Source organism: Canis lupus, chromosome 35 (genome assembly GCF_011100685.1).
Source record: "Canis lupus familiaris isolate Mischka breed German Shepherd chromosome 35, alternate assembly UU_Cfam_GSD_1.0, whole genome shotgun sequence".
Taxonomy (NCBI): domain Eukaryota; kingdom Metazoa; phylum Chordata; class Mammalia; order Carnivora; family Canidae; genus Canis; species Canis lupus.
Window position 1 is genome coordinate 12,579,503 of NC_049256.1, and position 144,179 is coordinate 12,723,681.

General features: G+C 41.9%; 1 protein-coding gene, 2 long non-coding RNA genes and 1 other non-coding gene across 4 annotated transcripts; 3 read left to right on the forward strand and 1 right to left on the reverse strand.

Moving 5' to 3' along the window:
* Window positions 1-29,129: 29,129 nt before the first annotated feature.
* ADTRP (androgen dependent TFPI regulating protein) lies at window positions 29,130-91,758 on the reverse strand. The gene is made up of 7 exons (XM_038584178.1): window positions 91,602-91,758; window positions 90,652-90,906; window positions 80,838-80,972; window positions 79,153-79,254; window positions 50,043-50,158; window positions 37,710-37,861; window positions 29,130-29,963 (listed from the first exon to the last, which is right to left on the reverse strand). Exons 2-7 carry the CDS (start codon window positions 90,895-90,897, stop codon window positions 29,929-29,931), a joined length of 786 nt encoding a protein of 261 aa, XP_038440106.1. The 5' UTR covers window positions 90,898-90,906; window positions 91,602-91,758; the 3' UTR covers window positions 29,130-29,928.
* A 31-nt stretch (window positions 91,759-91,789) lies between these two features.
* Window positions 91,790-105,684, forward strand: LOC111094014. Its single transcript, XR_005384332.1, has 5 exons — window positions 91,790-91,837; window positions 96,334-96,394; window positions 97,905-97,979; window positions 104,871-104,974; window positions 105,095-105,684. It is a non-coding gene; the product is annotated as an uncharacterized LOC111094014 (long non-coding RNA).
* On the forward strand, window positions 103,900-104,008 carry LOC119867757. The gene has a single exon (XR_005384467.1). It is a non-coding gene; the product is annotated as a U6 spliceosomal RNA (small nuclear RNA).
* A 34,742-nt stretch (window positions 105,685-140,426) lies between the features above and the next one.
* LOC111093992 lies at window positions 140,427-142,773 on the forward strand. Its single transcript, XR_005384147.1, has 3 exons — window positions 140,427-140,542; window positions 141,814-141,991; window positions 142,559-142,773. It is a non-coding gene; the product is annotated as an uncharacterized LOC111093992 (long non-coding RNA).
* Window positions 142,774-144,179: the final 1,406 nt, after the last annotated feature.

Genomic DNA, 144,179 nt, shown 5'->3' on the forward strand with positions numbered 1-144,179 from the left:
GAATTTTGGAGGTTTTTATATATTCTACATGCTAATCCTTTGTCTGGTTTAGTGTTGAAAATGTGGTCTCTCAATCCGTCCCTGTATCATGACTTTAATTACAGAGTCATTGTCTTCATCGTTATCATTGTCATTTTAATACCACGACTACCACTAATATAATCAAAATACACGGATTGCTTACCTTGTGCCAAGCCTGCTTAAATACTCCATGTGTATTATCTCATTTAATTCTCACAGTAGGCTTATGAAGTAGGGCTTATTATATACCCATTTTATAGATAGAGTAACCGAGGTATACCAAGGCCTAAGGAAACCAATCAAGGTTGTTCGGTCAGGGGCAGAGTCATCCTTAATCACTACACTATCTCATATAACTACATCTTAATATGATAAATACAAAGAGTATTGCAGTGTTCAAGACTTAACTTTGGTATGGCATAAATGGTTTTGAGTTTTATAGTCAAAAGCTATAATCTGCTTCATTTTGATTGACAGTAAGTTCCCACAATGGGTTACACATTACATGAGACCTGTGGATTACAAAAAGGAAAAAGAAAAAGGCATAATCCTTGCCCTCAGAGTGCTGACAATGCAGGAAGAAACACAGACAATTGGAATACTGCGTGATGAGCACTGTAATAGGATACAGCAAAGGTTGCTGATAGAGTACAGAGGAGGGGGTTCTAACATGCAATCATGTGTGGTTCTATAAATAATCATATGAATGACTTATATTGAATGTTCAGTCAATAAAATGACCTCGTCTCTATCACATGGACTAATCTTCCTTTATCTTATCCATTCATTTAGACATAAATGTCCTAATTAATACGGTGATCTGCTTGTTGAGATCTTTGGGACTCTGATTTGCCCATGGAAAGTTTAGGCTAGCGTTTCTACCAACATGCCATTTACAGTTTGCTGAGAATGTTGTTGATGTCCTGCAAGCCATTTACCCCCAAGGAATTGGTTAAGTGACGTAGGACAGATTTTGGAGACAAGTCCGGGGCAGCAAGCGAGTCACTGATCAGCACTCTGAAGTTGTTTGTCCAGTTTCCTCTTTATGTTCAGAAGACAGAAGGGTAGTGTGGGCGAGGGGAGCACAGAGCAAGGTGGTGATAAGCAGCTATGGCCACGGAGGTGGGGAGGACTGCAGTGGCTGTCCTGGTGCTTATCGTTTGCCTTTTTCTTCCCTCTTCTCCCCACCCCAACGCTCCATCGAAAGCTGCATAATCTCCTCAAGAAATTAGTGAAGCTTTAAGTTTTCATTTGAGCTGAAAAATGACAAGCTATTTCATAAAACTGCTGGCACCTCAATTTATTCCTCTTTAAAATGGGAAAAAAAGTAATGCTGGACACTAAATGAAACATTTTAATTCCTTAGTGCATTTTGGAGGGAAGAAAGATTAAGAAATGCAGGAGATTACTTTTGCTCGTAAACATTTGTGGTGCAGAAGGGAAAAAGCGCATCCAGCGGTAAAGACATTTGTGACCTCATTCGGGAGCAAATGTTGTTTGATCTGGATTTTTCCTATTATGTCATTCCAGATTGGTTATTTTTAAGCACATCAGCACAAATATTTATTTCTTGGCTGCTAGTTTTTGGTCTCACCTCAGTTGCTATTTTAGCAATTGTCCTATAAAGGGCTAGCTTTGTGATCTCACAGGGTGCTGTGAAAAAGAGAGGCAAGAGTGAGGAGGCTGGCATGATGGCAAGATGAGGAGGGCGGAGGGTCTGCTACCAGGGTTGTTAGCAAGCGCAGGTGAGCGGGGAAAGCAAGCAGAAGCAAAGCCCATGACACTGCTACTGCAGGGGGCTGTGTTGTTTGCCATCTATGGGAGAAGTGTGAGGTTTCTTAAAATGATGAAGGAGTGAGGCTGAGTGGTGTTGGCAACAGTAGCAAACAACCAAGAAGGAGCAAGTAACCTTCTTCCCTGGTCATTCCCTGTTGGAAGAGGCAAAGGTGAGGGGGAACTGGCAAAACAGAAACTGGGGTTTGCAAAGCCAATGCCAGAATCACAAAGCTTTCACAAATCACCAATCATTCAAGCATGCGTTGGAAGCTGAGAGAGAAAATCTTAATAGCCGGCTCCCTAATGAAGTCCACTAGGATGGAGCCATAGCGGCCCTATCATTTAGTATACTCAGAAGGCACGGTCAGAGTCAGGACAGTAATTAAGGAAGTAGGAGAAGACATATACTTTCCTCAGGAAAGAGAATATTATTAGTTTCCCTATGAAAATGTTGATTTAAAAAAAAAATACCTCTGTGGGGTGACTCATGCATACTATTGAACATTAATTATCAGCGCATGCAATTATTTAACACGTGTCAGGATGTACCTTCTAGGTTTATGGTGTTTGCAGCCTAGGGATTCTGTCGGTGGAAAACAGGGCTCATTTAAAGCTAAGTTTTCCACTGTGGCCCAGCGAATCTGTCTAACACTGGCCAGGTCCCTACGCAATTATCTTTTACCATGGCCCATTCTTTATCATCAGGAGGGCCGCATTAGAGAGAGAGAGAGAAAAAGAGAGAAAATTAAAAATATTTTAAAATATAAACACCACATCATCACTGCTACTTAATCCATTTTTGCAATCTCTCAAGAAATTTGGGAGAGGAAGGAAGTTGGAGTCTCTGTCTTTAGGCACTGATTATATAAGGTGAGATTAATTTTCCCATATGTGCATGAAATCCAACTCACGGCTCTGCAGGCATACTTCTGCTTCACGTAAGTCTATTTGCATCTAGCTAAGCACCTAGAGTAGGGTGTTGCTTAGAATAGAAAAAAAAAAAAAAAAGAAATGGGAAGGTAAGAAGAGAGGTAAAAAAAGAGTGAAGGGTGAAGGGAGACATAGAGGATGATTTAATTCTAGGTTCATCCTTCAGAATGGGTCAAACCTATTTGGGTCTATTCAAAGTCATTCATTCTATCATGTACTGTTTATTGTCATTACATGCCAAGTGTTGCAGGATAGAGCCCGTAGACAACAGGCAGAGAAAGACGAATAAAACATGACACCTACCCTCAAGAAGCTTTCTGTCCCTTGGAGGAGCTGCCTGAGTGAAATAAGTCACAGTGTGATGACGTAAGAACTCTAATGAGATGTACTCAGGGTATGAGAGAAGAGACGAATGGCATCAAAGTCACACTGGAGGCCCGGAAAGCTTCCTAGAGGAGATAGTACTTTTAGTTGGTTGAAAATAAAGGAGATAAGATTTGAGGAAGTGGGATCAATATCTTTTAAGGCACAGGGACAGGAAATAGGTCAGTGCAACCGGAGCATGGGATGAGAGATGGAACGAGAGATAGGAGGAGGTGGGGCTGTCAAAAACTGAAAGATATGGAATTTTCCCCCTACTTACAGCCTAACAAGTTGGCACTGTGGCAGATGACACAAGACTCCTGGGTCAGAGACAATGTACTTTATTATTAATGGTATAGCAAGAACATGAGCTTCAGCATATTTGCACTGATTTCCTTTTTTTCCCAAATCTTGCATAAGTGATGTGATAGATCCAAGTGGATGCTATACATCCCTTGAGTTTACTTTGCAGCTGAGGAACACAGATCCAAGGGGACAGCCCTTTCAAACAAGTAGCCACCTATCAAGTCCCCCACTCCAAGGGAGCAAGCGAGAAGCAGTGACCATGCTGCACTGGATCTCCTTGGGTCCCTATGTGACTGGTTGCAGGTACATCTCAGTGTCAGGAGATGGGTAAGTCTTGCAGTCTGGCCCACTTGGCAAGAGTGTGCAGAGACACTTAGCACCCATCATTGACTGCCTCTCCCAATGGGGGCTGGAGAGCTAAGCAGGGGCCATCCCATGAGGGTGTTTTCAATGATGCTGAGGAATTTGAACTTTGCCTGAAGGGATGTTGAGCCGTGGAAGACTTGACTAGAGAAATGTGACGACGATAGTTACACTTGGAAAAGATTACTCTTGTAGCTATGCCTGGAGAGGATTGGACAGCTAGCTGAGACAAGGAAGAAAAGCTAGTTAGGAGGCAGTTCCAGGATTCTATGTGTGAAGTGAAATACCCAAAGTCAAGGTAGTACAGGTAGGGGTGGGGAAAAGTGACAAGTCCAAGGATATTATGTAAGGTAGGATCTGAAACATTTCTGTGGGGTTAGTTTAAAAAAAAAAAAAAAAAAGGAAAATGTGAAGAATTTATTTATTTATTTATTTGTTTATTTATTTATTTATTTATTTGAGAGATACAGAGACCAAGAAAAATCATGAGTGGGGGGGGGCAGAGGGGGTGGGAGAGACAATCTCAGGCAGACCACCCAGGGGCTCAGTCTCAATCTCATCATGCTGAGATCATGACCTGAGCCAACATCAAGAGTCAGATGCCTAGATGACTGAGCCACCCAGGTGCTCCCAACACTTGACAAAAAAGAAAATTAAAAAAAAAAAATCTAACAGGCAATATTACTGATAACTTATTTTGTGTTCTGCATTTCATTAGCATTTTGCATATGGTAGCTCATTTGATCTCATTCTCTGTGAAGTAAATACTATTAATATTGTTATTTTACAGATAAGAAAACAAAATACCTAGAAGGTGACCACTCTTAGGTGACCGCTCTTAGGCAGCTGGACAGGTGGTGCTGTTCTCCACTGAGATGAGGCACAGCAAAGGTGGGGCAGGTCTAGCAGGGAAGACAAGCCATTTGGTTTTGGCCCATATTATGAACTAAATGGTTGTGATCCCCCCCCCCATAAATTCATACATTGGAGTGTTAATCTGCAAAGTGATGATATCAATTAATTAATTTGTTTATTATTTTTTAAAATTTTTATTTATGTATTTGAGAGAGAGAGTGCACGTGTGAGTGGGGGAGGGGCAGAGGGAGAGAATCTTCGAGCAGACACCCCACTGAGCATGGAGCCTGATACAGGGCTCGATCTCAGGATCCATGAGATCATGACCTGAGCCTAAACTAAGAGTCAGACAGACACTTAACTGACTGAGCCACCCAGGAGCCCCGATGATATCTAGAGATGTGATCCTCGGGAAGGTGGCTAGGGTTTGATGGGGTAGTGAGCACGACACCCTCATGATGAGGTCAGTGCTCCTCAAAAAAGAGGAAGACCAAGAATTCTCTCTCTGTCCATGAGCATGCCCTGAATAAAGGCCCCATGTGAGCACACAGTAAGAAGTTGCCATCTGCCAGCAAGGAGGAAGGGCTTCACTAGGAACTAAATTGTCTAGCCCTTTGATCCTGGACTTCCTAGCCTCTAGAACCGTGAGAAATAATTTCTATGTTGTTTAAGCCACTTTTTACATGGTGTTTTGTTATGGCAGCCCAAGCACACCAAGACAACACAGTTGAATGCATGATATCTGGGAAACATCTGAATGGTGATTCTTAGTAGATATTTGAACACATAAATCTGGACTCCAGAAGGGAGGTCTTTGCTGGGGAAATAGATTTAGAAGTAGTCATTGAGTGGGTGGTAAGTGAAACCATGAATTTGGATGAAGTCATCTGGAAAAGTGGGAAAAATAAGAGGAGCAAAGGGTTATAGGATGAAGCTGAGACAAAGAAACTGAAGGCATCCCATGCAAAACTGCTTTTTTTTTTTCTCCTTTCCCTGCTTTTATTCTTGCTATGACCTACACCTCCGCCTCGCACAGGCCTTATAGAACAGGTAGTGTGGGCAGCCCAGGGGGTTCAGCAGTTTAGTGCCGCCTTCAGCCCAGGGTGTGATCCTGGAGTCCCGGGATCAAGTACCACATCAGGCTCCCTGCATGGAGCCTGCTTCTCTCTCTGCCTGTGTCTCTGCCTCTCTCTCTCTCTCTCTCTGTCTCTCATGAATAAATAAATAAAATCTTAAAAAAAAAAAAAGAACAGGTAATGTATGCCCTCCTTATAAAGGTCAAGGAGTTACTGATTTGTTTAGAGTCTTCCAGCACAGTAGAGAATATCTAAGGAGTAGGGTTGTCGTAAACATTTTCTAAGACCACTGGAGATATCATGTGTTAAGTGAGGAAGTTACCTCCATGAAACTTTACAGGAAGTTCAATCTGTGTCGAGTTGGATGGATATGTGAAGCAGAAATGGCAAAAAAAAAAAAAGTGGAAAAAAATGGGGGAAAAAAAGTTTTTTTCTTTTCCTAAAAATTATGTGGCTCTATATTTCCCTGGAAGAGAATACTGTGGACTTTTAAGATGATCACAGCAAGAATATGCATTCCTCTTGCATAGATTGGAAAAATAAAGTGGGCACATATCCCAGATATTCTAGTTGTGTTTTCAACAGGGCTGGGATTCTTTTTATTTTTTTTTTCATATTTTTATTTGTTTATTCATGAGAGACACACAGAGAGGCAGAGATATAGGCAGAGGGAGAAGCAGGCTCCCTGTGGGGAGCCTGATGTGAGACTTGATCCTAAGACCTTGAGATCATGATCTGAGCCAGAGGCAGATTCTTAACCATTGATCCACCCAGGCACCCGCTGGGCCTGATCTAGCATCCCTGGGCCTTGCTCTCCTGAAAAAAAAAAAAATTGGAAGTGAGGGGTTAAGAGAACAGAACTAGCTATCTTTTTGGTCATGCTAAATGTACTATTGTTTTTTTTTAAAGCCTTAGGACTTTGTAAGATAGTAGGAAGCAGGAACAGACCAAAGAGACCAGGCGTGAAGATCCCTCTTATCTTTCACTGCAGTTAATTAACCAGCTCAGGGAAAAGATAAAGGAGAAAGAAATGCTTAAAAAATAAATAAGTAACACATGGGCATAGGGTCAAGCAGAGTACTTGTTATAGAAGGAGGTGATTATTATAATTAATGGTGATACATATGGATAATGTCAATTTGTGAAAGCCGCGGTGGTCTCATATTTCTTCTATTCTTCTCTCTTCCTCCTCTGGCCGCCTTAACAGGCCTCTGCTAACTCAGCTACTCTTCCCGTTAACCTGGTGACCCTGCTGCTATCTTTGTATTTCTGGGGTGTGTGTGTGTCTGTGTGTGTGCGCGCGCACACACACAAACACACAGATGCATGATTTTAAATAGCTAGATATAAAGCTATGGCGAGAAGTTCTATAGACGACAAAAATCCCAAAATAACCAAAAGGGTTGGATAATGTTCTTAGTTGAATGTAATCCAAAATGCAATCAAGTTCATGGTCTCTTGTGATTAATAGAGATAGCCCTCTCATCTAAGATGAAAGAGGAGGATGCTCTTCCCTTAATATTGACTATTGCGCATTATCTAGCCTAAGGAAGGATTATTAAATTTTAAAGTTGGAAGGGTTTTTTGGAAATCAAATTGTTTAACTTTTTATCTCTATAGATGAGAAGGTTGAGGCTTAGAGAGGCTAAATTATATCTCCAAGGTCATACAGCTGGATGGTGGCTGGGCCAGGATCTGCACAAAGGATTTCCAGGAACTTTACTGTTCCTCATTTCCTGTGGCATACGTGTGAATTTCAGAAGAGGTTGAAGACATTATTATGTGTTCAGACATATTTGAATGTATTTTAAAGACTCTGCTCTCACTACTATACACTCTTTTTCATGCACAGACATGGGTTCAAAGACTTATTTAGCTTTTACTTGGATATTCTTGGACAACAAAATTTTGTTATTTGTAGACTATGTATCACTGAGAACCTTACCCCTTTTATCTTTCTATATCCTAACTTTAAAAAACTTTTTAGGGAGGGGTGCCTGGTGGGCTCAGTCAGAAGAGCATGTTACTGACTCTTGATCTCAGGATCTTGAGTTGGGGCCCCACATTGGGTTTAGAGATGACTTAAATTAAATTTAAATTAAAAAAAAAACTTTTTGGGGGACATCTTCAGGATGATGATGAAGGAAATAATATGGTTAGTTTGATATAAACTCGAGTTCCCGTTGATAACCATGTCGAAGGAAAGATTCCTTGGGAGACAGTGATCTCTGAGCTGTGAAGTGAGAAGAGGAAGAAGCAAAGACTGTGGGGTCTCGGTGGCAATGTCTCTAGATCCTGCTTCATTTTTCTGGAGACCTTTGGTACCTCGCATATTCACCTTTGAAACTTGTTATTAATTCCTTCTTTTAAATATAGCTTTCATGTCCCAGATGCATGTCACTCTCTCTGACATCAAACAGACAGCTCATGTTCTTTGCTGGCATTGTTTCCTACAGCTCAAGAAGGGCCTCCCGTAGCAGGCCATGGGCTCATTAGTCATAATTTCTCACCTTCACTCTTCCTTTCTTCTTTCCATCAGAACCTATAGCACCAAGCATCAAATAATTTATTTTCATGAATGTTTATATTTGATACTATTTATTTCCATTTACGTTCGGAAAGAACACAGCAGAAAGTTCTGACGTCAACCATTTCTTAACACTGTGGCTAGAACCAAATCACTCCAGCTTCTCAGAATTTTTTTTCCTCTCTAAAGCTGGAAAATTTTTACCTGATCTGCTGCTCCGATGAGATAAAGTGAGATAAGCAGAATTCAAAGATGGGCCTTAAGATTCCCACCTACTGGTTTATATTATATACCCTGTGTAATCTTCACTCCTTCCGTGTGGGCAAGACCTGTGACTATAATAGGATTTTGCTGCTATGAGCCAATTACAAATCAGTTGACTAGGAGTTAATCAAAAGGGTGGGCATGGCTTAATCAGGTGAGCCTTCAAGAGAAGAACTAGAGTTTTCCTACAGGGAGAGGATAAAACCAGAAAGATACTCTTACTAGCTCTGAAGAAGTCAACAGTCGTGCCATGAGCTATCCATGGAGGTGTGGGCCTGTGGACATGGCAAGGATTTGAATGTGGCTCCAGGGAGCTGACAAAGGTCCCAGCTGGCAGCTACCAACAACATAGGGGCTTCAGACCTATGGCTACAAATAAAAAAATTCTGCTGTCATCTAAGGGAGCTTAAAAACAAATTCTTTTCCAGGCGAGCCTCCTAATGGGAATGCAGCCCAGTCAACACCTTGAATACAGCCTGGTGAGGCCATGACCAGAAATCCCAGCTAGAGGCTATACTGGAATTGTCACTCACAGAAGCTGTGAGATAATAAATTAGTGTCATTTTAAAGCTAGTCATTATTATGCAGCAATAGAAACTAATACAGCTAATCAGTACTGAACACCAAGGGCTGAAGAGTGAGGGGAATGAAGACTCTTTCTTCTCTCCCACCGCCCCCTGCTGCCCCAACAGCAAGGGCACAGGTGTGGTCAATCAGGTGTGCCCGCCTGGAACTTTGAATCTGGAGAGAGGGACACAGCCTCAGACACTACTAGAGGTCAACCCCTGAGGCCAGTGGCAGTGGTAGCAGAGCCTAGCACAGCTTCTAGACGAGGTGTGACCATGGTATCACTGGTTGTGCCACCTGGAAAACCAGGTCCCTTTCTTTCCTGACTGTTCTCCATGTTTTGAGGCTCATGTAAATTCTGTGAACTGTACCCTGTCCTTCTGATGCGTTCATTTCTGCTGCAACCATCCAGAAATAGCTTCTGTTATTTGCCACCAAGAACCCGGATTATTATAGATCATATATGTAAAAATACCTTGTAAACTATGACAAATACCATAAATGTAATCTATTATTTGAACTGTGTCTCTGCCTTCACTTTTTTTCAGGCTCATACATATGACCTATGTCTTCTCTGAGCTGCTGTAATTTTTGGTGTCATTCTTCTGCATGTTGATATTCCAATAAATAAGTGTGCCTTCATTCTAATAAATAAATGGAGTAATTTATATGTAAGTCTTTGTGAAAAGGAATGGACTTTACAAAAAAACCGAGGCAGAACATTTAGGCACTCAGACAGGGACCATTTCCTGGGAGCTTGAGCAGCTTGTTTAGGTTTAAAGGACTTGCTTCCAGTTGAACTTGAAGGTCAAGTTCTGCATCTGCTACTGTGGGGGTCTCCAGGGAAGATGTTTCCTTGACCATTCCTCAGAATGGGCTGGAATCTCAGAAACATATATTCCAATTGGTTCACATTTGCATCTAGGGTTTACATCCTCATGTGTAATGGACTAGAAATTTGTGCCTTTTTAGACTCCCTGCATTCTTGCCACTGACAGATTGGGAAATCAAGGAAACGAGAAGCATTATTTTTGAAAAGAAATGATAAGAAAGCATAGTTAAAAAAAAAAAACACACACACACAAAAACCAAACACACAGGGGTGCCTGAGTGGCTCAGTTGATTCAGCGTCCAACTCTTGATTTAGGTTCAGGTCATGATCTCAGGGTCATTAGATTGAACCCCACATGGGGCTCCATGCTCAGTGTGGACTCTGCTTGATATGCTCTCTCCCTGTCTTCCTGTACCTCTCTCTCTCTTTCATTCTTTCTCTCTCAAACAAATAAATCTTAAACACACACACACACACACACACACACACACACAAACACAAAACCACTGCATCCATCAGAGTTGTCTCAGGGGCCTCTGGGTGTGGCTGGGGAAAGGGGTGGGATTAAGTGACCCACCATATTCAGTCTCACACTATGTTCTTGGATGAAATGTTGGGGTTTGAGGCTATAACAAGTTTGGGAGCAGCTGATCATGAGTCTATGTGTTTTGACTAGCTAATCCCAGGGCCCTTCAATCAATTTATATATGGCCAGCGGGGCTCTGGGGACCCTTTGCCAGAAAGGCCTCTGCGTTTTAAAGAAAAAGACTACTACAACCATGACCTCCTCCACTTACCATATTTGCATCTAGTCTCCAGCAAAGGGAAATAAAGTTATTTCCTGTGATTCCTGGTAAGAGACCTCTGGTGAAGTGGAAGTCCTATTTGGGGCTAGAAGCAATCAGGGAGTGAGTGTTGTCTGCAGAGCACAGAGTAGGTGGAGGGAGAAGAGGAGTTGGGTGTGGTGCTGTGATGATTGGCTTCCCAGTATGCCGACCTGAGGACTTCATTTAAGTTCCTAAATAGAGAAAAAGCTGTCAACATGACCTCAATAGAGAAAGGTATAAAAGTATATCAATTTAGCAACCTTGGGTAGCAGTTTATCTGTAACACTTGGAACAGAAATGGGGAGTGTGCCAGAAAGTCAGTGGCCAAGTGACAGGGGGAGGGGCAGAGCGCATGGGTGTAGAAGCAGCTGCTGCAGGAGGAGCTGAGCGAGGATGGGAAGCAGGCCCAAGCACCTCATTGGCTTCAGGCCAGATGGGCTGGGAGCAATGTAAGGGCCTGACTCTGGGCAGGGTCGCATCTGTCCTGACAGATCCTGTTAACCTGAGGTTCTTCACATTGACTAGGCATTGATGGTCCATCCATCAGCGTAGGAGAAGGCAGGGCATAGTCAAGGGACTTGGCAGCGTTTGAGGGCCATGGCATCTATGTGGTCACTTTGTTTGACAGGCACAGGCTTGGCTGAGAATAGGGTTGTGTGCCAGTTGCTGTAGTAGAACCAACCTGGCCACCAACCCCTTATGTTGCTGGGAGGTCAGAAGGACTGTGAACATGGCCTGCGATTTAGTCAGGCCTTGTAACTTGGAAATTCCCTATGAAAATGATGCTTTCCCTGAGGATAGTATAATTTCAGTGTTTCAAGGCTCCAATGATAACTAAAAAGAGCTAAACAAAGTTTAAATTATATTTCCTGGTTTCTATTTCTATAAAAATGAATAGAGTTGTAAGTGAGGGACTTTACGTTTAGAAAAATTGATCACCTTTTACTTTGTTCATATTACCAAAAAGTCAGAGCTATAGCTTTTAAACTAAAAACTTGAAAGCCTCCACGAGAGAACAAAGCATGTGGTATTTGAAAATACTTGGACAAGTTGCTGGAACCTGATGTGATTGGCACCAGATACTTTTCTATCGGACATTCTGATTAGTGGCTCTGGGCAAACCTTTGTTATGGCTGAGAAAGGGAAGATTCTGATTAAGAGCCCACCAATCTACCAGGAGTGACCAGCTGGCCAGGAATTTAAAGAACCAAGGTGTGAACAAGCCAAGGGTGATACAATATACATCATGTCTTTGAATTGCCACAACCTGATGGTAGGTATTAGTATCCCCTTTTTACAAGTTAACCGTCACATACCTGAGTTAGTAGGTGATCAAACAATGATGATTATGATGATGATGATGATGACAATGAGGATGAGAGTCTACCTATCATGCTTTTCTGTTTATGGAATATATTATCATTAAATAAATGATCATATTTGATCCTCATAGTACATAGATGATGCAAATTTTGTTATGATCATTTTTATTTCTGGTATAAGAAAACTTGGACTGAAACTGCTTTTTTCTAAATAAGCATTGACAGTAATATTTATTAAAATAACAAATCAAAATCCCTCCTTCATATACATGACTGGTCTACTGATTTCTGGCTGGGTGACATTAAGCAAACTCCCAAACTTCTCTAAACCTTGGTTCCTGGCACTGACTTTCCAGAGTACAAGAAATGAATGTGATTATCCTTGTAAATTGGTTTTTGCATTGTTAGGGCTCAATAAATATTAACTACTTAAAATTATCATTAGAGAAAGTTATCATTAGAGATTCCAAAGTCCTTGGGCCTTTTTCATGGGATTTATTTTCCAAAATTGTCACAAAGGTGGTCACGTCCTTGAAATGTACCATGGCATAATCAAGATAAGCTGGATTGAAGACAAATTGTCTGCTTATACATTTTGTGTTTTTTTATATTTCTCCTCAATATATTTACTCAAGAAATACATAGTTAATGCCTCCTGTATACCTTTCATTGTGCAAGGTATCAGAGATAAGCCAATGAACCGAACCTGGTCCTGCTTTCAAGAGCTTATAGTCCAATGGCAGGCACTTTTATGAATAATCCCAGTACCATGGGGTGAGAGCATTTTGATTCAGCAATTCCACTTTTAAGTATTTCCCTAGGAGAAAAAAGAAAATGGCTCAATATGTATCCACAAAAGTACTTGTATAGGACTGTTCATAGCAACTTTATTTATAATGACTCAAACTATAATTGACCCAGATGTCTAACAGTAGGAAAATGAGAAACCAGATTGAGTTATATCCATACACACTCAAAAGCAACAAAAAAGATGAAATCTGGATGCAAAGACATGGAAGTCTTGAGAACATCATGTCTGTGCTGAGGGTAAGAAGCCAGACACAAAAGAGTGCATTCTATATAATTTATATGAAATCCCGTATAGATAACACTAACCTATGGTGAAAGGAATCAGAAAACTGGTTGTCCAGAGTTGGAGGTAGAACAGGTATTGACTGAGATGAAGGAGCTTTCTGGAGTTATGAAAATGTTTTCTATCTTGATGAATGGAGGTGTGGAATATGATATACAGGTAGATGCATTTGTCAGAACTCATCAAACTGGATGTGGAAGATGTGTGCATTTTACTGTATATACCTTCCAGCTTAATACAAAAAATTCCTAAGACCTTTATGTTTTTACACTATTATAAATGGTACTTTTAAAAATCTTATTTTCTGGGATCCCTGGGTGGCGCAGCGGTTTAGCGCCTGCCTTTGGCCCAGGGCACGACCCTGGAGACCCGGGATCGAATCCTACGCCGGGCTCCTGGTGCATGGAGCCTGCTTCTCCCTCTGCCTATGTCTCTGCCTCTCTCTCTCTCTCTCTGTGTGTGACTATCATAAATAAATTTAATAAACTTTAAAAAAAAAAAAGAAAAAATCTTATTTTCTGGGCACCTGGGTGGCTCAGTGGTTGAGCATTTGCCTTCAGCTCAGGGCATGATCCCGGATCTTAGAATAGAGTCCTGCATCGGGCTCACCACGGGGAGCCTGCTCCTCCCTCTGCCTATGTCTCTGCCCCTCTCTGTGTGTGTCTCTCATGAATAAATAAATAACATCTTTTAAAAAATATTATTTTCCAAATATTTACTACTAACATATAGCAAGACAATTGCTTTTTGTATATTGGCTTTGTATTGCCTAGCATTGATAGATTCACTCATTCATGCTGGTGATTGGTATTTTATGTAATTTTCTCTGGGCCTTGCACATGGTAAACCTCCTTCAACCTTCCATTTCTCTTAACTACCCACTTATGTTTCCCATTTGTGTCTACAGTAGGAATAATTTCTTTTGATCTGTCTTTTTGTTCTCTGTCGCTTTGTTGATTCTGCTCTCAAACTCATCCATTGAGCTTTTAATTTGCATTTTTGTGTTTTTCATTTCTAGATGTTCCATTTGGTTATTTTTCAAATCTGTTAGGTCACTCTTTCCCTCCCAAGTTCCTGTTTACTGTGGATATTTTTAATTCTCATTTCTTTAAACATAGCTATTTTATAATTTGCCTCTTGATATTTCAAGAACCTGAAGTCTTTCAGGATCTACTTAGATAGTGGGGTGTTTTTCTTCAGCTGTTTTTTTTTTTTTTCCTGCTGTTTATAACTTCTTTTCTTGTGGCTTAGTTACACCATGACTTTGTACTGCTCACTATCTATGAGACATGATTTTTTTGTGTTTACCATGGCTTGGGTGAAAGAACTCTTCTTCAGTTTTGCATTTGCTTCTGCCAGACATTTGTGCCCAAATGTCTACCTCTCTGTAACCAATTCAAATTAAGTCATGGCTTAAAGTTTTCTGAATCACCCTGGGTTTTTAAGTTAGGTTATAATTTTGCAGGGGGCTGGTGTCTACTAATCAGAGACAGATTATGTGTATGTGTGTGTGAGCGTGTGTTTACCCCTCTCCTTTGCTCTATTCAAAATTAAGATACTTCTATCTTGGGAAGTTTTTTGAGGGGAGAGGAACAAGTAGTTATCTTCAGCCTGAGGGGTTCTTCTTTTGGGATTCTGGGTTAATACAAAAGAGGTATCTAATATTAGCTTTTTGACCCAGTAGACATTAAGATTTGACTTCTGTCCTTCTTACTCCGGAAGGTATTCAAAAATAGTTACATATGTCCCCAGCATATGTCTTCAGGACAAAAGGATTTTTTTCTTTTCTTGCCTTTTTAGGTTCTTGGAGTCTCTTAGGCCTTGGCATGATAATTTCTTATTATCTTATTTCTTTGATGTTTTTAAAGAGATTAGAAAAATATTTTTCCATTATTTTTAGTTGATTTTAGCAGGAAGTTTGGTTTAAATGGCCCGACCCTTTATTGTTAGAAATGGAGGAAAATGAAATTTGAAATATGGTTTAGTAGGCTCTTTTTCATAATTTCTAGGTATTAAAAATCATCCTCTAAATTGGTAAGTTTCACTATGTAAAAATTTAAAATTCTGCATGGCAAGAAATAAAGAACATAAAAAAGAAAGACATCATCAGGAAGAAGAAAAATAGACATTCAACGAATAGGGAGAAGTATTTGTGACTTATAGTCTTAATATATGTAGAGCTCTATATTTATGATTGATTGATGAATAACAAATTACCACCAAGTTTACCAACTTAGAACAACAACATTCCTTACCTCTCAATTTCTGAGTTTTTCAGAATATGGGAACAGCTTAGTTGGGTGGTGTGGCTCAGAGTCCATCATAAGATTACAATCAAGGCTGCAGTCAGTTAGGGCTATGGTCTCATCTGAAGGCTCAGCGAGGTCTGGAGGGTCTCCTTCAAAGGTCGTTCATGTGATTTTTGGCAGGAAATCTCAGTTCCTCACTGGCCACTTGCTGAAGGCACCAGTTTCTCACCACATGGACTTCTCCATCAGCAGCTGGCTGACTTTGCAGCTGGTTTTGCCCCAGAATAAGTGACTCAAGAGAGGGAGTCACCAAGAGAAGCCAAATGTATTTTACAAGCGAATTTGAAAATGACATACCATCATTTCTGCCAAATACCACTGGTCAGTGAGACCAACCTGGTACAGTGTAGGAGATGGCTATGAATGAAGGTGGATACCAAGAGGTGAAGGTCATCCAGGGTGTCTTGGAGGCTATCCGCTACAAAATCTTAGAGTTCAATAAAAAAAAAAAAACAAAAAAACACATAGAGATATAAACAAAAATATAAAAGTCTGTGCATATAAAATACATATAGATAATACCTATTAAGAAACATCTGAAATGTAAAAAGGTTTTCAGTCTCATTCAAAATAAGAATAATGCCAATTAAAACTATATCAAGATGCCATGTCTACCCATAAGATTGCATAACCCACTGTAGTGTTGAAGATTTAGGGAAATAGGCTCTCATATTTTGTCAGCAAAGGTAGACACTGGTGAAATCTCTATGAAGAGTAATTTGGCAATAACTATCAAGAGTAGAAATACACATTTCCCTCGATCTGACAATTCGACTTCTAGGAACTTATCCCAAGTATATTCAGGCAATGTGTAAAATGATGCCTGTATGAGATCTTTATTGCAGCATTGACTTATAATAGTAAAAGATTGGAAACCATCTGAATTTCCATCTGAAGGGAACTGATTACATAAATTATGGTAATATACATATAATGGAATTCTACGCATTTCTTAAAAAGGAAGGAGGTAGGCCTCTACACTGACTTAGAATTTTCTCCATCATATACTGAAAGATATGAAAGTAAGGTGCAGAACAGCGTGTTGTCACTTGTGAAAAAAACATATATGTATGTGCTTGCACATGAAGACAATATCTCTGGGAGCATATGCAAGAAATTGGAATTATAGTTGCTTATGTAGAGGGAAACTGGGTGGCCAGGGAATAAGAGCATGAGAGAGATTTACTTCCTACGTGTTCATTATCGTACATTTTGAATTTTACAGTGTGTGCACTGACCACTCAAAATAACTTTTTATTTTTTTAAAAATTTTAAAAAGATTTTATTTATTTATTCATGAGAGACACAGAAAGAGCTGAGAGAGAGAGAGAGAGAGAGAGAGAGAAGCAGGCTCCATGTAGGGAGCCCAATGTGGGACTCGATCCTGGGACTCCAGGATCACTCCCTGGGCTGAAGGCAGGTGCTAAACTGCTGAGTCACCCAGGGATAAAATAACTTTTTAAAAGCATATTGTATCAACTGAAATGATGGTGCCTTAAAATAAGCTAGTGTCAATAGAAACAAAAGAGGGTATTGGTAGGACAAGGTGGATAACTGCATTGATGAGCGAGAGAAGGAAGAGTTAAGAATAGTGCTCAGATTCCTGGTACAGGCACCCGACTGGATAAGAGAGACAGAGCCTAAGAGCGTATCTCTTAGAAGAAATTTCTGTAGTTGATAAAATTATCAAGTTTTATTAAGAAAAAAAACCCACGTTTTTTAAAATTCAAGGCTCTTCTTTTCTTTACTGTACCATGAGCTTCTTGCAATTAGAGATTATACTTTAAATGTCCCTGTATCTCTTACAGTACCTGCTATATATAGTGTTTAGCTTGTTATAGATACCCAGTAGATATTTGTTAGATAAATGTCTGCAAATGAAATTTGTAAAAACATGTTTCATCTTTTCAGAAGGTAGATTAAATAATTGCCCAGATATGTGCAGAGTGTGAGCATCAGAGAGATTGCAAATAGAATACTTTGCCCTCTCTTTACCCGAGGGTGAAGGGGCGCAGGTGCAGAAAAGATTAAGTTCATGCAGCAAGTTGCTAATTGGATCAAGGCATAGAACTTTCAAAACGCAAGATAATTTGTTTTAGTATCTCTAAAAAGGGGGAAGAGCCAGTTTAGCCACCAGAGGGCTCTCATCATTCCATTTAATTGTAGGCCTAGAATTATTCATGAGCTAAAGACAAATGCAGTTGAAGACCAGCAGAGAATAGATATCCTCCCCCACTCCATTAAATTTATACTACCATTGTAAGGACATCCTGCCAAGTCATCTTATTACAAGATGAGGGAATTGAAAGTCAGCAAATGTGCTTTAAAGACTGCATTTCCAAATGTCAAGGATGGCATCCTTGTCTTGTGTTAATTGAAAACTGAATTTATCTCTAGTACCCTGTAACACGAGGACTGCTTGGAAGGTTTTCCCATATGTTGGATGGTAAGAAGGAGGAAGTTGTAAAAGGGCTGCGTCTTGAATGTAAACCTATCTAAAGCAGTGATGTTTGTTGAAATTTTAGTGGTGCTTTATGAAGACTTAGAGGGTTCTAAAAACTAGAGTTACTAGAGTCTATGCATTTATGATTTTTCATTACTTTTCCCATTTTTATTCTGCTGGGTCATATGTAATGGTTTCTTATTTACACTTGAAGTCAGAGAATTATTGAGACCTTCTTGTTGATTTTGTGAAGTCATTCAGACAATACGTTAGTGTCCCTCTCATTAAAATCTTCTGACCCTGGGTGCCCTCATTGGCTGCTTTGTCCTCTGTGACTTAACACTGAATCTGCCAGGATCACACATGATAACCTATAAATATCCTTCATTGGGTTAATAGAGCCTTTGAGTTAAGGGAGCAGAGAAGGACATGGATGGTTATTGATTTCCAGACACTGGGCTGTATTCTCAGTCCATTACGACATTCCATCCATACATTACAGTGACTCTAACACAAGGTACATATTGTACCCTCAATTTATAGATAAGGAAGCCTTGCTCTGAAGGCGGAATGAGTCACCCAGAATGGTAAATGCTGTGGAAATGGACTAACTGAATTTTGCCTGCCTATAGAGTTCATGCTCTTTCTAACGTTGAACTCAGGCTTTGGGCCTTTCTTTATCTCTGGCTACCACCCTCTCTTCAAGCCATTCAGGGATCCTTTGTGGGGCTTTAGGGCATTCTATAGCTCTCACAGTGTCTACTGGAAGTATGATTTAATAGTAGTTACAGCAATAGTGTAAGGTCCCTCCCCAGGGTCCCTCCAACTGAAGGGCACTGTCCATCAACCATAGAGGACACAGGAGACAGTGATGAGACACCTGCAGGTCTTTTGCAATAACTGCCATGGTTTGGCCATGGCTGCTTTTCCCATTGCAGCTACTAATGGCCTCTGAACCTGGGACTGCCTACCAGTAAACACAGGTGGGGTTAATGGGGCACCAGATCAGTACTTGTGCTCCTTCCTGTGAACTTGACGTAATCGACCACATGCATTGAGCTTGTGTAATAATGAGCCTCACTCCCAGGAGGAAGGCATAGTGGCTCATGGTTAAGAGGACCAATGCTTGTGGATTTGCTCTGACTCCTTCACGCCTTCTCACTCAATTCACTGGAAAGCAATGTTATATGAACATGATGGTAGTATGAAGTCAGTAGTAAGATCTGTAACCATAGAGGACAGTGGCCTTTAGCACCTCAGTCAGGAAGTCACACCTAAGACCATGGCCTTGTGAGAATCATTAGCACAAAATGATCGTGAATACATGCCAGACACAAATCTGCACAGGGAGTCCAGCTCCAGCCCCATCTCAGGCAGAGCTCTATGAAACCCCAAGTCCCTTCAGAGTCATGTGTGGAACAGTCTTGCAAAATAATTTTCAAAGCAACACTCCAACACTAGGGTTTTTTTTCTGAAATCTGTTCCACTGAACGGGCTCATCTGAGGGAGGACAGACTTTGTTTCCTTGATTGGATGATGTGGGATTTCGGGAGATTCTTGAATGGAGGGAAGAGAGGGAGTTTGGCAAATGGAAGCTGAGGGCTTATTATAGGCCTGTGAGTCACAGGGACTACAGGCAAATGATTTAGAAAGTGGGGGTAGGCGTGAGGCAGGGCTGGAAGGCAGACCCAGAGAAAGGAAGCCAGGCCAGGGAAGAGGAAAGGTAAAGCACATTAGTCAGGGTTCTCCAGAGAAAGAGAACCAAGAGGCTGTGTCTGTGTGCATATTTGTGTACATATACACACCTATATATGTATACCCGGGGGGATTTTTAAGTAATGCGCTCATGCTATCATGGAAGCTTGCATGTCCAAAGTCTGCAGGGTGGGCCAGCAGGCTGGAGACCCAGGGGAAAGGTCATGCTCTAGCACTAGTCCAAAGCCTGACCTTTGGCAGGATTCCCACAGGAGCCTCCACCAAGTCCTAGCAGCTTGGGCTCTTTTATTGTCATGGAAATGCATTAAAGGGCAGCCTGGGTGCCTCCATAGTTGAGCACCGCCTTCAGCCCAGGGCGTGATCCTGGAGACCCAGGATCAAGTCCTGCATCTGGTTCCCTGCATGGAGGCTGCTTCTCCCTCTGCCTGTGTCTCTGCTTCTCTCTCTCTCTTGTTCTGTCTCTCTCATGAATAAATAAAATTAAAAAAAAAAAAAAGAAGGAAATGCATTGAAGTCTGAAGTAAATGTGAGAAGGCCCAACCACAGAGCTCTGCAGAGGCCTCTGAACCATTCCCAGAGCCTGGCCCCACACCCTGCCTCAATGTTACATCCAAAGGGACCAGACAGTCAGTTATGCTATCAGATTTGCTAAGCACTAGGATGGGTGGACTCAGAAGGCAGCTTGGAAAGAAGGGTCTTCCAAATGATGGTCAAAATAACCTGAAACTTATTATATTCTTTTTTTTTTTTTAAGATTTTATTTATTTATTCATGAGAGACACACTCAGAGAGCAGAGACATAGGAGAGGGAGAAGCAGGCTCCATGCAGGGAGCCCGATGTGGGACTCGATCCCAGGACTCCAGGGCCACACTCTGGGCTGAAGGCAGGTGCTAAACCGCTGAGCCACCCAGGCATCCTTGAAACTTACTATATTCAGTCAGACTTCAGTTGTTCCCATGTACAAGGAAAATTCAAGAATTCCCATACATCAGTGTTTCCAACTTTGGCTGTGCCCTGGAATGACCTCAAGGTGCTTTTAAACCTCCCAATGCCTAAACTATAGCCTAGATGGATTCAGAATCTCTGGAAGAGGGATCTGGGCTTTTTGTAGCTCCTCAGGGCTCCAAATAAGCAGGTAAGGCTGAAGAGCTCTGCTAGACCCTTCCAGTAGTTCTTCATATTTCCTTCCTTCACCTCACGCCTTGACATTCTGCTTAATGTCCACTTAACCTATTTTGGGGGCCATTCAAGCTACTAGGCATGGGGAAGAGGGTTTTCTTGGGACCTGAGCCCTTTCCATACTGCCTCAGAAGGTCAGAATGAAAATGTTTAGCATTTTGACTTTGAGGAGACAGAAAGAAGGATTGACCTTCTAGACATCATGAGGGAACAGAAGCAGGATTTGGTGAGATCACATGGCATAGAAGAAAGGGGGCAAGCATCGGAGCCAACTAGACTTGGCTTAGGCTTCATCATTCTTGGATAATTCTTCCTTGGAAACCCCATCAGCCTCACTGAGCCTTAGTTTCTTTATCCTTCACATTAAGATAATAATGTCTACCTTGTGGGACTGTGAGGAGGACTAGAGATAAGGAACAGCAAATGGCCATGTGTAGTAGGTGGTATAATCACCAGTGGTATAACTTATTGGTGATTGCTTAAATTAAGACAAGCAAGTAGGAAGAATTAAAAGCTGGAGTTTGATATCCAATGACCCCTGACCCCCAACCCCCTCATTTGTACAATAGGGATAATGTTCTGGGTTGAATAGCCTCCCCTTAATATCTATGTCTGTCTGGAACCTCAGAATGTGACCTTGTTTAGAAATAGCATCTTTGCAGATGTGATTAGTTAATTGATCATCTTCAAAATAAGTTAAGTGAGAAGTGATCATCTCCCCTAGTCTCATAAATCAAAAACAAAGGAGAACAAAGAGACCACAGAAGCCGTGGAAACAGATGGGCTTGTGGCCCTGAGTTCCTGAGTTCCTAGGCCCTGACTTCCTGAGGCCCTGAGTTCCTAGGAGAGGGAGCTGGTTTCCTGGCCAACAAAGTATACTAGGAACAAACCTTCCTTCTTAAATCCCCCAACTGAAGAGCCTGATCTTCACTAGAAAGGCATTCCTTCACCCGATTCTACCATTGGTGGGGACAGAGCCTAGCATCAACATAGTGCAGGTGGATTTAACTATGGGGTCTCATATCTTTCTCCCCTATACACTACCCCTGCAGCCAAGGAAGGTACACTAAGACATGGGGGACAATTCTGTGGTGGGATGGTTTGAACGAAATCATTCTGTACTCGGGGGAGCCCTAAAAGCAATGACTGATGTCCTTAAAAGGGAAATAAGAGGCGGATTTGGACAGATTTCAGATTCCAACTATGATAAGAGACACAGAGACACAGAGAGTAGAATGTCATATGAAGATGGAGGCAGAGATTAGAGCGCTGCAGCCACACACCAAGGATTATCAGGGGCCATCAGAAGGAAGGCTTCTTCTCTAGCCTTCTGAGGGAGACTGGTGTTACTGACACCTTGATTTCAGACTGTTACCTCCAGAACTATAAGAGGATAAACGCTTGTTTTTAAGCCACCTACTTTGTGGTTCTTTGTTGCGCTAGCCCTGGAAACTGGGAAGCAAATACAGATAATAATAGCTCTACCACTTATAGACTACTGCAACTATAAACAAATTTATATTGTAAATATATTTAAATTTAGTGATGGTAAAGGTAAAGTTTAGGCTAAATGTTAACTGGGATTATCCAGATGCTGGATAAACAGTCTGGCCTGATGTCAACTATCTCTTGGAAGGTCTTTTTCAAGAATGACCATATGAGAGATGAAGTACAGTGACAAATGTTAACTGGAGAAGGGGGCAAGGCGAGAGGCAATAAGGCAATAAGTCAAATGCAAGGGCTTCGGACCCTGGGCATGTCCACCCACCAACAGGGAACAAGGGCTGGCTGCCCTTTGATTGCAGACACACAATCACAACCCTTTGTAACACATACAGAGCACATTCACTCACTAACAGCTTAGAGTCTTACAGGTTCTCATCCTCAGAGACCCTGCATCACTATCCCAGAGTCGTGCTTTCAATCTCTTTCCAAATATGCAACCACAGGACCAAGATTTATGTACATGTGGCATTTTCATTAAACCCCTTAGAATGCACAGGAATCTCCCTTTATGGTTGTTAATGCAGTCAAGGAAGTAATCCCTGTTTTAAGTAATCCCAGAGTCTAGTATGAGTCCCAGGTGGGCCCCTGAGAGTTCATCTGTGAGTTAGAAGGACTTTTGGCAGCAGGTCTTTTCTTTCCCATGATGTGAATTTACCCGGAAACCTCCATTGCTGAGTAGGGAGACCGTGATTGAATTGGCTGCAGACCTATCTCTTGGCATCTTCCTCTTGGCTTGGTGATATGGAAGGGCACCAGAAGGTTGAAATGGCCACACACATCTAGTAGAGGAAAATACAGGCAGTACCAAAGCAATCTAATTTATAATAAAAAGAATTTTACTTAATCACATGACTTCACAAATTGGCAAATTTGAGATAACGCATGTATTTAAAATGACAATGTGAGTGGACTTTAGAATGTACTTAGTAAAATTTTCCAATGGAATAAAACACAACGTCTTAGATTGAGAGTTTTCAGAATCGCACACCGGATTCCTGCCAAGGTAAAAGTCATACAGTATTTGTTTTCTTAACTCAACTTCATCTAACTTCATAATTTGAATCTTAATAAAATTAAGTGTTGAGTGAAAACAAATCCCTACAGTGTCACCAAATGTATCAGCTCAGGCCAGACTTAAGCCTTCAGCGGAAGGTTTTGTAAGCTCTTGTAGTGGAAATGTTTTTTCTCTTCTTCCTGTCTGCATCTCAGAGGGGCTGAGTCTAGCAGAGCAGCTGCTAACACAGTGAGCAGGAGAAGCAAGGCTTGCTTCTACATTCCCACAGATGCTGCAGGAGGAAAGGCTGTAAGCTCCTAGTGCCAATCCGAAGGATCCAAGTGGTGACCACCATGGTCTCTGTCCTCAGGCCACGCATGCATGTGGCCCAGACCATGCACATAGCAGGCACTTGCTCAATGAATGAATGAATGAATGAATCCTACAGTATGATGGAGTGCCGTGTTGTTCAGCTTATAGGTTGTAACCTATTGTTGGATTTAGAAATCAATGTAATTGTCAAAATATATTTCAAGTAATAGAATAGAAAATAATTAGAAAATAGTGGTCTATCACACATTAAAAGTGTGTGTGTGTGTGTGCTTGTGTTTCTACGGAGTCATGATGTAAAACATATTTCCACGGTATCAGGAAAACCTTTGGTGGAGTGGAAACTACTGGGGCATGTGTGTTGGATAGATCTAGGTTTAAATTCCCATGTCACCAGGAGACACTGAACATGTTACCTAAATCTGAGTGTTGAATATGCATTTAAAGCCTGTTGTATATCACGCACTGTGTTCTGTGTAGGGGATGCAGTGGTGAATAAGGCATGCTGCTAGCCCTCAAAGCAGCTCAGTGTACCTTTAGTAAGTGTCCATTTTCCCTCAACATTTCAGGAGGTCTGGGACTGGTTGAGAAGATGTGTGGGTAAGAAGGAATCTCGGGGGGGGACACTTGGGTGGCTCAGTCAGTTGAGTGTCTGCCTTCTGTCATGATCTTAGGGTCCTGAGATTGAGCCCCAAGTTGGGATTGAGCCCCAGGTTGGGTTCCCTGCTCAGCTCAGTGGGAATTCTGCTTCTCCCCTCCCTCATCCAGTTCCCCTTGCTTGTGCGCTCTCTCTCTCTCTTTCTCTCTGTCAAGTAAATAAATGAAATCTTAAAAAACAAAGGAGGAATCTTGGGGAAGCTCAATCTAGCTGAAGCTCTTCAAGAGCCAATGGAAACCATTTTTTTCCTTTGCCCTGCCTCCTCTCTTTTTAAGAATGGTGGCAATCCAACACTAACTTTTCTCCCCAGCTCTAGAGCAAATTGAAATTCCTGTAGTGCCAGCCAGACAATCAAGACTGGAAACTTCGAGAGTGGCATGTCACAGCTGTGCCTCCTCTTTCCACTACTCCAAAGGCATGCAGAATTTTGTTGACCCACTAGTGGCCAAGATCACTCTCTAGCTCTCTTTGGGGATACCCTGACCATATGCCCTCAGAGTGGGATGGAGAGCCAGGACACTCTCTTGGCAGCCCACAGAATAAAACATTGTGAATCAAGCAAGGTTTGTCCTTGGAGTCTGCAGCTGACCCTTTCTGAACCTATTTATTTTCTTCCAATATTCTGTTTCATTCTGCTATGCATACCTTTCCCCATATTCACACTTTTTCGAGTCATCAAATATCCTTCACCGATCATTGAATATGCATGAGTGTATGTCAACAGGTCACCTCTTTCATTTGTGTAGGAAATGTGTCTCTCCATGTCCAGTGGAATGCTTTATCCATGGGGAGGGATTTTTTTTGTACATTAGTAAGATATTTGGAGTGACAGTAAGAGCAGAGACCCTTTCCATGGTCCCAAAGAGTCATGCCATGGAGTAACTGAAGAAGTCTCAGTTAAGATGAAGTAAGAGTCAGACTAGACCAAGTCTTAATGATAAGAGCTATTATCTATAAGAAAGGGCCCACCAGGCACCTAAAATAAATTCTGATGTAAACAGGATTTGTCTTCTGTGCTCCTCCTGCACCCACTTCTAAGGATCAATCTCCCTGATTTGGATTAGTACACTGCAGGCACTCTTTGGGGCAATCAGGGCTATCCAGTTGTCCAATCTGGAGCTCCCCCTGCATGCAGTCTTTATTCTCTAGGCCATTCCTCATCGGTTTTTCCTCTTTATCAAAATTTGTACTATGTTCCATTCTGTCAATGTGCTTTCTACTACTAGGTCCCATCAAAGTATAACCTGATCACCACTGTTAATAGGATTCTGGGATTTAACAGGGAGAAAGTGTCTTCAGAGAAATGGTAGCTCTCATGTTGACACGCTCAGCTTCCGGGAGAGGGGGAAAGATCATTGGTGATGAAGCCTATAGAATTAAGAAGCTGTAAGTAACCCTTGAGTCAATTCTCTGTACATATTTCCAGTACTCTCTCATGGTGCAGAGCTTGGCCTTGTTGGGGATACAGACAACTCAACATGGCCCCTGGTCTCAATGAGCTTGCAGCCAAGCAGGGTGGGATGGAGAATCTTAGATGCCACAACCACTTTAAATAATCTTATTTACTCATGGTAGGTATTAGCATGGGACTTTAAAAAACCAAGCCTCAGAAAAGGAAACTCTTTTCCCCCTGGTTTCTATATGCATAGTGAGGGGTGGAGGCGGGATTTGAATTCAAATCTCCTGTGGCTTTGAAGCCCATGTTCTTTCCAGCATCTCAACTGCTATGGGAATAGAAGCCAAGAGGCTGGATAAAGGAGAGAGATGCAAGGCTGGGTGGCACAGGCATGGCCCACTCTGGGGTGTAGAGAAGGGATTGAGCCTTGTACCTTGGAGAGCTAGAGGGAGCTTTCCGGAGACTGGGAAGTAGCACCCAGTAAAGTCTGAAGCCACAAATAACTTGTTTTTATGACAGCATCTAGACAAAGAAAGGTCTATCCAGGACGGGACACCAGTTTAAGGAAAGGCTTGGAAATAGGAATCAAATCATGCTGGAGGCCAAAACAGTGGGTCCTTGATTAAGGGGATGAAAATTATTCTCTGGGGCCCCCTGCTTTTTTACCTCATCTCATTCAAGCCGAGGGAGGGTGAGCCAGTGCAGGAGAGGGTTTCCCTAGTCTAAGGGACAGGAGCTCTGCAAACCTGCCCTTGCCCACAGCCAGTATCTGGAACCACTGCCTCGGAGAATGATGATCAGGGTCCCCCAAGGTGAGGGGCTTTTTCTCAGAAGTCCCTGATGACATAGGCTGCAACCTTCCTGGGAGGAAGGGTGAGGGAGCCAGGTGCTTCTCCCTTCCCTTTTTGGAATCCAAGCTAGTTTCAATTTACATAACACAGCTTAATCCACAGAAACAGGAGCCAGGAGGCAGGTTCTTTCTCTCTCTCTCTCTTTTTTTTTCTCTGCTTTGAGACACGGAAACCTTTATTTTCTCCCTACACCACAAACCGGTGCTGTTAAATAATATTGGATAATTGTACCTGTCGTACTTCCCATATTGTGCTGAGGAAAAATAATTGCTGGTTTTCTGCTTTGCAGTTTAGCTGTGACTTCGTCATTTGACTCGGAGCATGTCATTTTCTCCCATTTTAGACTGTGTACAGTCAAACTGTGTGAAAGGACCCGCGGATAGCAGCCCTGCGTGTGTGAGTGGGCGCGGGCCTCATTCAGCAATGATTTCTAATTTATACAGCATTGAAAATCCACAGCTATAAATAAACAGTTCTGACTGGCTTTGCTGCCTACTCAAATGCTCTATTAAAAAAAAAAAAAGAAAAGAAAGAAAGAAAGAAAAGAAAAGAAAAAGAGCCACCAACTGCATGAGAAAGGAAAACAATGTCTGGGTATGGATTCTGGTTTCTGACACTTGGGTCTGGGAGGGAGAGGCCCAGACTTGGGAGGGGTTCAGGGTCCAGCCAGGCGGCCTTCTGGGAAGCCCGGCCTCCCCACTCCTCTCTCAGCCCCCCCCCCCCCACTCCCCACATGCAGGCGCCACGTGTTTGGGGATTACAGTATATGAAACTAACTTCCTGTTATGACAAGTGTTGCAAGCGAGTAGGTGCAGAGGAGCTGAAAATACTTTGAGAAATGTATGACCCATTTGAGGAGAGGACGGGGCTAATGGGCTGTTGAGGCAGACAGGATAAGTCTTCACCCCAAATTGAAAATTGGGGTCGCATGTGAGATAGCAACTCTAGAACATATGGCCCAGTCCACGAGGCACTGGAGCTGCTCTTCTCTCGGCCTATGTGGATGAGAGTTTCCACCACACTGGGGTCCCTTGACCACCGCCTTTTATCTAGCCTTGAGATGTACACGTGTCTTTACTTTTTAAAAAACTTTCAGATGACCAATTACTGCTCTGCTCTGTAATCAGGAGATAGGAAGATGGGCTCAGGAATCGATTATGCATGTGACCTTGGACCAGTCATTTCCCCTTCTCTGAAGCCAGTGACATGCTAGAGCCAGCTCCTGTGGTCCTTGCAAGGACCAAGTGGTTATGCATATCTCTTCCCAGCTCTGTATTCAGTGGCCTGTTGGCATCTTGAAAAAAAAAGGTGGTGGAGTGTTCACACCACGGACTGGGCAAACACTAAATCAGGGCCTCACAATTTTCTCTCTTTCTGAGGGATTGGTTATTTTAGACATTTACCAGCACACCAGTATCAGAAACTCAATTGCCTCATTTGGGAAATGAGGACATGATACATTTTCTACTTATGAGATTCTCGTGAGGATAGAGTGAGATCATGGGAGTGAGTGCAGTTTGCCAATAGCATGACCCTACACAAGTATTATTGCTGACTATCTCCCCGTGCGATTGGTACGGCCATCTAACCATTAAGGACCTAGCCTTCTGTGGGCAGCCAATCTTACATACCTCTTAATGTTTATTTAGTGTGTTTAGTGTTTGTTGTGGATATTTTGCTGCGTCTCCTTTCTTAAGCTCCAGCCGTGCCTGGGAGCCACCTATGTGCTGGTGATTCTCAGGTATTTCTTGCAGTGGAATGGATCCTGCACGATGGTCAGTCATACAGAAATCAAGGTCTAAATTGGTTCCAGGGACCATGAAGCCACAAATAGAATTCTGAGCCCTCATCCCAGCCAAGAGCTTTCTATCACTCTGAGGAGTATGCAGCCTAGGTTATCTTTGGGGTGTGGAAATTTTGGGTGATACCCTGTGGGCCTTGCATTTGGGGAATTTCCACTGTGACAACTGCTTCTGGGCTTCTGCTGAGACCAGGTGCTTGGAGCAATCAAGCAGCAGCAGGTATAGGAAAAGAGGTGCTGTTCCTACCTAGTTCAATCTGAAAAGAGTTGCGGCTCATATTTATATATTAGTAGATATAGGGTTAGTGAGATGGTGGGTTTCTGGGTGCCTGTTCCAGGCTTCTTGGGGACTGCCTGCCCTATTGTGTCAGTCTGCCATTTTCTCTGATTTCTCAAGACTGTTCTTGGTATTTCTAAGGTTTCACAGTCTTGGAATAGATATGGCACTGTGGCTGGTCATACAGCCATCAAAGTTGAATGTGGTTCCAGGAACAGTTTTTGCCAAATTTTACCCATTTTACTAAATTCCTTCTGCATGCTGTTAGCTTGAGAAGCCTGAGTACAATTTACTTTGCTGCCTGGACCCAGTTCACATGGACCTGGTGACATACCACTAGACTCCATGTTTATCCATGACTAGACCTGTTATCATCCATGTTCTTTACAAAAATGTGCCTGTAAATAAAGACCCAGAAAAACTCACGAGGAAGATCAAAGCTGGGTTTGTGAATCTGCTTGTTAATCAGAAAGCGAACTCAGCAAAGTGCTTTGTGCCAAAGTATTTTCGGGGGTCCTCAAGGTCATGTCACTTCCCATCACTTACTCCCCAAGTAAGATGTACTTTTATGACAAATTCATCAATATTCCAATAGAAGAGATTTTGATGGTGATGTCACTAAGTCCCATATTTGGACCTGCCCTGAATCCTTGTTCACAAGAGGCACAGATTTCCCCATATTTTTTAGAACTTACTTTCTCATTGCCCCAATTACTTTGCTCTCCTATCAGGTGGACAATTTAACTTCCGTATAGCACTCATCTCCCTACATCTCTATCTAGACTAAGGAAAACAAAACAAAACATGAGCAATCCATGAAAATAACTAGTTGATAAAAATACTTGTTTTTAGGAAGGTTGGGGTCATTAAAAATTGCAGAGGATGGGAGTTAGAAGATCTGGGGGCTAAATGCTATTGTCTTGGTTCTGACATTAGCTCTTTGGCTTCATGCAGGTTACTTCTCAGCTAGGTCCTCAACACACTCTTTGGTAAGGTGAATAGTTTCAGTGATCCTAAATTATTTCCCTCTCTAAACATTCTCTAACCCCGAGTTTGTGCAAGGTTCCTTTGCCTTTGGCTGGATTTTGACCACAGAGGCCAGACGAAGCTAACAGATTCTGAGACAGCAGTTATTGTTTCTTGCATGTCCAGTAAACTTTGAAAAAACGAAGAGTCCCCAAATTAATCTACCTTCATAAACACTCTTATTACATTTAAATGTCATTCTCTGTCCTTTCTACCTTCTTTTGTTGCTCCACCACCTCCCTCAACCAGAAAAAAACAAAACCAAAACCAAAAACTCTCATGTTTTTTTCCTCCTTTGTTCTTGGAAAATGGCCTGTGATCATTTCCTCTTTTTCCTTGGCTGCATCGCGTCACCTGTATGATGAAGAGAGAGAGACATCAGACTCCAGGGTTTCTATAATGGGTAATTTTGTGCAAGCAGACATTCTCCCTGAATTGGGGCAGTAGAAAGTTGAGGACACTTAGCCCAGGGCAAGAAGATGTACTTTACAAAGTTCTGAAAACCTAGCAAGCACCTCTACAGAAAAAGCAAGAAGCAGCTCTGTTGACCCCGCTTGGTGTTTGACTCACAGCTAGTTTGTTGACTGATGGTGCCTTTGCCTTCATGGGCTTCTACAGGTCTATTGTGATTGGTGTTGCTCTTGGCCAAGTGTTTAAAAGCTGTACACTACCCATCAACAAACTCTGAGATTGTGCAAATGGAGACGAAGAGACATCAAATTAGAGAAGAAATAGAAGAGTGGATATTCACCTAATTAGGGTTCATTTTATGACCTCTCCCCAAATCAAATTATCAGCCCAAATGGAAAAGTACTGACATATTGATTAAATTTTAGTAAACTCATTAGAAGGGCTTTCTTCTACTGAAATTATAGCACTAGATTTCTAGAATGACTTCCGTTCAGCCAACAAGTTGGCACCTCTGTATTTATTGATCATAAATCTTTGCATAAACTCTGGAATTTCTAACACTTCATTAATGCATTATTCTTTCCACCTGTTGTAAATGTTTTCAATCCTACTTAGAAAAATTTTCTCAAATCAGCCTCTCCTTGCCCACTCCAGAGCCCTGTTAGTTCTGGCTTGATGCCACAGCAATCTCATGCTCCTACTTTCATGCTTCATCCTTCAAATCCTGCCCCCTCCATCAGTTATGCCTTTAAATATCTTCTACTAATTTTATTTTGCTAGAGTTTCCCTTCTCAGAGGTTGTAGTGACTGATGATTAGAAGACTCCCTCATCACACTGCTTTTCTAGGACAGCCAACTCTTAATCACACAGCCCTTGGGGCCATCCTGTATTCATGCCTATCAACATTTTTAAGGACAGTCCTCTCTCTTCTTCTTCTTTTACTCATCCATCCAGATACCCTCAGTCACTCCAGGGAAGCCTTACTAATTTATCTAGCTTTACAGGCTTCACATCATTTTCATTTATGCTCTCACTTATTTTTCATTTTTGATGTGGATTCTTTCCTCCCCTGAGAGGTCTTCTGCACTTTAGGCTCTAAGTACAAGCCCAGAACCTTCTCTTTTCTGAAGCATACACTCAATGCCTGTAATAAATCCCTTTCCTGTTAAATGACACATTAATTCCTTCATTTTAAGAGCTTGGGCAACATCAACTTCACAACTTTGTTGAGTCTTGCCATCTCTCTGAAGGCTCCTAAAAACTCTATGCTGCTTACCAACCCCCAGCCCCTCAAGTGTAACTGTAATCACAACCACGCTCCTTCAACCCCAGGTGCCAAGGACTGGAGAGTACATCTCCATTGAAGAAACACAACAGAAACTGAAGGCATAGAGAGAAAGAGCCCAGGAGTGGAAGTGGTGGCAGGAAGTTCTTTTGTGAGAGGAGAGCAGGTGGCTTCTTCCCTGAGATCAGAGTCTCCCACATCCAACACTAAGCAGCTAGACAGAGAGCACTAAAACATGTCCATGGACCCACAAATCCATTAGAGAAGGCATCATCCCAAAATGTGTCTCTGGGTGGACTTCCAACAGTCATTTCTTCTGTAGTGAGTTACATGGTGTGAACATCACAGAAATCATATTTATCTTTTTGTTTCTAGCTGGTGGGGTCCTGCATTTTCCTGGAGTTGAGCAGTCTCTGGGCTTCTCTGAGTCCTCAGAATCTATCTCTGGCCATGATTCCACAATACATGGCTCGAGATTAAGGAGCTGTGGACTTAGTAATAGGTCATATTAGCCTAAACAAAGTTCACAACATGAATTTCATATTCTAACTGGGAAATAGTGTTGTTTCTTATCCCTCTTTTCTTCATAGAAAGGCAATTTTTCTAGTGGAATGCCTCCTAGTTGGCAGTTAGGAAGCTAAGTCCATCCCCGATTCATTTTAGTCCTTTCTTTATCCTGTGTTAGATAGTACCAAGAAATAGAGATATTTTAGGCCAAACATTTAATGTTTGTCTTGTGTAAGATCCAAACGTTTTCTGCTGTCATGGCAAAAAAACCATTCTTTTAATCAACATCACTATGGATACCATATGTAATTATATTCCTTATTATTCCAATAGTCAGAAAATAGAGTAAGTAGAAACATTATACTCACAAAGATTTACACCTATGTATCTACAATCACAAAAGCTACTGCTGCTAGACTTTGAACTGAAAAATTGAAGAACATTTGCCTAGTTTCCGTGGGTTGGCTTGGAAAAGGGTGAGAAGGCAGATGGTTGGGGAGATATGAGGTGTTAGAAGAATGAGATTTGAACATGAATGAGTAAAAGTTTCAGTGCAGACATAGCAGGAAGGAGATGGAGCTGAGGTTCTGGCTGGAGAAATCCTTGTGGGAAAAAAGGCAGTGAAAGAAGGAGAAGAAATAATCCAACATGGACTCTGTTTGAGTTGAGGGAGATGAAATTAGGGCAAGAAAGGCAAAAAGGAGATATATTTCTGTTATTGACTGAATGTTGCTTCCATAGAACCATGCTTTAGAAATACACATGGAGTCATCTCCTTATAAGAATCTTTTGTTGTGAAATGATCAGGGACAACATGCAAGACAGAAAAAAATTTAAATTTCTTCATGGATAAAACCAAAGAGGTAGACTAGATGACCTCTAAGCAGCTTTCAACAATAAAAATCTCCCTTTAAAAAAGTGTGGCCTAGAGAAAATAGTATTAAAGGAAGGTTTTAATGTCATTCTGTCTAAGCCATAGACACAAAGTCACTTGGTTAGACTAGAATTTTCAGCTTATGAACTCTCCTTAGGAGGGAAAGGATTTATGGTCTCAGGCCCTGACAAAGGATAGCCTGACTCCTGGCACATGTCCCTCAGGAATGTTAGAAGAGGGGTCATGGGTCAGAGATAAGCTGATTGCCTCTCCAGCCACACATACATATAAGAGGCCATGCCATGTTGGCCTGGAGGTGCTTAGCTCCCTTATGTGCCTGATATATCTTGTGGGTGTGTTTTTCTTCCTGAGGAAGAAAGTCTTGATATTAGCATTCTTGTGCCTTATCCAGGAAGAGAAAGAAAGAAAGAAAGAAAGAAAGAAAGAAAGAAGAAAGAAGAAAGAAAAGAAAGAAGAAGAAAGAAAGAGAAGAAGAAAGAAAAAAGAAAGACAAGAAAGCACGAAAATAAGCACGAAACAAGAAAGAAATAAAAGAAAGACCTCAACACCCAAAGAAAGCCTTAGTTGGCTGCGGACAATCTGGATGCTAGGGAAGGAGGAAAGAAGGAAAGAAAGAAGAAAAATTCAGTGCTCAAGAGGCAGACAAACAAGGAAGAGTATACAGGAACCCTTTGATAGCCCTTTTTCCCCCAGTCGGGATAGAAAGACTGTATCTGGGGCATCCCTAGGTGCTCAGACATGGTGTGCCAAGCTTACAATGATCTGCCAGAGACTGCTTCCCCTTGCCCGATTCTACTATTGTTTGAAATCTATGTTCCATCTAACTCTGCCCAAAGAGTAGAAATTGAATCTTTCCTGGTGGGTATGTGGTCCCAGTAAGTGACCCTGTGCTTGTTCAGCCTCTGTCTCATGACACATAAAAGTTAGCACAGGGAAGGGAGTGAGATGGTGAAAGTCATGCATGGTGGCTCTCTGGAAACTCTTAAGAGCTTTGTGTGTCACAGCATCTTCTTGCAGACCATCTGGACCTTCCCGAGAGCCTGATAGCATTTGTCTCACTGATACATGGGGCCAGATCCATGCTTCTACGCATTCCTGAAGTATGACACCCAGTATCCGAGTTCACATTTGATTATTGACATCATCGCTTATTATTGCCTTTCTCACTCCTCTCTGACATGACACATGAGGAGGTAGAAAGTGGGTAGACATTCAGCGAGTGTGGCCATCACTGCCACAGACTAGCAGCATCAGAATCTTTGCATGTACACATTAGAAGGGTGGAATCCCACACTATACCTTAGATCTACTGAATAAGAATCTATATTTTAACAAGAGCCTCATTTTAACAAGATTTGGAAGCACATACAAGTTTGGGAAGCGCTACTCTGAGATTGTGGCTCTTGACAATAACTGCAGATTAAAATAACGGGACAGCTTTTAAAAATATCAATGCCAAGTCCCCATCTCCACATATAAGGACTGAATTGGTCTGGGATGGACATGAGAATTAGTATTTTTAAAACTCCCTCAGTGATTTTATAATGTGGAGTAAAGGTCAAGGACTACTGCTAGAGAGATCCTTACAAATTAGATGGGCCTTGACTGATATTTCTTGACCACTTGGTACTTGGATGGTAATTCCTAACCAGACCACACTGTGTCTCAGGATTTCAGAAGCAGCGATTCCAATTAATTCTAGCCTCAATTAATCTGACCTCTTAATTTTTCAATAACTGCTCCCTCTCTGTCAATTTTTACTCTGCTATGGGATTGTTGCTCTTCATCGCCTTCAGCTGGGGAAATTGGTAAGTGATGCATAAAATCGAAGGAGAGGATTAGAATACCCATATAGGAAAGTCTGACTTTTGAGGGGGAGAATGAGTGAGATTAACAGCAATGACTCCTATGTGTCAGGCCCTGTTCTAGTCACTTGACACTTCTCAAGTCATTTATGGTCCTCCAGGATGTTAGGTGGAGGGCGCTAGTATTGTCTCCATGATGCACAAGGAAAACTGGAACACTAAAGACATTTAGTGTCTTGCCCAGTGTCATCGGTCTACCAGTAGTAGGACCAAGATAGGAACCCAGGCAGTTTGGCACAGAGCTTTTCTCCCAACTACTGCCTCCTACTGGTCACCAAAGCACTCCTTAAAGTTGTGCTCTCATCCAAGGGAGCTCAGGTGTGAAAAGAGGTGACAAAGTAGGATTAGTTCTGGATTTGGACAGAGAAGGTAGCTGTTTACATCTCTCCATAGATCCAGAACAGGTTTGGAGAAGAACTCAGAGATAGAAGAACCACGTGACTGATTGTCCAAGCCTGGGCAATGCTAAACTACATGTACACTGGCATGGCAGGCATTCACTATATCCTGGCATGGGTGGTCCGCTGACTTGAGGTCATCCCATCACTGAGAAGTCGAAGTGAATTGACACAGCCTACATGGCTGGTTTGAGGCTAGCTGAGAGACATATCCTGGTTTTCTTGATTTCTATTCCAGTGTTCCTCCCCCTATTTTGCACTGCCTGTCCTAACACACATCTCTTTTTCAACCGCTCTCCAAACAATATACCATAGCGTCACCATCTATGCTCCTTAACCTCTCTGCCCGATACTTTAATCTCCAACCATTATAGTCACTCCTTGACCACTGTTTCCAGAAGCCCTGTGCACAAAGTCCCATTTAATGCTTAGAGAGGAGAACTCTTAGATACCCTCTGTCTGCATTGATTGATCCATTGGATAAGCTAATGGATACTTGAGAGTGAATGATGAATAAGACACACTCCTAACCCTTACAGAACTCAGTGTCTTGTGTAAAAACCTATGTCCATGCAGACCATAGGAGGCTTGCTGAAAGAGGTGAGTTGATATGATTAAGTGGGTGTGAGACAGGCAAAGACTGGGGGGATGTGAAAGACTGAAGCCATGGAAGACAGGGACGACATCAATGGGTAAAGAAAACAAGCTGCTGGGGCACACATTTAGAAAAAAGAAAGCAAAAGCCACAGCAGGGACTGGCTCACAGAGACCCTTGTGTGTCATTCCAAGAGTTTGGACGTTCATCTGTAAACTGGGGAAGATTTAAAGTGTTTTAAGCAGAATAAGACATGGGAAAACGTGCTCACATAGATAGCTCTGTTTAGTTTTAGATAGTTTAAAGTGTTCACTGCAACTGGAATGTTAAGTGATCGAATTTCTCTTTTAATTCTTACTAGACCTTTTATAGTTATGGTCTGTTTAGAACTTAACCCGTTTATGATCCTATTCTGATGCCATATAGGACTTTTGGCCCAATCTGTTCTTTAAGGAGTTAAAAATCTAGAGAGAGGAGAAGGACACATGGCCACCTACACGTATCTCTGCCACTCACATTAACATAAGCATTTGCATATATGACAGTCCACATGCTGATGCTAACTTATTTGCTCATTGGGACCTATTGTAGTGAAAAATTGGATGTAGTTCTTAACCAATGAAGCTTACTTAAAAGATCTTTGTGTTAAAAATAATACTAAATTTGGTTGAAAAAGTTTTTAATTCAACGGATGTCTAAAAGTCACTGTAGAGTAACAACTTAGAAATTAATCATTATTGAATTCAATACAATTGTTTTAAAAAGTTATTGTTCTGTAAGCTCTGAGTAATCACGTTTCTCTCTGCAAATTTCAAATGGATTAGTTTCTTCCTTCTTTTTTTTTTTTTTTTTAAATATAGATTCGGGGAAGGCATCAAAAATCCTTACCAAGAACTTCAAGGAGCCAAACTAGTTAGAATTAGATGTCAACACATCTAAAATGTCAACACATTTTTCCCCCCTTTGGATAATTTCCTGTGATTTGGAATCCTGATTTGGGGAGTAAATTTTAGTATTTCATTTTTTTTAAGTGTTTGCTTTCAAGGATATTGCCTTTGAGATTTCCCCAACCCGTTACATTCTCCAAGGGTAGAAAACATGTGAAAAAGCCAAATTGCATGCTTATTTCCCCAGGGTCTCATTCTCCTCTCAGAAATATGTCGTGTTTTGTTTTTTGTTTTTTGGGTTTTTTTTTTGTTTTTGCGTACATGGGCTTATGTTTTCACACCAGTTCATAGATTGGGCGGAAGATGCCACTTGTGCCATTTCTATTTTGATAGAACAGAATGGCATGTGGGCGTGTGATGTGGGGGACTGTGTGTGACTCTTGCTTCCTTATATACAAAATCAGGGTATACTTCCTGCACTTCCCTTTGGGTAGGGAAAAAAACATGATTATTTTGCAACCTGACTTTTTAATACCTACCATTTCAACAAAAGAATATTCTGGGGGTGGGGGTTGTGGGGGAAGCAAGGAAGAGAATAAAATCTTCCATTTTAAAATCAGCTGAGTTAAGAAGCAACATGATTCCAGCTACTTATAATTAGAAAGCTTAGCTTGCTGACATATTCACTTTGCCCAAGACCCTGTTTAAATGACAATTCTTATCTCAAGTATAGGATGTGAATTTATCTGGTGAATGTTTTACTATGGGCTAGAAGCAACCTAATGGGAGAAGGATAGGAGACCATCTGGGAAGGCATAGCTGAGGTTGGAAGAATGAAGCGGTTCATCTGGATCCTATCCTTCGAAAAAGGAAACTTTGACACTAGCAGCTTGTATCCCTCAGTCCCTCACTTAAGGGAAGAAGACCCTGAGTTCATTTTTTTCATGCTGGGGATGATGACACCTTGCTCTCTGGGTCCTGAGCTCTCTAAACAAGATTATTTTTAGCCTTGAAATTAAATGAGGTATTGGTTGGGGGAGGTGGGGACATAATTTGAAGGGGTCCTTTGAGAAAATTCAAACTTCCCCCAGGCCTTCACTTTGCTACTTTGGTAGGACCTGTCTGACTGAATCCTTTGGACAAAGGCATCAAGCATCACTGCCTTCTGCTTTTGGACTGGTTTCTCCTGTTTCCAGGAGGAGTGGAGAAAGTGTAAGGAAGGAATGTGTCTGTAGGTAAAAGAGAAATAAACTGACCCCATTTCCAGTGGTTGAGTTTCTCTCCAAGTAGATAGATGCCAGCACTAAAGATGTAGCTGAGAGAGAAGAAGGCTGTTAGACCCACCGGGCTGAGTTTGGCAAACACAGGATACACCCACGTACCCGTGTCAGAGTAGATCCATAGGACCCTGCAGAAAATGACAAGTCACAATAATTAGGATGACAGGGGTGGGTTGGTGGTGGAGCCATTTTATCCTCAAGATCAATGGGGTTCTGGAGCCCAAAGTAGATAAAAAGAAGCCATGGGGATCATTTGTCAACAGCTGAGGTGCTCCACAAACCTACAAAAGTGATTCTTTTCTGGATGAATAGACTTGATTCAAAGAGACCTCCTATTTCATAAGCAGGGCTTTGTGATTTTACCTAATCTATTAAAATTCAATGTTGGTAAAAGACTATGGGAGAACATCAAACAGATCATCAGCCAAAGAGAGTATGTGAGGACATGAGTTCTTCCTTGCTCTGAGAGGTATGACCTGCTGAGACATTGAACCTGCTAAGAGGGCATCATTTGCTGGCTCTTAGCCAGACAAGTGGGGTTTGCTTTTCTGTACCTAAGAGTCAGGTGCAGCTTTTAATTAGCCCTCTGAGTCTGTGGGGTAGGAGAGACAGAGATGGAGCATTATTGCTCCATTACAATATGCTTTTTAGAGGTAGGAGGGGTTTGGCTGTTAGCCCTGATTTCAGTTCATGAATAGAGCTGTGGATAGAGTGTTCAGGAGGAAAGGATGGATTTACAGGAGGCTCAGATCCTGCTCATGTGAGGATAGAATAGAAGTCAGTTCTGGAAGCCAAGAGAAGGAAAAGAAATGCTAGGAGAGGAGCCACGATGTCTAAGCAGAGCCTGCAAATGCAGTATGCTGGAAACCAACCGCACTGGAAGATGCCAAAATCTGAAATAACTTTTAAAATTAAATATGGGGAAGATGATATATCAACTACAGTTTAAAATTGGTTAAGAGGACAGAATCTGGAAGCAGCCTTCTATGATCCAAATCCTAGTTCTACCACCTATTAGCTGTCTTACCTTCAGCAATTTATTCAGCCCCTCTGTCCCTTATCATCATATGAAAAGTGGGGGTGCAAACAGCATACATATTATAAAGCTGTCATCAGGATTAAGGGAGTTGTTAACACATGTAAAATGCCTGGTCCACTGTGCCTGGTCCATTGTGATCATTTAATAAGAGTTCTAAAGCTTCTCTCTTCTTAGGCACGGCACAGGGGGCTCCTAGCAACCTTCCGTTGAAGCTCCCTACCTCTTATAACAATTAAGATATGCCAGGTCATACTTCAGAAACAACATTCAAATTTGGATACCTCTGGTTATCAAAAGAGTTCAGACAGAAGAATAAAATTCTGAGCTTAATTAAACTTTCAGAAACCCAAGTGTACTCTTGGTTGTTTTAAATACTTCAGATTTGTCAAATGCTTGTGGAAGAGACAAGGACTAATATGAAGCTCAGGACTAGGGTGAGGTAAGGGGGGCACCTATGGTATGAAATTTAAGTGGCCATCTCTGTACATCAGAAAGCACAATCAATCAGTTGCAAAGGAAACCTATGGAATGGGAAAAAATGTTTTTAGTCATATGCCTGATAGAGGATTAATATCCATAATATACAAAGAACATCCCCAACTCAACAACAGCAATAAAAAACTAAACAACCCAATTAAAAATGGGCAAAATATTTAATAGACCTATTTCCAAAGAAGATATATACTAATGGCTAACATGTGAAGATACACAACATCACTAACCATTAGGCAAATGCAAATCAAAACTATGAGAGATAGGGCAGCCCAGGTGGCTCAGCAGTTTAATGTCGCCTTCAGCCCAGGGTGTGATCCTGGAGACCCGGGATCGAGTCCCATGTCAGGCTCCCTGCATGGAGCCTGCTTCTTCCTCTGCCTATGTCTCTGCCTCTCTCTCTCTGTGTCTCTCATGAATATATAAATTAAAAAAAGAACTATGAGAGATAACTTCAAACCCATTAGGATGGCTACTATCTAGAAAATATTATGTGTTGGAGAGGTTGTGGGGGAATTGGAACCCTTATGCACTGTTGGTAGGTATGTAAAACAGCTTAACTGCTATAGAAAAGTGTGACAGTTACTCAAAAAAAATAATTTTTTAGTTTAATTCACAGAATGACCATATTATCTAGTAATTCTACTTCCCTATATATATATTCTCAAAAGAATTGAAAGCAAGAACTCTAAGAGAGTGTTGATAGGTGCATTATTCTCTATAGCTAATACATGGAAGCACCCAAGTGGCCATCTAAGGATGAACAGGAACATAAAATGTGGAATAGATATGCAATGGAATACTATTAAACTTTAAAAAAGAAGGAAATTCTGACCCACACCACAACATGAATGAACCTTGAGGATATTCTTTTAAATGAAATTAGCCCGTCACAAAAGAACAAATACTGTGTGATTCCACCCATCTGAAGTACCTAGAGTCACCAAATTCAGAGACAGAAAGTAGCATGGTGGCTGCCAGGGCTTATGGGAAGGAGGGAATGGGGATTTACTATTTAGTGCGTACAGATATTTGGGGCACCTGGGTGGCTCAGTCAGTAAAGCATCTGCCTCTTGATTTCGGCTCCGGTCATGATCTCAGAGTCGTGAGATCCAGCCGTGCATTGGGCTCCATGCTAGGTGTGGAGTCTGCTTGAGATTCTTACTCTCTCTCTCTCTCTTCCTCTGTTCGTCCCCCCACCACACTCTAAATAAATAAATAAATAAATAAATAAATAAATAAATAAATAAATAAATAACTTTAAACAGACTTTGCCTCACCTCGTTCATTTTCCACTGTGCTTATCTATGGTGATATCTTCCTTCTTGGAGCAGACCCTCTATCTAAATTCTTTCGGGCAGTTGGGGGAAGGTCAAAGTTTTTTCCTGAGCCTTCTGTTCCTTAAAAATAATCAGCCTAAAATAGATCTCATGCCAAAGAAACACATTTTGGGTGGGAATTTTCCTGCCCCACATTATCATTACTAAACCAACATTGGGATCCTGTGACGCGTGCATCACATGGGCATGTACGTGAGAAGGGTATCCACAGCACTTCTTTCCTGTATGGCTGCTTCTCATGACAAGCCCGGAAAGGTATACGGGACAGAAAGTAAATCCCCAGGGAGCTGGGGCGAGGAATTTGGGGTCAACAAGGAGACCTGAATGCACTCCAAACAGATTGTTTTAATTAGTTCACTTTGTTGACTTTGTATACTAGAAATTAGGGCTTCCTGGTTTCCATGCACATTTATATAAGATAGTCTGCAAATAAGGACATTCCCCTAGAGGCCTGGAAAGTTTCTCTTTATTTACTTCATTTTTGTTTCTTTCAGCATAAGGTTCCGCAAAGGAAAGTTCCTGAGGTAAGTTAACGAAGTCTGTAGCTTCACAGAGAAAGTGCAAAGAAAGTTATAGGTGTGTTAACTGTCAGCGGAAAAGTAATGAAAACACAAATATGCTATCAGGCAAGAGTGCAATTGTTTCGTGCAGGGCAGTCAGTGAGAGGCCTGGGTGAGGAGATGCTTATACTCAGGTGGGATCACTTCTTTATGGCTTGCTGAAATTTATGTTGAGAGGAGGAGGGCAGAGGGAGAGAGAAGGAGGAGGAGGAGGGAAAGGAGTGAAGGAGGAAGGTAGGAAAGAAGGAAGGAAGGAAGGAAGGAAGGAAGGAAGGAAGGAAGGGAAGATGGAGGCCAAAATGGAATTTGTCACTGTCTTCTTAGTCAATATCAGCTCTTCCCAGCCCCATGTCAGATCCCATGAAACCACATCTAAATGTCCACTGTACTCCATTCCAGGCCCCTTCATCTGGAAGAGTTTCTATAATTGTCTACTTGCTGGGCTTTCTTGCACCCTTCAATCCACTTTCCATACCACAGGCTGCCAGTACTCCAGTAATCTTTCCCAAAGAGAAATCTGCTCATGGCACTCCTCTGCCTCCAGGGAATCTGCACCAACCCCCTTAGGAGAATACCCAAACTCCTTTACCCAGCCTACCTGGTCTTCCCTGCCCACCTGTCAGTCTTCAGGTCTACAGCCTATCCATACTGGATCCTTTTCTGTTTCTTAAACGAACCAAGCTCTGCAGCTCTGGGTCTTCACTCATGTTGTTGTCTCTGCTTGGAACACCTCTGACCTTTTCACTCCCTGAGACACGCTTCTCCTTGCTCTGTGCCTAGCTGAACCTTACTTACAATTCAAGTCTCAACTTAAAAGTCCATTTCTCTAGAAAAGAATTCCCAAAGATCCTGTAACACTCACTCGGTTAGGTTCTTGTGCCACTTACTTCCTTTACCATGAACTTTCCTTTGTTGCTTATTTGACTGTCTTCCTCAGTAGCCTGGAATGGGGCAGGGATCATATCTATTATGCACATCTGTTTCCCAAGTGCTGGGAAGATGGCAAGTTCTTTAGGTATTTTTTCTTTTTTTTTTTTTAAAGATTTTATTTATTTATTTATTCATGAGAGACACACAGAGAAAGGCAGAGACACAGGCAGAGGGAGGAGAAGCAGGCTCCTTGCAGAGAGCCCGATGTGGGACTCGATCCCGGGACCTGGGGATCACGCCCTGAGCCAAAGGTGGATGCTCAGCCACTGAGTCACCCAGGCGTCCCAATTTCTTTAGATCTTTAAATGAATGGCTCTTTGTGGCGGTTCTACTAGCACCCATAGTTCCCTTTAGCTGCAGTTCCCTGTGGCTGCTGCAGAAAGCTCTCAGTTGCCTGATCCACCAAGAACACTGCAGCCTCTGAAACTCAGATGGATCCATGATCTTCCAAATTCTAGTTAATCTATTGCTCACTTCATTATTACTTTGAAGAGACCAATACTTCTTTTCCTCAGTTCTGAGAGCAATATTATGTGTCCTAGAGCCATCTGCCATGTGAATCTGTGTGAGTTAGGCTGGGCAGGTATAGACTGGCAGCTAGAAATTAATCTTTTATAATTTTCTCATCGTAAATCTTGCAGCATCCAGCGGTAATCATAAAATCCATATTTTCTTGTCTCATCAGTACAATAGCAGTGGAAGTCTATGGGTTAGGGACGAGTCGATAACGAGGGGTTTTATGGGCTTTCTGCATGTAATTCTTAAAGTGCTAACACTCACGCTCTCTTTCCCTTGCCCAGCAGAAAAATAGAACTAAAGGACTCTCTGGTCCCATATTTTCAGGCCGACTTCCTACAGAAGCATGTCAGATGGTCACAGTTGCATCGGAGGCCAGAAGACAGGGACAACCTGGATTCACATTTTGTCAAGAAATGCAACAAGTTAGCAGATTTTCTACAAGGAAAATGTCCCTGACAACAGCTGGGACCTGGCGATTCCTTAAGGTAGGGACGGAGGAGCCTATTGTTGCCTTTGCAAGGCACTCCCATGTCACCCCTCTGCTCACCTGCCCTCTCAGGCTTTGTACTCTTCTCTGCAAATAGCTCCCAGTCACACATGTGAGCAATGGCACATTGAAGACACCTGCCAGCCTTAAGCTACAAAAAGGACTCCTGTACCTTCTCGGTTTGCTACCATCTGATCATTCTTTGCTACCTGGCTGCTCCCCTTGCCCCCTCAGCCCCTTGGGCGAGGGCATTACCTCCTCATTCACTTTCTACCTCTCCCCCTCTCCTTGTCTCCCTGGCTCCACCCTTCTCCCCACCCTTTCTCTCTTCCCTCCTCCCCCTTCCGTCTCTTGTCTCTTCTTCCTCCCCTCTCTCTCTTCCTCTTTCCCTCCTCCTCCCTCCCCTCCCCCCTCTCCCTCTCTGTCTCTCCCAGCTTCCCCTGCCTCTATCTCTTCAGTAATCTCATCCCACCAGGAGGGTTCCCTCTCTGGATCTCCACTGTCCCACCTCTCTTGGGAGAGGGCCCGGTCTGAATGTCCAAACAGAAGTTCCTCTAGGCAAGTGGTTCCCAACCTTGGCTGAAGATTAGAATTGCCTTGGGGACCTTAAAAGGACTTTAGGACTTATCCTAAACCAATTAAACCAGAATAGGACCCAGATATGGGATTTTAAATGCAATCTTTTACTTATACCCTGAAAGTATGCTTCTGCTTCTATTAGTGCACCCACCATCTTCCCAGTCCAACAGCCAAAAATTCATAGAATTTTCCTTGATTTTTCCTTCTCCTTTGCTCATGGCATGCCAATGACTCCACAAAACCTGTTCTGTTCCCTCCACAATGTGTCTCAGGGCTGCCCTCTGTCCTGACACCCACGGTATCATTCTGTAGGTTGGTCTTGCTGCTAATTTCTCCAACAGGCATTCTGGTTGAGAGAGAGCTGAGGTTTGCTCAGGAATCATTAGGACAGCAAATGGCCATGTCCTCTCTGGCTCCCCCATTTTCACCTGCTACCTGTCTGCATCCTGGCTGGCCCTGGATTCCAAGTGCTGATAATAAGAGTGTGTGAGTGTGTGTGTGTGTGTGTGTGTGTGTGTGATCTTCACATTTATTTCACATATTAATTTACCTGGGGGTTAAGATGTACTGTGGAAAATGGGGCTGGAATTCTTTTTTTTTTTTTTTTTTTGGGGGGGCTGGAATTCTGATCTCAAGAATCAAGGTTGTGCAACTATGATGCATCCAGACAGCCCCAGACCAAGGTTGTATTTATGCCCAGGAAAAAGTAACAGGGGCTCTGGACAGGAACTCACCATAATGCACCAGTGGAAGTAGGGGCTGATCTGGGAACTCAGCTTCGTGTATCCCTCTGGCAATTTTTAATGTATCCTAGAGGTAAGATATCTATATGTATAGTACACAGGTGAGTGTGTATGTCAATGGCTGTATAAATTTAGTGGATTGCTACACCTGAGGGCCCAGGCAGCTTCGATGTCGGAGCTCACCTGAGTGAGCATAGTATAGAAGAAAGGAACGATCGCTCTTGCCTCATGGGAACTGTGCTTCAGGAGCAACTTTACAAATATCTCCCTTACTGCTGGGTTATAGCTGCATGTCTGCATGATGCTTGTCCTCGGTATGCAATACCTTACACACTAGCAGAGACACCTATGGCACCTGCAGACTTCTGGTCTACTGAGAGCAAGAGCTAGGACTGTTTCAGTGGCTGTTAGCAGTGCTCTACTGACACAGGGCATTAGCAGCCAGTAGCAGGGTGGGTCGGCAATGGGGGTGCCAAGCTGACCTGAAAGCAGAGCCTGGTGAAGGCACTGGGCACAGGAGGCTAGGTATCTAGGTCTTGTGACCTCTCGGTCTGCATAGGTGTCAACGTGGCAGGTGTGAGCACTCACATGCTTAGAGAAGAGCGCTCTTAGAAAAGAGGGTTCTGCCCACATGTAACCAGGGAAAGGGTGCTCTGAGTATCCAGACACCGGCTGACACCAGAGCTATGACATAACTGTGGACGAAGAATAGGACATGGGGATTAAACTCCTTGGTAAGAATATTCCAACTGATTTCTATTTGTGTGTTATTTTATTCTATTTTGCTTCCCACATTTTGCTGTTCTGATGCGTTTTAAACACCACTGTCAAGGCAGCCTTTTTACAGCAGAATTCTCTAGCCACCTTACTAACAGCTCCCACTTCCCCTCCATGCTGTAGAAACAAATAGTGACAACCAAACCTCACATTGTCTACACCGTGTCTAGCCTCTAGCCTGCTGTCCTGAGCCTCAGGGGGTGGGCAGTGGTAAGGCCACTTCCCCTTAGCCTCTGTCACCAGCAGGTCAGGCTCTAGGGAGGTGCCGACCATTGCTCTACCATGATCTGTGCTCTTTTGGCCGTGGGACCATGTTGTTGTTCACTTTCTCTCCCTTTTGCCCCTGCAATCCGCCAGTCCTCCAGGATCAGGATCCAACATGCACCTTTCCTGAGGCCTTCCCACACCACCCAGCCAGACATAACCGCTTCCTCCTCTGTGTTCCCGCAGTTTCTTGTATTGGCTAAATGTCATCCCTTCCCGTCTTGTGTTTTTATAGCATGTGGCTCATCCCCCCCCCCCCTTATTAAGTACAAAGCCCCCTCATAGGCAGGGGCTTGGCCTTATATAATTTGGCTTTTCCCAGCAGGACCAGCCCTGCGTTAGGGGAAATATTTGTTCCATGAAAGAGTGAATCAGAGCCAGCTGTAGGAATATTTCTGTTTTCCTGATCCTCACCATGACCTCAAAGAGAGCTAGGTGAGGTATTTAGGGGTGAGAGAGAAGGGAGCAAGGAGCAAGCTACTGCATTTATAGGTGAGTAATGCTTTCCAAAGGAAATGAAAGATTTACAGTTATTACTACTTTGCGAAGCTTTATTTTCCAACTTATGGGCCAGCCCTCCAATTTTGCAATCTGAAAAATCACAAAAATCAAGTGTCACATTAGAGGCAGTCCCCACGGTCTTGGCTATTTTTGGGTCGATGTAACGTGGTTTCGGCAGGGCAGTGCTTCTCCAGCTCAGAGTTATTGCCTTTTTCTCTGACTCATGTTTGTTTCTCACGCTCACTCTGGCCTTGGCCCATATTCTTTACCTCATTCCTGCGAGGCTGTTTCCCTATTTGACCATCCAAACTGGCATGCCTAACAGCTGGCCCATGGCCACTTCCCTAAAACATCTCCATGGATATGCATGGTTGGTGGAACTTCATTGCTGGCCATCTGTGGCTGTGAGGGCTCATGGGCCCCAGAGCCTTGCGTAAGGGTTGAGGCAGCAGGCAGCAGAGTGTGAGATCCCCCAGCCAGGAATGACGGGCAGAAGCAGGGGAGCTTCGGTGTGTAGGGCAGCACATCAATCTAGTTGCCTCCTTCTAGTAAAAATGGAGCCCAATGGGCCAAATGTTGATTTAGTGCTTCATCAATGACAAGAAAGTCCAAATCCCAAACCACTTTGGCTCCCTGCTGGGGCCCACCCAGTCACATGCCTGCTGGTGACTGGTCTCTGTCCTCTCTCTACCCTCGCTCCATTGTATCACTTTAACATCCAATCCAAGCACAGAACTGGGAACCATGACATCACAGAAGTTTGACCATAGAAATGAGGTTAAGCATTTTTGCATGCTTCTCCCTGCACCCCACCTCCACTCTACCCCCCTACCCCCACATTTCACAGATGTGTTTTGCACAAACGGGGAGCTGAACAAATACCCGGCCGTGTGGATATCATGGGAAGTGAATTGTACTCGGAGATAGGAGCCCCGAGTGTAAGTCCCGCTCTGATCTTCCCTAGCCATATGACCTTGGGTGTGTCGTTTATTCTGCTGAGGCTTTGGGCCTCCAGCGCTGGATGACCTCCAAGTCACCTCCACCACCACTCACCCTCTCTCATTCCAATTACAGATTGGCTGAGACTGTCAATTCTCCCGAGTTAGCACAAATGCCACCAATAGGCCTCCAGGTCTTGTTCTGCAATTACTGCACTTCATCCAGAGTCATCTTTCCAATCATCTTTCTTACATAAGCCACATCATTTCACTCCTCCTCCTAAAACTTTCCCACAGAGAAGCCCTCAGTTTCAAAGTCCAGACTCGCTGATGTGAATTGATGATCTGGCTTTTCCCTGTCCTCCAATTCAGCCCTCCTCTCAGCAACTCCAGCCCTATGCAGATGTTGTTCCTTCTGTCTGGTGGTCTTTTTCACATCTCTTTTGACTTATTCCTTCTCATTCTTTGGGTCTCAACTTAGACATCAATTTCCTTCAGGAGCTAGCTCCCAACATCCCTCCTGGGCACCCATAGCACCCTGCGTTTCCCCCTCCCTCTCTCGTCCCTTAGTTTGGGCACCCTCTTCTCTTCAGACAGTCCCTAGAGGCAGCGTGGTGCCTTGCACATCACTATAAACTCAGTCGCTTTGCACAGTGCCTGGAGCTGATGAATAACTGAATGGACACAGGATGCACTCATAACAGACCCCCATCTCATTACACCTCCTTTCTCCAACCCCCGTTTCCCGCATTGTCAGATCGCATGCCCAGGCACCAACAAGCTAAGCCCTCTTGATGGCTTCTTTTCATCTTTATGGCCACCATGATTTCTCCCCAAAATGCCAGTGGCTTTTGGTGGTCTTTTACCCTCTTGGTCTCTGAATATAAAAGAGCACGAGTCAGATGTGACAGATGACCAACTGCCAAATTGTTAGGCAGAAAAAGTTAACAGACCAAAAAAATGCTACTTAATGTACTAACTCCAAAAGTTACACTCAGAGAAGACCAAATCAGATGCAAGTCCACACAAAAAAACAAAAGCATGGAAATTCATATGCATACTCAGCATGACGCTACCCTGCATCTGTTCCATGCATAACAACAACAACAAGATATCTTGATGTATACACACTCTTACCCAACCCCAAGTTCCAGATATTCTATCTTTAGGGATTTATTGCTTTGGGTTAAGCCAAATATGGCAAATATATGGCATGTATCTTACCACTCTCCATTCTTACACTATTGGCAGATAATTGCCGATGGATGACAAAATTCTTTTTTGGTAGGGTCTCAGAATCCTTCTCAACACTGTGCTCCAGGCATCAACTGCCAGAAGGTTCCTAACTATCGCCTGCTCTCTAAAAGTTATCCTTTGTTACAATGCAAAGGCCCAAGACTGGAGAACAGTCTTGGGGTAGATTTACGGAGCAAGTAAGTACTTTCTTTATTCAAGAGAGGAGAAGCAAGAAAGATTTGGGCACTCGGGAAAGGAGAGGCGCAGAAGGGTGGGAGGTGCATACGTTGCAGGAGATGGAGAAAACACAAGGGAAGAGCTATCAACTGAGTTCTGGGCACAAAGCTTATAGGCTTTGAAACAGAAGATGGTGAAAGCCAATGAAACAAGCATGGCGAGAGCCCCAGTACTTTGGATTGTGTTCTGTTTCTGGCTCCCATTTCTAGCAGAGTCCTATCCTAAATTAAACTTCCCCCACATAGGGAGGGGTTGGGGGATTACCCAGATTGTCAGATGTGAACAGTTTATGTAAATCTAGACTGGAGAAGCAATATCATGATTAGCTTCCATCTGTAGGTATTATGCTTGGCATGCCCTTATCAGTAGAACAAGGGCATGGTAGTGGATGAGAAGGCGCCAGAATCGAGAGGGGGGTTTCCAATCATCAGGTGGAAGGCCACACCTTTTCCCTTGATTACAGACCACTGAGCGGCACTCTGAGTACTGGTGTCACCACGTGGCTGAATAATGAAATCTAGGCCAGCTACTTGAATTACCTCTCATGCCTCTGACTAGGCTGTTCTGCAAGCCCCCAGGCAATTGCCCAGATGCCCTATAGGAGCTCTTGTGCCAAATGTTGATGCAAATGAGCCCATAACAATACAAGCAGACAGGATGGGCCAGACCTAGCCTGATCAACCTGACAAATGCTTTTTTAGATGGAATATATTTGGGTGCTTCAGATTATTCATCCACCCCAACATTTTACTTTTTTTCTTTTTTAATTTTTTTCCCATTTTATTTTTTAAAACTTCAAATTCAAATAATTAACATATAATTATTATTAATTTCAGAGGTAGAGGTCAGTGATTTAGCAGTCTTATAGAATACCCGTGCTCATTACCCAAGCTCATGTGCCTACCTCAATGTCCATCACCCATCCTCCCCACTCCCCTCCAGCAACTCTCAGTTCGTTTCCTTTGATTAAGAGTCTCTTATGAGTGGTCTCCCTCTCTGATTTCATCTTGTTTTATTTTTCCCTCCCTTCCCCTATGATCCTCTGTTTTGTTTCTTAAATTCCACATCTTCATGAGATCATATGATAATTGTCTTTCTGATTGACATATTTTGTTTAGCATAATACCCTCTAAATCCAACCACATCATTGCAAATGGCAAGATTTCATTCTTTTTGATGGCTGTATGTGTAAATACACATACATATACATATACCTATATATGTGTGTGTGTGTGTGTATATATATATATATATCACAACTTTATTCATCTATTGATGGACATCTGGGCTCTTTCCATAGTTTGGGTCTTGTGGATATTGCTGCTATAAACATCCAAACATTTTAATTGCAAATGAAACCAATGATCAGTATTCTCTTGGGGAAAGTAATAAGCATAGCTTTGCAATGACGACTTCTTCATGAAGGGGAGAGAGGAACGCATGACTTCTTGCCTGAGCATGGACGCCTGTGTACTCTAGTGCATGTGATATTTCCATGAGCATCAACATCAAACAATAAGAATCTTTCCTACCTAAAAATTTAGTAATGGTTAAATCTCTGCTAAAGCAAGATAAAGGCATTCCTATAAGACAGTATGCTTCTTCAGGGGCATCCCTCATAGTCCTGAAGGAAGAGCCTGGGTAGATTATCTGTCTGCAATTCTTACCTGGTGATGTACATAATGCTGGCGCCAGCCAACACAGTGAGGCCTTTCTTCTTCCGGGGATAGCAATGTGGCCTGAGCATGACCTCCACCAGTGAGAAGGGCAATATGGATGTGTGCTGGAGGAGAGAAAATGATAAATGATAAATCATAATGTTAGGCTGCCCCAGCTGCCTATGTCCCTAATTTTCTCTTTCCTCTCTAATCTACTTTCTTATGCAGCTACCAGATGAAACTTCCCTTAACTTAGCTTAGACTATGCTCCCTAGATGTCCAAGGGCCTACAGTGGCTCCCTATTGCCTACTGTGTTGGCCCAAACTCCTTTGTCTGGCCACCAAGGCCCTTTGCAATGGGCTACCCCTCACCATTCCCCACGCCCTCTGCTCTCCTCTTCCAACACACATGCATGCACACTTATACACCCACACGTACACACTTACACACACTCATCCACTAGAACTAGGCTGTTTCCTTCATTCTCCTTTGTACTCAGCATACTTGTTCCCACTCTCACACTTTTGTTCATGCCCAACGCTCTTTGTGGAATGTCTTCCCTCCCTGTATTCTAATCATTCGCGTTCTTCACAGCCAACCCAATCTTCCACAATGCTGTCCCTGCATTTTCCTCGTGCTAATTTCTCTTACTCAGTACGACTGCATTTCTATCCTCTGCCATGTAGTCTAGCACTTATGATGTGTATTCGTAAGATCTGGGGGTGGGGTGAGCAGGGAACACTGCTGACTGGGAACATCTAATAGTGTTGGGATTTTATATTTTTTATGCTTATAGCTACCATTCCTCTTTCATCCCAGTCCCTAATTTCCTCTGCTCTTGGCAGCCTCTTGCATCTTTAGCCTCCACCTGTGAACTCCATCCAGTTTCCATTTCTGAGCCCCAAGGCAGCCATGTCAGCACCTCAGTTACAATAGTCGCTGGGAGTTCAGAATGTTCCAGAGCCCATGACACTGTGCTCCCATGCCCGGCTATGTTGCTGGGGCCCTGGGTGCTGGCTCTGGGTGGCCTCTGCTGTCAGTCCTATTCGCATTGTGCTCAGAGGCATCCCCAGGAGACCATAGCTTCTTCTTACTCTACCTAAACTAGCTAGGGTGAAGTCAGGAGATCAAGACCCTTAGAGAAATGTGACAAGTTTTTATGAGACAGGGGTGTAATGAGAAGGAACAAATTTTAATAATAGGATTCTGCTGGGCAGAGAAGGCCTCCTGGGGCCCCAACAAGGCTGCAGGTGGGTGGCACAAAGCAATTGCCCTTGTTACAGGTCCCAGGTACCCACATTTTAGTAGCAAAGCTTAGTGAACAGCATTAAAGACAAACCATAGTTTTCACAGACTTTTCCAAGATTGGTCCTGAACATACCGACAGGATGCATGTACAAGTGGCAAGGTGTGTAGGCCAACGGTTACACCCTGTACCTTTCTTTGGTCTGAAATTAGGCTACAGTTTCTGTGGCTCTCCCACTAATAAAGGAGCATAGTGCTTAAGGGCACACACTTTCAAATCTGACCTTGTACTAGTTACTGAATCTGTTTGAACTTCAGCTTCCTCCATTATAAAATGGAGAATCGTCCTCACGTCATGGAGAGTAGGGCCTCGAGGGTTGAGATTAGAATATGTAAAGGGCTTAGTCCTTGACCTCTGAGAACTTCCAGTGAGCATTAGCCATGATTGTCACCATTATCACTGATTGTCCTCCTTCATCTCCTTGGTGGCCCAGTGTAGATAGATAGAGTGGGGTGAAGCGAAGTCCTAGGATGTCCATAGCACCACCAGGGGCTAGGACGCAGGAAGGCAGGTAGCTGGAGCACGGTAGCAGAGCCGTCCCTGTGGCCACCCTGTAGCTCCCTCCCCAGCCCACAGCTGCCCCTTCAGAGGCCTGGCCACACGCTGCAGCTGACATCAATGCGCTCTTCATCCAGAGGCCACTTCAGGTGGTGAGAGGTGGGGCTGTTTGGCCAGCACAGCCAGCTGCCTCTTTGCCTGCCTTCATTCTGACGCTACCAGGAAGATCCCACTTCTGTTAGGAAGCATTAACAGTCCCATTACACTGGCCATTGATCTAACAGATTTTATTAACCTTGCCCATTGTCAGCAGCTTCAGATCTCTACATTAATGATCATTGGGAAGAGAGTTCCTGTGGAATAATGTAGGGTGTTCACATTAGGAGCAAATGAGTTCATAGTGATTAATGCTTTTACAACAAATAACTCAGGAATGCATGACTGGTCACCTCTTCTAGAAGCCTGCCCTTTACAAGTGACATTCAATTGGATTTCCAAACGACTTCTCCCTGATGGCTTCTGGGAAGTTTACTTCAGTGATGTCATTAGTGACGGGCCATATACCGTGGCTTAGTACTAGCTAAAAGGTCTTCAAAAGAACAGCATTTTTTTCATCCGGGCTGGGGGTAGGAGGAAGACCACAGTCTGAGAGCTTTCTAAACACTGGGCTAGCGTGATGAGCCAAGCGTGACAAAATGAACCTCCTGGTATTTCAAATGTACTGGTATTTTACCTCATGTTCATATCAACTGTATAACCTTTGTCAGGCAGCACATATTAAAAAAAAAAAAGGAAGAAAAAGATCAGTAAGAGAAATATCAAATATGCTTTCTGCTTCCAAAAAATCTAATAATTAGGCTGGGATTGACACAAATTAGAATGCTGCCAAAAATTACTGAAAACAGTGACTCATTCTGTATTTCAATTAACAGTTTCTCAGTTTCCCTTATAAACAGTGAAGCTGACAAAAATTAATTATCTCAGAGGGGGTAAAATATTTCCTTCCAGAGTAAACAAAACATCATGGGCTGAAACAATAGTATGTGTGAACGGAAACGATGGAATCAAATTATCTTCCCTTGTCAATTAGCCATCATTTTGGTAGAAATTTCTTTAAGTGTCTCATTCCAGATGCATTGGTTAAAAGGACAGGGTTGCTCTTTTCCCATCCTTTTCTACTAAATTATGCTTCTTCCTCCTGTCCTTGGTATAAATGCCTACTTCCCATCTGGATATCTTGGAGATGGAACTCTAAGTATGAAGTAGTGATTTAAATATTAGTATAGTAATGTGCTTTAGATCCCCTGGATGTAAAGTAGCCTTGTGCATAAGTACTGGAAGTTACCAGCCCGCAGAGCATTCCTACAAGGTTACATGAGTCACAACGTGAAACATAATAAGTGCTTATTTTTACTCACCTCATGCCTGTAGGTACGTAGCTGTTATAAACAGCTTCCCTGGTTGGAGGCTAAATGTATCACGGGATGCATTTGCCTGACTCTTGTGAAAGAGACCAGCCTTAATCCCTGAGATAACCCGTGGAGCCAACAGTTTTCCATCACCGTCAGGCAGGCTCCCCAGACTAAATCCGTAAGCCAGGATGGTCACACTCTTATCTCTAAGATCCCCGGAGGGACCAAGAGCATTTAATTTTCTCCAGTGAATGAAATTCAGGGAGGCTCCATATTTTAAAAATCAGATAATCACATTTAAAAATATGATCTCTGCCTCTTTCCTTGATTTCATTTCCTTGTCAGACTACCCCTTGTGTTGATTTGAGAAGACCAAGATAAAAAAGCCAGCTTCGACCTCCTCGGACTGGTCAAGGACTTTCTCCTTCAGATGCTGTTTCTCAAAATGAGCTTAGCATAATAATCACCCACTTTGTGTTCGTCTCTAACTTTGTCTCCACCTCTCTGTTCAGGCCATGCTTACACCTGAGAATCAGTTCCTTACATTGACGCTTTCCAAACTGAGGTCCTTTTCCCCAAGTCTCTAAGACAATGTCTTTGGTTTGTTTGTGGGGCTAATGGATAGATATTGCAAAATAAAGTTTTATTACACCAGCAAGATCTCATTTCTGGGGACTTTAAGGGTATTTTTTACTTAATATACCTGGAATATAATCCTTTTTATGTATTAAAAAATGAAAGCCTTTACAAAATCTCTTCAGGGGCAAACACAAGGCCAAAACATCAATTAAAACTTAAATGTAAATACAACAGACATGAAAAAGGAGGCAAAACAATCCTTAATAGAATGCTCTTATACTCAGGCTTGTCATTACACTGCTGGATCATGTTCCATAAGCTCGAAAACCACATGTGGTAAAAACACACAGTAATAATTGTTTTGTAAATCCCAAGTTTTGTAAATCCCAATAAGACCATCTCTGATTTTGATAACTACCATTCCTTTGCCAGCTAAAAACTTGTATCTCATTCCTCACCACTGTAGTTTCTGCCTCTAAAACTGACAGATTGGGACAATAGTGAAGGTCTTCCTGGGAATATTTTGTGTCCAAAAGCAGAGAAAATCTGTATTCTCTATGACCCCTCTGTTGCTACAGTTATAATTTTGCTTTAAGCCCATTTGATACATGGAAATCCAGAAATGTAGACATAGGCTATATTTTTTATATGCCTGGGGACCACTCTTTTCTTTTCTATAAATTTTTCCACCTACACTACCTGCAGGAGTCTTTTCAGCCTCAAATACAAAGAGTATAGAAGACACTATGATTAGATTTGTAAGAATTCCCTTTCCCACTTTCTAGAAACTCAAGTGCACAGGTTAGGCACCACTATAATTAAAGAGCCAATGTTCAAATGCCTGGGGCGGGGGGTTGGGAAGATAAGCCACCCACAGAAAGAGCCACAGGCTTCCCTTTGATCTTTACAGTCTATCTAGGCAGGCTGGCACAGCCCAGCTTTGTACAAATTCAGAAAACAGAAGTTAAAAACCAATAATCTTATTTACCATAGAGGAGTAGTAGTTTGCAATTTACTCTGAAATATACCAAAAATATGGATGTTGAGTTCATGGATGGGAGGATGCACAGATTGGAGATAAAACAAATTCAGTTAACTCTGAATTGTAGGATCTAAATTGCAGATAATCCAGGTGATCACTGTAAAATTCTTTCAACTGCACTTGGTCTGAAAATTTTCATAACAAAAGGTTGGGAGAAATGTGAATAGTCTTTATAAACTGACCTGGAAAGAGAAGTAAATGCTCCACTGGGCTGAGGAAGAAGAGTAGGGTGTTACTTATGAACTGGTCTGTGAATTGAACAGGTGGTTAAATGATAACTTAGTGGATCTTTTAAAGAGCGTTTCTTTTTTTTCTTTTTGTTTTTTTTTAATTTTTTTTTAAAGAGCATTTCTAAGTGATTTCTTACTTACTACATTGTTGTGCTTTGAGTTAATATGCAGTGTGGTCAACATCTCAAAGCAGTATTCTTCTAACAGGAAGCTAGGTGGCTTTGACAGCATCCAGTCTAGTGAAGAAGTGAGTGTTCATATTTGATCCAGTTAAGGGTAAGAATCTTAGGACCCTACAATCCAGGAATATATTTGCCTTTTTCTGTCTTCCTCTCTCTCCATACCTCTCCAAAGCACCCAAATCCCTTCCTCTTGTTTAATTCTCTCTGGCCATAATAATACCCTAAACACCTGCTGTAATCAATGCCTCATTCCTTCATGTCTTATATCCAAACTTGATTCACTTTTCCCTTCCAATTCTTCCCATAGCTGCCCAGCTTTTGATCTCCCCTGGCATTACCTCCCTAGCTTTCTCCTACGTTGGTACATACTCAACACTACAATTAAAACCTTCCCAAAACAAGTGTATGATGCTACTCTTGTTCAAGGATCTTCTGTGGCTACCTGTTGCCTCGGTCCACTGTCTACACTCCTTCCCTAATCTCATCTCTCCTTCTGATTTTCCACTGTGTCTTAACAGGCTCCCCCTCTTTTGACTCAAATCAGTCTCCTCCTTATCCTGGTCTTTCATTCTGTCCCCTTCGCTAGAATTCCTTCTGTTTTCCACTTACTGAGCTCTTTAATTCTTCTCTCCCAACCAGCCCTGCACACCTTTGAGATGCCTCACAACCAAAAAGTACACATTAACGTGAGAAAATGTAAAAGAAAGTCAAGGACCCATAAAAAACAATGAAATGCAAATAAGTCAACCAGAGGGCTGCTGTTATTGAGATTCAAACTTGCAATAGGTTTCCGGACAGCCAAAGTAACAAGAATGATGGAATAAACACAATCCCTTTTTTTTGTTTGTTTGTCTGTGTTTCGGGGAAATCAAGTTTTTCCACTAGTATTTTCCACTGGTAGGTGGTGGCCCCAAAACAACAGTTCAGAGATCTAGGTTCCATAAACTGATAAAAATCTGAAGGCAAAATAATAAAATGCAATCTCTAGAAGGAAATCCTTCCAGCACGGAGATAATTGTATAATTATGTAGGCTTCTGATGATCAGAATAGTAGATGGACTCCAGAAATACCATTTCCCCCCTGTTGGGTTTTTTTGTTTGTTTTCTTTCCCATTATGAGTCAGACAACAGCCAGTATTTTATTCTCGGTTTAGAGCCTGGAGTGGAGGTATTATACCCTGTTGGTGACACAGAGATCTAAATGCTTGGAGGAATTCAGACAGTTGGGCAGCCCCTCCCTGCAAATAAGAAGCTTCACCAAGGAAACCATGCTGTCTCTGGGAAGGGAGTGCCCAGCCCTTCCTGCAACCTCTGGGGCCCCGTCACATCCATACCACACTGACGTCACATCCTGCCTTTGCATGAGATGCTCACGCTCCTGACCTTCCCACAGCTCTTTGGGGCTGCACTTGATGTTTCAGTGCTTAGTTATGTTCAGTTTTACTTTTTATGTTGCCAATTTAATTTTTATGTGGTCACCTTTTTCTCCTTGTCTCATCAGATTATAAACTCTTTGAGGGTAAAGCTCTCATCTATTTTTTCAGAACTCCTCCTCTGCTTGATAAATGCTTTTGGACAGATTTTCTGTATTTGAGCTTATGTATTACACAGTAGAGTTAAGTCCTTAATGCAGCCCACAGAGCCCCTGATGATGTGGTCACCTTGCCCATCTTATTTCTTTTTTTTTTAATTTTTTTTTTATTTAAAAAAAGAGAGAGAGAGAGAGAGGCAGAGACACAGGCAGAGGGAGAAGCAGGCTCCATGCACCGGGAGCCTGATGTGGGATTCGATCCCGGGTCTCCAGGATCGCGCCCTGGGCCAAAGGCAGGCGCCAAACCGCTGCGCCACCCAGGGATCCCGCCCATCTTATTTCTATGCCCTGCTGCTCCTACCTACAGCCTTTACCCCATCTTCACCCCCTAATTACTCCTCCTCCACCCACGGTTCCCTCCCTCATCACTGATACATCACACACTTGTCCCTCCCCTTCATCAGCCTCCTCCAACTTCACACCTTACAGGGCTCAGCGTAGATATCCTTACCTCCAGGAACCATTTGCAGCCATCCTGAAACCTCAGGATGATGCCCTTCCCTGGCACAGCTGAACCTCTCCTTGCACATCTGCATCACAGCATCACATGCTTGCATTCACCAGATACTGACTGAACAGGATAGAACCAACTGGAGGCTTAGAGCTATCCACATTTCATCTCCAGTTGCCCAACACAGCACTCGACCTACTCTTCTCACTTACTATTTCTGGCCTCAGTGAACAAGTCAGTGAAACAATGGAGTCGGGCAGCAGAGGAAGAGGCAGTCTACCATCTAGCCTTAGAAGACAGTCTGGCATTCTGGAAGAAGCCAGTGGCTGAAGGTTGCATTCAACTGACCCTGTCAACCATGTACCATGCTGAGTCTGTGGTCGCAGGACCACATCAATCCCTCTTTAGGCTGATCACCTTTATCCTTTGCCCTGGCTATCAAGAGCCCCCCAAATGCTGAAAGTGGATGCTGTGGGTCACAGGGAAACCTGTGAGGAAATGTGGCTCTGGGAAACAAGCTCAGGCTGTCAACTGCAGACTCAATGAAGGGGAGTCACCACCAGCCAGGTGCCAGCAGCCCTGCAGGAAGTCAGAACATAGGGAATCAGCAGAGGCTTTTCTTTGTTCATCTTGGGATCTGCTGGCCATGGCCCTCCATTTGGAGATCAGGCCAGGTGGAAATCCCCCAGGTTCTGTTCAGACCTTCTTTGTATCTCCTCCTCTGTATCAGTGTGTAATCCGCCCTTCCTCCCTGCTTCTGTGGCTGGCTCCAGATAGCACACATGGAGACTTGTTTTTAAGACATAGACAGATGGGCAGCTCTCTAGAAAGCTGCTCCAAGTTGGAGGAAGGAGACTGTTCTTTTCAAGAAAGAGAAAGTTTCAGAAGCATGAGAATCTGCTCTTGCTTTAAGAGCCTCGGTGTCTCAGGGCACCATCGCTTCCCCTCAGATATCATATCATGATGGCAATAAAGGATGCAATGTGTAGGCAGCTGGTTTCCCTGGGAGATAACAGTGATTCAGGAAAGCACCCTGTGAGCACAAACTCCAGGGCAAAGTTCCAAACTCCCCACATGACTGATCCCATGATGGACGAGTTTCCACAATTTCTCCTTCCTGCATCTGGCTCTCCCTTGCTGACCTATCAGGGTATTCCTAAAGGGACTTGCCAGATGTTCTGCAAGAGTGGCAGTTGCTCGCTGGTGACTTTCCCAAACACAAGTAGTTGGTTGGTTTATTGGATCTATAGGTGGACAAGGATGGACACATGAGCTCACTGCAACGGGGATCTTACCCTCAGAGGAGGAGGCAGTTGGAAATGGGGCATGGGGGTAGAAGAAAGGGGAGAGGCTTGCTTGGGAAATGCCCTCATTCAATATCCATCAAATAGCCCATGAGAAGCAGTGATGTTTCTGCAATCCAGGCAGTTGGAAAGTAGAAGAAGTATATTGAATTCAAAGAAATATTAATGAATTTCAACATATATTTAGTATAACCCTGCAGTGTCACACTGGGGCTGGGTGAGGTCTAAAGAACAATATCGTGGAGACTCTCTTGGAAGTGTTGAACAAAATGAGGTGCACTAGTGGAGCCCCCAGAGTTTATAGTGGAAGTCTTTGTTCCCTCTCTCTTTTGGGAGGCTCACTGGGTATAAATCTTTCTGACCTAGAAGACTACAAGGTTTCTCTTCAGCATCTCTTACGGCATCCCAAACTGTCTTATCTCACCATGTGTCCCTCTTTCTGTTTTCTTGCAGACAAAAATTCCTTTTAATCCCCTTTTATTAGAAACAGATCATTGCAAAGCATAGACTAATTTTTCAATGACATTTTTTTTCTTGCTGAGAATTTTTTTTAAAAAAGCAAAACAAACAAAACCAAGGATTATCAAACCGAAGATGTCCAACAGAATGGTTGATATGAGTTTCGTACTCAGAAGAGAAATCTAACTGGAGACAGAGATTTGGGAGCCATTAGAGTATAGCTACAACTTTTCTGAGTGGCAGGAGATAAGATAATCCAAAAAGAGTAGGAGAAAAATAACAAATCCAGGAATAAACACTATTAAATAACAGTAGTTAAGCCAGAGTTTCTCAATGGTTTCACGAGTGCAAGAATAGATAATTTTTCTTTGTAGAGGGCTGCCTGTGCATTGAAGGTGGTTAGCAACTTCTACTAAGCTGCTACTCCTTGGCTTCTGCTCCCTTGATGCCAGGAGCACCCACCCACATCCTTTGTGACAATCAAAACCGTCCTGGGTATTGCCAAGTAACCCCTGGTGAGCAAAATCAATTCCAGTTAAGAATGCCTGATTTAAGTAATTAGCAAAGGAAGAGTATCTTGCAGAGAAAGTTGACAAGGAGCAGTTAGAAAGTCTGGATGGAGGTGGGGACGCCTGGGTGGCTCAGTTGGTTAAGCCTCTCCTTTCAGCTCAGATCCTGATCCCAGGATCCTGGGATGGAGCCCCATGTCAGGCTCCCTGCTTAGTGGGGAACTTGCTTCTCCCTCTCCCTCTGCCCCCACTTGTGCTTGCTCTCTCTCCGTAGTGCGCTCTCTCAAATAAACAAAGTCTGGGAAAGAAAAGAAACTCTGGAAGTAAGGTAAAGAAGGAAAGGGAATTTTTTGATAAGTATGGTCGAATGTGTCAAGTGTTGAGAAGGCATGAGCCCCATCCACCCAGTACCTTTCCTTTACTAAAAGATATGCACCCTGGTTTCAGAGACCAGAGGCTGCAATAAGGATCCAGGAGCTTATTTCTTGTGTTCCCAAATTGCTTTTTCTTCCTTGCAGGTTGACCCCCATGTTTGGTTCTTTGTACTTTTGGGTTTTAGCCTTTTATTCATGGTAATCTTGGACTTGGACCTTAGAGCCCCTGCGCACTGGGGAAGAGTTGGCATGGAGTCATCTCCACGGCTGCCCCTGCCCTCTGTCCCATAAACCCCAAGGGTGGGTGGAAATTAGAACAACTTTCTAAATGCAAAATTTGGGAACCTACATGCAGGACAACTTGATGGTAGTATGCTTGCTCAGAGCCCCCTACACCCCTGGGAACACAAGCCTGTGGCACTGAGGCAATCTCCCCATTGCCAAGAAACTTGCTTCACTTCCTTATCGCGGTTTTCTTAGGAAAAACAAAACAAAATTTCTCAAAAGGTCACAAAATTCCTTCTTACCACTGGATAGTAAAATGTGGCTTTTATGGGTTCCTAGATGTGTTTTGAGAGCTGCCCAAAATACACAAGCTTTTATTCCTAACTAGTTCATACTAAGAGAACTCTCTGGAATAACCCTCTGAAATAATCCTGCACTTTTTGGTTTCCCAACTCAGACCAAAAAAACAAAAACAAAAACAAAACAAAACAAAACAATAAAAACCCACAAAGGTTTTTTTATTTTGTTTAGCCTTTAAATCTGAGTTTTCACTGGTAAAATCTGTTCCTATTAAGGGAAGTGAAATACTAAACTCTCCCGCTGCCTTTATGAGGCTTTTTTTATTTTTTTAAATTCTGTCTTCAACATAAAAAGACTCTTGATTACTATTGAGATGTTCAAATGTTAGGTTCCATGGCAGCCACCAAAGAACTTGTTCTATTTCTATTGAGGTTCTACATTTGTGGGTTCACTTTTCACATATGTATACTAATGTACCCCATTACTAGCCTCTCTGCTTGTCAGCAGAAACCAGTGGTTGGATCTCTTATCAAACAAGCAAGCCCGGCAATAAGAGGGTGGGGAATTGACCTCTCCCACATTTTCACAGAATAGAAAGAGGCTGTTTTCAATGGATTTTCTTTGTTTTTTCTTCAACCACCTTTCCTTCATCTAGTTACTTCCAATATTGTCATGTCTTCATTCCTCTTAGTTTCAGCCTCTGCCAATCTCCTTCCTTGATTCAATGGCTTTTTTGCACGCCCTTTGGCTACATGAATACTCAGTTATCTACCATCTGACAATGGTGTTAACAGAGGAAAAGTATAAGCCTGAAAACGTTGCTGCTAGAGAACAGCCACCTTCAAACCATAGTCCCGATTAGGGAAAAAAGCAAAACAAAACAAAACAACCCAGTATCTTTCCTTTACTAAAAGATATGCAATTACCATGATTCTGTGCATCTCTTTGAACATAAGTCAGTCAGTAGTATATCGGGGCTCAAATAGAACCACCAAACACACATGGATATTTCAAGGCATCAGTAACCCCTCTAGAATTTTTCTCACTCATAGTTTTCTGAACAAAAGAACACCTCACAGTTTCAGAGCATTTAGTGCCAGCCACAGACTCTAAAGGCAGGTCTCCTAAAGTCTTCCTTTCTGCATCAGCACACCCCACTCCGCCCCTGAGGAGGGAACTCTGGGACCAGTCAAGGGCACAGAGAAGCTACCAGAGTAAGAAGTGAAGAGTTCATTCATTCTTCCATGCAATAGTCTTTATTAAGGGCCTCCCTCATGCTAGGTGCAGTGAGAGGTGCTAGAATTAAGTGGTAAACAGGGGCACCTGGGAGGCTCTGTTGGTTAAGCATCTGACTCTTGATTTTAGCTCTGGTCATGATCTCAGGGTTGTGAGATTGAGCTCCATGTTGGGCTCCACACTGGGCATGGAGATGCTTAAGATCCCTCTCCCTCTGCCTCTTCCCCCAAAAAGGTAAAGGCATGTGATCCCTGACCTTGTAGATCTTATAGTCTAGTCAGCAGGATTTTCTTTCTTTCTTTTTTTTTTTTTTTAAGAATTTTCTATAAACAAGTAAAAACCACATAGATTCCAATCATGATATATGTTATGAAGGAAACAAACAGCAATCTGCAGCTGAAGGAAAGGGAGGGGGGCATACTTTAAGTAGGGTAGACAGGGAAGGCCTTCCTGAAGAGGTCATTTTTAAGCTGGGACCTAAATGATAAGAGTGAGCTGTGAAAGAGCAGAAGAACATTTCTAGTAAAGAGGACAGAGCATGTGCAAAGGTCCTAGTATAGGAAAGAGCTCCACAAGGGTTACAGGCTCAGAGCAGAGGCCAGTTCATTACACATGATAGGTCGCAGGAAGAGATTTGAGGATCATTCTAAGTGGAACAGAAAATCAGTGACGAGTATTAGAAGGGAACAATCAGTTTCCATCTATTTTGCTGTTATATATAGAAGGTGGAGAATGGAAGCAGGAAGACCAGTTTGGAGGCAGTGAGTGCTTTAGATGAGAAGAGAATAGGGACACCAAGGTGTTGGCAGTGGAGCTAGAAAGTGAACGGATTTGCTAAATATTTTGGAGGCAGAATGGGCACAATTAGCTAATGGATTGGATATGAGGATGGTGGGATGGAAGGAGGTGGCAGGGTCAATTGCTCGTTTGTCTTGAGCAATTGGGAGGATGGTGGCTCCATTTTCTGAGAGAGAGGAGCCCAGACCAGATTCGGCAGTGAGTATAACATGTTCACTTCTCAGGACACGTTGACCCAGACGTGTCTGTGACACGCCTATGGATACGTCTGTAACAGCTGTGTAAGGCAGGCCATCAGAGATGCAAGTCAGGAACTCAAAGGAGGGCTGGGCTAGACACTGGGCACATGGGTGGAGATGGATGTTTTCCTAGGGAAAGAGTACTGGCAGGAGGATGGCCCAGGGCCCGCCTGGAAGAACACGATCATGTACAGGGCAGGTAGAGGTCACAGCAGAGAGCTAGTTCATGTCGTATCAACCAAGCCAAAAAAGCTGAGTTTCAAGGAGGGAGAAGTCCACTGTGCCAAACACCTGCTGAGAAGTGAGTAAGTTGGGGCAAAAGCAAGAGCCCTGGGTTTGACAACACGGAGATAGTTGGTGACCAGAAGAAGAGAAATGAGCAGAATAAGCATAGATGATGCTTGTTATGGGTCTGGGGCAATGCTCTTGGGCTCTGCTCCATTCAGAGAGGCTTACCTGCTTCTCTTTCATGTGGCTTGTTTGCCTAGAAGAAACTCCTAATTAGCCAACCCCACCATCACCCCCACAATCCTGGTTAAATATCAGGGCAGGGCTCAGTAAAGTGAAACCATAGCTTGAGGTTTGTCTTTGTTTCGGGTGGTAGGGAGAAGGGATGCTCCTTCCTTTCATCCTCTCATAGAGTGGTTGTTCTGAAAGACCGGAAGCCAGAGTATAGGTCTCAGGAAAGTGGCCAAGCAGCAGGCTGCCATCCTACCTCCGCAAAGGACAAGATGCACCACTCTGATTTACAAGAATCGAAGGGATTAGGAAATTGGCGGGAGGGGAAGAAGCAGCACGTAGGTTGGCAAAGTCTTCAGATGGGGGCATTCACAGCTAACGGAGGCTCAGAGGAAAGCTGGGGCTTTGGGTTTTGGTTAAATCGCTCAGTAGGACATATCCCAGTTTGCAAACGGGACTTGCATTTCACCCCTCCCCTGGTGAAGTGGTCTGGATTCTTCTGTAGGTCTTTGTGGAACTCCATTGATGTTAATGGGAAGGTAAATCGAGCAATCCTGAGAATGTAAAAACCTAGCCCTGAGCATGACTTATACAAAAACTAAACAGCGTGCACCAGAATATAAAGAAACACACATTTGTGCTTCATTGTCACACTGCTCAGCATAGAAGGCAGACAATTTGGTCACCTCGAGGGATCACTTTATGATCAAGAGCCTTTCCTTAATTGACAGGAATGTCTAAGGGCCTCTCCTCCAGGGACACCTGCCTGGATTAGAAAGGAGAATCCTCCACCAACCTCATCTATAATCGCAATTTAGTATTATTAAAGAGCAGCCTGTGGAATAAGCCCTAAGGCTCTGGGCCCCGATGAAGGCATGAACAAACTGGAGCTGAATCCTTCATTCTCTCTCTTTGCTTATGCCCAGTCATTTCAAAGGAATATTTTATTCCCCTCAAATGCATCCTGACCTTCCCGTGTTGCCTCCCCATTCCCCACATCTGACTACAGGATTAACTGGAATAATTCAATTAGGGGTTAGTTGCATCATGTAGAGATTTGGGCCTTCAAGAGCAGTAGAAATGCTTTCAGGGAGGGGGAGGCGGCGGGGTGGGGGTCACTTAATCGTGCACAAAGTCCTGTCCACCATATAACGCGCCATCCCACGAGGAGTCCTGTGCTCACGCATTTCTCTATGCTTCGGAAGAGCACCTGACCATGGATTCAAATTCTCATCAGTGTAGTTTTTTTTTTTTTCTCCTCTTCACAGCTTTTCTTCTTCTACTGATGCAGAAGCCATGCACTCCATTTCCATGTGGCTATTTTAGACATTATAACGTGCTCATTTAATTTGGTAGCATATAATAGAAGTCATTATCTCTAGTCCTTCCCCTCTCCGCAATCCAAGCCTTCATTCCAACGTCCTTCTCCCAATTTACATTCTATTTTCATCTAGCATTTTAACTCATTCTTTTTTTAAATCACCAGAAGTCGAACAAATTGCTTGCCGTTTGCTTTGGGTATCTCCGACCTCCCTTCTGAGATCATTTTCCTTCTTCCTGAAGCATACCCTTGCGCCTTTCCCATTCCTGAGGGTCTGTGGGTGATAAAATTTGTTTCCCTGTGTCTGAAAATGTCTTTGCCTTCTCTCTGTTCCAGAAGATACTTTCAGGGAGTAAATAGGCTGGCAGGTTTTTTCTTCAAGGCTTGAAGCTGTTACTTCACCGTCTCCCACCTTCTTTGTTGCTAATGAGAAATCAGCTATCGGTGGTCTAACAGTGGTTGCTATTTGGGAAATCCATCTTGTTAATCTGGCTGCTTCTAGCATCTTCTTCATGTGTAAGGTGTCTTCAGTGTCACACAAGGGGCTAGATATCTGCCTTTTGTCCTGTGTGGCAATTTTTGGTACTTCTCGCCTCTAAGGGTTAATTTTTCAAAAATTCTAGGAAATGATCAGTGACTCTGTCTTCAAATACGGCCCCTACCTCCCTCTTTTTGTTAGCTCTTCTTTTGTCTTATTTTAGCTTTGGGGACTTCCCATTACTTTCTTGTCAGTGAATCAGACATTTAAAAATCTTTAAAAAAAATATTTTATTCAACATTTTAGGTGTTTTGTAGTGTTTGTTTTGGGCTACCGTTTCATTCTACGGCCAGAAACAAAAGGCACTCAAGACTTGGTTTCCTTTGGATGGATAACTTTCTCATGTAAAGGGTGTGAGCATGATTTGGAAGGAAGTGGGAATCATATGATCGTGTATTAGCCAGGATCCCGGCAGGAGCACAGAAGCCCATTGAGGGATTCCCAAGAGGAAGGTCTTAGAGGCATAGGCAATTGTTGGAAAGGGTGGATCAGTAAAGAGTCAGAGAAACTTTGCTAGAAAGGGTGATTTAAGGGAACTGGCTAAGAGGCTGTGGCAATTCTCCTAAGTCTCTGGAAGCTGCCACCATTGGTTCCAGCTGCTGATAGTACAAAGTTTGTGATTCCTAGGTGCTCGTCCAGCAGCTATAGCTAACCTTGTGTCTATTTTCCCACCCAGCCGTTTTCAACTGCCACTAGAGAATAATGGTTTGTTCTCTTGCACAACTCATGAGAGTGCCCCTCATTGGCTGACTCTCACCTGGAACCATGCTGAGAAAGGGATTCTAGGAGCTGTGTGTGTGGTTCTGGGCTTATCCCTTGCTATGCAGAGGAGGATAGGAAAGGAGTAATGGTGATTCCAAGTGGACAACTATTTGGCATGGGTCCTTATGTATCACTGAAAGCTTCACATTGCACATACATTACTTTCTTTGTTCCTAATAGAGTCACCGAGAAGAATAGGAAACACCTTTTTTTTTTTTAAGGAGTATCAGAGAAAGGGATGAGACAGAGCTAGAGTAGACCATAGAACCGTCTTTTAAAAGTAGATTTATTTATTTATTTGAGAGAAAGCAAGAGAGAGGACACAAGAGCATAGGAGGGAGAGGGAGAGTCTCAAGTAGACTCCGCACTGTGTGCAGAGCTGGATGTGGAGCTTTAGTTCATAACTCTGAGATCATGACCTGAGCCAAAATCAAAATTCAGGAGCTCAACAGACCTAGGCACCCACTAAACACACCTATTTTAAGGAACCCAATACCCAGAGAGGTTTATTGACTTTCCCAGAATCACACAATAAGACAATGGCAGAAACGGGGCCAAAATTTTTCTAGTACTTAAAGGTAATTCTTTTCACAAAATCAAAAATTAACTTGTAGGAAACATCTGAGATCAATCATTTTTGCAACTTAGACACAGAGCAAAGATATTTTGCTTCCATTCACCCTAAACTGACCTTTGAGGATCAATCCAGCACCCTTTTTTCCTAATACTTTATCCCTTACAACTTTTCAGCAAAAAAAGCAACTTAACAGATGTGAAGATAGCAAATGCTTCCCCAGATGATCCATTTCCCAATGACCTGAACTTGAAGATGTCTCAGATTATCTGCGTCATGCTCTAAAAGTCACCATCTCAAAAAACAAAAAAACAAAAAAACGAAAAACAAAACAACAACAACAAAAAACCAACCCACAAACATTAAGTCCCATTCTCCCTGGATGTGCAACTCATATCCCAGTTGTCAAATATCATTTGACAAATGTTTCTTAAGCACCTTTTGTGTCAGGCTTACAATTTCTGTGATCATCATGATATTTTAATGCTACTAACTCTGACATTATTAGGTTAGCAAAGTATTTTAAAATATGTCAGTAAAACTATGCATATTAATTAAAATGTTCCCACATATAAGCTTTATACTAACCTCCCTGGGCTGATGGTAGACAAAAGACTTTTATTAAATACTATTTGATAGGTTAAGTATTTTAGTATCTCTGCCAATCATTGCTATAAATGCACATTGAATAAAAATGAATAAAAGAATATTTATGAATGAAATGGGTGAAAAGGGGAACTATATCACTATATAATTGTCTATTAGTCATATGTCCTAAGACAATAGCAAAAAAACAGCATTTTCAAGCAATGGCCACGCCCTCTTGCCACTTATCTAACATCAGGTTTTCATCCTGTTTTTAAACATTCATAATTAGACAGCTGATTCTTTGAGTGGAGAGATAGGGTGCAGGCCAACATGCCTATAGATTTTTATGTTAATGGAGTGTTTTTAATGGCGTCCATGGTATTTTCAGTTGTTTCCTCTATTCAAAGACTGTGAATATATTCACAACTGGAAAGGAAGGTCCAAATGTGCAAAAATCCACAAATGAGAGAAGTCACTGTCTCTCTCTAATTATGCAAAAAATAGGGTGTCCTTAGGGTACACAAACTCTTAGACAATTGACAAAAAAGATATACTTTAACGATGGGAATATGTGAAAAAATGGCACCGAAGCATGAATGAAAAGCTTTCAGAAGTCTAAGTTGTTCCCACATTTTGGTAACTCTAGCTCCTCACACATGTGTGTGTCTTACAGACTCACAGGGCCCAATCCACCTGCCCAGCCCTCACTCCCGGATTTAATTAAGGTAGTCTTACGTGGGCAGAAATCAGTGGAATAAGAAGCTTGCTGTGTTTTCTAATATTCTCCATTATAAGTGAGAAAGGCATTCATGATCAGTAAGAAAAACAATCTGATTAAAAGGAAAGTATATTCAACTAATCATAGAGCAGACCCTACAAACCATATCTGGTCCACAAATATATTGCCTGTCTTAGCAGAGTCCTAAAAACTGTGAGCCTGTACTTTTAAATATGGAGATATCATTTTTTTTAAAAGGATTTCCAACTTGGGTTTGTTTGTTTTTGTTTCGTGAGGTTTTTTTTTGGTTTTTGTTTTTGTTTTTAGTGACAGCTACCCCTTTAGACCATATAAGACTACTCCCTACATTTCCACAGCACTGAGAGGATTTTCTCCTTTCTCACTGTCCTTGTGCTTAAGAACTGCTCTGTTTTCAAAGATGAGAAAATTAAAGTGAAATCTAGCGAAGCCCAGAATCTCTGCGAGGTCTCTTCTGACCACCTGCTTCCCTCAGTTCCCTTACCCGCCCAGCCCCTTCAGACATTCACATTTGTCACCTTGGATTGGGACTTAAGTTGCCCAACAGCAGTGTACCATGAAGGGTCAGATCTAGAAAACCAACAGTAAGAGCAGAGTATTCATGCAATGGTGAACTGAGCCTCACATTGGCATCAGTGCTAACCAATCTGTTTCTGCAGGCCTGGAATCATGTCTCTTATCTGCATCTTGGTTTTTATTTAGAAAGAAGCTACAACAATAACAAAAATGACCAAAAGCAATTTTTAAAGATTCTGTCCCTCAAGAATGTCTTATTTTTAATTCTGATGTGCTCACAGAAGAAGGGTCCATGAAGATAAGCAATGGCTCATATTGTAGGACCAGAGACTTTTTGGGGACCTGGGAAAGTCTCCCAGTGTGAGGATCAGTATTGGGATGCCACTGTGTAGGGAAATTGTGTAATAAATGATCCATGTGGCACATCTGGTGATTTTAAACTTTCCTGGTCAGGACTGAAAATGTAACCCCCAAGGTTGTTGGATGGTGGACTCTAAGACTGCTGCATGTGCGTGCATGTGCCCAATTACAGATAGACCAGCCATTGGAATTTAGAAGGGCCACTGTTGGGTGCTAAGCAGAATACAGAAAGCCCCACAGGCACAGAAAAGGGCAAGAAAGCCCATATTTGCTAAATTCTTAACCATGTGTTAAGGGCACATGACCCATATCACAACTACACCAGGTTGTCTCCCTAAAGATAGGCTGTAGCCAGGAAAGCCAGGGTGGCTCCATTGGTTAAGCATTCAACTCTTGATTTCAGCTCAGGTCATGATCCCAGGGTTATGGGATCCAGCCCCTGGTTGGGCTCCCCGCTCAGCAGGGAGTCTGCTTAAGAGTCTCTCTCCTTCTCCCTTTGCCCTCCCCACTCTCTCCAAAAGTCTTCCCTGTCTACGCAAATTCACCCAGTTTCTCATGCTAAGTATCAAGGTGGTGATCTCAGATTCTTTCCTTTGCCTTACCCTTTAATCCATCAGCAAGGCTGTAAATTCTACCTCCAAAATACTCCTACAGTCCCTCCATATATGCCATCTCCACACCTACCTCCCTGGCTCAAGCACCAGGATTCCCACCCAGATGCCTACATCCTAGATGGTCTCACCACCTGCACAATGTTCTGCAGATGGCAGCCAGAGTGGGCCTCTCCTGATGCAAAGTGGATCATATCACACCCTGGTAATGACTCTGCAAAGCCTTACCATGATGGCAAGAAAAACAGGATCCACAATCCTCAGCCTGGCCTCCACGGGACTCCAAGCTCTCACAACCCCACCAGCCTCTCTCCCACCTAGTTGGCACTTCTCCCTTGCTTTTCCTTCCTCCAGTGCACTGACTTCTTTCCCACCCCAGGAGCTCACATATGTGTTTACCTCTGCCTGAACTCCTTTTTGCCCTGTCCCTACTTGCTAGCAGCTATTCATCTGCAGAGAGCCCTTTTTCTGACCCACAAATCCACATGAGGCACTCCTGTTGGTCTTTCTTCTAGAATACTTAGTTTGTTCTTATGCATTAATTTGGGAAATTGTTAATATCTGTCCCCTTCACCAGACTATACAGTCCATTAAAGTGGGGGTTATGTGTGTATCATACATCATCTGCCCCCAGACACAAAGCACATGACAGACATGAACTGGACACCCAGCAATAATGCTTTGCTTCTATTCAGACTTCCTAAGTAATCCCTCCCTCAAAAGCACAAGAGCATGGCAACAGGATCTGGGGTGCCTGGGTGGATCAGTTGGTTGAGCATCTGCCTTTGGCTCAGGTCATGATCCCAGGGTCCTGGGATAGAGCCCTGCATTAGGCTCCCTGCTCAGTGGGGAGTCTGCTTCTTCCTCTCTCTCTGGCCTTCCCCCTTACTCATGCTCTCTTTCTCAAATGAATAAATAAAAATCTCAAATGAATAAATTTAAAAAAGAGGATTTAATTAAAAAAAAAGGCTACAAGTATACACTCCATGTTCATGAATCGCTGAGCACAAAAGCAGGATCCCCACTTTAAGCAAAGCCTTTACTCACACTCCCACAGACCAGCAGCCGTCTCACGCGGCTCAGTGCTCATGGGCTCCCCAGGGAAAGAGCTCTTTCGTGTCCCCATATGCTCGCTCCTCCTTAGCTTTACTCTTGGGTGAAATGTTAGAGAAAATGGTTGAATCTTGTGAGCACATGAAGGTGAGAAAAGATAAGTAAGGCTACTGATAGAGGGACAGAGTCAGCAAGATTTAGGAATTAGTTGGCAAAGCAAGCACCTATATACATGGATATGCCCATCAGATTGTGAGAGGGGGGGATGCAAGGGCAGGGCTGAGAAGGCAAACCTCAAGACAGAGAGAGTCTGAGAACTGGGAATCCATGCGATGATGGGTGTGTGGTTTGTGGGAAGTGGAGTCACCATCTGGGGAACTAGACAGTACCCTGCAGAAATATTCCACTGCCCAGTAATGCAAGGACCTGGCAGTGAGAGAGAGATGGAGGACTTACACACACCCAAATTTCCAGTTAGCCACAAGGGACTGCAGAGACCAGGAAAGGGGGTGGGTGCTGGTGGAAAACCCATCAGCAGCTCCCTGCTCCAGGTGAGGATGGAGTTCCACAGCCTCCAAGGCAGCCAGAAATATCGTGGGGCTTTCCCTTGCTGACTGTAAACTGGCAGATGTTCCTTGGAAACTCAAAAAGAAGGCTCTCCTTCCTGGGCTTGCTCTTGGACATTTTCACTTCTGTTCTGAGATCATGGGATGTTAGCTCTTTCCTACCCACTTAGCTATTTTTTCCTTTCTCTTGGTATTTCAGAGGGCTTTAGGTTCTGTCATGAGTTTCTCCATCCTGGTTATTCTGTAACATAAAGTCATTCTTCTCATTGATGGGATTGCACATAGTTGCTGTGGAAGTGAGGATTAGTTACGTCACACAGAAGGGGAGACCCCACCAGCACATCCTCAAGGGCATGGAATAATTTTAATTATCCAAGTTCCTTTTTAAAAAAAATTTACTTATTTATTCATGAGAAACACAGAGAAAGAGGCAGAGACCTAGGCAGAGGGAGTAGCAGGCTCCCTGCAGGGAGCCTGACGCGGGACTTGATCCCAAGACCCCAAGACCCCAAGATCATGACCTGAGCCAAGGGCAGACACTCAACCACAGAGCAACCCAGGTGCCTCTAATTATTCAAATTCCTAATAAGTTCTTATCATAGAAAAAAAAAAAACTTTGATCTTAATTTTGAAATTAGGAAGTATTTTCTAATGGGTATTCTTCTATTTAGAAAGCAGCCTATTGATAGAGAACCACCAGATAATGGAATTGTGAAAGCAAGCCACTCTTCACACAAATCAAAGTTCTCTGAATCAGGAATTAAAAAAAAAAAATATAGTAAACTTTGGCCATTCTGGCTTCTGCTCTTAAGAGATGAAGAAAGTGGGCACTGTGATTGCTTGGTTCTAGTTACATAAAACTGTGTATGGACTGGTAATCTTTTGGTTGTTCATTACCCATGATCTCCTGTTTACCTTAAGACTTCCTGAGGGGCAAGAGGGCTTTATCGTCCTTCCTAAGCTAACTCTGCTCCCTCATCCTGGCTTAGGTTCTGATTTCACTGCTGAGACTTAAGCATTCAACTTCTCAGTGTTTTCTAGGTGAATGCCCTTGGAAAGCCTAATCCACTTCAGATTAGGAAGTGAATAGAATAAATAAAGAGAGAGCTAGAAATGCTTTAAAACAAGAGGACAACCCATAAGTAACACTACAGTGATTAAACTTGAAAAAAAAATCCAAGGAAATATCAGGTATGGTCAATGACTACATTTTTTTCATTCTTGCTCAGGACCTCAGGAACAATGCTCGGGAAAAGGATCTTTTCTGTGGTACACCACCAAACCCGCCATTCATGGACTTAACTGGTATATCTCTACCAGAGGCACAGAATGAGTTATTTCCCAATATCATTTTCTGGTCTGTTGGTGGTCATATTTTCCTTCTGACATGAATCTAGCTTAGAGTAGAAAATTGCCAGAGAAGATTTTAGAATGTAATGATACAACAGATTTGAAGAAGGAGGAAGAGGCCTGAATCAAGGAAGGTAGGCAGATCATAGGTGGGAAATATAAGGAAACCAATTCTTCTCTGGAGTCTCCAGAAAGAATGCAGCTCTACTGATGTCTTGATCTTATCCCAGAAGACCCATTTTGATCTTCTGACCTCCAGAATTATACAATAATAAATTCGTGTTGTTCTAAGCCTTTAGGTGTATGTTACTTTGTTAAGCAGCAATAGGAAACTAATGCATACAGCATTACCAAGGCTCTGCCTCCTCTTGCCACCACTCCATCAAACTGCCCTTGTGCAAGTCACTGGAGAGTTCAATATCACTAAAGTCAATGGAAAATTCTAACTCAAGTCATCTTACAATGTCATCATACTTGACCTCTCAGTAGCTTTTGACATGCAATACTTCCTCTTTCTTGAAACATTTGTATGCTTGACTTCTGGGAGACAAAGGGTACTGGGCTTCCTCCTAACTCATGGGCACCTCCTCCTCAATCTCCTTGGTGACAATGCTCCTGCTCTCCCTTCCAGATACAGGAAATGGAATGTTTTCCATTTTTAAGGCTTTGTCCTGGGGGTATCTTTTCCAGTCTTACTTATTCCTTAGGTGGTCTTATTTAACTTGAAAAAGAATTATTATAATGAAGACAACCAAGTTTATGGCACCAGCCTGGAAATTTCCCCTATGCTTATATGTACACTTTGCCTCTTCTGCACCTTGAGTTTGTTGTCTAATAAGTATCTCAAACATGTCCAAGCAGAACAAAATTTCCTGTGGCTGCCTCCCTCACTTTATGCAAACCTCTCTGAAAATATCAGCTTAACATAGAGACATCCCCTCAACTACTCTGATTGCCTTATACCGTATAGACCCACAAGTCTACACACACACACACACACACACACACACACCATGCTGTCCGCTCACCTTGCTTTAGTTTTAGTTTTAGTACCTTCACTACCTGACATCATTAATTCTTTATTCATTTATTGCTTATTTTCTCCTCATCTTCTCTACTAGGATGTATACATTCTCCACAAGAACAGATTTATTTGGTTTGTTTGTTTTTGCATCCTTAGTGCCTAGAAGAGGGCCTGGTACACAGAAGGCACTGCCTCATGCTACAGTTAAATGTCTTGCTTATTATTATTATTATATATAATATATATTATATATTATTATACATATATTAGCTGGTTATATATTATATAAAAATAGAGATAATAATATTATGCAGGCTCCCTATATCATCTGACTTCCTCGCCAGCCTTCACTTTCTCTAAACCAGATTCATCCCAAAACTTAAAAACCAAATAAATATTCCTTCAAGTGATTGCTACATTCCAGTTGTCATCCGGCTTATCTGACTAAGATAACATTTGATAAGAATGGTGTCAATCAAGGTATGGTTTACAAAGGTATTTTTTGAGGAGAGCTTATTTCCAACTATCTTACTGTTTAAGAGCTACATGGTTTTTGTCAACTTTGAATTGAGTTCAAGTATCCTCCAACGGATCTCACTTACCACTCTATGTGTGAAATGGGCTGGGGCGCTCTATCAGCAGGACATATATCAGCTGGTGTCTTATGTCCTAAAGAAACAGAGGTGGATGGGAGGCAGAGTCTCCCATGGGAATCTTGACTAGGTCCCTCTTTTTTTTTTTTTTGGATGAGGACTTTCTGGGAAATAATAACGGGCGGGGGGGGGGGTTGTATTTTTTTACTGCCTCATATGTTCTCTCAAAGATACTGCAAAATACAACCTCTGTTTTTAGTATGTTAAAAGGCTGGGTGGGAATATATATATGTGTGGATGATGTAAAATATCTCTAGTTTAATCTTCTTGAGGTTAGAAAACCAACCTAGATTGTTCAAGTTGCCCCCAAGGAGAGTCAATCATTTCTCTTATCACTCCATAGATGTTTCTCTTATCTCTCCATAGAGATGAAAACAGCTCTATGTATATCAAAATGGCTTTTGAAAAATAAGTAATTCTTGATTTTGTCTTTTGGATTTGAACTGAGCATTAAAATCATCTGGGGGTCCTCTCTTCAAGTATATGCTCAGTTATGTCAGAAGATCTTAACCCAAGTCACGTAAATTGAATCTATAAATTCATGGATTTCCTGATTCACAAAAAGATTTATTCCCAAAGGCTGAAAAACATTGAGCTACCAATAGATGTCTAGATGGTCGATCTTCCCAGCTCAAAGGGATGGCTGGGATGGGGAATCAGGAAGGCATAGGGGGTAAGGTGATAATTTGTAACAACAAAGGCTGTCCCTTTGGTACTGACGTGCCCACAGATGATCTTCTTACTCATCAGAATTCTCCTACCTCTACTTAGCAGTCCAACTATGTCACAGCAGGCTTATGGGTAGGAGAGAAAAATCTGATATTGGGTCTGAATTTAGGGAGAGACAACATCTTGCATGCAATGAATGAGTAAGGAACTGAAAGGGGTAGAGTTTCACTCTCTCGACATTTTGACTCCTTTGGGAGGGCCCATTTTGACGTTTTGACTCCTTTGGGAGGGCCCAAAGGCCTTCTGGATTGCCTTCAGTCATGAACAACGTGTCAATCACAGCCAGGCCAGGACACAGGGGGCATAGAAGCCCTCCTCCTGTTCACATCATTCATTTGGCAACAATCACGCACTGCAGCATAACACCTTGTATAGCAATGTAGTATATTAGTATTGTTATTTTATTATTTCACTTTGTGTGTGCATACTAGGCTCAACCAGATTTAAGGGTGCTAGAAGCCAAAATCCTTGCCAAATATTGATCATGGTGCTACACACACAGTTGGTACTTAATTATTTTTTCAAATGAATAAATAAATGACAATGCATGAAATAACTAAGAAGCCGTATCTGGCACTTGCTCCACTTTAAAGAGTCAAGGTAAGGCCTGTCTTTTAAGAGCAGGTTATTTGGAAAATATTTCCATTAATATCATTGAAGGCTTTTCAGGTCTAATATTCTGTGACCATGGATTGAGAGTTTTATATGATGATAACATATATACGCCATCCTTGATACTTTATAAAGTGCTTGCACACATGTTCTCAATAACTATACTATTTTCAAAAGTAGAGGGGCTGAGGGGGTTCTCTGATCTATCTCAACTCTCCTTGGGGGCAACCTGAGCAATTTAGGTTGATTTCCAGAGGAATAAGTTCCCTAGCTCCCTTCGGGTTAGGATCTGATGGTTTCCTCAGTTACCGAGTCCTCTTCCTGCTATTTAAATCTGTCTGCTCTGGTTCTATGTTTAGTAGTCATTTAGTTAATACCTGGGGAGTTAATGTTTTCCTGGCAAAACCTGGAGAAATACTTTGCTGTTCTTCCCCTTCGTTCATGAAGACTGGAGAACTGCTTAGCAATGAAAGAGGCAGGTTGATCTACTTTAAATAAGGCAGCCTGGCTCTCATGGGAGTTCTTAGGGCACCAGTCAATGGCAGCCTGTAATGGTGAATGCAAATATCTCACTGATGTTACTATTTGGTTTGAAAAAAAAAAGCAAGGGTAGAAAAATGTCCATTAGAGATGACAGTCAACTTTGAATGTCCCTAATTCAATAATGAGTCTCCAATGAGCTAGAAGGATCAGGCTGGGAGAGTTCCAAAGACCTGATGAATCATGAAGGTTTTAGAACCACACTGTGTCAAAGAGGAGAGTGTTACTTCTTAATTTGACAAATACTACTCATAAAACCCAGGCCAACATCACAAATGGCAACAGGAAAGATATTCCAAATCTAAGGCTAGAATAGCAAACATAAGTACTGTTGTAAAATGAAAGAATCTTTTAGGCAAGTGCGACACTGGCTATAGACAGGAATAATCCTTATATTATGGAAGAAAAAAGGAGGGGATTCCTCTTAGAGCAGGGCCAGCCACAAACAGAGGCAACTAGCATGAAATGTCCTGCCTGACTGCCCATCATCACTTTGCCTGCCACAGTGGTAGTTTCCAGGTATTCACTCCTTTGGGTTGTCATGAAAGGACAGTATTAGAATGTAGAGTTGACAAACTGACTCAGTAGTAGCTATTTCCATATTCTTTCATACTGGTATCCAAGAAATTAGCCTTGAGGCAACAGACCAGAGGGATTTAATAGGAAGCACAGAAAATGTGCAGAGTAAGGGATGCAATCTGGGAAAGAGGGATGGGATGCAGTCTTGAAGATGCTGGGTTTGGAGCAGAACAAAAGGAAGCATGGAAATTTAGAGGTGACCATGTTACCAGGCACCCAATGCCAGTTTTGGTGATGCTGACATTTTTCCATAATGGCTCTGTTGGGAGTTTCTCCAATTAAATGAACAGAAACACAGAAGAGTCTGCGTCTGACCCGTGGGAGTTTGCTTCCTCCTCTCCTCTTTGTCACCAGTGTCACTCCCCCATCGACTCTGGCCCTTTCTCTCTAAAGGATTTACTTGGTTGACCATGGGACAAGGAGCAGAGTCAACAGAAACCCTCAGATGGTGAAGGCACAAAAATATCTTAAGACCCTCGTTGTACAATATCTGCCTTGCTAATTAGTTCACAGATATGATGTACATTGTCCAATTATCTGCTTCCAAAATTACCAAAAATCCATATGGCTGTTTAGCAAGGTCACAAATGCTGGGCATCACTATTACAACTGTTTGAAAGAAATCCAACTTAACTTCTATGTGGAAAATGGAACCCTAGAGAGGTAGGAAGCTTGTAATGGTTATAAGAAAACTCCTACAAGAGCTCACAAAGCCAAGAAAAAGGTGTTCGATATAGGTGTTTGGATCCAAATAGAAGACACTTCCTACGCTCTGCCTTAGTAACATCTTAGTAACATCTAGTTCAGTCACTTGTCCCAAATCACTTCATTTTCTTAAGCCAAGTTTTGGCTTATTACCATACAGATGGGGATTCTGGATTTCTTTTTTTTAAGTGAGAATTCTCACTTTGCTATGTTAATCAAGCAGAGTGACATTCTTTTTGATTGCCTGGTGAATTATGAAACCAGATCAAACTACAAATTTTGCACTTATTGTAACAAAAAGCAACGAAGAGTGAGTTAGACTTGGATTTCAATCCAACTGTCCCGTTTATGAGCTTGGTAGCCCCAGGCAAATCACTGAACCTCTCTGAGCATTTTATTTTTTTCTAATTATAAAAAGGAGGATATGGTTGTCCTCTAAATAAACTTGTGTGAATTAAATGAGCTCGTGTTTGAGGAGCAAGCTTAGCACAGCAATTAGTGCCATTGAAAAGCAGGAATATTCCCTACATGTGTGTCTCAGATTAATGTTAATGGGAATTTGGGAAAGTGAGGAGGTGGTCTGAGCAAAAGAAGGTGGTGGGAGGGGTCCCTGAGAGGAGGGACTTATAGTTTTTGGTCCTGAACTCTGAGTTAGATCAGAACTTGGCTATCTTTGTCAATAATCAGTATCTCACTGAGTACATATTTCAAGTGAAAGTACAAAAATAAATAGATAAATAATAAATAAATAATAAATAAATAAAATGAAGGTACGTTTTTCTGGAGGCAGGGCACATGAGGGGGTGTAGACTTAGTGGAGTTTCTTTTCCAAATTGGTAATCATGTGAGTTTCATTTTCTTTCTTGTGATGTCCCCTGTTTTTTTAAATGTCATTTGCTTTGCAGAATCCAAGACCTTCTGAACTCCAGACTAGTGTGAAAATGCACTTGTAAATATTGAGAAGCTGAGCTAGGACTTTGAATGACTCCTGCATATATGCAGTGCCAATGACTCAGACCTCCTTTTTCATCCAAAACAGGGCCACCCGTGTGCCAGCACTGCTTGTCCAGCTCATTGTTACTGGCATTCAGATACCAGGGACCTGAATCTCTCAGAACAGGTTTTGTTTACTCTTCAACCCCTCAAAAATAAACATGTGAATAAAAAACCAAATGGGAATAAATCCATAGAGACAGATAAAGAATGAGTGCATTTGTGATGAATGGTCTTAGAAATGTATTAGCTAAATTGCTGCTGATAAGCTAGGAGATGTTCTTTGGGTGTTGGGATGGATTTTTTTTAAAGGTGGCTTGACTTCTTTCCTAGATCAGAATTTTATTTTATTTACTTTTTTTAAAGATTTTATTTATTTATTCATGATAGTCACAGAGAGAGAGAGAGAGAGAGAGAGAGGCAGAGACACAGGCAGAGGGAGAAGCAGGCTCCATGCAGGGAGCCCGACATGGGATTCGATCCCAGGTCTCCAGGATCGCGCCCTGGGCCAAAGGCAGGCGCCAAACTGCTGCGCCACCCAGGGATCCCTAGATCAGAATTTTATTATATGTTATTCACTGAAGACTACAGCTGACAAGAAGTTGCCTGTCCTTACTATTGGGTGTTTTTCAATGACTTTAGAAGCAACTTACAATAAATGTTGCCTGGACATCACCTCTACTTGCAGTGACTCCAATTATAATAGCTGTTTTTGTTCATTTTGTATCCTCACTGTGCTCCTTTTTTTTTTTTTTAAGATTTTATTTATTTAGAGAGAGTGCAAACGAGTGGGGGCAAGTGGGGAGAGACAAGGAGAGAGAGAATCTCAAGCAGATTTCCCAACATGGAACTCGATCTCACGACCCTTAGATCATGACCTTAGCCAAAATCAGGAGTCAGATGCTCAACTGACTGAGCCACCCTGGCATCCTCTTAGAGTACTCTTTAAATAAACAGTGATGGGATTGAGAGGGAGGAGTGAACAGGATGCTGGGGAATGAGAAGTTTGGAAATGTAAATAAAGCATTTTGGAGTTCTCAGTACAGAAGCTGATGCCATCTCTGTTCAGTTACTGAATTTGCCCTTTACTCACCATTGCATGATTCAGCCATACTGGAAAGATACCATCTAGGGCCTTAGGGTAAACAAGCTCTCGATCATAAAGAAAGAGGATCCAGAATGACAAAAATACAAACTGGAAAATAAAATACAAAAATAGCGTCATTAAGTTTGTTTTCCATAGAACTTTCTAAGTTAACCAAGGAAACGTGGCAAAATAAAAATAGATACAATCAGTTTTAAAGATATCCTATAGACACATCATAGAAATGTAAAATGAAGACAACCTTCCTGACTATTGAATTAATTGCTATGTCCACTCTCTGGGGATTCCAGAGAATTGGGAATCAATTATTTGTCCTTGTGGCAGACAGGGAGGATATAGATAAACAGGATTCACAGACCATTAAGTCATTTTATTTTAACCAATGACCTCTCTAGTCTAAGCTTTCACCGGGAGTACTGAGATCAGCCACATTGGGGTGGTTTGAGTCTTACACTTCCTTGCCTACCCTCTAAGTAGGCATGGCAAGGAGACACAGGGACACTGGGGGAGGGCAGAAGAGACAAGCTCCCAGGATAATCAGAAGCTAGTTAATGAGAGTTGTATCTCCCCCTTGCTCAGAGCTTTGGAAGGATCCTCATCTGCTCATGCCCCTTGGCTGTCTTGTCAAAGTGTCTGTCCTCTGTGTTACAAAGTCAATGTAAAGGTGGGGAGAAAAATCACCATTAATTTTCTAATTTTCCTATCTTCTTAAATTCCAAAGGCTCAATTTCTAAGCCTTAAAAAAATGAACAAACTCCATTGTGGCTAAAAACCGGGCCTTTAGATTTATGGGGGTGGAGGGAGAGGTATCCTGCGAAGTACAACTGGAATGCCAGGACTTGCTCTGTTATCTGAGAACTTGTCAGTGTTTGGGCAGTTTCATTTTGCACTTAGGTTTGAAGTTTCAATACTATAGGGTGCAGGACAAGGACAGGCAGAGGGAGGCAGTCATTTCTAAGCATAGGCAGTGCTGGGCAGCCGACAGGCTTCATCCCAATTTGTTTCCATTCTAACCAATGAATGAAAACAGGAGCAATGTCATCGAGACGTGGGCAGTATCAGCAAATCCACTTTCTGTCGCTGGCAGATGTCGTGCTTCTTTCCAGTGTCCATTCATTCAACAAAATGAATGAGGCACTCGCTGTGCACCCCACACTAGATATTTTGGACAGACTGTCTTGCTCTCTCCCCAATTGTCTTTTCCATGAGCCAACTCTGAAGTTCTCATACCCCCCCCCGCCGCCCTTTTTTATGGTTTCCACTTGTAGAAGTAACATATGCTCATTGTAGCAAGTAAAAGAAGATGTATAAAAGGAAAAATGACTCATCTGTCTCCCCAGCACCCTGCATTCCCAAGACTCTGATGGAGCCAAGGCTATCTTAGTTGTAGCTTGATTAAGAAAGATCCTTCAAACTTCCCCATTAGACATCCATAAGGATCTCGAATCAAATGTTTACAAAGATAAAAAGGCAGTGATAATTCTGGTCAGTAATGAGCCTTATTTCTTGATGACACTGGGCAACATGGTGCGGTCCTCAGACAAGACATTCATGCAAATGCAGTTGCTCAGGTTCCCAATAATCAGCACCTGAACAGCCTTGCTACCCAGGAGAAGTGTTGTTCATTTAAATGGACAAGTGTATTCTATTACTAACACATCTTTGTGACTTACTGTGGAGATTGGAAAAGCCAGCGTGGTAAAAAGCAGGTCTCTGAAGGTGGTCATGAACTTAATGTCTTTCTCTCCCTTAATTCTTTTTAGCACATCTTCCATGCAGGCGACCCCGAAGAAAATGGCCTGCAAGAGCTAAATTCATTACAACAAATGAGGGCATTTTCATTTGCTTTAATTAATACATTCTTCACTGACGTAAAGCTCCATCCCTCTGGGAGCAATGTTGATTTGAGAAGGAGGGGGCTGTTGGCTGTGTTGGTTGAGATCCAATTTAAGGGCTGGTCTTCCAGCTCAGTGGGCCCTGACCTTGCTCACTAAAACTGATTGAGTAAAGTCGTTTAGGGGATAATAATGTGTACAGTATTTAGTGTAATGGACTCAAGCTAAAATGGAAACAAAATAAAGAGTCAGCTTAAAAGGAGAATGTAATGAGATAGATACCTTAGCTGCACGGAGGTGGGCAAAACCAAATAAACAAGACAAGGGCAAAGAGCCAGACACAATGGTGGACATGTTCTGACATCTTCCCAGGAAGAAAAAAAAAAAAATGTTAAATGCCCGGTGCTGCAATCTCATTAAAGAAGCCGGAATCAGGGTCGAGAGCACCACAAAGGAGCTCTGTGCTCTCGAGGGAGATGCACAAAATGGTGTCTTGCTTACCTGAGGGAGAAGCCAATGTCCTTCTTTGATTGAAACAGGGTACCTGAAGCCCTTGCAAAGAAAATCTGGCAAAGGGAGTGATTTAAACCCACAGGGATAGGGCAAGCCAGGGGCTCTGTTCATCACTAAGTACCATGAGATCCTTGAGGTGAGGAAAAAGAGAAGTAAGGCCTTTTTCCGGGAAGTAAGACCAGATAAAGGCAAACTTTGCCCATTCTTACTCTTTTGCACAAACCTATGGCTTCTGATTGAAAGCTTCGTAGGTCACAATATAGAATTAGGGTTGGTTTTAAACTGTGCTTGCATTAGATCTCATCCTATTTCTTGAAAGCTCTGGGTTGGTACAAAAGGGGCAGTCAGGACTCTAAGTGTATGAGTTCTGGAACCTACGGCATTGCTTTCATGATGGATCAAGTTGGCTGTTGAGAAATGACCTCTGAGGTCTGGACTCCCAGAAAAAAAAGTTCTAGCAGAGTTAGCCGTCTGCCACTCTAGCCTGAGAGGGTGGGTGAGGGAGGATCCAGAGGTGAATTAGGTCAGTGACATGCCCGGCTGGGTCCTCAGACCAGCAGCACCAGTGTCACCCCAAAACTTGTGAGAAATACAAGACCTCAGCCCCACTCAACTATAGGATCAGAATCTTTGGGAGCAGAGTCCAGGAACTTATTAACAAACTCTCCAGGTGATCCTTATATATGCTAAAGTTCTGGAATCACTCACTGGATTAGACATAAATTTATCACTGAAAATTCCTACTGACTACTCAAAGCTATGATAACGGACTTTCATTGATTTCTTGTTATGTGCCAGGCACTGATCTAGGTTTTTAATTTCTCATAATAACCTTAGGTAAGTCCTATTATCATGCTCTCTCACAACCCACTTTACAGATAAGAAAACTGAGGCACAGAGACATGAACAAACTTGCCTCAAGTCTCATGGTTGGTGAATGGGGATTTGAAACCCAGTCTGGTTCTTGAGTCAGACTTTAAAAAAAAAGTCGGGTTTCTAAGAACAATTCAGATAAAGCACTGTGGGCGGTTGGAAGAAAGACAAGTATCTCCAGGTGGGAGACTTAAAAATGACTTTGAAAAATACTGATGTCCAATTTTCAACCTATGCCCCCAGAGACTCTAATTTCCTGGGGGTGTGGCCTGGACTTCAGAATTTTTAAAAATCCTCCCAGGTGCTGCTAATTGAGACAGCTAGGGTGGAAAGCCACTTACCTAGAGGAGCTTCCATTTGGACATTTGGATCTGGCCTTCCCAAGAGAGTGGAGATCCAGGGAGGGAACCTTTCTGATGGGATGAGCTTGGAGAAAGAGAGAGAGAGAGAAAGAGAGAGAGGTGGAAAGTGAGGGGCAAGACCCCTCAACTAAGGGTCATGAGGGGGCAAAGGGGGCAGCAAGGTAGCAAAGAATGATCAGATGGTAGCAAACTGAGAAAGGTACGAGAGCCTCATGGTCCCTGAAGGGAGGAAGAAGCTTTGAGTCAGAAGGGTGGTTCCAGAGAGGGGTGGGCAACAGTTTTGACATGAAGAGGTGGCCACCCCAATACTCGTCATCAACTTTTGACATTCGGCCCCCAGGCTGCAGAATTTGGAGCAGTCTTTTGCACATGGATGATAGAGGAAGTGGCCTCCTCCCACCACTCCCCCAACCCCTGCCCCAACTGGAGCAGCTCTCCTCTCACCCCAGGTTTCACTTCCAGCTGTTCAGGCCACAGCAGGCAGCTGCTTTAGTTAGGAAGGACAGGCATGGGGCCTAGGCCCCAGCGAAGAGGCCTGCACTCTTCTATCAACATAGCAATTAATCACGTACTGAGCACTGAGAGCCTGCCAGGGTTTCTGTCTTTGGGGAGAGGCCGCCTCCACCCAGCATGTGAAGTCCATGTGACTGCTTTCCTTAGCAAGAGCGTCCCAGAGTCACCATGAATCAAGCTCATCCTAACTTTCTCTGACTTCTCCCAGTCAAAAATGTGGAAATTGGATTAGGGGAGAACACATTACTCAGAGCCTCCCCGGCTCCCCCTTCATCAATACAACTTTTCCCCATGCCTCAAACTTGCCGACACCTCTCCCTGCCCAGCCCTCCAGCCCTCCAGCCCCGCCCCCATCCCCACCCCCTCACACGTATATGCCAACTGTGTGCATCTTGTCCCCACTGATCTCAATGTGCATTGACATGCCATCATCTGTATCAACAAGGAATATTTGTGGAGCCCTCACAAAGGAGCTCAGGAGGGAGGCGCTAGGGTGTTGCCAAGAGAAATAAATAAGCCAGAACTAGGGCAGAGAGGAGCTGTGCAGCAGAGCTGGAGGGCAAGGAGAGGGAGGTGCTATGAGCTCAATCAATGGGGAGCCTTCTTGGAGGGCCTCAAGGACAGGCTGGTATCAGCTCACCCAATGTGACAGGGTCTGCTCATTCCCTCGGGACAATACAATGAAATGTCTATAAAAACAAGCACAGAAAGGACAGCCAAGGGAGAAAATGGTAGCTATCAGAGACTGAACTGGGTCCCCCACACCCCCCTCCCAATTCTTATGTTGGAGTTTATAACCCTCAGTGTGTGTGGTTGGAGATAGGGTCTTTAAAGAAGTAAAAAAGCTAAAATGAGGTCAGTAAGGGTGGGTCCTAATCCAATATGATTGGGGTCTTTCTCTGAAGAAGAAACTAGGACATAGACAACACGACGAGTGAAGCAGGACCATGTGAAGACGTGAGGAGAGGAAGGTGGCCGTCTGCAAGCCAAGGAGGGGGCCTCAACAGAAACTGACCCTACTGATTCCTTGATCTTGGACTTTTAGCCTCTGGAACTATGAGAAAATAAATTTCTGTTAAGCCATCCAGTCTGTAGTGCTTTGCTATGGCAGTAAGAGCAGACCAACACAGTAGAGCATTAAGATAGCAACAACCAGCCTTCTTTTAAGAATCTTACAAAATGACTGTCATTTACATTTTTCAACTATTTTGGCTGCCCAGGAGAGCAGAGCTAATGCTATCCTCTCGATTAGGGTTTATTTCAGAGCTACTGCTCTGTGATTTATCTCCTACCAATTCTTTTCTAAGTTTGTTTTTTCTTTATGCCTTTTTCTGAAATGCTGCTGGTCTAAGTTTGTTAGCTGGCTTCCGTGTTTGCTGCTAGCTAACAAATTTACCACCTGGGAAGGCTGAATTACATTTTTTATAAGTAGTGCAATTTAAGAAACCATCGCTAAAGGAAATTTTGTTTTTACATTCACGTGTCATCACAAATTCACAAAAATCTTGAAATTATGGAAACTTCGCCTTTCTAAGTCATCGTGTTAATTTCTTTGCCTGTAAGCCAGAACCTTCTTCAACTATCTCATGGAATGAGAATTTCTTCTATTTAAAAAATAATTCCAGAGAGGGAGATTCCACAAGTTTCCTGAACAAGACATTACAGATCTTATTGGATGAGTCAAGTCATCCAACGCCCAGCCCAGCTCTGTGCCTGACTCGAACAGGCTGGGACTTTCTTAGGTCTTGCCTTCAAAATGATGCAAGACTTGCAGTGGGAGATGACTCCAGAATAAAACAGCAAACGGAGACCAATTGTGGTGGGTATTTTAAATAACTGCTGCGATGATGAGGGTATTGGTATTTGGGGACAGGTAGAGGAGACCTTTGCTAAAATAGATCTGCACTATATATAATAGACTGTTTCAAGCATCATTTATGTGCATTTAGCTTACATAAGAAATTGAGATAAAAAAAAACATAGAAGAAATGATATGAAGAATATAAACTGGCATGAAGAGGAGGGGGAAAAAAAGAAACCACTAACACTGAAAGACAGGTTGGAAGAAGAATTCTAAGAATGCTCATCCAGGGCTGCATAGCTGCTGATGACTGGCCTCAGAGTAACAGCAGGATGGCTGTGGGGAGACTCCCTTACATGTGGGATGGGGTTCCCTAAAAAGTGCTTCAGACCAGGTAGACCCATGTTCTGGTCATTTATTCATGCAATCAACATTCACAGGGTGCCTGTTAAGGTGCCAGAAACTCGGAAACTATTACACATAGTACAGGCCAGGGCAGACTCTGTTCTCACATGTTTTTATTCGGAAGAAGAGAGGATAAAGAGGAGGAAGAGCCTTTTCTGTATGTTTACTATTTTACATCATGTAGGTCAGGTTCCTTGGGAAACAGAACCAGATTCTTAGATCTGCCTGTAGAGTGTTCACTGAGGCGTACTCTTGAAACAACTGTGAGAGAGAGGGAAGGAGGAGGTGGGAGCAGGACTGAGCAGCAGGAAAAGATGAAAGATAATGCAGTTGCATGGAATCAGCTGGTCCCCAAAGGAGCTCTAGAGCTGAGCTGGCTCTTCAGAATTGTCCTAGAGCCCAGCCTTTCTACTCCAAATCAACTAGTCATTGGATGAAGCCAACCCAAGGAGAGCCCCAAGCCTTGTCGAGACAGCTCCCTTCTGCTAAGGGCATTTCTGGGACAGGACCTCAGCTATGAGTCATCAGCAGCCAACACTCCTCCCAGGAAGTGGGGCATGAATACCTTGATGCTGGGGACATTGGGGATTCTGGGGGCCCCATCCCAGGATCCACTCCATATGAAGATACTGAGGCTCAGAGATGTTAGGTAACTCACGATCACACAGCAAGTGAACGGCAGAACCAGGAATCCCCCCTCCCCTCATCCCCAGCAGCCTGGCTCCAAAGGCTGAGTTTTCAATCACCGAGCTCTATATGGTGCGTGAAGAGCCTACCAAAACATCGTGGGTTCAGTAAGTTAGTTATTTTATTTTGGGTGCTGGTGGTGACAATTTCCTGCCATCAGTTCTCATCCTTTCAGCCAACTGAGAGCTGAAAACCGTGGGCTTAAGCATTTTTTGTGAATAGACAGTTAAGTGTGTTTCTGACTCTGTTGAGCTTAAGGGTTCCACAGAGTAATGTATTAACCTGATGATGGAAATTAAAGGTTGGCCTCAAGTGAGTCCTGTAACATAAATGGATCCTCTTCTCATTATTCTTGAGCTGCATTTGGAGTTTGGGCCAATGGAGGGTCCTGAAGGATTTCTCTTTCCCTGGCCCTGCTCTGCCATCTCTAAGGACCTATGTGATGAAGTTGCTGTTGTCAGGGTGACAGCCTGAAGAAAATGAGGTCAGAGATGCAGGAGGCTTGGACAACTTCATGAAAAATGGAGGGTAAGGTCATGTCTCTGTCGGTTAAGGGGGGAGGGGCCCACCTAGAATCTCCCTTGGAGATCCCAGTTATGTGGCACAACGTTTCAGGAGGAACTTTATTTTAAAAAGAGGAAAACCCGACAACCTGCATAAAGCCAACAAGCTCAATTGTAGCTAAAAGTCCCCTCCAACCTCCACCTCCCAGTTTATGTACCCTGAGGTCAGGGGCAGTCCCTGGATGGAAATGGAGTTGATAGGAGGGGACACAATATTTGTGGAAGTCTCAGGCACTGGAAGCCTGAGCTGACAGGAGCAACCTGAGGATGTCCACAGCACTGCCATGTCTCCACACCCAGCTTCAGGGGGTTCCCCATTCGGCACGACTCACTCTTCTCTGCTTGAGCCTGCCAACTCTACTCCCAAGACTGCCCCAGTGCCTGCAGCCTGTACCTGCACAGCTAACAGTGGCTCCACAGTGGCCAACTGCTGGCTGGGAAGCTGGAACATGCACCCTGCAGAAGGAGATAACCAGCAGTGAGCTGGGTGGGTGACCCTTGCCTGGATCCATGACCCACCAACTGATATCCCACTAAATCACTTTGTCCTCTGCATGACCTCCAGTCAAAGGTGAGATGACTAGAAGCTCACCACCACCTCCCTATCTTCTCTCTTCATCATCCAGTGTGTGTAGCATTCTGAGAGCTTCCTGCATGTTGAGTCATGCATCCTTATGGCCATTTTGTGATGACTGCTTTTATTTCTATTTGGCAGATTTGGAAACATGAAGTACCTAGCCCAGGATCAGAGCCCCTGGAGATGGTAGAGCTGAGATGCCATCCCAGAGACTCATAACCCTAGAGCTCATGCTTATAACCATGGGGCTACACAGCATCTCCCTCCCAACAGAGAATTGACTGCCTCTTCCCTGGGGTTGACATATTCCCTCATTAGGCTCAAACTCACTTCTCCCTCACTTTTCTTTACTCTTCTCAGGCACTAGGCAGGCACTGGCCACTGTGACCAAATCTCAGTGGCACCCTTCCCACTCTACCCCCTGCCACCAATGCTGTGTGCCTTCCCTTTGAAAGCCCTATGAAGCTTCAGGAGGAAAATGGGGATGATCAGAATGTTGATCTGCACTAAGGTGAGTTGTGCTCTTGAAATGAGGCATAACTGATATTCAGCCAAATAAAAATTAAAGCTGTTGAAAGATAGGGTGGTAAATTTCCTGGAAAGCAGGTCAGGGTACTGACTTCAACAAGTTTAAATACACTTACTAGTATTACAGCAAGTTATGGACTTAATCATTAGGAAACAGAACCATTAAATCAACCCATGATACCTCAAGAGCAAGAAATGTTAAGGCCCAGAATCTCACCTTAAGTATCATATTTGGAATCTATATACTTTTTAAAGATTTTATTTATTCATTTGAGAAGAGAGAGAGAGCACAGTTTGGGGAGGGAAAGGGAGAAGCAGACCCCCCACTGAACAGGAAGCCCCGCTCAGGGCTCAATCCCAGGACCCTGAGGGTCATAACTTGAGTTGAAGACAGATGCTTAACTGTCTGAGTCACCCAGGTGCCCTGAAATCTATCTTTAAATTGATCCCCTGAAACACAGTCAACCCATCTTCACCAACTAGAAAACTTTGCATTAAGTCATACTTTCAAGATGACACCTAACAGCCAGGAAAGGAAACAGCCACAGGTGAGTCCCTTTCTGTTTGTTTCAAGAGCCAAAAGATGTCAGAAGAGATAATAGTGCTCAAGAAGGCAGAAAACACTGAAGGTCAAGTGCAGTCAACCTACCAAGTTGCTCAGTTTTTCTTCTGGGGGTCCTCCTCGCCAGCTACTAGGGCAACTACAATGAAGAATCATAGAATGTCAGGAGACAAAACTCCTGCTTTAGAGCCATTTACATGTTAAGACTCACTTGTGGGTGGAAATGAGAAAATAATACTATACATAAATTACGTAAATAAGCAGAGACTGAGAGATGCTGTAAAAACTCAGGGAAAGGAAAAATAAAAGTGGGTTGGAGTTGGTCAGCAGAGATTCTAAGGAAAACATGGGATTTCAGATGGTCCATGGCAAGGCAGTGGAGAGGCAAGAAGGTCTTCCATCCAAAGATGGCATGAACATGGGTAGGGAGGTGATGGCAAGAAGCCTAGAGACGGCTGCTGGAGAAAACACAGGCCTTCCTGAGGAAGAGACCATCTTTTCTGGGAAGAATAGGGCCTGAGGGCTGAGTGGACATGTGAGCTCTTAAGTCAGGAGTGTGCAATTACTTCTATAAGGTAGGAGAAAGCCACTGTGGCTTCTTGAATAGCAGAACCATCCTGGGCAAGCAAGCTCCTGATGTTTATAACAAAACCAAATCCAACCCAGTACTTTGGGAAGATTAATCTGAAACCTGAGAGATAAAGGGATATATGGTTAACAAGAGGGCGATATAGAGATCATCTCATTACCCAGGTACAAATTAATAATTGCCTGTCATATGGGATAGTAAGACTGAAGAAAAATGAACCTAAGGGAGAAAAAACAAAACAAAACAAAACATAGGATTTGGTAGCTGATTCACCAGGGAAGAGAAAAAGAGATTAATGTTCGGAAAGAATAGTCTTTGACAAGATAAATGGCTTTTTCCATTCTTGGAAATATGAGGGCTCTGGGGCATGGAACTGAGAATGAGAAAGTCAGGGAGCCAGTTCGTGGGAGTAGGTGGTAAGTCTGTTCTCAGCCACGCTTACTGTGAGGTGGGACATCCATACTGGAATTTGGATTAGATTCCATCAGCAGTCCTGGCTATTGGCACTCTGCCTTTTCATTGACTTTTTAAATATAAAGCCAATAGATAGACAAAGCTGAGGTTTTTACTACATTATTCAAGCTCCACAAAAGCATTTCTTTGTGGTTTTCTATTTGTGTGTTTGTTTCATAAAATCCCGTGATTGAAAGAAGCAGTCACCTTGATAATTTCAAGGACACTAGAGCTGCCCAAGCTTGAAGCTTTCAGGCCAAAATCAAAAGCCAGCAAAAGGCCAGAGAGAAGAAAGCAGAACCTCCAGGTTGCTTGGATTTGAACCTTCTGAATTTTTTCTCCTTAGCACTTCAGAGTGTCAATTTTTCTGATCATGCATAACCTCTGCTTAGGATTGTAATTCCAAAGGATTGGAATATTTTGCCCGGTTTCTGAAATCAGAGGTTTTTATGGCACCCTAGGTCTTAGTTTAAAAAAAAAAATCTCAAACATTAATTAGCATCCCCAGAGGAGGTACTATTTTTAATTTTTAACTTTAATATTTTTACATATTCCCAAAACATTTTCTAAAAACCTATTTTTCTCCCATTCATTCACACTTCATTCATCAGAATGTGGTCAGCTGGGCTAGAGAGACAAGAAGGAATCAAGTCATAGGATTGGTTGGTAAATTGTTGAAAATGTGTATTTGCCATTTGGTTGGGTGATTCATCCTTTAAGATGGAGCCTGAGCCTATAAAAAATTGAAGTGGGATCTGAACATGGCAAAATGTGTTTGCTTTTCTTAGATAAATCTGTTAGTCTGTGCTGAAAAATGGCATCGTTCCCCCATTGGAAATTGTGCTTCCCACGCAACATACGCCACCCTGCCTTCCCTCACAGATTTCCCCAAGCAAAGTTCAAATTCTCGCTTGTGTTTGTAGTCAATCCCATGGTGAAACCATTAATTTAGTCTTTCCATTTGAGCTCATCTGAGAAGAGCTCCAAGATATGACTCTTTTCAAAGAGTGTTTAACAATTAGCACAAAACATAGCTACCAAAAACCTCTGAATTGGATTTCTCGGAGCCAATTGTCAAGTCAAAAAGAAAGCCAAAACCCAAAGACAATGAAGAAGGAAGACAAAGGATGAAATTTTGTATTTACCAAAAGTCAAAGGTGATATGTGTAAAAACGCTGATACTAGAGACTAAGAGCTTGCTTCCTGGTGCGGTCATATGGACTTACCAGATTTAGGAATGTCAAGTACTTCCAGTGTCCACCATTTAGAAAGATTTTGGATTTCTGCTGGTCCCCTCCTTGCTGTGAGATGTAATAATTGAGAAAAATATACCAGCTCAGAACAAGGAAATGGTATATGCAGGTACAAGTCCTCGTCATGGCTAGCTCTGACCAGGGAGCCATGGATGACTCAGGTAGCTTTCCTCTGGCGTCCTTCCTTGTGTGGGTCACAGCTGAAGTTGAATAAGGCATGCCCGAGAGCTGTAAAACACCCCCTCTGGGATTAGGAGTTCCCGCAAGACCGAATTTTGCTTCTCTCATAGGCTCCCTCCCTGATAATCTTGGGAGGCAGGATTACTGTTGGTTTTCAGATACCTTCATTTAGATAATGACAAGTAATCCCCAGATCTGCATAAGTTTCAGTGTTTTAGGCTTTGAAGAGGGGCAGGGGAGAAGGTAAAATCTGTACTTTGCACTGCTTGCCTGGGGTGGGGGTTAAGGGGCCTTATTGTGAAACAGCAATAAACTCTAATCAATACTGTCAGGGCCATATCCTCTTTTCATTCCTTTTTATCTGGGCAGAACAAGGAAGTTGGAATAATACTTCTTGAGAGATGAGGGTCAGGTTGATAGAAGGAGATGAGAGATTATGGGCACATTTATGGTACAAAGGGAGGTGAGTAGAAAGGGAAAGGATATTATAATCTTGCTCCTGAGGTCTCTAGGGCCCTATAGGCCCTATATAATCTGCAGCAAACTGCTCCTCCAGGGAGCAGCCCCAACACTTTTTTTCTTTTTTTTTCAGTTTTTTCTCTATACCCTAGAGAACCAAAGGTTACCTAGGGCTGCCCCAGATCATTTATATGGGTGTTTCTGTGCCCTGAGAAGGAAGAAGCATAGCAAGAGGTCTGTGGCCAAAGCATAGGAAGAAGTATGTAGCCATGACCCCGACATACCTGAGTTTAGACATTGCTGGGAGAGAGTGAGGGTCTCTGCATTGCCTCAGAGAGTAAGAAAACGTGCTTAGGCTGGGCAGAGTTTGCAGAACCTGGCCCTGCTCAGGCTCGGCAGAAGGCACCTGAGAGAGTGCTAGAAGTGATGATGCCTTGTGACATCACCAGCTTGTTTCCCTGGGCAACTGATTCAGAGGGTTCTGAGCAAAGCCCCAAGGGAAAGCTCCCAATGTTGTTATGTAAGTCTGGAGCTGATGCTGTTCGATGATTTAATCAAGGCTAACCAGTAGTTGGAGAAAGAATTACAGGCTACATACACACGGAGGGCAAAACAAAAGCAAACCCACCTCCTAAGAGTATCAGACCCCAGACATCAAGAATTCTATATGGTGGCAGGGGTGGGGAAAGCAAACCTCAGCCAGCAGTAGAGGGTCATCATTGTAAGTGTTCCCAAGGGGAGGGATGATCTGGCAAATGGTGACATAAAACTGTACACAATTCCATGGCCTAGGTTAAAATTACAAATACAGCAGTTCATGCTTTGACAGGGCATATTATGTGACAGGCCTTGCTCTAAGTGCTTTACAATATTAGCTCATTTAACACTCTAGACACCCATACAAAGTAAGTACTATTATGAACCTCATTTTCAAATGGGGCTGTTAAAAGGATGCTCAAAAAGTAGTAAGAGACAGAGCTTCAGTGTGCACTGACCATAACGAAGCAATGTTTGCTCTGCATGCCCTCAGACTGCCTTTGTGATGTCTCTCCACTTTCTGCTGACCCTCTTTTATTCCTCTATCTCTGCCATGGGAAAATTCTCTCAGGAAAGAATCAGATCTGTTTTGAAACTTGGTGCACATATAGGTTATTGTGCTATGTTTCCTGCGGTGTTTTCAGGGTACACATCATTATAGATTAGGGGTTTGATACCTTTTTACAAAAATCTCAAGCAGAATTCTGCAGATGGGTAAGGATTTGGGGCAAAAGTGAGAAAAGACAGGCAGACAAAGACTCAAATATCTGGAACATGTATACCCAACCTGGAAACTGGCCTTTTAACACCTGGATTTTTTTTTTCCTGCATTAATCTCAATGCTGGCCTGGAAACCTGGCCTTTTAACACCTGGATTTTTTTTTTTCCTGCATTAATCTCAATGCCCATAGATGAAACCTTTCATAAATATTGATACAGTTGGGGCATCTGGGTGGCTCAGTGGGTTAAGTGTCCAACTCTTGATTTCATTTCAGGTCTTGAGAGTGGGCCCCACATCAGGCTCTGGTGCTGGGTGTGAAGCCTATCTAAGATTCCTTTTGTCCCTCTCTCTCCTCTCCCCTCAAAAAAATATTGATACAACTATTTAAATTTATTTGTAAGTTGTTCAGTGTTTGACATTGGAATCCACTTGTTACCATTTTAATGAATAACATATTATATCTATCTATCTGTCTGTATTTAATTCAATGTATTTTCTCATAAAAATTTCCAGAGAAATGTTGTCTAAAGAAAATTCTACCTTGTGACCATGTTCACACCACAATTTGTATCTCTAGTTGAATAACTGATAAATTTTCATGAAGTACTTTGGCCATCTGTCTCCTGCTCTGAGACCAGGTGGAGCTTTGTGGAATAAAGATAGTGTCACCACTTAGCTGCAAAATATTACAAACTAATACATACTAAATCTGCTATTAGCCTGCCTTTCTCCACTCTTCTAGTATCTGGAGGCCTCATGTCATATTCAGGAGAAGAAGATAATTGTTTCCTAACTTAATAAAAAACTGACAGAAATACACTTTTTTTTTTTTACAGGAAACACTAAAAATATAAAATAACCATATTTCACATTTTGAATTGAACAGATAACTTGACTCTTAAAAGTAATGTTCTTGGAAACTCTCTACCTTCTGGGAGTTTAGAACACTAACCTTTAATTTCACAAATAATTATTGAGGAACTGCTAATTGAGGAGTACTTATGAGGTTCTGTGGATTCCCTGAGGAATAAAAGAGAGAGAGAGCAATAGCCAATCCCTGTCCTCATGGAGGTTTTATTCTAGTTAGGGAGATGGACATTAAATAACAATGTAATTAGGTGTTAATTCATAATTAAGGTAGTTTCTGTGGAGGATAATAGCGCGAGACCTGGAGTGGTCTCTTGTAAACAGAGCTGTCCTCCCAATACTCCCAACAAGCTCTAACCATCCTTCCCGATCTTTTTTGAGAGCTCCTCCTTCTCTCCCAGCACGTTATGTGTTTGTGTTTCCCAGGGAGCTACTCCGGGCCTCTGCCCTTCTCCCTATATACTTACCCTAGTGATGCTGCCCACTATCACGGTTTCTGCCACGACTTTCCAGTCTATAATCACAAATTTTATATCTGTATTCCCAGCCCTCTCTCCATCCCCACAAAGCTTCAAACGTATCTTTGACTACTTGTTGCATATTTCCTGAATGAGTCAGATGCACTTTAAACTCAAGATGTCTAAAATGAATTCACTAGCTTGCCCCAAATCTAACTTCTTGTCTCCATCCTCTGTCTTGGGGGGTTGGCCCCCTTGTCCAGCCGGGGAGCCTTCTTTGTCTCCTCTGTATCCCGCACTGCCCAAATCCTGCCAACTTCATCTCCCAAATCAAACTCATGTCAATCCTCCTCTTGCTATTTTGTTTACAGCTACCCTAGTTCAAGTCTTCCCAATCTCTTCCCAGTTGGTGCTGTCTTCCAACTGGTTTCCTGGATTCTAGTCTTATCCCTAATTCCATTCTTCCCTAGATGAGGAAGTGAGTCTATCCAAAAAGCCAGTCTAACCATATCCCTCTCCAGCCCTTTAATGTATCAATATCATGTACAGGAGAGCATTTTGATGTTCCTCCAACCACACCTGGCTAAGTCATGCGCCAGTGCTTTTGCTCCTACTACCTCCTCTCCGTGATGGCCTCCTCTCAACATGTCTTTGATTGGATATCTGATAACCATCCTCTAAAATGCAGCTTAGCAGTTTCCTTCTCTAGAAACTCTTCTCTGAACATCTCAACCAAGCCATGTTAAAAAACTCCCTTCTAGTCTTCCTTAATACCCTGTGCATCTCTGCATGTTTCATGCTGATTATTAATGTCTTAGTCCATTCCGGGTGCTATGACAAAAATACCATAGGCTGGGTAGCTTATAAACAACAAAAACTTATTTCTCACAGTTCTGGAGTCTGGGAAGTCCAAGGTAAAGGCACTAGCAGATTCAATGTCTGCTGAGAGCTTCCCGGTTCATTCATTGATGGTCATCTTCTTGCTACATCTTCACCTGTGGAAAGGGATGAAAGATCCCTCTGAGGACTCCCATGTAAGGGCAATAGTTCCATTAATGAGGGCTCCACCTTTGTAGTTCAATCACCTCCTTCGGATCCCATCTCCTAACACCATAACACCATCATTTTAAGGGTTAAGATATAAATTTTGGAGAAACAAAACGTTTAGTCCATAGTAATTCAAATTGAATCTCTTTCATGAACTCTCATCTCCCTGGGCTCAGAGATGGTGTTTTTGGATTCTTAGAGCTTAGCATAGTGCTGAACACACAATAAAAACTTAATAAATGTCTGTCAAATGGACAAATATGTATATACCAGACATACTTGTCTACTGAGCCTTATTATAAAGCCAGCTCATTCATGAAAATCTTACTATCTAATCAAAGTGTTCAGTTGCTGGTTTCTGGTGAGAAGCTGGAATACTAAGATGAGTAAGGCATAACCCAGGCCTTGGAGGAACTCATAGTCAAATGGCAGAGACAGAAATCTAAACTAAAAAATCATAGCACAATGTGATAAGTACTATAATAGAGGTATGTATAACCTATTAATGGAACCTAAATTATCTTGCACATTTTCTGTCATTCTAACTATTCAGGAGATTGACTTCAAGATAAATGCATTGAGTGAATCATCAGAAACCCCTGATGCCATGTAGGAGAAGATAAGGATTAATGTGATCTCACTGTGTAAAGTAGCCATGACCACCAGCATGAACAATGGTTTTGTCTAGTAGAGATTATAACCCATTCCTAGGCCAGTCACAAAATGAAGAAGTACAAAAAGCAGGGGCTCAACCTGGGCTCTAGTTTACTGTGGGATGATCAGCCATCAGCCTCATTGGGGCATTAGTCACCTCGAGTGTGAAATGGGACTTGGGGTACCTACAGTGGTGATTATCTTGCTTCCTAAAGCCAGGACATCTACTGAGCTAAAGGAGCATTTACCAAACCTGGCCTCCGAAGACACTAGAGGGAAGCCCCAAGCCAACCCCCACACATACCATGGAGCCAACTAGAGCAGAAGGTGTTGAAAGATGCTCTGTGGTGTTAGCTACAGGTAGCACAGTGGTGTGAAGGAAATGATGGCAGAGCTCAGAATTCTTGAGGTTATGTTGAAAAAGTTGATACGTATGGTTTCATTTTGGCTCAAAAGAGAGGCCCCTCCAGTTGCTGGTGCTAAACAAACAACTAGCCAATAAATCCCAATCATTTTAAGCTTCAAGATAGGTCAGCAGGACTTAGCTGCATTCTACTTAGCCTCTTGCACAGAGCCAAATTGGCTCATTCCCTTTAAAGCTGGTGTACGTCCACATACTTTATAGGTTCTCTTAACTTTGCCCATACTTCAGTAAATAGTCCCATCATTAAATTTCCATCTGAATGGGCTAACTTTTCCAGCTGGAATGCTAACTGGTGTATCTCCTCCTAGGTGAGCTCCTCCTAGGGAGTCTGATACACCTCTGGAACCTCAGAACTATTCATGGTTGCAGGTAAATACCAGATGTTGGTAAAGATCTGTTGGCAAGGATCAATTTTGGTATTATGGTATTCTTAATATCGAACTAGGGAGCTCTCTAATCCTTGGGTTTCCTGATAATTACCATCCTTGTCACTCAGAGCTGTTTTCATTTCCCTAAAACCCCTGCTGCTTCTGACCCAGTATACCTCAGTGACTTTTAAAGGACCTCTCCTCAGTAAAAGGTAAGTGATTCTGGAAATAATTAAATGTGTGTGTGACATCCAATTGGAGTCAAGGTTCAGGGGAAATAGGCTCTTATTTTCAGTGGCTTTTGCATCCCTACGAGCCTTTGTCCATTTGTTGTACATGCAGCTATGAGTTAGAATGAAGCGTTTCACCCATTGGGTTATTGATGACACACCTCAGAACATTTGCTTTTCTCAGAGGTCACTGTGACTACTCTGCTTTTTAAAAACCAGAACATTCATGGAAGGCCCCTTCTGAAATCTCTTTGGTGAGAACATGGGTGGGTTTCCAGCCACCAAACCAAGCCAACTCTAAAAGGCAGAGGCATCTATCTTCTTTGAGAACTTTCCTGGCCCACCACTTTGTCTGTTGCACCAGGAAACCTCATTCAAACCTGCCTTGCTCTTTGCTCTTGGGGTTGGTTTTCACAGGAATACAGTGTTCAGTGCTGATCTTCTCAGATTCACTCAGAGGAGCAAAGTTGTCCTTTGGCAGTTTTTTGAAGATCCATTTTTAGTGGAGAGGCCAAAGAACTCTTCCTGTTTACAAGCATGAAATTGACACATTGTTGTAGAAGTTCAAAGCGGGAAAGAACCGTTTGAGGTCAGTTAATTCAACCTCTTCATCTTTCAGAGAAGAAAATTAAAGCTCAGAGGAGTTAAAGGACTTACCCCAAATCACAGAGCTATTAGTGGGGGAGCAGTGACTAGAATACAACGCTCTTAATCAGGCCAGCGAGCTCTCACTCTTTCTTGAGTTGTTTTTGTTTTGTACCCAAGTTCTAGAATTTTCAGGTGATTTTTTTCTTGCTTGAATTAGCTTGTCACTTGATTATATGAGGTCTGATGAAGTTATTAAAGAGAAAACATCTTCCTAGAAATGGCCTTTTCAGCCTCTGAGTCAGATTTCACATTTTTTGCAAATACCGTGTTAATCAGACATGCTCAGTTTCTCATAAGAGAACTCAGATATTTTCAACAGATTTTTACACCCTGAATTAATCGGCACAATTAAGAAACACACTCAGTGCTGACCAGCAGTACATTCTAGTTTCAATCTTTTGAAATTCTCATGTGAATTTCTGCTCTCGTGGGTACTTCACCCTAAGATCAGCAGTTAAGCTCTGGTTATTTTATTTTGGCAGTCTGTATAGAAATATGTAGGATTCATGTACAGTTAAATACATAAACCACTCTTTGATTTGCTGGTTTTCTATCTAATAATTATATCATTTGCTGAACGAAGGTATTGACACCCCCAATAATAATTATGGATTCAAGTATTTCTCTTTACAGCTCTATCAAATTTTTCTGTGTGTATCTGAGACTATTGTTTGGTGCATACATCTTTAGGACTGCTATGTCCCACTGGTGAGTAATCCTTTTATCATTATGTAATATCTTTTTATGCTTCTAGTAAGTTTTTTTTGTTCAGATAAAGTCTACCTCACCTAATATTAATATTACAATTCCTTCTTTTTTTAAATTGATACTAACATAGCATATTTTTTAATCCTTTTGTTACTGATCTATTTTGTTGAAATTAAAGTGAATTTCTTGTAAATATTAATATTACAATTCCTTCTTTTCGTAAATTGATACTAACATAGGACATATTTCTTAAGCCTTTTGTTGCTGATCTATTTTGTTGAAATTAAAATAAGTTTCTTGTAAACAACATTGATGGGTTGTGGGGGTTGTTTTTATTTTTTTAACTCACTATGCCAATTTCTCTTTCTTTTTTTTTTTTTTCAATCTCTGTCCTTTAATTGGTATATTTAGACCATTTACATTTAAGGTAGTTGTCTACTATGTAATTATTTGTTATTCTTTGTCTCCTCTATTTCTTGTACCTCTGTTCCTCCTTTCTTGCCTTCCAATGTATTAGTTTGAACACATTTTAGTGTTCTATCTTGATTGAATTATAGTGGTTTTGAGTGTATCTGTTTGTGTAGTTTTCTTAGTGGTTGCTCTGGGAATGCCAGTATATGCACGTGACTTCCTAGAGTCTATTGGCATTAACATTTTACCATTTGAAATGAAGTGTGGGCTCCTGGCTTCCACTTTAGTCTCTTTGCTTTTCCCTCTTTTAAATATCATAAGCATCAGATGGTGTAATTTTTGTTCTACTCATTAAATACAATTTGGAAAGCTCATGAGAAGAGTTAGTCTATTGTGTGTACTATACTTTTGCTCCTTACATTGTTCTTTCATCCTTTCCAATGTTTCGAGTTTCCTTCTGTTATCATTACCTTTCATCGTGAAGTACAGTTGATCCTTGAACAATGCTGAAGTTAGAAACAGCAATCCCCTGTATAGTCTGCATGTAGTGTTTGACACTCCAAAAGCTTAACTACTAATAACTGACTATTGACTGGAAGCCTTACCAACAACATAACTGTCAACTAACAAGTATTCTATATATGTCTTATATGTGGTGTTCTTACAATAAAGCAAGCTAGAGAAAACATGTTAAGAACATCATAAGGAAGAGAAAATGCATTTATAGTACTAGTTATATAGTTGTTGAAAAAATTCTGTGTATAGGTAGGCTGGGCCAGCCAAAGGGGCAGCAGTGAGGCTGGGCCTGGCCCACAATGGTGACATTCCTCTGCCTGCTGGCCTTAGCTTGGTAGAATCAGCTGTTGTTGGGCCCACAGGTGGCAACAGAGGTCTGGAAGTACACTACAGTGTACTACAACTACAGTTGCCCCATCTACCCAGAAGTAGACCACCAGCCCGTAGCCATTGGCAGTTGTGGCTACTCACGAGTTCCCGAGGTTCCAGGAGGCCATAGAGCCAGGGCAGCACATGGCGGGAGATCTATGGCCAGCCCAGCAGGGGTCTGAAGCTCCCAGCTGCCCCTGCAGCTTTCAGAGACTAGTTCATGGAAGATAAGGGGCAGAGGCATCAAGGGCTCAGACTTCCTATACAATGTGGTGCCTGCCCTCTGGGCTGTTCCTTTGTTTAGCCTAGCCTCCCTCCTGCCAGTACAAAGCACTCAACCCAACCATCCTGTTGGCACACAGGGAAACCTGCAGATCTCCCTGGTCCTGAAATCCCCAGGAGCTGCTGATACCCTTGTTAGGCCTTCCTGGGTACTCAGAGGGCAGCAGGTGGGGCCTCTGCATCAGTCCTCTTTGATCTGATCCTGTAGAGACTCAGGTACACAGTTGCAAATAAACACTTTGTGGCTTTTGCTGTCAACTCTTTAAAAAAAAAATCCACATTTAAGCTGATTTAGGAAGTTTAAACTGGTATTTTGCAAGGGTAAACTATATTTCCCTTAGCCATTTTTTAAAGACAATTCTGCTAGCAGCAAGATTCATTAAGTTTTCCTTCATCTGAGAATGTCTTTATTGCCCTTTCATTCTTGAAGACTTTTGTAAGATATAGAATTTACCGTTGACAGTTTTTGTCTTTCGGCACTTGAAAAATGTGCAACTTCCCTCTGGCCTTCATGATTTCAGATGAGAAATCTGTTTTTATTTGAATTTATGTTCCTTATGGTTGATGTGTTGTTTCTCTCTAGTTGTTTTGATGATCTTGTCTCTAGTTTTCAGAAGTGTAATTATGATGTGCTGTGGCATCGATGTTTTTGGACTTATCATCTTTGGAGATTGTTCAATTTCTTAAATGTCTTTCACCAAACTTGAGAAATTTTCAGCCATTATTCTTTTTGAATATACTCTTTCATTCCAACTCTTCTTTCCATTCTCCTTCTGGGACTCCCATGATATAAATTTGGGGATTTTGTTACAGTTCCCTGAGGCTCTGTTTATACTTTTTCTAGTCTGTTTTCTGTTTTTCATATTGAGTACATTCTAAGTTCATCAATTATATCCTCTGTTATCACCACTTTATTATTGAGCTCATCCAATGAGGTGTGTGTGATTTTTAAAAAAATTCTGTTATTGTGTCTTTCAGGTTTATAATTTCATCTTGGTTCTTTTTATTAATTTCTATTTCCTTGTTGATATTTTCTATTTTTCATTTTTTAGGAGAATTGCAAATTCGTTAAAGCATTTTTACAATAACTCTATAGGATCCTTGTCAGATAATTCCAGTATCTGTTTCATCTCTGTTGTTGGTGTCACTTGATGACCATTTTTTTCATTCAAGTTCTGCTTTTCCTGGTTTTTGGTGTGGCCAGTGATTTTTTTTTTCTTTTGTATCTTAGATATTTTGGTTATTATCTTAAGAGTCTCTGAGTCTTATTTAAATCTTTCATTTTAATCAATCACTCTGTTTAGGTTTAGCACTCAGGTCCTGGCTTGACTTTTGTAAGCTATGGTTCCAGTAATAAATTAATTTCTTCAGAGTTTGTAGTGCCTCTTTGATGTGCTTTCTTTATCCAGTGGACCTGGAGCTCCCAGAAGGATGAAAATATCTCCAGACATTTCCAAAAGCCCCTTGGGGAGAATATCACCCCCAGTTGAGGAGTATTGCTTGACAGAAGTCAGAAGAATTCAATGTTCCCTGTGTGGGACAGGTCATGATCCTGTAGGAGGAGGATATATTCTCCCCCAAAGTCTTATGCACGAACTTCAGGATCCCAGTCTGTGTTTGTGTGCACTAACTCCTCTGGCCTGGGATGAGGAAAAGGCTTTATTTGCCTCTTACTACATCTGTTCAAACTTGTATTCAGGGATGATATACTGACAATGCCTCCTATAATGAAACAGGATCTGATTTCTTGTAAAACCCAGCTCTAAGGATAATCTAGCTCCAAACAAACAAGTGGTCTTTATTATGGAATTACAGCTATGAAGTTTCAAGGTGAAATCCTCTTAGCATTACATATATATGTATGCATATTTATATTTTCTGCTTTAAGACATGCTGCCAAAGATTGTTATCAGATACATCCTTTTTGCTTGTTAGTTGGTTTTCTTATTTCTACATGACTGAGATGACATCACATGACCTTTTGAAAGTTTTTGCTTTTCTGCCTGGAAACATAGGGCAGTGTTTCATAAAAGTGAGGGAAAGGTTGCCATGCTTTTTAAAAAAAAAAAAAAAAAAAACTAACTTTAAAAAAGGAAAGGAAAGGAAAGGAAAGGAAAGGAAAGGAAAGGAAAGGAAAGGAAAGGAAAGGAAAGGGAAGGGAAGGGAAGGGAAGGGAAGGGAAGGGAAGGGAAGGGAAGGAAAGAAAAGAAAAGAAAAGAAAAGAAAAGAAAAGAAAAGAAAAGAAAAGAACAAAACTGCCAGATTGCTTATTGCAGAGTTGAGTCATTTGACCAAAAGGAGTTGTTTCGGCTAATCATTTACTCAGCTGCCCTCTGAATAGAAATGCCATTCTCAAATTGTATGAAAATTAAATGAAACCTCACAGAATACTTGTTTACCAGATTAGCTGAAGTTTAAGGTCAAATCTGTTGGCCTCCTTGGCATTTTCTACATGCCAAGAAGTCTAAATTATTACAAATTAATTATTCAACTGGAATTGCTTCACATTATCCCGTTGGTGGAGGTGCCTCTATGATCACTAAGCAATTTCCACCATTCTCCTCCAGAATGTTCGTGACATTTGGGGCTACTGAAAGTTAATCCAATTATGTATTGGCATCCAAAATAAATCACACACCAATGCAAAATAAACTTAGCTTCTCTCTCTTACCTTCAATAAAAGTAGATTTCTTTGAAACATGGCCTGCTCTGGATAAGAATGTTTTATGGACTGTGAGCTCCTGGAGACAGAAGTAGAGCTGGTTCTCAGCTGATTGGAGGAAATGTCTCCTTCTGGCCGTCTTCTTTGACACCAGCCCTTTCTTTGTGTACTTGTCTTAAAGAGGTCTAAACTTTTGTCCATGATATTCTACCGATTTCCTTTCTCTGTCCATTTTCCAAGAATCAGAAGGAATCTTGATAAAAGGATTTGGGAAAGTCCTAATAGGGAATAAATGAAACATAGCCACTTGTCTTCAAGGCTGTCCTCAAACCATAAGGCCTCCTTGCCAATGAACTTACTTGAAGTGCTGGGAAGCTAACTTTTTTTTACATGTTTTTGGAAACAATAATTACTTCACTGAAGGTGTAATGATCTTCTCCCCCATCATAGTAGTAATATAAAAAGAGTTTTTACATAGTTTTTTGGCTCATTAGTGGCGTTAGTGTGAGCATCTCTGGTTCCATTGATCTGGCTATAACTTTGAAGGTGAAGACTGGCTCAGGAGCTCAGAGAGAATGTACTGGGTCTAGAAGCCCTGGGATCCAGGGCCAAAGAGAAAAATCCACCCCTTCGTCCTGGCACTGCTATTGTCCTGTTGTCTGCCATCGGAGACATCATTGTGGGGACGTTACGAGGAAGAGGATGACAGAGGAAATGTCTGCAAGCTGCTGGATGATTTCAATGGCTCTCAATTTGCTTTCTGTTATTTTGGTGAGGCTGCCTGCCTGCCTGCAGTCAAAGGTTGGCTTCTAAAGAAGTGTGGCCTCCAAAGCAAAGTGTGGCATAATATCTTCGTACGGTGGCCAAGAGTGTGAGCATCAAAATTAGTGTGCCCTACTTCAAATCCTGGTTTCTTCCCACCTGTATGCCCATGAACAAGTTAACGAAACTTTCTGTGTCTCAGTTTCTTCAGCTATAAAGTAGGGTTAATAATAGTGGACAATTCATAGTGCTGCCGTGCAAGTGAAATGAAACAGTCTTTGCAAAGTTCTGAGGATAGAGCCTATAAGGTGGTAAGTACTCAATAAGCATTAGGCCTTATCATAGAAAGTACTTGCAAAGTGCCTGTGCTCACAGCCACCACCTGATCAGAATGCCCATCTGGACCACAAGGACCTTACCACCAGGAAGTACATTTGTAATAACAACTTTTGCTGCATATTTTATGGGAGTGGCATGATAGAGGTGCTGAATTAATCAACAGGCCCTCCTTTGCAAGCAGCCTGAATTCTTTCCAAAAAACTTTGATGGGAATGATTTTCAAACGTATTTCAAAATTCTCTTAAGGGCAACATTAATTTTTAAACTAAAGAGAAGTTGTTACCCTTGACCTGGGGCTTTCCATTCAGACTGTAATGACCTATAATTTCCCAATGCCCCTGCTAAGTTTGTTAGGAATTGAAAAGAGCAACTGAAATTGACCTAAAGTCCAATGTTTGTGAATTATCACTACCTCTCGCTCTGAGAGAGAAACAGAGAGAGAGATTGCGAATGCACATGTGTTGGGGAAGGGGCAGGTTTGTGTGGGCAAGGGAGGGTAGGAGGAAAAGCAAACAGTATTGAGCTGGTGTCTTTGTTTTAATCAAGGGGAGTGCTAAGTGATAATCAAATTGTCTTCTAGCACTCCCCTTGGCAGCACAAATACTAAAATTGGAATAATGCAGAGAAGATTAGCATGGCCCCTGTGCAAGAAATATCTCCTGGTAGCAGAGAGAAATATAGAAACAATTCAAGTGTGCCTGACTGTTTACTAAATTTTGAAGGTTGAGAAAACAGATTTTGAATGCATAGCCCAGATATTAACTAGAAAGAAATATTTTTTTCTAAAGAAATCAGGAAGTAGGACTATTGGTTAATGATGAAGGTCAACGTGCATAACCCTAATAAGCCACACAGAGGCCTGTGGGGGGAGTCCTGGGAGTTGTCTGTGTTTGGGAGGTAGAGAAATGGCCCTAGGTACCTCAGAGTTCACAGACAGGGAAGGAAAGAGGAGACACTGCTTAGCCCCCCCAGTTCTCTGCCCTTCCACCTCATTCCCAGCTCAGCAGGGTGACCCTGGGAAGCTGAATTATGGATCCTTCACCAGCCCCACACAGAAGAGAGTCTGGTATCCATGCCCAGAGTTCCTGAGAGAGTGCTTTGTGAGCCTCCTCAGTGAGCTTCCTTTGAACAGACCACAAAAGGACATTCCAGCCTCTCATCCTGGATGGGTGCTATGGACTCAACGCCAAAATTCACATATTGAAACCCCAATCCCAAAGGCGATGGTATTCAGAGATGGGAGCCTTTGTTTGTTTGTTTTTAAGATTTAATTTATTTATCCATGAGAGACACAGAGAGAGAGGCAGAGACACAGGCAGAGGGAGAAGCAGGCTCCATGCAGGGACCCTGACCTGGGACTCAATCCTGGGCCTCCAGGATCAGACCCTGGACTGAAAGCAATGCTTAAACCACTGAGCCACCCAGGCTGCCCCATATGGGAGCCTTTGAAAGATAATTAAGTCATGAGGATAGAGCCCTTATGATGGAATTGGAGCTCTTATAAAAGAAGAGACTGGAGAGAATTTTTTCCTTTCTCTGCTCCCTGTCAGGTGAAGAGACAATGAGAAGATCACCTTCTGGAAACCAGGAAGTCAGCTCTAACCAGACACTGGATCTGCTGGCACCATGATCTTGGACTTCCAGCTCCAGAACTGTGAGAAATACATGTCTGTTGGTTAAGCCACCTGGTATTTTTGTTAACAGCAATCTGAACTGTCTAAGGCAATGAGTACACCCATTCCATCTTCCCTCCATTTTTTTTTTTTTTTTTTAGGTGGGAAGAGCTTCCTGACAATGTGAGACATGAAGATGGTGGATCCATTTAACCTGGTGTGGACTGAGCCTGGGTGGAGGTTAGAATTAAGAGTGCCTTCAACTGCCTAAGGAAAGGAGAAAGATAAGGAAGGACGTAGAACTTATCCTTTGGAAAGCTAAAACTATAATTGCTAGACATTGGACATTTAAAATTATTGTAACATATGATTTTCATTAGTTTCTTAAAACAAATATAGCAACCATATAAATAATAGTAAGTGCTAATGTTTATTATGCACATCAGTGGCCCAAGCGGGTACCAAGCATTTCACAGGTATGCTATAATTTTTTCTTTCCTCCAGACCTCTAAAGCAAGTATTATCATGCCATTTTATAATTCGAGAAGCCACATCTAAGTATATGGGTGGCTAAATAACTTGTCTAAGGACATGATAACAAATAGCAGAATTAGGACTTAAAGTCATTCCTATTTGAGTCAGAAACCCACTATCATCTGGGGGCTCCAGATACTTTCTTTGCAACTATTCCATAAATGTTAAATAATTCCAAAATAAAAAGTTATTTGAAAAAAATAAAAACCATTATCTAAACTGCTCTACTGTTCTCTTTCCAAATAACTTATGAAAGTTTTGCTTTGTTTCTATGTTAAATTTCCCAGAAATTTTGAAAAATAGTGTGTTATATTTTCACCTAGGGATCCTTCCAGCATCTATGTTTGTACTCTTTCATGTAAAGCACTTAGAAAAGTGCTTGCCACTTGAACAGGTCTCAGTAAACATTAATCATCATCATCATCCTCACCACTGACTTCACAAATAATCATTTATTACATTATACTTTAAGAATCAGTGTACATATTAAATTCCTCCACTAGACCGTGGATGACTCAAGAGTAGAGACCATAGGAGGTGCTCACTAACATTTTATAAAATGAGTAAATCCCTGTGTTCACAATTAGATCTTTCAGCAGTGAATCATCAAATCGACAGGTAGTTTGTTTCTGTTTCTAACTTGCCTCTGCCCCTGGGGGCAAATGGCTGTCTTCTCCATGATCTTGGCCACCTTTATAAGAAGAGAAGCCCCGTTGCTGCATCCATCTGATGCTTGTGGTAGGCATGCAATTGACATAAAGCTGCACTTTCCAAAAGTACTCTTCCTCCAGCATGTCCTCCCTCAACTCTAACTCAGTTAGATCCAGTCATCTTCTCTGCTATGCTGTGCATCAGGGGAAATCTACACATGGGAACAAAATTAATGTGACCTCATGCCTTTTGGACACAATTTAAAAGGGGTCAGATTGTCTTTTCTTGCTGTCAGGTGCAATGTTTCTTATGCCATGTCCCTATTTTCCATTGACTGCCAACACTGTTTATAAATTTGTGGGATCTAGGAAGAGTGAGGGCACAGCTCCAGAAGCCTGATGCATCAGGAAATGTGAACTCTGGAAACAAAAGTGTTCGCTGTGGCTTTGCTGAACCAGCACACTCTGTGTGCTCACTGAGATGGCAGGCCCATCACATGTTTGCCCGGCCAACTGGTGATGACTAGGGTGCTGCTTTAAAAGATGTTAGTTCTAGGTAATTGCAGGAAATATCCTCTAGCTCAGCACTATTCAACAGAACCTTCTGCAGTGACAGAGATGTATGTATCTGTGTTGTCTAATAAGGTGGAGTGGGAATAGGGAGCCACCAAGGCAATTGCAGTATTGGGTAAAACCATCTCAGCTTGATTACAGGGTGAGCACTGCTCAGAAGCATGACCTTTGTCAGAGGATGGGGAAATGGAGGGCATGGGGCTGTGGGTAGGGGTGTAGATGTGTCACCAGGTTTTTGACATATGAAGTGAAACTCTTGGAATGCGGTTTCCTTTTCTCTGTCTTCTCTTGAAAATGTGTATTTTCAATAAGCTAAACAATCTGTTAGAAATTGCGCCTTTTCAGTCTTATACCTCGAAAGAGGTGTATATATATTATTTTTGAATTCCTGTCTCATTAACAACTGTGCCATTTTCCCTCCTGACAAAATAAAAACAAAAACAATTGTTTAAATCGGATGTCTTGGTTCATGGTTAACAATGAGACTTAGATCAGGTATGACTCTTGGTCCCAAGGTAAAATTGTTACTGGGGCATCAAAAAAAAAGCATCAAGCATCACATGACCTCCAACTATACGTTTTGCTATTCGCCACAGATGATTTATATAATTGGGAGGGTGAAAGAACATGGATAATTTACTTCCTAGAAACCTCTTTATTTTATTTTTTTTGAGTGAGAAAATAAGTGCATAAGCAAGGGGATGACATGAGAGGGAGAGAAAGAATCTTAAGCAGACACCATGTTCAGTGCAGAGCCAATGCAGAGCTCAACTGACTTGTTCCTATGACCCTGAATTCATGACCTGAACAGAAATCAAGAGTTGGAAGCTCAACCGATTGCATCACTCAGGCACCTCTGCTTCATAGAAACTTCTTAAGCTCCAGCAAGTTGATCCTAGGTAAGGGAGCCTATTCCTTGAATCCTAAATACATCTAGAACTGTCTATATCCCAGCATAAGCACAGGGCACTGTGTCCTGAAGGTAGGAGCCTTGATCTGCTCATTGATAAGAAGAATGATAGGTATTGTCAAAATAGAAATAATACATTATTTCAAATATAGGTTCTTCATATAGTCCTATTGCAATTTTAAGCCTTCACCATTTTTCTTTGTTTTAAGGCATGACTTTGAAAAATCAATAAGCATAATTAGTCAGAAAATCCAATTTCTTTCTCCATTTGTTATAGAAATTAATTTGGCATGCTACAATTTGAAAAATAAAAAGTATGCATGTACTAACCATATTTTGTATATCTAACCCATTGTGTTCAATTGGGTCCTGTGATTATTTTGAAATGCTGCCTACAATCTATATTTCAGACCAAGGAGGGCTTTTTTTTTTTTTTTCATTTCATATAAGACATATCCTTAAGCATAAATTTGCTATTTCTTGCTCTTTGAAATCTTGTCAGTCCCAAGAGAAAAGTATTCCGGAGATCATTCTACATCAACCCATGGGTTTTCTGACCCAGGATCCCTGAGATTTGCTAGCTGGGTTCAATAGGAAGATCTAACTCGAAGGCCACACCATCTCTAGATCTAGAGGGTTTACGTCAGCACCTCATTGTACTGCCTTCCTTCCAGGGACTCCAGGCTACCCCACCAAATCTCATCTCCTCTCTCTTGTATGTCTTCAGGTGGCTTTCCATTTCCCAAAGGCCTATCAACTAATCTCATATCTGGTTAAATAGAGAGTAGAGATAACTGTTGGGCTTGACTGAAGGGCACAACACAGTGGTCAGTGATTCACCATCAGCTTGCGTGTGTGCGTGTGCGTGTAGTGGGGTACCTTTTCTCTCTATCCTGTCACTGCCACCTAGAAATTTTGTCACAAAAACCTAGATACTACACTGTATAAACACCTGGGACACTGGGAAGCAAGACAGGCCAGGCTATAACAGATGGCTCTTCATTGATTCTTCCTCGGGATATAGGAAGAATTTTTCCTGATTGTAAAGAAGACAATAAATGAGAGGTCATCTGCTCTGCTTTGAAAGGAACAAGGATGGAGACAAAGAGGCCCCTTCTCAACCTCAGGGCATGTCGTGTTTCCAGGATGACTCACTGTATTCCTGTGGCTGGAGCCTGGAGACCCACTGCCGCCTCCTACCTGGATAAGTGAGTCGGGCACAGCCCAGCATGGGTGTGTGCACCAAAGCAGCAAGCAGCAGATCGAACCTGGCCTTGCTCTAATCTGTACCTCATTGGGTTCACGTGGTGTGGGGGGGAACCCCTTTTTGGGTCACTCTGCAGCGGAGCCTGCGACACCGTGTGTACTTTACCAGGGGCCTTCTGGCAGCAATGGCACCATATTGATTGGCTGAACCTGTGAGTGATTTCAGTGGTTTAAAGTTTAGAACAGTTTTGGCTACATCAGAGTGGTACCTGGGCAAGTCATCAGGGGAAAAGGGTTTGGAAGTGGGGAAGGTCTTTTGCCATTTTGGAAGACACATCCTGCTGACACCTGCTTGCTCCACAGTTTCTGTTCTCAGGTTGCTTGGGCCGAAGTGCTCATGGTCAACACCTAAGGGGGCCAGGAAGCACATTCACCCCATAGGAGTTTGATAATGAATACTCAGTTGAGTACATTTTGAAAACAAAAGGGAACAAGATATGTAAGTTGGAGAAACCCCCCAACTGGAAGATGAAAAGGCGTTCTACTTTTGGATCTCAATTTCTCTAATATGCAGGAAATTCTCCCCTTACCCCTTCCCTGTCTCTGACCAAAGCACTCAGTAGCATTAAACCTCTTTCCGTGGTTCCACACCAGAACTGTGATTGAGCAGATACCTTGGCAACAATTTATTGGCCCCCAAAGTAAAGTTTCAGAAACCCAAGATGCATGCAGTTCTTAGGAGCTGTACAAACCCGGTCCCCGCCCAGTCACGATGAGTCCCCTCACCATCTCTGGAGGTCTGCATCTCCACGGAGTGATGACCATGGGATGCCGACTCTAATGTGGGACAACTCCCCTGGGGGCTACTGGAGTCTTCCAAGAAGCAGAACGCAGAGCTGGTGACCAAACCTAACCTTGGTGCACAGGGGATTTCCAGGCCCAGAGTAGCACCCAGCTCTGTCTAGGTGATCAGAAGTGCAAGTGGGCATGAGCAGCCTCGTGATCCCGTCCCCGGCCACACAGCCACCTCTTCCTCCAAGCTAGTTATCAGCCTGGGAAGACAATCACCTGCAAGCTATTTTTCTTATGATTTGGCTTCAGATCCGTGTGTTTTTGGCACAACGGCTCTCTTCCTGAATACGACCATCGTGAGACTAGGGATGGATGATGAAGAGCCAAGGACTCCCTTGAGGATTGATGGTAACTCATGTTGCTGATTGAAAAATAAAAGAACAGATAGGTGTCTTTGGTTTGGAGAGTCTCTGAGGCTGTTTGGCTTCGAGGATGCCATCAAAGGTGAGCCGGCCGCATACCTGACTGATGAGTGGTGACAGTCTTGGTTGCCAGGAAGTAGTGTGGGTGTGGTTGCTGGCAAAAGCTTCTTTCTTTCTTTCTTTCTTTCTTTCTTTCTTTCTTTCTTTCTTTCTTTCTTTCTTTCTTTCTTGTATTGTGAGTAGGACTTCAGAGGCAACTCTCTCCAGAGCTAGCATCGCCCACCTGGAATGGAATGTGCAGGAATAGCACGACGGAGGGAGTGCATGTGAGTGTGTGTGTGGAGGGGGTGGGGTGCAAATATAACACAACAGGTTTCTATCAGTAAAGCTAAGAACTGGTTTTCCTTTTAAAAAAGAGCTAAATTGGGGGAGCACCTGGGTGGCTCAGTCAGTGAAGCATCTGCGTTCGGCTCAGGTTATGATCCCAGGGTCCTGAGATCAAGCCCCATGTCAGGCTCCCTGCTCAGTGGGGAGCCTACTTCTCCCTCTGTCCCTCCCTCTGCTTGTGCTTTCTCTCTCTCAAATAAATAAATAAAATCTAAAAGCAAAATAGCTTGATTAAAGTATAATTGATATACAACAAACTGCACATATTTAATATATACAGTTGGGTGAGTTTGAACACACACAAGAATTTGTGACACCCTTACTGCAATCAGTGTAATAGACTTACCCATGTTCCCCCCAAGTTTTCTCATGTTCCTTAGGCTTTTTTAGTGGCTGTGTGTGTGTGTGTGTGTGGTAAAAACATTTATCGTGGGATCTACTTTCTTAACAAATTTTAATACCATATTAAAATTATGCTGTGCAATACCATATTGTTAACTATAGGCCCTTTGCGATACAGCAAATCTCTGGAACTACTCACTTAGCATAACTGAAACCTCATACCCGCCAAACAGCAGCTCCGCATTTAGAACTGACTTTTCTTCAAACTTCTATATTACAAGAAGTTATAAGAACTTTGGGATTTTCTTCCATGAAGCAGCATGAACTAACAGTGGTTTTCAAACATTTTTTAAAGCACTGGAAGCCTCTTTTTTTTTTTTTAAGTCCTACACTTGAGCCCCAAATTATAAAGAAGATCAAAGGAGAGTTGCTCTGTTAGGAGTGGGTGCTGGCCCCTGGAACCCAACCCTGCTACTGATTCTCCTGATTCTAGTGAGCTTGACCCCAGAAACACCCACATTGGAGGCCCCAAATCTTCCCAGAACAAAATTTAACGAACCTGTAGGTAAGTAGGCAGAGGTCTGTCGGGCCTGGGTTTGGATCCTGTCTCTGCTGCTTGCAAGCCTGGGGACCTTCAGTCATTCATTAACATATCTGCACCTTACTTTCCCTCATCTGTAAAATGGAGTTAATAACTCTTATGTTGCACACTAGCCGCAAGGATAGAGGAAAATGCAGTTGAGGCATCCAGCACCACATCTAAAACATGGAATCTTTACACAGCTAATTGTGGCTGTAATTATTTCAGGGAGACTTTGGGATGAGGGCTACCTACCAGAGCACATGAAAGAAAAAAAAAATGACAGCAAGGAGACTTCCCTTAGGTCAGAAATGTTAAGGTTATTGCTATCCTATTTGGTACTCCTTTCCCCAAAGCATCTAAATGCTTAGTGTGGTATCTTTTCTTTAAAAATAAGACAGTTGGGGCACTTGGGTGGCTCAGTGGTTGAGCATCTGCCTTTGACTCAGGTCGTGATCCTGGAGTCCTGAGTTCGAGTCCCACATCGAGCTCCCCGCAGAGAGCCTGCTTTTCCCTCTGCCTATGTCTCTGCCTCTGTCTCTCTGTCTCTGCTGAATAAATAATAAAATCTTTTTTCTTTAAAGGACAGTCAAGAGAGTAAATAGGCAATTCACAGAATGGGAGAAAATACTTGTAAATCACAAATTGGTAAGAGTCTAATATTCAGAATATTTCAAGAACCCTTACAAGTCAATAACACAAAAGCAAAAGCAATTCAATTTAAAGATAAGCAAAGGAGCTCCTGGGTGGCTCAGTCAGCTGAGCATCTGTCTGCCTTCCACTCAAGTCATGATCCCAGGGTCCTGGGATCGAGCCACACATTGGGCTCTCAGGGAACCCCTTTCTCCCTCTGCCTCTGCCCTTCCCCCTACTCATGTGCTCTCTCTCTTTCTCAAATAAATAAATAAATGAATAAAATTTAAAAAAATAAGCAAAGGCCTTGAACGGTGATTTCCCCAAAGAAGATATACAAATGGCCAATAAGCACATGAAAAGATGTTCTCCATCCTTAGTCACATTAGGAAAATGCAAATCAAAGCCACAGCAAGATATCGCTTCATAGCCACTAGGATGGCAATAAGTATACAGAAAAATAGCAAGTGTTGGTGAAAATGTGGAGAAATTGAAACCTTTATACATTGCTGGTGGGAATGCAAAATGGTGCAGCCTCTATGGAAAACAGGTGAGCAGTCCTTGACAAAGGAAAACATAGAACTGTCATATGACCTACAATTCCTCTGTTGACATGTACTCAAAGGAACTGAAAAAATACATCCAAACAAAATCTTGCACACAAATGTTTACAGTAGCACTATTCACAATATGCAAAAGGTGGGAAGAACCCAACGTCTATCACCTGATGAATGGGTAACCCAATGGGGTCTATCCATGCAATGGAATATTATTCACCCATAAAAGGAATGAAGTACTGAGATGTGCTACAACATGGTTGAACCTTGAGAACAATATACTAAGCGAGAGAAGCCACACACAAAAGACCACATATTGCATGATTCCATTTATGTGAAAGATCCAGGAGAAGCAAATCCATGGAGACAAAAAGCAGATGAGTGGTTGCCAGGAGTGGAGAAGGTGAGAATGAGGAGTGACTGCTAATGGGGACAAGTTCCTGTTAGGGTGATGACAAAGTACTGGAACTAGATAGTCATGGTGGTTGCACAACATTATGATTGTACTTGATGCCACTGAATTGTACATTATTAAAATGAATAAAATATAAGTTTTCTGTTATATATGTTTGAACACAATAAAAAAAAAAAACAGGACAAGTGTCCATCCAACCAAAATACAGCCAATGCATTTTTAAAGCAATTTTGAAGACTTGGGTTTTTTTGTTTTGTTTTGTTTTGTTTTTTCCTTTTTTCTTTTATCTTCTAACATGGACACAGCAAAACAGAGCCCTGAAATGCCAGGACATTTGTGCTAAGAAAGATTCACTCTTGTTTCAGGGGTACTTCCTTCCAAAAGGCCAAAGAAAAATGGCCTGGAAAATATGAGTGCCCACTCCTCCTTCAAAGGATGACCTAAAAGGAAGACCTTCCAGAAGCCTAGCCAAGAGCTCAGCAGGGCATGACCAAGCACCCCAGCTCGTTGATGTGGACATGGCTACTCTCAACTTAGTCAGAGATACCACAGTTCAGGTCTTGGCTTGTCATGTTGCCCATTAAACCCAGAACCCGTTCCCTTGGTTCCTTCCCCTAGGAAGGGGACATGTCAGAAACTGTAGTTTCAGGGATACTCTTCAGGATTTCAAATGAGATCTGCTCCAGGGCAGGTGTCATGGAATCCGTGGGCTGTGTTTGGCCCAGATACCACCCCTTTGGCCACTTTTGCTGTAGCTATTATTTTTAATTGGTGGGGGCAATCATTGTACCCCTTTGCAGAGCTTTCATCTGAGTATCTTAAAGCTCTTTACTTCCATTCCATTCCCTTGCAGGCCTTTGAGCCACGATCGTCCTTTTACATTCCAAGCTGGAAAAACAAAACTCTTGGTGAGGCAAACTCCCTTCAACCAAGTCAAAGACACCCCTTTGCGAGGGAAGCATCTGCTTGCTCACCTGGGGTGATCTTACTTCACATCTGACCTTTACACTCGAATACTTGTTTCATTCTGAGCCAGCCAGGATTTGATTTTGTTCCTCTGTCTTTAGTTACTTCTTGCTTTATCATTCAACAGCTTACATAGAGTCCAACACTCCATCTTAATAGTACCAATCGCCAATACGCCATCAGAAACAGAAGTAATGACTAGTGAAAGACGTTGGAGACAGATGGGGGTTGGGGTGCATGAGGACCAGTGGGAAAGAGGAAGAGAGCCACCATATTAGCAGAACTGAATTCTGACATTCCCAGACTGCCCTCAGACACATACCAGACCCCAGTAACCACAGGATCCCTCTGATTCGACTGTAGGGAGGCACAGAGCTGGCTGCAATGAAATAACTAATCAGTTCTTTCCTTCCCACACCCATTCAGTAGTATGGTGTGTTGGCACAATGCACAGTACTTGTTAACCACTCCAGGAAAAGAAAGAGCCACTCACCCTGATTAGCTGTCAGAACTAATTTTCAGCCATGTTATTATATGGTAAAGAAGAAAAAGGAAATCCAAGGAAACTGTGCTTAAGGCCAGTGCCTAATCAGGTTTTTTCCCCTTCATCTGTTTCATACAAAAGCTGCCTAGAATCACTGTGAGAGCCGTTAGGTTCCTCTCTTCAAGTGTTAATTAAATGTGATATTTTAAAAATATACACTCCTTTCTCCAGGTAGAACAAACTGAGCCCTTTGTAAATGACTCAATGCCCATTGGTCCCCCTTGCAGCTCTACTTCATTGCCTTGTCCTTTTTATTCCCCTGTTGGGCCACAACTCCAACAGCAATAAGTATAGAGTAATTATTTCTGCCAGAAACGTTCCCCCTTAAAGGGGCTTGCCTTATTTTGGTTTTGTGTATGTGTGTGCTTGAAAGAAAGGCATATTATAATATCAGGCTTCTTTGTTTTCCCTCTTTTACTACCCACTGGTTCTCCAAGATGTCGTTGGCAAACACAACACCATTTGCTTTTGTTCCCTATACAAATATTTTCCACTTGAGCCCTGTTTCTTACTTACAACTGCTGAGTGTCTAGCTATGGAAAGCAACTGTTCTCAAGTAGTAGATTGAATGAATGCAGCCTGTGCAGTTTTGATTTAGGAAATATGTAGTAAGCTTTGGCCTGAAATGTCTCTGACTCTGGAGCAGCTTATAGTCTCTTGGGTCTTTGAAGGCAATTCAAACCGTAGGCATGTGTGTGTAAGGTGGGAGTGGAGGGCAGATGGGGAGACTTGGAAATCCAGTGAACTTGTCTGTTCCAACCATGCAATTACCTGCTCGACACTGGTTAAATACTTGCTATTGGTATTGCTACTTCTAAGGAAGCTGGAACTCAACCTTGTCTTCATAAGATAAAACAAGTAAGTTTTGTATCATGCCAACAGACAAATCACATTACTGTCTCTTACTCTGATAAAACCACCAGTTTATTTTACAGAGTGCCCAGTTCTTGCCAGAGTTCATTGCAACATGGGACTTGAAAAAGTTCTCTCTGTCCTGGTCAAGGTCATCTAATAAAGCTTCTGATCCCACACTAAGCTGTTATAACAAGGGGCCAGGCAATTGGGAGCCACAGGTCTGGATAACATGCTCAAGATGTTGCCTGCTCCTTCCAAACCTTCTGCACTCCCTAGAGAGCCTCCATTTTAATTGGGCCATGCTACTGTGACTTGTGCCCCCAGAAGAGTGGTCTGTCTCTTATCCTAGCCCAGGTTCTACCAACTGTTTATTTTTAAAGCACTGTAGTAAATCAAGCAATGATTTGTTAATTTGTTCCCATGAAGCTCTTGATAGGTTTAGCCAAACTTCCCAGGACTCTCAGAAGTAGATGGCTAGGTAGACTTTTGGGTGCTCCATCCTAATGGGATTCCCCATTTCAAGAATACACCTAAGTATGCAAGTCTTGCAGGCACGTGCTGGTGGGCAAGGACTGGCTCTTTCTCCCTGTGCAGCCCACAATGACAGTCTCTTGCTAGCAGGGAGGAGCACACAAAATGTACTACTCTAGGTTAATGCACTTGAGATGCCCCATTCATTTGTGCCAACTAATACTTTCATTCAGGTAGTGAAAATGAACTCTGGCCCTTCTCCACCCTGTACGCTGATTAGGAATATATCGAACCCACTGAATAGGAATACACCTCTATACAAGAGGGCTTTCAAAATCTCAGATATCCTATCCTTTATTTTCTTAAAGTGATATAATGTTTTTCCTGCCACTTTGAACAATTCAAGTGCCATGCAAGAGGACTTTTAAAAAACTTCATCATAAATTACATTTTTTAATCTTCTTCTTAATTTTTTTAAAATTTAAGTTCCATTTAGTTAACATACAGTGTAATATTAGTCTCAGGCAGGCATATAATATAATGATTCAGCACTTCCATACAACACCCAGTACTCATCACAGTAGTGTACTTCATTTTCAAAGGTGTCTAAAACATTCTATAGATCTTTTGAACTACTATCTTGCCATTCTGTCATCAACAGGTGGAGACTATTTCCTTCCCCAACCCTTCCCCCTTGCATCTAGGATGGCCCAGTGGCTTCTCTTGACTAATATAATGCTGCAGAATTACACTGTGTACCTCCAAGGTGAAGTCTTAACCTTGCTTTTACTTTTTGGAAGGTTCTTCCTTGGAATTCAACCACCATATTTGTAGGAAGCCCAAGCGGACATGTGGACTGGCTCACATGGAAAAGAACTGAAGCTCCCAGCTGATCTACCAGATAGCTACCAGCCATGTGGCGGAGGCCATTTTGAACTGTCGAGCTGTCCCAGAACCCCTGCAATATCATGCAAAGGAGAAATGCCCAAATTGTGGGAAGTAACAAAAAATCTTTGTCACCCACTAAGTATTGGGGTAGTTTGTCACTCAGTAATGGATAACCAAAATAGGTCCTTTAAGAGCTCTTCCCCCCATCCCAGATTGTGTGTGTGTGTGTTTGTGTGTGTGTTTGTGTGTGTATGTGTGAACTGATGTAAAAAAAAAACTATTCTTATATATTGCATTTATATAATGTTTTAATATTTACTACTTATATGGCAATTTCAATTTCTAGTAAATCTCACAGTTTGGGTAGGGAGAAAAGTGTCATTCATTCTGAAGTTGAAACCCATTTCTTGGGATGCCTGGGTGGCTCAGCAGTCAAGTGTCTGCCTTCCGCTCAGGGCGTGATCCCGGGTCTGGGGATTGGGTTCTGCATCAGGCTCCCAGCGAGGAGCCTGCTTCCTCTGCCTATGTCTCTGCCTCTTTTTGTCTTTCATGAATAAATAAAATCTTGAAAAAGAGAGAAACCTGTTTCTTTAATCATTTTTGCTCTGCTCTTCACACTGCTTCAAGAACAAGCTCTCTGAAATACAGACCAAATCGTATCAGTTTCCTGTAAAAAACTAAATGTTCTTCATTGATTGCCTAATAGACTTCTTATTCAACAAATGCTTTTATGTTGAATTGAAGGTTAATTTTCCAATACAAAGATGCTGTTTGGAGTATAGATTTGTTAGAACAAAATAATCATCCCTGTGTAAATGCTGAGGTCACTGATCCCAGAAACAGAACTGGAAATCAAAAGACATAAGAGAGAGTTCATCTTTAGGTTAACATTGAAGAAAAGAATACCTAGAGATTTATAATGGAGAATTCAACGGTTGGGGTGGATTTTGAACAATGGAGTAGGGCACATTGGATTTGGATTCTTAGAGGCCAAGTTGGACTAGTGTCTAGACAGATTGTGGTTAGAGGTACTATATTTGTTTCTAGAACAGAAAAAGATGAAATAACATACATGGGGCTCAAACTCATGTACAATTGATCAAATGAAACATCCACAGTGTGAGAAAGATGATGCTAAAAATTGTCACACATTTGTCCTCTAACAATACAGAGTTATCTAAGCAGCCTGGATCATGCCTTGCATCCCAGATGTGGGCAGCCTGTGCAGAAAGAGGAGAATCAAACATGTCCAATACGGTGTGTTTCTCTTGGACCTAGGACACCCAAAAAGGGAGGTAGAAAAAGGGGTCATTTTGTCATGAAGGGTCTGAATTTCTGAGTCCCAATGCCCCAAACAAAGAGATTAAGCTTCAGCACTGAAATCTTTTCCCCAAATCATCACATATGTGCAGTACAACCTACGGCTCTTCATCAACCACCCTGATATTTCTAGAATATAAATGTGTATTTCTTGAGCAAAAACATTGATTCATGAAATTCTTCGCATAGGATGGCAGGTAGTAGCAGGTTATGGGGTATCCCAATATCTGAAATCATGCCATTTGGTTTCCTGACCACTCTTAAGGGAAATTGGGAAGAATAGAAGGTGAAAAGAATACAGAAGTGTTTTTATTTAGATAGAGACATCTTAAAGACAGGCCCTGAGTGGCCTATTCAGCTCTCTTTGGTAAAGGATGCTTATTGGCAGGTGAATGAGGTCAGAGGCAGCTTTCTTCCCTACTCCCTCAGGGGTCTTTGCAATCTTCTTCTTCTCAACGCTTGCCCAACCTCTACCGCTACCAGTTATCTTTTGTTCAAACAAAAATCAATATTGCTTATCTGCGAATACCACAAATAGTATTTAAACTACATAGGCTTTCAAAAAAGCCATATTAGCTAGGACTCCCAACATTAAAAGGAGCAATGAGTGTTTTTTTCATTTAGGGATCTTCAAAAAGATTCACATGAAAACAATGTCTTTCCTCCTCTAAGAGAGTATTGAGCAAAGATCCATCTTCCCCATAGAGGCTGAGATTCTGTATCACTAGACTTGGAAAGGCTGAAGGGATTTAAGTTTGGGGATTAACTACAAATAAATTATACAAAATTACAGTGAGCTTGCATAATATTCCTCTCAGGAACACGTCTACCTCCTTAGGTCACTCTGGATTTGGAGCCTCAACTGAACTTCCCTTCGTCTGGAAACAGTTATGTTGGGTAGCAGTACTTCTTGTATTTTAATGCACATACAAATTACTTGAGATCTGGGTAAAATGCAAATTCAGTGCCTGAGATTCTCCATTTCTAGCAAACTCTCAGGGGATGCTGATGCTGCTGGTTCATGGGACATACTTTGAATAGCAAGGATGTGGTGAATTTACTCCATCGTCAATGAGTCAAAAGACATGGGTTCAATCCACCTTCTACCTGACTTTGTGCAAGTGACTTAATCTCACTAAAATTCTGATTTTTCATCTATAAAATGAGAAATAACAACATCTTCCCCAAGATATTGTTTTAAGAGTTCAACAAGATGATCAAGAAAGCATTTTATGTTTACATTGGTTAGTGATCTTGAGGTTTGCTTGGACTCTCCACCAAGCATGTACTAAACAGCTATGGGTTTTTCATAGCTGTTTAGCTTTCATAGAACTGTCCCCATAACTGCTTCCTTTGTTCTTAGTGGAGGACTAAACGAAATTTAAAATTGATCATGGTGACAGTATCAGAGGCTGAGACCTCAGCCCCTACAGAATACAACAGGTCTCCCTCATGATTTCTAAAGAAAAGCCAAAGATGCCTATTTCCCTTTTGATTCTATTTCTTATTAAAGGGGAAGGATGGAAAGTAGAAAGTGTTATTTTTACTGCGATATTAGAATCAATGAATTTATTGGATAGATGGAACAATTTTCTCCTAGCATCAAAAGTGATGTCATGTCAAAGACCTTTGAAATCTCTGACACTAATTACAGGTCTAAGACTCTATTATACTGAAGTTTCATTGTTGAAAAAGACCTCTTAGGCCGCATGCTGATCATGTTGGACAGGGAAAGTCTTATAATTCATCCAAATAAAAGTGGCCTTTAATTAGGTCCTGGCTACTTAAGCTGGGTTGTAGCTAAGTGTGAGTGCTATGATAGGGAGTGCTTGAATAAAGGTCAAACAAAAATTATATCCCCTGGAACAATCATTAAACTCCCAAAGTAAATTCATATTAAGCCCCTTGTGATGTTCTGTAAGGTTTCTCCAAGTCCTTTTTCACTTTGGTTTTGTGCCAGAAGTAGATGCAGATGCATCAGCTACCTCGCAAGGAAAACCTGTTCTCACAAGTTTTATCACACCACTTGGCAGTGAAAAAGGCTTGGGTAGAGGCTGAGAACTTTCACATAGATCCAGAAAGCTTGGGAATTCAGCCATTTTGACTTACTGCCCACCACCAGAAAGAAACAGGCAAACTCTGAATGCCAGGATCTAAGATTCCCCTAATTAGAAAAAGAGAAAACTCTGTAAGATCAAGATTTCTTTTTGGGGCAAATGCCACAGACTGTTGCAAAGACAGATCACTGCAGAATAGTGAGGGAACCCAAAGTTGCCATGGCTGTCTACTTCTACATCCCCTGGCCCTTCTTCTCCCAACCTCCACTGGCCCAGAGTAAGTTCCCTCGGGACACTGTACCCCCTGGAAAATGCCAGAAAGGGGAGTAAGAAGAGGAATTATTTTTGTTGGGCCATTCCATGCACTTGGGAGTCCACTGTAATTAAAGAGTAAACAATGAAGACCATGGGATATGTAACTGGGAATCTATTAAGAATGTCTTCACATTACTCACAAGTTAATAATTTCCCCAAGAGTGGGAGTTTCTTGAGGATGTTTGCAACTTATTTTTAAACCTTTTAGGGTTTAAGAATAACACTTGCAGTTTCTCTTTTACTATTTTCATGGTACTCAAAGGTTTCAAGCCCAGGCATTTTAGAACCCACCCACTTTCAGAGATGTAGACAAATTAGGTAGAAACACACAGGGAACTCTCAAATGCTTTACAGAGCTTATCTGGAACATGGGAAATATATATATATATTTCCTAGACCTCATGATATTTATGGGACAATGTATGTTGATTCCATTGCAAATGTGAAATGGTAGCATGTTAATTGTATATAACCTACAGTGAGGTCGCCAAGCTATCAGCATTGCTTATGCATATCATCATTGCTTTATTATCATTGCTTTTCATAGTTGGTGCTGTCAAGGGGGATTTTCTGAGAACCTATTAGGTGGTTACCACTGCACTAGGGACTGGAAGGGAATTATGCCATCAGAAGGAGCGGACCCTCCCTGCCTGATAAGAGAGGCTTCTGAAAAATTATAGAGAGCAAAAAACAGTCATGTATTTGGATCTCAATCAAATGTGCCCATGTTCCCAGTTTACTCAAAGGGAAAATAAATCACTGAACTTGCTTACCATTTGTTGATTTCACAGATAATTTTATTCCAAATGCTATTAGGCCTAATGGACACAGAAAGATAAATATGCAAGGTGACTAAACAAATGTGAATCAGTTTGCCCACTAAAGAATGGCACACAGTAAGAGCATAATAAATGTTAGATTTTATCATCATCACCATCATCCTTATTACTATTTCCGTTAAGAACCTCTAAATCTAGTAGGATAAATGATATGTACACAATTGTAATAAAAGGCAGGAAGTATACAGATTAAATTGTTGATGCAGATAAAATGTTGTAGGAATCAAGGGAAATGAAAAATAATTTCAGATTGTAAATAACAATTTGAGATGTATGACAACAGAGCAGCTCAATATGGCCATTCCCTCAGTATTATGCATCTGAAAAGACCATCAAGTAAGATATTTATAGGAAGTGATGGTCAACTTGTAGAACCCCAAGTGTTCCTGATTTCCTTAGTAACATAATTGTAACTCTGTTCACCATCAATTGATTGCAATCTTATGATCTCTTTACATCTTTTGTGATATGATCACTAAACAAGGGATTCTTCAAGCCTGTTTGCCAAGTGTCTTTAGGTGGTAGAATAACAGGATTTAGTAAGTAATTCTGTGGTCACTCTATTTTTATCTTCATGATTCTGTAAGTTTTAATTGTATTATAAACCTCTCTGTAGTCTGAATAAAGAATTCTAGTATGTTAATTGTTTTTCCTAAAATAATGATACAATCGCTTTACTCTTGGAATGCCTTCCCATGTGTCTCTGTGCTTCTCCATTGTTATTTTTAAGGTATGACAACATAATGGCACACAGAATTCCTCTGTATCATGCTCAAGCTCAAACACTGTGATGCTGTTTCAATTCTATTGCTGAAAATATTGCTAAAAGAAATAATATTCAGTTATAAATTGGTGATGGCTACATGTGAGGTTGCCTTAAAAAAAGACATAATTAATTTTCTCTCACACGTCCTCGTTACACTATGTGTTCAGGAATATGTCAATCACATTACTGGTTGAGCATGATTTATGTACTGAGCATTGTGTAAGGCACTGTAAGGGTTACTAAAGGAGAGTATGGTGAGCCCCCTGCCCTTCAGAAGTTCCAAATCTACCTGAAACAATAAGAAACATAAGAGGAGAACACATGACCCAATATAATCTATAATAAACGTTCTACAATAAGCTGCAGGCAGAAAAAGCTTTTAAGAGTTCAGAGAGTAGAGAAATGAATGTTGGCCAGAGTAGTTAGGTGAGGGGCATGTTTGGGGGGCTGAGGAGAGCTCTTTTGGTCTGCATTATAGAGCAGAAATGGCCTCTTGTCATGCCTCCCAGTACTTAAGAGCCTTTAGAAATAAAAATCACAAGTGGGCTCCTTGTCTAATGAAGAACATCCCGTGTGTCCTCATCTGTTTTCAAAGGAAGCGACTATAAAGAATGGAGCCCTGTGAGTGCTTTTATACACTCCATGTTATCCTTGAGCAGAACCAAATGATCAATCGCCTTTCCCTGAGGAAAATGTCTGAGTTATCTCGTCAGGGAAGATGAAAGTTTGCTGTCATCCTCATACTTGCCACAAAGGCGAGGGGAATATTTCTCAACTGAAAGGGAACAGGTCTGGTCATATCCTCAACATTATTGGGCTTAAAAAAAAAAAGAGTAACATTACACTTGTGCCCTTTTGAGAACATGCCTTGATGAAAAGTCACACAAACCAACAGTTTCACAAAATCATCAACTGTGTGTTTCTCTTTTCATAAATTTGCCTTCACTACAATACAAATTAGAGCAATAAAACCAGGTTGAAATCGGTCTGGCTGGTCCAAAGATTAGCATTTCAGATTTAAACCTCTTACTCTCTTCCAGAGGAACATTTACTGGGACCTTCCAGAGTCATGAACACACCAACCCAGGACACTGCCACAAGCAGAGGATGATTTTGTGACTGAAAAGACATGACCTGTGTAGCACTGACATTGGTGGAAAGTTCTCCCTTTGCTTGCTGTGGCAGACACAGAGCAAGGAAGGGTCTGCAACCAGAATGACCACTCAGGCAAAGAAACCTGGATCAAAGCTTCAAGGCCCAGTGGAAGCCTCCCAGTGGCTCTTTGGTAGACTCATTCACCCAACCACAACTCTCTGAATACCTATGAATTGCTAACCACCTCTTTAAGAACCACCCATGCAGAAATAAATAAAGCCTCACCGCTGAGCTCTCTCTGTCTGGGGAGAGCTGGACACGGAAATCATCAGAATGCAGCATGGGAAGAGCTACGGCAGTGTTACAAACCAAGCATCATTGATCTCGGCAGAAGGTGGGACTAATTCTGAAGGAGGTGTGATGGTGAAGGCAACTTTTGAGCCCCTATATCTTGAAAAGTTAGTTGGAGTCCCAGTGGAGAAATGGAGGAGAAACCGGAGTATTTATGAAATTGCAAATAGTTTTGCATGGATGGAAGGTAGGGTCTAGGGGGCTGGGTTGAGGAGCTTGTGGTAAGAGTTGGAAAGCAAGCTGTCAAGATGGACTGAAGACAGTCTCAATGGAACTTTGATGCAAGGCTAAACTTTGGAGTCAAATGGAGGATCTTTGGAGGTGTGTCACTGGGAGAATAACATGATGAATGGGGAGTCTTTTTTAGACACTATACCTTGTGGCAAGAGATGAGCAGGAAGTGGAACTGAGCCTGTAGGAGAGTGCTGAGGCTACTAGCTCTTAACTGGAAGGGTATGTGAGGGAGCATGCGTGCTCTGGGCTTAAACGAACAGTCTCATCAGCAAGAGAAAGCCTACCAGCTGATTTTGTAAGGCTCTCCATAGGTCTTAATCTGTCTTTCCAATCTCATTTCCCTTTGCCAGCTTGGTATCGCTACTAGTAAATTCCATGTGGTACCTGTTCATTCAGCCATCACTTAGTCACTTCAACACTTACTCATCAAGTCTTTACTGAGCAATCACTACATGCCAGACACCGGAGCTACAAAACACACCTAGTTCTCCCCTCTTGGAGTTCAGACTATAATGGAGAAGATGGCATTTAAACCAGCAATTAGAGTTGGGTTTAATTCACTAGGACCTACTGTAAATACAACATTTAAAAATCCATAATTTGGGGCCCCTGGGTAGCTTAGTCAGTTAAGCGTCCCACTTTTGATCTCAGCTCAAGTCTTGATCTCAGGGTCGTGAGTTTAAGCCCCATGTTATGCTCCACACTGGGCATGGAGCCTACTTATAAATGAATGAATGAATGAATGAATGAATGAAGGTCCACAGTTTTTTAAGGCATGCCAAAATCATGCCCTTCAATTCTCCTCTGTATTGCCCAATGCCAGCCCCTAGTTATTGAATGAAGAAATGAATAAATGCAGAGAGATCTCATTCCCTCAGATTGTATGCCCCGCTCTGGCTATAGGGCTCCTATCTTTTCATCTTCCTTCATAGGGAGAGGCAGTTTAACATAGTGGGTGTTTGCATGCCAGAATCGGGGAAACCTGCTGAGGTCCTAGCTCCTATCTCTTCACAGCTGGGGGAAGTTGAGCAAATTCCTTAACCTCCTTGAGTCTCAGTTTCCTTATCTTAAAAATAGGGATGAAAAATGCTCCCTCACAAGGATAACATATAAAGGATTATATATAACAGATTAAAAGGATTTAAGATTTAAAGATTAAAATATTAAATTAAAGGATATATTTTAGTGCCAGGAACAGAGGAACACAGTTAAGGGGTAAGTGTGGTGACTCTGTTGGGTCTACCTGTGTGAGATTTCTACCTACAAAGGACTTGAATGAGGTTCAGAGTAAATCTCTGACTGTGCCACCCCTCTACCTAAAACTGTAAATGACTCCCTATTGCCTTTTTTTCTTGGTATATCATTTAAGGCTTTCCATGAGTCCCCGTCTGTCTTCCCAATCTCATTTCTCTTTGCCAACTTCGTGTCACTACAACTGCTCCCAAGACCTCTGCACTGCAGAGAAGCCGTGATTTCCCTCTGATTTGCTAGGTTAAAGCACACAAGATGTAGAGCAGCTTATGTGGTAGCCTGGACCTGTTGCCCATCCTTTTCTTGCTCTCAAGCCTCGCAAAACTGGCTTAAAGAGAACATGGTAGGTCAAGTAGACTAGCATACTTAACTGAAACGTGCTGCCTCTAAAATCTGAAGAGTACCACCAGCCTTTGTGCTTCTTTCTTAGTGGTAGGGGGTGCAAGATGATGCAACTTTGCTTTTACCTCAAAAGGAACACCTCAACATTGGCCAGACCACTGGAAACTCCACCATTGGTGTGGGGTTCTACTCTGTGCCACGAGAGGAATGTACCCCAGATAAAGAGTACTCCTTTAGCCTGGACCCCTAGAATAAAAAGACACTTGGTATAGGAGCAAACAGAGCTGCGGGAGACCAGCAGATCGATGAGCAGCACAAAAATAATTGTGACAGCGAACCTCTGAGGCATGGGAGGTATTTGTTATCACAGCAAAAGCTAACCAATACACTTTCAGAGGCCTTTATCTGGGCCAAATGTAACTTGTAACTCTGCACATGTCTCCTTCCTTCCCATTGCCATTTCTTTGCTGGCAAATTACAAAATCTTTTTTTTTTTTTCATCTTCCTGTGCATGATTACAGTCTGCAATTCCAAAGTCAGTTATTTCTTAATCCCCAGCTGGAAATAAGTTTCTCCAGGTTTAACACCCAAAACACTTTAGTTGTGTTTCTTTTATGGTTCAACACTCTCCATCTTGAACTTTATGATTTGTTTATATGCCTGCTGTAGCTTTTCTGGTTGACTCCCCAATATCTACTCCATCTGAAATGGCTAGTCTAAGCCAAAGATAACAATCCCATCCTTTTATTAGTGATAGCCTTAGCAATGGTCTTAGAACCAAATCTCGGCTAGTGAAAATACTAGGGAAAAGCATTGGAGGATTTCTAGGGAAAATTTTCTTCTAAAAAAGAGAAATGAATAAAAGAAGGACCAAAAAACAGGGCAGAGGCAGCCTTCATCTCATGCTTTCTTTCTCTACATTGGTAGCAACATACTAAACAAACATAAAAGTGCACCAAACTGAAGCAAGCACAGGAAGGGGCATCCTGCATGCTTTGGGGCCATGTGCCACTACCCTAGGAAGATTCTGGATCTATGTCAACTGCAGACCTTCTCCAGAGCATTCAGTGTGTGCCTTGCCGAAGACATACATCCAAATAATTTATTATGTAAATAAATTTAAAATTTTTTTCAGGCTATTTAAGTCTGGGATAAAAGATCTTTGAGTAAAGTATAAGACACCAATGATTATTGCAGCCTCGAAGGTTGGTGGAGAAGCTCCATAATCAAGATACACAGATATATATTTTTTGAAAAAGTAGATGAACAAACAAAACTTTTAAGGGAATAAGAGTAGTGAAGAGAAGAAAAAAAAAAGGGGGGGGGGGAATAGGGAAAGAACTTTCTGGAACAAAACTTGCGTAATCTGTCTTTCTGAGGTCTTTGCAAACCAAACCAGAGATTATACAGATTTTCATTGTTACAGGAAGTCCAAGTTTAATTCCATAGGATTCCAGTAAATATGGCCAAACTAAATAAAGATGGGAACCAGAATTCATTAGTTCTCCTGGCCGAACATCACACTTAAAGAATAGTAATTTATTTTAGGAAATAAAATTGATATATCCCTGTGTGGTAGTTTCATACTAAGTCTTTGCAAGAACATTGTATTACATCTCATTACACAAGTCAGAGCAGCAGTTTTCCCCAAGCTGCAAGGGCTATGGAGAAACATCCCATTGCTTTCCCCAAGCTGTGTTCTTCCCATTTCTGTTTTGAACAAATTAGTAGGTGACATATCTTCGGGACCTTCCTAGGATTGTGAGTCTATAACCTTGCATCTCCAAAACAGGAATGGTCTTTCCGAGACCTGTGAATACCCTTTTAATTCCTCTAAATTGCTCAACCTCTTTGCGTGGGATAATTAAACCTCCCAGTGAATGGATGCTTTAGGTAAGGTGAGTGAGGTTCTATAGATTTTTTTTGTTTGGTCTTCAGAAACAGCAGAAGATGCTGGAATCAGTGCAGCATGGATAGGGCCAGATGAGCTGTGTTCGATCCCAGAAGAAAAAGGACAGTTAGAGAAGATACTATATTATTGATGAATTTCTGGTGTTCTTCACCCTGAAAAAAAAGGGAGAAACTCCATTTCCCCCTGATCTTTGAACCTCTTCCACTTACCCAACTTTCTTTCTTTCCTTTTCTTTCTTCTTTCTTTCCTTTTTTCTTTCTTTCTTTCTTTCTTTCTTTCTTTCTTTCTTTCTTTCTTTCTTTCTTCTTTCTTTCTTTCTTTCTTCTTTCTCTCTTTCTTCTTCTTCTTTCTTTCTATTTATTTATTTTAAAGATTTTTATTTATTTATTCATTAGAGACACAGAGAGAGGCAGAGACACAGGCAGAGGGAGAAGCAGGCTCCATACAGGGAGCCCAATGCAGGACTCGATCCCAGGACCTGGGGGTTATGCCCTGAGCCGAAGGCAGGCACTCAATCACTGAGCCACCCAGGCGTCCCTCACCCCCAACTTTAAATCCCTAATACATAAATATTACTGCAAAGAATGACAAAAGTGGAGACTAACATGGTCACTGGGAAATTAAAAACAAAACTTCTCATTAAGTTAAGCTAATATACTGGGAAGCAGGAAAATCTGTCCTGTGGCTATTATTTTATTTTCCTCTGCAATACTGAAAACAAAAATTGCTTTGTTCAAATGAAATGGTATGTCTATTATGGACAGAGCACTGAAGAATCAATATTCAGTTTCAAAAGTCCAGTTATTTCTCCTCTCATGTATACATAATGCATGATTCTCAGATATTGATGTGCTCAGCCTACAGAAGCAGTGCCAGCTCAATGTAATGGTCCTGTGTGGTGCATGAACAGAACATCAGATTTCTGGCTGTGGTATGATTCACAAAGAAACATAAAGATAAAATCACTCATCATCTTGTGACTCAGTTTACTTCCTCCGAAAATGAACATATTACAAAAGTCTTGGCTCACGGTGTTGAGAAAAGCCATCCACATGTTTTCTTTCAGACTTTCCTTTATGAAAAAAATCATTAATTTTTGACTCATCAATACCCATCTTGCAAAATCATGTTCTTAGTATGTGATTGTTGCATCCCATTTTTACAAAAAACACAAGTGTGCATTCAGGGATGGAAGGTTTCCTTTGAAAAACAGATTGAAGGCTTGGTTTTGTTTGGCTTTCTGGTAGAGATGCTAAGCAGCAATCTGAGGAGTAACTTTGACAGAAATTTGTTTTGGTGGGGAGAGAGAGAGAGAAAACAGTAGAGGAGGAGACAAGCAGGAGTCTGGGCTGATTCAAGGCTAGTAACGAAAGGGGTAAATGGGAACCAGAATGGAGACAGTGTTCTTTATCTTTTTCATTTATCTTGCCTGTGAAAAATTGTGAAATCATTTTATCAGATAGTGATAATTTATGACAAAAGACTCATCTTCTACCAATTTAAGTTGCCTGAATTATGGTTTGTTATTCAAATTCAATTATTGGTTGGTTTATTTAACTAAGTCATATTATGGATATTCAGGCAATTAACTAGAGACTCTGAGAAAGATAGTTTTCCAGATTTCCTTTGGTACTCTTAGTTACACTCAATCATTTACATAAAATGTTGAGTAAGCAGCTACATGGGAGGTAATGTGGCTATTAAAAGTTCCTCTCAGATCTTGACTGCAGGTGGTATGATTGACCAAGAGCTCCAGTAATTACACTTCGAAAAAATACCACCACATTTAAGTCAAGGTCATGCCTCCAGCCAATGACTGTCTTCTTTCCTGTATGACAAGGATTCCCTTGAGTGGCTTGCACAGCTTCAGGGTTTCCCATCAGCTTTGCCAACACTTTCTTCACTGAGCTGCAGTGTAAGATACTTCCACTCAACCATCCTGTCTTCTTTAAGGTCTAATGGCCCCGTTTCCTATCTTTCTTGCAAAGGCAGTTCCCCTAATAAATCTCTTTCATGGCTAATTTCATCTTGGAGTCTCTTTCTTGCAGGATCTGGACTCATACAGAATAGTGGAAGAAAACCATTTTTTTTTTTTTTTGGCTGATATCTACTTACCCAATAACATTCATTTTTAATCCATTCTTTTGATAATTACTGGTTATCTATGACATCCCAAGCATTGTGGTAGCGTTTAATGGCATCAGAAACAAAATCTTGAAGTCTACCGAGACTCAAAGACCAAGTTATGTTGACTTCATTTTCAGCCTTATCATTGAGACACAAAGAGGTCATTGTGATTTGATCTGCAAAGAGGCAGCAGATTACCTAGAGAGGGCAGCTAAACATGGAGGCAGACCATGAAGGATGTGTTTTTCTTGGCATTGTTCCCCCGACAGTTTGTTCCATAAACTCGACTTTTCAGTTCCTGAGAGTTCATTAGTTTCTTAAGAACTGATTCACATTAAGTAAATTTATATTTAAGGTAACTGGTGACCTCCATGTTGCTAAGTCTAATGGTTCCCATCTTATAGAACTAGCATTTGGCAAACACTGTTTTTCTCTGGAAACAACATCATCACCTGGTTTCCAAGCATCATTCTTTCCTGGGTTTCCTCTAACCTCCCTAGCTACTCATTCTTAGTCTCCTTTGCTGGTTCTTCCTCATGCATTTGACACCTTATCATTGCAGTGCTGCAGAGCCCAACCCTTGGCCTTTTATTTTTCTCTCTGTACCCACCCACTCCTCAGCAATTTCATGAATTATCTTGTGTTTTAATATCATCTATATATGACTCAAAATTTATACCTGCAGCCCACACCTCTACTCCAATTTTCAGAATTGGGCTCAAGTACCCACTAGATGTCTGTGTTTGTATGTCTGATAGGCATCTTGAACCTAATATGTCCTAAATAGAATTCCTAATCCTCCCATTCCAGTAAACTTGCCCCATAATCTATTCATCTCTGGTAATGGCAACTCCATTCTTTCAGCTATTCAGGCCCCAAACCTTGGGATTATTCTTGTATTTCTCTTTTATAGTCTATGCTAATTCAGAAGCAATCTCTTTTGGCTCAACTTTTAAAATATTGCCCAAGTGAAAACTCTTATTACCACCGTGACCATCTTGTCACCTTGGATCGAGCCACCTGAATTGTTGCAAAAGACTCCTATTTTTTTTTCCCTTTGTATACTCATGAATCCCTAAAGCCCTGAAATATGTTCTCATCATAGCAGCCTAGTGATTGTGTTAAAATTCTAAGCAAGGTGGAGCACCTAGGTGATTCAGTTGGTTGAGCGATGGACTCTTGATTCGGGCTCAGATCATGATCTCAGAGTGCTGGAATCAAGTTCTGAGTTGGGTTCTGTGCTCAGCGGAATCTGCTTGAGATTCTGGCTCCCTATCTCCGTCCTCCCCTCCCCCCACTAATGTGTGCTCTAAATAAATAAGTAAATAAGTAAAATCTTTTTTAAAAATCTAAGCAAGATGTTATGAACTGATTTGTACCCCCAAATTCCTATGTTGGAGCCCTACCCTACAGTACCTCATAAAGTGACTATATTTGAAGATAGGATCTTTAAAGAAGTAAGTAAGTTAAAATGAGGTCAGTAAAGATGAGCGCTAACCCAATACAACTGGAGTCCTTATGAGAAGAGGAGGTTAGGACACAGACACATAAGAGAAGATCATGTGAGGTCACAGGGAGGAAACAGCCATCTACAAGCCAAAGAGAGAAGTCTCAAGAGAGATCAGCCCTACTAATACCTTGATCTTGCACGTCTGACTTCCAGAACTGGGAAGTCCCCCAGTCTGTGATGATTTGTTATGGCAGCCCTAGCAGACCAACATATGAGGTGATAAAATTCCTCTGCTTCAAACTCTCCAATAACTTCCCATCTTCCTAGGGGTTCTTACCGAGGTCTACAAGACCTATGGTTTGCTCCTCACATCTCAGGTGGGAGTGAATGTTGGAATGACCTTGATCACTAGATACCTAAAACCTCCTACACCTTTTTCCAAGAGTTGCTTGGGCTCTCCAAGGCTAATAGTGCCATGACCTTCTGTCCCCTGCCCTGAGCAGCAATACAAAAGTGCACTTGGTTTGGCCTTGCTAGCCTTCCATTTTTTATTTTCACTTAGGATATTTTCCTTTAGTTAACACATTATTTCTTTAAATGTGTCTGCATTATGAATGAGGCTGTAGAGCTACATAAACCTTGGGTAAGTTATTTAAATTAGTGAGTCTCAATTTCCTCCTATATAAACTGGGCATAAGTGGGGATAATAATAAAAATATAAATTTACAGTGTCATTCATTCAGTAAATATTCAGTATTTTATCAATAAACAGGTATTGACTACTGAGTGGGTCCCAGACACTATGCTATGAAGATAAAATAAAATATATAAAGCAAGATGCTTGCAACTTGGGTTATATTAGCTGAGCAATAAATGATAATATTGATTCGTTGTCATTTGTATTATTTGTAATGTTATGATCAAATTCTAAATCTGCTAAATCTGAGAGATATTTTGTTTTTTAAGGTGGCTTTTGCATAGATGATCTCATTCATTATTTGTTAATTTTCAAGTTTAATCATAATCCCGAGACCCTGCATTTTTCCCAGCACAGCACTCTTTTGCTTTCTCTTCATATTCAAATTCTGTGAAAGAGTTAGTAATGTTCCCTGTCACTGTTTATTGACTTGCCTTATGTTCATTCCCCATCGAACTCCAATCTGGTTTTCTACTGTCATCACTTCCCAAAATAACTTTAACATAGGTTATCTTTGATCCCTTGTTGCTTATAATAGTGTACTGGGGCAGCCATCACAAAATACTGTAGACTAAGTGACTTAAACAACAGAAATTTATTTTCTTCCAGTTCTGAAGGCTGGAAGCCCAAGATCACAGGGCTGACAGGATTCGTTTCCCATGAGATCTCTCTCAGTTCGTAGATGACTGCCCTCTCCCTATGCCTTCAATGGTCTTTCCCCTGTGAGTGTGTGTGTGTGTGTGTGTGTGTGTGTGTGTGTGTATCCCTATTGTCTCTGCTTCTTCTTAGGACACCAGTCATACTGCATTAGGGCCTATCCCAAAGACCTCATTTAACTTTAATTACCTCTTTGAAGGTCTTACATCTAAAAACAGTTATATAGGGCATTGGGGTTTCAACATACATATTTGGGGGGACATAACTCATAATACGTTAAGTAATTTTCTCCTTTTGCTTATTTTACTTGACTTACTATGAGGATTCAAGAATATTATCCATACTTACCTTCTTTTTTTTTAATTTTTATTTATTTATGATAGGCACACAGTGAGAGAGAGAGAGGCAGAGACACAGGCAGAGGGAGAAGCAGGCTCCATGCACCGGGAGCCCGACGTGGGATTCGATCCCGGATCTCCAGGATCGCGCCCTGGGCCAAAGGCAGGCACTAAACCGCTGCGCCACCCAGGGCGCCCCCATACTTATCTTCTAAAAATCCTTTCTTCTCTGGTTTTCTATACCTCCTACCCACTCCTGGTTTGTCCCCTGTTCTTCTGACCACTTCTCAAAGTCCCATTTTCAAACCTATCTTTCACTCCCTAATGATGAAATGTTGGAGTTCCTTGAGATTTTGACTTCAACTCCTTTCCTTCTCACTCTATACTCACTTTCTATGTCAGCTTATCTTTCCAGGTGGCTCCATCCCACTAATATACAGAAAACTCAGTGTTTTATCTGTAGACCAGTAATGTTGCCTTGGCCTCCCCATGCAATTGCCCCTGCCTAGAGTATAATAGGCATTGAGAAAAATACAGTGTTTTTTTTTTCTTTTTTCCTCTTCAGAATGATTGCTGTATAGAAACATATTTAATGTGTAAAATCACCTCTCATTCCATTGTACCATAACACCCATAGGAGGGAATTTCCAGGGTAATCTCAGATGAACTTGTGTGACCGTTACAGAGGACCCACATGTATAGCTTCTCCTGACATCAAGGTGATGGGGAGAGGGGGGGAATTCCAAGCTGCAGGGCGCGTGAAAATAATTTTTAAAAGTTGACTGATAACCATCTACATTGCAAATATTCTGCGACTCTGTCATTTTATGATTAAGGACTCTGCTGCTGTTACCATACACTGCTAGTATGGAAGAGGGGGATTTTTTTAGTCTGAGCTGGGGTATTTCATGTGCTGGGCTATGGTGGACAGTTTCAGGATACTACAGCTCTCTAGATTTTAGATGTGATTATACATCCCTGAGATAATAAATTATTATTACTAACTAGAAATGAAAAAAGAAAATCCAAATTGTTCATAATGAACAAATGCCCTGAGTACTAGATATATAGTATTGTGTGAATAAGTGAAGGAGACAGGTAAGGATAAAGGAAGATGGGAAGGTCCCAAAGACAAGCTCCCTGAGCCCACCAGTGTCATTATCTTGCCAGGGTCAGGCTGTTTGCTCCTCTAAGAATCACTCCTTGGCCACACACATCTTAGCTGGCCAACCTCAGAACACCCTCCAGGCATGTTTGCCTTGAGGCAACCAAACCCCACATTTGACCAAGATAGGCAACTCTGACTATTTAAGCTCCATTCACCAGGATCTATGGAACTACATGTAGTCTATGTTTGTCCTGAGATGAATTCCCCTCAGGGATAATCCTGTTGAAACCTCCAACCGAATTTCACTCTAGGGCATCTAATTTAGGAAATGTCATATAATTAACATATGTGTACTTGAGTTATTTATATTCTCTCAAAAGTTGTATATCAAAGTAGATCCAGGGGATACTGATTGACTGTTTCTAGGTTGTTTTTGTTTCTCCCTTCTTGCCTAACAAGGTTAATTTTATTTAAAAAAAAAAAAAAAAAAAAAGGAAGGAACACCTGCATGGCTCAGTCAGTTGAGCCTCGAACTCTTGATTTTGGCTCAGGTCATGATCTCAGGGTTGTAAGATCAAGCCCTGAGTCAAGCTCCAAGCTTGGCAGGAAGTCTGCTTGAGATTTTTTACATCTGCTCCTCCCCCATGCTCATGTGCTATCTCTCTCCTCTCTCTCAAAATAAATAAATAAATCTTAATAAATAAAAATAAATTATTTTTTAATAGAATATTCTCAAATTCTCCATTTCTTTGAAGAGATCAGTGCTCCCTCATGTCAACTCCATTCACTGTGAGTGATGTAACCTCACCCAACATTATCTACAACTTTAGAATAAGGAATAAATGGGACTTTTGCCTAAAACCAGTGAAAATAAAAGAAAAAGAAAAGCCCTTTAACCACGAGGAATAATAGAGAAAGAGAAGACTTATGTAACTTGTCTTTGGAGGAAAAAATAAAAGGAATAACTTCACTCTGTTTCAAGTGGAGTTAAGTGGTTCTAGTAAAATGGAGATTAGCCTTTGGAGGGACCTGTCCCCCACCATGCCTGTCCCCTCACCTGTGTGTGCCTATGCATTTCTCCTATATAGGGGGCTCTCCCTCAATTCAAAAAGCACTCAGGGAAGTGAAGATGTCCAAGCAAGAGGAAATGAGGAGGAATGAAAAATGAACTTCTGATTTTAGCTGAGCTCACCCAGATGGCAAAAAAGGAAGAAAAAAAAAGTGACAATTTTGACCTTAGAGAGTGATATAGTAGTCAGGCAAGTCAACCTGAGCTCAACTCCCATTTCCCCTTTGATGGCTAAATAAACGTTAAATTACTTTGCAAATATTTTTAAATGAGTGGTTTTGGAGGGGGAGTGGTGGAGAAAGAAAAGAGAAAGGTTAACTAACCCACATAAAACAACCAGCTCATTCGGTTTATGGCCAATTTTTACAGCTGGATTTTTATAAACTCCTTGAAGATCTGGGCGAGGGATGGGTTTATGATGTTGCCATGGCAGTCCTGTAGTTTCTGACAAAATATTGTGACACTAAAGCAGATGTACTTTGGGGAGGTAGGCATAGCGGTTGGGACAAATATGAAGGAATTTAAGACCCTCACTAAACATCTCACCAAAGAATGTCTCACTGAACTGTCGCTGGATTTAATTAGCTGTAGAGTGAGAGGTGAGGGGTTAATCCAAGGTCAGTGTGGGGGAAAATGAAGCCTGTGACATGCAGCTGATATTTGCTGTATGCCACACTTCAGTCAATGAGAATAGTAAATGAACACGGTGTGGAAAAGAATAGACTCTTTCTTGCTTTAAGTCATTTTGATATGACGGTGTTCAATTATTTAATTTCCATATGCGTTTCTCTAAGATTCTTTCTGTCAATCCAGTCACTTCTTCTCAAGTGTTGAAAGTGACTTCCAGGTGAGTAAGAAGCATTCAATTTTCAAAAGGAGAAATAATTTGATTGAATTAAATTAAAAACAATTGAAAGTTGTTTAGTCATGTTTGGCATCTATATTTGCCTATTTACACTGCTTCTTTCTTTCTTTCTTTCTTTCTTTCTTTCTTTCTTTCTTTTTTTTTTTTTTCTTATATACAGGGGGAACAAAAACACTGCTGGTCCAACATTTTTTTTTCTTCCCACAGAATCTATAACAAGCTTGTTTGTTTGAAAAGAACAAACTCTATAACTCTTCTCTAGGATACGGGAAGATTCATCAGGCGTATTGAATACCTTAAGCATTCATTAGTTGATTCAACAAATATCCCTTCCATCTCTTTGGGCCAGGCATTGTGCAAGGCACCATGTGCCCACGAATCAACAGGACAGACATGTCCTTGTCTTCATAGAGCCCTTTTGGGACCCAGAACAATGGCATCTCTTCAGAGCAAAGCTCCGAGGTGGGCAGAGGGAGTCTACTAACCAGAAGGATGATTGAATTATTAGTCACCTTTGCAACAACCCTGAGTTACAGAAAGACTGGCTGATTGGCCAAAGATAACTGGCTACTTAGTATGTAGACACACAGTGAATAGTTCTCTGATTTCTATGTTTAATAGTTTCTGTTTTAACTACAAAGTAGATTCCCCATAGTATTTCTCATATAAATTCTTCACACAGACTTTTATATGATATTACAGACACCATCTTGACTTTTTTTTTTTTCAGGATTTATACTAATAGTATAACTTCACATACTATCAAAAAATGAGTCTTAAGACTGGCTTGAATGATGTGAATGAGCAAATATCTCCTATTCACCACAAACGTAGTAGAGAGAGGGAAATCAACTACCTTTAGCAAGTCACAGAATAGTGAACTCTTAAGTGAGTCCCAAGGATTGTTAATATGAAAAACGTGAGCACACATTTTACTATGTTATCACAGTAGGCACAGACATCAATCCAAACCAAGCTACAGTCCAGCATTAGCAAAGGAAAGCTAGCTTTAGCAGAAAACTGGGCAGTTCGAACTACATTGGTATCTACCAAAGCCACTGAAGGGGCTCCTTTCAGAAGTAGGTTTAGAGGGAATGACCAAAGATTAAACATAAGCCAGGGTGAATACTGCAGCCTCTACCAGCTGCCCTGCCATGGCTGACCCCGCAGCTTAAGGGCCTGACAGCTGTGAACTTTAGCAGTTCTGGAAATAAGATACTGGAGTTTCTTTCCTCCTACCCCAATAGCTCATGAAATTCATCCTGTTGAAATCTGGGTCCTGAATACCTATTCTGTAGTAGGCATTCTCCTGGGTGCTAGGGATACCATCCCAGACAAGAAAGACACTGTCCACTATGTAGTTCGGTAGAATCAGTGGTGTGGAAGTGTGAACTGGGCATCTGGACACATCAGTAAACTGACTTTTTAATTGCATTGAGTTGAGTTATCTGTGCCCTGGTCCCATTGGTGATCTCTGTCATCCAGGCAGACACAAGGACAAGGACCTCTACTCCGAGGTCAGGTGAGGCTGACACAAAGGGGGAAGTGTCTCAGAGGTCCTCTTCACCTATCCAACATTCTGCATGTGGCAGGAGGTCATAGAAGGATGTGGTCACAGTCCCCAACACCTCCTCTGTCCTTGGTGGGTCTGCAATACTCACATAGTAGCTATTCAGCACAAATGGATGCAGCCAAATTGAAAATGGTTTTTATATTCCTCCTCCCCTAATTGCTCAAAGCCAAACACTCCTTGGGAGCTCTCCACTTCAGCAAGTGGCATATACAAGCCCATTAACATACATGCAAATGTCTAAAAGAGATATTTGGAAGAACAACAGGAGACATGGTGCTCAATGGCATATATTTTCATGGGATTCTTGGTCGATCACCTCATAAATTCTCAAACTAAATGGACACTAATCATTCTTATTAACTGATGGACGTTCATCTCCTACTTGAGGAGTAGATTCACTTCATTTAAACTAATTGAAAAATAAAGAACATAAAAAAAATCTGCCTAAAAATAAGGAATGTAATTGTTGAATAATACTACTTAAAACAAATTTTGGAAATGAGTTGTCTACCCCTAGAAAAAAAGGAAGTAGGACACCAGTTCGCCAGTATACGTGTTTCTGTGATGTGAAATCAATGTTAATCCATCTCTCTCACCATACGTTAACCAAACAATTATCAAAAAAATCCTCCCTTGCACCCTTTTAGGAGGAACAATACTTCCATGAACATAACTCTCTTCTTATAATGCCAAGTAGCATGTTTGTCTGAATATGTTTAGTTATCTTTTAAAGTCGTAACTGCATATTCAGCATAAAAGAAAAGCAATTTAAGAAAAGGCTGATCCTGAAAGTGGCTAAGGTCTTAAAATCCGTAAAAGAGATTCTACAAGGTGGGGTTGAATTTATATTTTTGGTTGGGAAGTCATATCATAAGTAAAGGGTTACCATTAAAATCAGCTATGTTGATTTCTGATGAGCTAAATCTCCCATGCCTACTTCAACAAGCATTTACTGAGTACCTTCTAGGGACAAGACCTTGTACTAGCATATTTTCAAGATGATATGATTCTTCATGAGGATTTGAGACATAGTGGTTAAACATTATTCACAGAGGTGGGGTATACATTAAGTGCTTGAGCTTATATATAAAGGCATTTCTGTCTATGGTTTGGTCTTCTTGTCTGCAAATGTCCCTTTTGAAGGAAACATTGCCAATCAAAGCTCCCAAAATGTTGCATGCTAACATTTTTTTAAAGGGCTCCAGCAACAAGAATTTTCTGACTCTAATCAAGAGATAAACAAAATAGAGGACATTATGCTAAGTGAAGTAAGTCAGACAGAAAAAAACAAGTGTCATTCGATCTCACTTATGTGTAGAATCTAAAAACCAAAAAAAGAAAAAAAAAAAACCTGAACTCAGATCAAAAGCAGTGATTGTTGATTGCAGGAGGTAGGAAGTAAGCAAAATGATTGAAGGTGCTCAAAACACACAAACTTCCAGTTATAAAATAATTAAGCCATGGGGATGTGATACACAGCATGCAGACTATAGCTAATAACACTACACTGTATGTTTGGAAGCTGCTAAGAAATCAGATCTCAAAAATTTTCATTACAGGAAAAAAAATGTGTAACTGTATGGTAATGAATGCTAACCAGACACTGTGGTGATCATTTTGTAATAATACAAATATCAAATCATCGCACTGTTTACCTGAAACTAACATAATGTTACACATTATGTTACATAATGTTAATTATCTCTCAAAAATCAACAAAATAAAAGATACTTGAGCTACCTTCTGAATCTTTCTTGCTGACCAAGACCTCTGAAGGCAGCGATTCAAGCTCTCACTTGGTTATGGGTGCTTTTTTTGTATTGTTTTAATGCCAGTCTTGAGGATGAAATTTGTTTATGTCATGCTTTGGGATGACTTGCATTTCTTTTAACACTGGGCAGGTGAGCCTACCTACAAATGGCCATGGCATAGAAAGCACATATGTGTATAGACACACCTCACATGGGCATAGGATGTATATCCAAGATGAAGTTTCTTCCACTTTGCATGATAGGGGGGCATATTGGCAAGAAAGGGGATGGTGAGCTCTTCTCTGCAATGGGAAAGCCACCATTCTGGGAGAACAACCAGTGGATCAAGTAAAGAGTCTGTTGTAATCAGGGAGGAACCAGTGCAGCTGCAGTTGGCAGGGAGCATAATCATGGGGAGGCTGGCAGCTTTGGCAGACCTTCAAATACTAAGATTGGGATATTTGAGGTTAAAATTAATGGTAATGAGGCGCTATTGGACGATTTTGCAATGTGAGTGGGCTTGTTTGATGGAGCTGATGTAAATGGCTTCAGAGGGTGACAGTGATTATTCTCGTGCATTTGCTCTTCTTCTGACCCTTCAACAGTAGAAAGTCTCTTGAAGCCAATAGGCAGCTTGCAAATGGAAGGAGCTGCGGAGAAGAAAGCCATTTTTCTATGGCTCTGGAGAGAATGGTCACCTGAGATACCTTCTAAATCAAGGCCCCTTGGAAAGATGTGACAAGAAGTGCTCAACGTGAGAACACGGGTGCGCATGTTATTTATGGCAGGGTCCCAGCTGCCACCAGAATTCCCCTTCTTAAAATAACCAACAGGTGGGTGACCTGGCCTTTGCAAACATTGTGTCAGAGCATGTGTAGCATACTTTAGGGCTTTCTGCTTGGATGAGGCCACATTTTTCTACCTATAAATTCACTTTAATTTTGTAATTCAGATGTCAAAGAAAGCTACTCATGCAGTGCTGCTCACATAGATAGTTAATAAATGCATATTGATTGGTTAGCAACTCCTGAAAGCAGGTTTGTATGTGTGTGTGTCTGTGTGCAGAGATTATGGCTTTGAAACAGTTCTTGGTCTGTATAAATCAATATGATCATCTATTTATCTTGTTCTCATCACTTATTGAGTTTTTCCCCATAATATGTGTGCCAAGTATATGCTGCTTGTCTTTAAGGGAATGCCAAAAATTCCCACATTTCCTCTCTGTCAGAGAAAATGAGGATGAATTTCCAGAAATCATTTTAATTAGAATCTGTCTCCCGTACACGAGAAAGAAAGAGTGGCACAGCATTCACAGTCCCTCCTGCGGTTGTGCTGTGCACCATTGGAGGCGAAAGCTGGAGCTGGAACTCAGGGCTGCTGGACTGGTCACCTTCTCCTCCGGTCCTTGTGCATGCCCTCCTAAATGCAGGGAAACTGTGAAAGGGTTTGCCCCAGGCTCCAGTTCAACCAAGGGCCTTATCGACTTGGCTCCGGGCACCGTCTGGCCTCTGGCTCCACCGAAGGCTCTTTCATTTGTTCCACAGAGATGCCATTCAAATCTCAAGAGGCTCATAAAAACACAAAAATAACAATGTGTGGTAAGAAAACAACTCCCCTAACTGGTTCCTCAGCATTCTTGCTTTGTGTTGAACCTGGATGTATTTGGTTGGAGCAAGGATACTGTTAGGCCATGAGGAAGACAGTGAAGGAAATGGGATTTCCAGAGATCAGAAGCAGAGGCCCTCCAGTGAGGGAGGCACCCACACAGTGAGTGATGAGTGATCTAAAGACGTGGTAGTAAATTTAAGGATGAAAAGGGAAATCATCTTTCCTCTGCAGAAACGAGGAACCAGGACAGACTATAAGAGACACTGGGGTCACTTTAGAGTATGAACAGCTTAAAGACAAATCTGGGGATGATAGCAAGGTGAAGGAAAGAGAGAATTCCAGAGCTTGGGAATCAGAAAATTTGAATTCTGGTCTTGGGCTGCTTCCAGGCAGCTGTGGGTTCTTGGCCAAAACATTTTATCCTATCTGAGCCTCAATTTCCTCATTTCTGAAGTATAAGCATGGATCAAATGACTTCTAAAGTGCCTTTCATTTTTTATAATGATATGCCTGAGAGAAGTTGTCATTTTGATTTGGCTCTATGAGGGTCATCTTTTTTAAAGCTGCATAACAAGGAAAGCTTACATGACGAAGTGTACGTATCTATTTTAGAATTATTGTTTCCTTTAATCTTTCCCATTACCCCACTTGGTGAGGTTCATTAAGTTTGTGATGTGCAATGGACCTAGGCATTCCAATCCTGATATGATAAGACATCTGATGGGGAGGGCTGGGCTCTGTCAAGCATCCCAGATTGGTTATCAGCCCATTCTTCAGGGCCTGTGGGATGACGGCAACAGAGAACACATGGTTAGCATTCACTTGAGCAAGGCCTTTATATGAGATTTCCAAGAAAGTCATACATGCAGCAGTGACCAGAGGCCAAGAAATAGTTCCACTGAAAGAAATGGCGAGCAATGAAATATTCAAGGAGAACTGCATTTTGGACCTTCGACTTGAAACGGTTTATTTAGGTATTCAAAATACAATTAGATATAAAAGCAAAAAACTGATAAGGACCACAAAACTCACCTCTTCTTCCTCGGGGTTTTGTTTTATTTTGTTTTGTTTAGCAGAGAAAAAAGCTAGAGCTCAGAAAAGTTGAATGAATTCTCCAGAAAAACATAATTGGTTAAGCAGATCTGAGGCTCAACTTAGGGCATTTGACTTCAAATCTAATACTTTTTACTCCTTTACCAACTAGTTTCGTCTGGACAGAATTGGCCCTATTCATAGATGATGACACGACTCACCCAAGTCATAGGCATCAAAACCTACAAACTGCTCCTGGAGTCTCCCAGGAAGCCTGTCCCTAGACCTAGAAGCTTCCCACAGCACCCCAGGCTGCCTTGAAAGCCCTCATCTCTATTAGGATGTCTATTCCCCAGTCAGTTTAATGAGGGCCCACAGCATATTCTTCTTCTTCTCAGCTGCATTTCCAGTTTCTGCACACTGCCTGGCACTCAGTCAACACTCCATAAATATTTGTTGGATCAGTGATTGAAGAACACAGTGATGAACGAATGAAGAGGAACCCTAGATCTGTTCCACTGAAGTCATTCCTATGGATTAAGACGTTGTGTCATGTTCAAATGCAAAAAAACCAGGGTAGGTAATGACATATGAAATCATTCGCACAGCATCTCAAATTGCTTTGAAGAATCATGAGATAAGAAAGTTCTAAGGAGAGTCAGGGACAAAAGAGTCACGGTGGAGGACAAATAAAGGCATTGCCATATTTGTGTTTGGTGGGACAGAGCAGAGCAGAGTGGTTCTCTCTACTGATCCTACAGGAAGCTGTACCTAACCAATGCCTTAGGAATTCCCACTCTGCCTAAGGCAGGAGCTGCTTGCTGTGATTCCACCATCCAGAATGGGTTTCTTCCTTGTAGATTATAATCATACAGATACGGAAGTATTGTGGCCGTGTATCTTTCTGCATTGGATATCAGTTAAAGTTTTCCAGAAAATCATCACATCTTTTGCCTTATTTAATCCCTCTGTGCCTTTGAGAAACCCAGGGCAGATGACATTGTCTCTATTACTATCCAGGAAATCGAGGCAGGGAAACTGGTCTTCAGCCCTGCAACTCTGTGTTCTGATCACCACGGTTTTCTCCCATTTGTTAAGACTAGTGTTGAATTTTTTTTTATTATTCTTTTTTTTTCTTTTTAGGCAAATGTTTGTGGGAAATGGTCTCGATTTTTCTTAATGAGGGCACAGACTCTAACAATCTAGCAAGCACACCCTGCAGTCTAAACCGTTGCTACCTTAATGGATAACTGTCAATCTGGCTGACAACAGCTCTCCTCGAATTCCCCAGAGAGGCGGAAGAGAAGAGGGAGAGCCACATATTAATTCTTGAAAGAATTCAATTATGAATGCTCCTTCCGAGGCCTGATACTTTCTACTTGAAATGGAACATTTTATCTTTACCAGGGAGATGAATAGTAAAAGAGTAACCAAGTAACAATAATAAATTTGTTGTGTTGTTTTATTATACTTCCGCAAGTCATTTCTTTCTCCTCTTTGTTTGCACTGATCTAGATGTTGGTGACAGGTTTGTAGCCTGCCATCATTTTATATAGACAAACTGTTAGTTTAAGATATTAAATCTAATGATCACTTTACCACCAGCAAATCCCTCCTTCCCTCAAAATCCTGCAGTAAGTGGGAGACAGAAAAGCCTAGAAGATGGACAGAGTTGGAAACAACTTTTCCTTGAAAACTTTTTTCTTTTTCCAAGATCAAAACTCAGAATCCAACCTTTTAAAGAACAGGCCCTGGATTTAATTTCCTTTCCTTTGTTCTTAGTTTTAATTCCCCGCTCCACGCCCACCCCCCATCAAACTACACTTGATCTTCCAATGTTCTTCTTTCTCATTTAATGGCAATAATTTGCACTTCTGTGATCCCTTTCATCTGGGAAATCACAAGGCCATCTGAAACTTTCTCTGATGAACTTCAGAGGGGTGCTGTAACAGGTAAGTCCTTTGATGACCTTCTTTTCAAAGTGTGTAGTGACAGTAGACTTTGTAGTAATACAAATGACTTCTGGAGTCTGGGCTTAGGTGATTCTAAATAGTGGCTGGACTTGAGTGGTGGGAGTGATCCCATGGGGTGCAAGGATAGTGGATGTACTATGGGTGAGTTCATGAAGTTTTACGTGCCTGCAATGACCCAACCCCCTTCTAAGAAAAAAGAAAATGGCCATAAATCGTTTATCTTGTCATAGTAGCTCTGACTCACACAGGAAGCTTGGCTCGGAAAGTAAAATCAGTTATTGTGTTTACTCTGGACACAGCTGATTGGAATTGGATGAGAACAGGTGTCCCGACCAATGTCACTAGGCTTGAGAGATATCTGCCACTTTATAAATAGGTGGTTGGCATCAACTAGCCAATAGAAGCATTTGACACTGAGATAATGTAATCAGATTATTTTGAGGGGAAAGTTCAAGCTCAACGTGAACAAAGAAAGGTCTGGTCACTTGAGCTCAAGTTCATTTCCTAGGAACCTGGAAATATTATCTCACTAGAATCTAAAATATGCCACAGACCACAGGATGAGAAGAACTAAGACCCAAATTGACAATGTGATAGAAAATTATCCTTCTACCCCACATTTCTGTGGATGCTTTAAATCAATATTCATGTTACCCTTATGTGATCTATGGGCACATTGTCTTCATGGTCTCAAAGAATTTGACTGGCAGGACTAGTTCTATTAAGAAAGGATGAAAGAAAAATGATACTTTCAGATTCCGGCTATGTGGGCATATTACACCTGGGCCAGC

Bases quoted from the DNA above. Each gene is read 5' to 3' on its own strand.
- ADTRP (XM_038584178.1), bottom strand. From the start codon at position 90,897: ATGCCTTATTCAACTTCAGCTGTGACCCACACAAGGAAGGACGCCAGA. The intron at 50,159-79,152 runs GTGAGTAAAGGG...TCTCTCCTCCAG, and splicing joins TATGGCTGAATCATGCAATG to CACACATCCATATTGCCCTT. The intron at 29,964-37,709 runs GTCAGTTTATTT...TTCATCATACAG, and splicing joins ACTCAACCACTGGAAATGGG to GTGACGCGATGCAGCCAAGG.